Genomic DNA, 132,789 nt, shown 5'->3' on the forward strand with positions numbered 1-132,789 from the left:
GGTTAGACCAGGCCTAGCTCCCAGCTGCCACCCCAGCTTTACCTCTCTATCCACAAGCTCAAAGTCTACTGTTCCCATAGGCTTTGAGGAGGGGGCCCCCAGTGCCAGACCGGGGGCAGCTGCACGTCCACTCGAGGCCTCTGTCCTTGAGCCTCACCGGGTTTCCAGCCCTGAAGCAGTGCCTCCCTAGGGCACTGCGTAGTTTTCCTGCAACACACCCTGGGCTGAGTGGCGTGAATTGCCCCTGAAATGCCCCTACCCTTCCTGCTGGGCATGTGGGAGAAAGAACTGCTGGGGGAATGACTGCGCCCAGTTGGTAGCTGGTGGACAGGGGGCAAAAGGCTGGCTGCCAGGAAAACCCAGCCACAACTCCTGGGAGACCTGAGGTGTCTGCTTGGCTTGGGCGCTTTAATTGAATCTGTCATCCTCCCAGTTTGGGCAGTAAAGAGGGAGGTGCCGCTAGGCCCCGGCTTAGCTCCACAGCTAACCTCTCCTTCAGGGCCGCGCCTCCCTAACCTCGAGCCACACCCCGCCCCACCCCGCCCCACCCCGCCCCCGCGGGAGAGCGGGGCAGGCTGGGCTCTGGGGGCTGGGTCGCGCCTGCCCCTTCAAACAGTTCTCTACCCTCCTCACTGCATCCCCTGCTAGCCTCCCACTTCCCTCGCAGAAAGGCGAGAGTCAACACACCCCACCTGGAGGGGTGCCCCTCAACCTGGCTTTCGCCGCTCCCAGTGCGCATTCCGACCCCTCTCTTCCACTCCTGTGCCCTGTCTGCCGGAGCCTCGTGGGATGGGCGGCGGGGGAACCGGGAAGGAGCAAACCTCTCCCCCCGGGGCAATTAGGGGCTGGTAAACAGGGTGTCTAACAAGACCAGGGAGTAAGGAAAGGATCCCAAGAGATCCTGAACTTGTTAAATCCCTGCCCCCCACCTCTAAACGCCAAGATGCAGAGCAACGGAAGTGGAGGGAAAAAGACACCGGACCCCTGTTCTTCCCTCTAGCGCGCGCCCCCGAGGCTGCGCGCCACTCACCCCAGCAGGCGAGGCCGGACCACGTGTGCGCGGCGTGGGGTCCGCGCGCCCGGGCTGGGATGGGTGGTTGGCGAGAACGCTCGCGGGGCGGCGCGTGCACGGTGACACCCCCGCACCCCTCTGGTGCCCTGGGCCTCCGCACCCCACCGGACTGGGTCTCGCCAGCTAGGGATTCGGCTCCGGGCTTCTCCGGCTGGCGTCGGGTGGGAGAAAATCAGCGCGCCCCACATCCCCGCCCCTCCTCCCTGCGACAGCGGCGGCGGCGGCGGCGGCGGCGAAGGTTTATTGATCTGCAGCGGCGGAGAAGTGCGAGAGACCCGCCGAAAGCGAGACATACAGAAATGGAGTGAGAGGGAGACGCACACCGAAAGGGGGGATGAACAGAGACTGGATTCACCGAGAGGTGAAAGGGAGTGAGACAGTGAGAAAGAGAGGAATCCAGAAGCCGAGAAAGAGATGTTAGAATGAGACGGGAGAGAGGCTTGGAGAAAGGGAGAGCCATAGAGGCCGCTCCAGAGAGGCCCACAGACAGCAAAGACGGAGGCAGGGACGCAAAGGAGAATATCAGGGACAGGGAGCTGGTTCAGGGCAGAGACTCGGTGACAGGAAGAAAAGAGAGAGAAAGACCAACAGGGACGTAGTAGAGCCTCAATAAATATTTGTTGAATGAATGTATGAATGAAAGAGAGATAAGCAACAGAAACATTCAAGAGATAGAGGGACAGGTAGGGAGACAGCTAGAGAAAGATATTCTGACGCTTCTTGAGATAGGGGCGAATGTCAGCACCCTTGGACAGTTCTGCAAAGCAATGAAGCACAGACCTGGGCGCTTCCATTTGGCCACTGGCCGGTCCCGCCCCCCGCCATTCAGTTCCGGGCTCATGGGACCCCTCGGCCTCATACTCTCATGCTTTCTTCCAGTAAGGTTCCCCCATGCTCGGTTTCTGGGCCAGACTGGGAACAGGTCTCCTCTATTCCAGAGGACCAAACGGAGGGACTGAGTGCGGGACAGGGGCAAGATCACGGTCGCTGTGCAGGGTACTGCCCCCAGGTCTGTCAAAGAGGCCACCGCACGTGTCCCACCAGTACCCTCCCACGTGACCCCCAGGAGGCGGGGTCGCAAGACCCTCTTCACGTGACCCCAGGGGGCAGAGACCCTTGGCACGTGATGGGGGGTGGGAGTCAGGAGCCCAGCTCACGTGACCGGGGGGAGGGGACACGGGAGCCTGTGGCTCGGCCCGGCCCCGCCCCCAGCTCCCTGGCTCTCTCCACTCCCGGCTCCGGAGCACGTCGCTCTCACGATTTATGGGGCCGCGGCTGCCGCAGTGAGGGAGCCGGGGAGCCCGGGCGCAGCGGCAACAAAGGCGGAGGAAGCGAGGCGGGGGCGGCGGCGGCCTCCCGGCCCGGTACGCGCCCCCTCCCATCTCTACCCGTCCAGACCTGCGGAGGAGCAGGGAAGACAGAAAGGAGGCTCTCGGAACCTGGGCTCCTCCACCCCCTCCCAGGGCTTTCACCTGCGCCCAGGTGTATGCGGGGGAGGGGAACCTGATCAACAACATCCCCCCTTCAGCCCTACCCCCCCGCCATTCCCGCATCCCCTGGCTCCGGCTTATCCTAAGAACGTGAGGGTGCCCTGACCGTGGTGGGGAACCCGGAGCCCCTCACCTGCGTGCTCTCCACTCCCTGCCAGACTCTAGCGGGGCGGGGGGCGGACGTGTGAGTCTGGGGGAGGGAACGAGCTAGATAGAGAAGGGGAGTCAGCCCCTAGCGGCCCCCGGAGTTCTCCGAGTCCCGCTGGGGGGGGGAGGGGCCGTATCCCCACCCCCGAGGTTTCCATGGGAAGCGAGAGGGGGGCGTCGTTGCCTCATCCCCACCCCCAGTCTGACACTCCAGGCGCGAGGAGGGAGAGAGGGGGAGGCGCAGAGCCCCAAACAACAAAGAGCAGGAGCCGCGAGCGGCAGCCCCTCCCCCGGGAGGTTGGGGGTCGCGGCCGCCTGGCCCTCCTGGTCCCCTCTCGAGGGGCCTCGCCATTTGCTTCCGAGTCGCCCCCTGGGATGGAGAGCCAGAGACAGTGCGGCGGCCGCCGCCTGGGCAGGTGTGACAGTGACCCCCGTGTCCCCAGGGATCCCCCCAACACACAGACACACGGAGGCGGCAGGGGTGATACACACGGCGGCTCAGCGGGGAGGAGAAGACAAGGGCAGCAAGGACTGAGCAGAATGAGAAACTGGCCCCGCAGCCGGCACCCAGCCGCCGCTCCACACACCCCGGGAAACCACACGGCCGCCCTGACACCCGCCCAGACCGCGGCGGCGCCGACAGCCACCCTAGCCCAGACGTGGCCGGCCACGCGGACAGCGACCGCAGCCCCCTCCTCGACCCGTCGCCCGCTCCCACCCCCAGACGATCGCCGACGCAGACACACAAATCACACACTCAGACACACACGCACACTGACAGCCGCGCACGCCCGCTCACACTTGGAGCCACACGCTGTCCCCAGCCCGGGTGTGTGTGTGTGCGTGTGTGACACGCCGACATCTCCTTGCCTTCCTCCCTTTCGCCGGTACCCCACGTTCCTATCCTATCCAAGCGGCACCTCCAGAGCCCCCCAACTTGGCGACCCAGCCCCAGCTCATCCCAGCCCCGCTTATCCATACAACCAGGGTAATCCATTCACCTTCCTTCTGAGGAGGTGCTCGCCCGGACTCCTTGCCTCAGCTTTGGACCCCACTTGTTAAAGCAGGAGTCATGCCCAGAACCCCTAGAAACGCTCGCCACTGAAAACAGGTCATCCCTGGGCTCCCCAAGTGCGGCGGCCTATCCCCAGCATGCTCGTGCTCCCAAACCCCAGGCCGGCCGAAGGGGGTGAAGATGGGGGGACTGTCAGTGGGGGGTAAGCTATTCCAGAGGCGGTTGTGGAGAGAAGCCAAGGTGGGGTGGGGTGTTCCCAAGCAGCCTCCCTCCGCTCGGCCCAAGCCCTGGTTACTCTACCTTAACAGCCTCTTTCAGACACCCGCTGAGTTTCATAGACGCCCACAGAGTGTGTCCCCCTCTCCCTCGCCTTCTAGCCCCCAACTGTGGTTTCCCAGGACTGCCACCCCAGGTTCCCCCAGGACTTCCCAGGCCTCCGCCTCTCACTGACGCGGGACGCATGGGCTCCCTGGGCCCCCGACTCACTGCTGGTTGGAGCTGTTCCAGTACACCGCATGCCGGTTTCCCAGCGCCCCCCCGGGCCCCTGGGCCAGCAGCGGCAGCAGCGGCACGGGCACGAGCAGCAGCAGCAGCAGCAGCGGAGCCGCCGCCATCCCCGGAGCCGCCGCCGCCGCCGCCCCCCGACTGAGCCCCGCGCTCCCGGCTTCTTGCTTCCCAGCTCCCTGCCGCCGCCGCCGCCGCCGGCCCCCGAGCCTTAGGCCACGCCCCCAGCCCTTCCCTCCGCCCTCCCGGGCGCGCCCCCAAGGCCCCGCCCCTGGCGCGCTCCCGTCAGGCCCCGCCCCGCTCGGGCCTGGAGCGCGCGCGGCGCGTGGGAGGTGAGAACCGTGCTGCCCCCTCCGGAGCAACCGGAGCGCTCCTCGCCTCTCCCTCGAAGGTTTAATTTGCTACCGCCGGTCCCGTATCTTCTGCTCCCCAGTCTGGAGAAGAAGACTAGGGAGGCCAAGACAGGGATCTCAATCTCTTGTCAGCATTCATTTCTGGGATGGGAGACTTGAGAAGAAGCTTGGGGTCCAGGATCCTTTAATGAGTAACACTAGGCCTCCCTCCTTTCTGAACAGTCAGGTCCTCTGCTCCCTTCACATCCCTGTTCCCATGTGCGTGAGGAGCCAGATGGGGTCTAAGGGTGGCTGAGAAGCCCTTTAGCTGCCATCAAGGACCTTATTGCTGTTGCCCTGACCCCCCAGCTGAGCAGGAGGCTTGTTTTTCCTGGCGGTAGTGTAGAGGAGCTCGGCCGGAGAGTGTCAGGGCTGGGTGCTGGGAGGGCCTTCGGCAGTCCAGGGCCCAAGGCAGAGGAGGGACTGAGGAGAGTCAGCTAGAGCCAAACCGGCTTTCCTGGGACACTGACAAAGGATTCTTCACTCTCAACCAGAGATCCCTCCCAGAACAGCCAGTGGCGTCCCTAGGCAGTCTCACTCCTACTCTCACAGACGTTGATGAGAGCGCGTACAGGCAGAGCACCTTGTACTCCAGTTCTCATCACAGTCATTGTCCTCACAGTGACACCCAAACACAGACATTACATCCACACATTCAGAAGAGGCACAGACACCCAGAAGCAGAGAACACAGAAACACAGGCATATAGACACACAGATAACCCTTCAGCGACATAAAGGTATAGGTGTCACCAGGTACCTAGAGATCTGTAGAAACACAGAGATTCAGTACACAGAGACATTGGAGCACACACACCTAGACACACACATGCACATCCTCTGACATACAGTTCTGTACTCTCCTCTTCTCTCTTGTCCTATGAATTAGAAATTCAGGGAAAGAAAAATCTAGAATCTAGAAAGTGTTAGTTGCTCAGTTGTGTCCGACTCTCTGCGACCCCTCGCCAGGCTCCTCTGTCCATGGGATTCTCCAGACAAGAATACCAGAGTGGGTGGCCATCCCTCTCCAGGGAATCTTCCTGACCCAGGGATCAAACCCTGGTCTCCCACATTGTAGGCAGATTCTTTACCATCTGAGCCATCTGGGAAGCCCCAGAGATTGAGGGAAAGGGTCTCAAATCCAGACCTAGGGATTGTCCACCCCTCATCTCCTTTTGTTGGGGATGCTCCGATTAAGAATGATCAGGAGGACCAGGTCTCAGCCCAGACTCTCAGAACCCAGTCCAACCACCTGAGCCCAGGGTGACAGGAATGATGTGCTTTTCTTCTACTGCAGGAGAGAAGATATACAAGCACCCTTTATCTGCTTATTGTTGGCAGGACAGGGGTCTTGACCACAATTTGGCCTCAGATGCTGGGTTTGGGGGAGGGGCAGTACCATCCAGAAAAAGCCCTGTGCCTAGCTGCTGTCAGGAGAGAGCAGGCTGTGTCCTCCCTGGGCTCTTCTCCACCCCAGGAGATCTCCTCTCCCTTCTGAGGAGCCAGAAAATAAATTAGGCCCCTTGAGGTGGGAATGGGGGACATTGCAAACAGCTCTCCCTCCCCTCAGACACCTCAGCCTGAGGGAGATTTGTTTCACCCAAATGATGCTGACCTGCCTACTCCAGGTGCCATGCATCGCAGCCTCCTCCCCGCCTACCCACATTCCTATTCTGCAGAAGCAGCATCTCTCTGTAGGTCCCACAGTTGGCAGAAAGGCTGCCCGTATTCATAGGGAGTGGGAGCTTGCTGGTTTGGCCTAGGACTTTAAATTCCATTTTAGAAGCCCTGTTTATAGAATCTGGGTCCCACTTAAGGACTTGGGCTCTTTTCCGTAGGGCTCAGATACTCCTCTTTAGAATCTGGCACACTCCCTCCCAGACCCCCAATAATAACTGAGCTCTCTTCTCTAGAATTTGGAGCCCTCTCTTGTGGATTTAAGCAGCTCTCTCTATGGGGTCTAAACCTCTGGCTTTTAAGTTCTGAGACACTATCTAAAGAGCCTAGGCCTCTGACCATGGGATCTGGTGCTCTCTCTATCTAGGCCTCTAAATCAGCTGATGGCTGATTTGGGTTTTTGTGTGAATTAGCAAAACCACCCCTCTCTGCAGACCCAGTCCTTAGGGTGCATCTCTTGGCAAGTGGTACCTTTGTGCAAAAACAGAGGTGCCGCTCTTTTCAGTGGGAAGTGGCCCCATGTGTCTCCCCATCTTAGTGAGGGAGCTTGGACTGATTGTCTCTACTACTCATTGTGGGGCTCCTTTATGCCAAGAACAAACAGCACTCCCATATGTGGCAGTTCTGAATATAGGAGATGTGCTTCCAGCTGTAATTTTTAGGCCTGTTGATAGGCCTCTATTCGTGGGGTCTGGGCTTCTCTAGGGATGGGGTCTCTGTGTATAAGATCTGGGCCACTGTCTACAAGCTGGGATCTGATCTGAAGCCTATGCCTCTTTATGTGACATCTGGGTCATTGAAGAACCCAGGCTTCCATCAATGGGGCGTAGGGCCTCTGTTTATAACTGTGACTCAAATCTTTCCTGTGACCCACAATAAGATGTATATTTTCCATTTGCCATACAGCAGACACACACACATTCACATATAATTGAAACAACAAGTTTCGTGAAACAATACTTAGCCTTATTACAGAGGCTGCACTCTAATATTTTTCTTCTGTTCTACTCTTAAAAAAACAAAAATACGAAGCTCGTTCAGGCCCAGAAAATTAATTCCTTGGTTGTATCACCCCTAATGGGTTACAGTCTACAGTTTGAAATGCTCTAAGGCCTGGGCTGTGACTGCCACCTCTCTGTTGGCTGAGGGCCTCTGTGAAAGCCGAGGTTCTCTCCATGGGGCCGATCCTCTCTCTCTAGGGCCTTGGGCTGCTTTCTCCTCTTCTTCAGGCTCTGCCTACATTTCCCTCTGCCCTCAGCTTGCCATGTTCTCTCCAGGGGCACTGAGCTCAGGCCCCTGGGAGTTATCTAAATGTGGTGCCTCACCCCGCCGCCCCCCCTACCCCCTGGGGTCAAGGAAGCAAGGAGCTGAACAGGTCGGGGGCAGAGGGAGTACTCAGGCTGTGTGGCTGAAGGCGGCTCCTGGGACATCGGGTGGCAACCACAGAGCCGAGCTATGTTCAATAAATCATGGAGGCTAGGGCCTGGGGGAGGGGGAGGCCAGGAGGGAAGGGGGGCCGTGGATAAATAATTCATTAAACAAACAAACAAGGAGCCTGTAAGAGGGAGGATGGGGCATGTGTGTGAGCAGGAGAGGCAGCCACCAGCTCCAGACATGAAATATTCACAGGTTCCACACCTTGCCTAGGGCCCACGTGTGTGTCCTGGTGCAGGCAGCCTGTTGGCATGGTCCTAACATGGGACCCTGGGTGCCAACAAGGAGGGTGATGTATGTGTCTTCTGACTTCCAAGTGTGACGTGTGCGTCAGCATGGCTACGTGGTTCTTTAATGCCCTTGAGTTGACATGGAACAACACACATGACTGACAGTGGGGAACTTGGTGCATGGGACACAGGAAGTTAGGATTCAGAGCTTGATGGGTGGGATCAGAGCATCATAACCTCTGATTCTAGTTATGCCCTGACCCCTCAAATGAGTCCAGCAAGCTAAGAACCCTGAAGTGGAGAGGCATCTCTGTGGTGTTACACTGGAGGTTTGAGTGCGTCCTCTGAATGTGCTTGTTTCTAGAAAAGCTGAGAAGGAGGCAGTTGGGCTTGGCAGTTAACAGGATGGGATTGGGTTCAAATTCCATTTCCACCATTCACAGGCTGTGCTGGTCACCTTAATTCTCTAAGACTGTATCCTTATCTGTAAACTGGGGGTAATAACACCCTTCCTTGAAGAGCTGGTTGTTATGAGGATAAAGATCCGTGTCTGGGAAGCATTGGGCACAGAATTTAGGACCCACAAGGTGCTTGATTGATGGAGGCCTCATCATTATTATTATCCTGAGGTCTGCCAACCTAGACTACCTCCAGACTCTCTTTTTCATCTTTCTTCCCAGCCATTTCCAAACTTCTCTAATAGCCGTCATAGTGGGAGAGGTGACCTTGGGCTTGGGGAATAGCGATGGGATAGGAAAAGCTCAGATAGAATGAGGGGGAGTAGAAGTTACAGCCAAAGAGACATTCACATCCTTGAGAGTGTGAAAAGAGAGGTCCTTGACCTTCTTCTCAGACCCCAGAGCCTCTTTTTAGTCCCTAAATCTCTCCTTCAATCCACAGTCTCTTCTCTTTCCTGCCACCAAACTTGAGCTTTCTAGTAAGTGGCTGCAAGGGGACAGAAGGAACTGGGATAGAGTCTCAGAGAAGCATTGCAGTCTCCTCACCCCACCCATCCCCAGGCCAGTCCTCACTGCCATAGCTCTGGCCTCTACCCTCTGCCTACTGGTTGAGCACTTCCCTGGCAAAGATGGCTATGTCTGGGCAAAACCCAGAGAAGTGGCACCCCATAGTGGGTGGGGAGAATCCAGGCTGGAGAGAGCTGCAGAGGGCCAGGGTGGAGTACCTAGGGCCTCCTAGTAGGCCCTAGCATTCCCCAGCCCTCTCGTGTCCCCTGGAAAGGATCCGCTCCCAGTGGGAGAGAGCCAGCAGACAGGTCTGAGCTGGCCTGCTCCTCCACAGACAGAAGAAGAACAGGCTGGGGGAGGGGGCCTGAGATCTTGGTGGGGAGTGGTGGCTATAACCCCCACATCTATGGGGAGCTGGGGCAGAAGGGACTGTGGCCTGGGCACGGCTTACCATAGCCTGGGGGCCCAACTCTTGTCTCCCTTGGCTAGCCTGCTGCTACTTGGGGTGTCAAGGGTCTGGGCCCCCAGGTGGTGAAGGTGGTGCCTGCCCACCTCTTCCCAGAGAGCCAGCACTGGTTCTCCACTTCCCCTCCCCTGGGCTGGGCAGGTTCAGGCTAATCTGCGCCAGAGCTTCACAGCAAACATTGATCTGTAATAAAACCACAATGTGTGTTTGGGAGAAGGGATTCCAGACACAGAAAAATCCAGACACACATACACACTCACACACATATACATGGATGCAAAACATACAGCTCTGAGGAGTGCAGACACCAGCGGTCCTGAAGACACAGCTAAACATGGACCTCTATGCTGAATCAAAAGCACGATTAGCTCTACACTTCCCCTCCATGCCATAAGCTTTGTCCTTCAACACCCAAGCCTTCTCTGACTGTTCACTTTCCCTGTGTTCCCACAGCACATTCTGCGCAGCTCCATGATGGCATTTGCACTTGGCATTCTAATTATTTGTTGGCCAGTTTTTTCTCCTCAAGTAATCTGAAGATTCCTTAAGGGAAGGGATCCTGACTTAGGCAAGTGTATATCCTCAACATCTAGCATGAAGCCTGGTATTTAGTTAATAGGCATAGGTGAGGTGCTTAATAAATAATTGTGGAATTGATGAACAGAAGAATAAATGGATTCTGATAGTGAGTCACCCATGCTGAGAATCCCTCAGAAGCACACAGCATAACTAGTACATGCTACTCAGGCCTGTGGTCCCACCTTCTTGTCTCCAGCTCCCCTCACCTTACTGCCTCTTAGGTTCCTCAAAGGGCCTCCTTTTTCCCTCTGCTCAGTGTGAGACCATGAATTTGAGTACCACCTGAGGGCTGGTAGGCAAGGTAAGGGTTAATGACACATCATTAGTGCTTAATTGGAGGAAGGAAGCTGCCCTGGCACCAGACAGGTGGGCAGGCCTGCCCCTCAGCTGGAAGCAGGCATCCCTAGTTCCAGCACCCTGCCGGGCACGTGGGTGATTTGGCCCTGGAGACCCTCAACTCAGCCCAGGGCACCTCCCCCAACCATTTGCTTTGCCAATGTAGTCTCCAGGCAGTACAGACCAGCCCTCCCCATCTGTCACCAAACATCCAGAGGGAGAGGCAGGCTTCTTATCCTTTCTCCTTTAGCTAGGCTGTGCCCTCTCCCTCCCCTGGAGAGACTGGAGGCTGGGAGCAGAGGTGGGGTAAGGAACTGGACCACTGAGAGGTAGATTAGAGAGCCAGGGAGGGAGAGATTTGGGATACAGACAAGCTACAGAGCTGGGGATGTGGAGATGTCTGCCCAATTTGACCTTAAATGAAGAGAATGCAAATGAGATGCAGACGATATGCAGATGAACGCGAGGATCTCAGAATTAACATTCTGGGTGGCGGGTGGCGTAAGCTCTGTACCCAGGACCCCCGCGCTTTTGCCAATACTCTCCTCCTAACTTCCTCGGCTGAGTGAGTAAAAGGATCTCAAGAAAAATAAGAGCTTGGTTGGGCTAGGACTGCAGGACCTGGGAAGCAGGGCTCCGCTCTCTCCTCCCCGCCCCCAACCCAAGCACCACCCAAGCTGCCATTGAAGCACAAGCAGACCACTCTCCAGGTTACGCTCGGACGCACCGTCGGTTGCTATGGGGACCCCCTCCACGTCCAGGCCTGAACCAATGGGCACCACCGCTGATGACCTCATGCCCCAGGCCCAAGGATTCTATTGGTTATTTGGAAGTCTGCGTGCCCCTCTCCAACTGCGTCACCGCTGGGGATCCCCCGACGACCCCAGCTGGTGTGGCCGACTGTAAGAAGAACGCGCTGGGAGCTCACAACTTGCCGAATGAATGAGTAAGGAAAGGAAGGAATTACTGAAAAGGAAGAAGAAAAAACAGTGGGATTACATAAAAAAGACCAAAACTTTAGGGTTTAGCCTCTGGTGAAAGACTTATAACCCCAGAAAGTGGGGAGCAGGATCGAGGTCAGAGGCTGGGGCTCTAAGGTTCTCGGAACAGCGACATAGCTTGATGCGAAGATGAGGGGTTTTTGCATCATTCTGGTGAGACTAGGGCAAGCCCAGCAAATTGAGGGCCCCACCCTCGGCCATCTAGCGCCGCTGAGTTTAGGGGAGATCGGCGACGCCTCAAAACCTGCAGGTCTGCCGAGCCTCCTGGAACCACGCCCGGGAACACGCCTCGAGGACTTCTCATGGGTAGGGCCCAGTCCCGGAAGACGGCCCAGAGTCTTCGTCCTGTCTAGGCCCCCTGAGCGGACTTGGCCCTCGCTTTCTTTGGAGACGCGCCCCGCAACTGAATCAGTTGTCCACACAAGGCCCAGGCTGGGCGGAAAGTGAGTGTAGGGAGGGGCTGGCTAGAGGCCTGCGGCCGGCGGGGCTGCGTCTCCCCCGCCGCCTCCTCTCCCTCCCCAGCCCAAGTGCGTGGCGGCCCAGGTGTCCACCCTCACACCTGCAGGGAGTTAGGAGCCGGCGAGGGCCTGCCTGTGTCTGTGTCAAGTGTGCGCGTCTGCCTGAGAGAGAGGGCGTGTGTCTTGAGTGTGGGGAAAGCCGGTTTGGCCCCGCGTCTCTTTCGCACATGCGTTATCAGCGGCGAGATCCGCGCGCCGGCTATAGGCTCGGGAGCGAGCGCGCCGGGCTTGGTCCGCGAAGGGAGGGTGTCTGCGGCCGCTGGGAGCAGGATGCGAAGCCCGCAGTCCTTAGTGCTGGTCTAACCAGTCATCCCCGGCCTGCGCCGCCTCTGGCTTCACTGGAAAGGGGCGGAGGTAGCAGTACAGTCGGTTTCCACGGCGACAGATAGACACCCTTCTGGTTGGCATAGAGACTGAACTCGAACACAGGACCGAAGACCGAGCCCCTAGCTCAGGCTTCAGCTCAGACTTCACCCTCTTCACTCTGGTCTCTTGCCCCCGCTAAGAATCGTGTTTTGGGGTGAGGGCCCTGACACGAATACGCCAGCATGCACCTACAGATACGGCATTTTGAAAGTGGCCTTGAATCAGGGGGCGGGTCAACTCATGTAGGCTTCGTCCTGGGTTCTGTCCTCCGCCCCAGGCCTCAGCTAGAGCGATGGAAACAACCCAGAGGGACGGGGTGTGAGCCAGGTGTGCAAAGGGGTGGGGCAGGGGTTCGAAAACCTCAAGCGTTTGGGCCTGGTCATCAGTCTCTGGACCTCTAGCACCCTCCGCCCGCCGCCCCCTCCACGCGCATGTTCACACGCCGCCTCTTGCCGCCGCAGCCCCGCCGAGCTAATCAGCACAACATCCACCTATCGATCGTTGGCTGGGTGCCAGGCGGGCCGGCACCGTGCCAGGGGAAGCTGTGGGGCACCGGGGCGGGTACAGCATAGCACCGGGGGAAGGGGCACCCCTTCTCTGGCTCCCCCCAGGTCACTGGTCACTGGTTAGTCTTGGGGGGGCGTCATAGCTTTGCCTGCCAGAGGTGATAGAGACAGAGTGGGGCTGAGAGCAAAGGGGGCCCTCCCTCCTCGGCCCCACCCCCTCCTCCTTATAAAAGCGAAGAACAAAGAGGCCGCTGGGGAAGGAGGCTTTGATCTGACCCCACCTTCTCAGCTCTAGGCCAGGCACCGCCCAGGCTGCCCTTACGGAGTGGGGGGACATCCAGCTCTCAGGGACCCAGGCATTCAGAAACCCAGATGCTCTCTTTCTACTACCCCTTGCCTTTGCCCCAAATCCTGTTTGGTGCTGCCACAGCTTGAGCAGTGCCCCGAGAGTGTATGTGGGGGCTATCAGGAGCACCTGTCCCCTCCCCAGCCCAGGAAACCAGCTAGAGAGGTGGTAGAGGGTGCCAAGCTCCACAGCTGCTGCTGGCACCAACCCCACACTGCCCAGAGGGGTGCCCACTGAGGCCTGGCATGGATGGCTTGGGCACAGCTGGCATGGGGGTCAGGCCAAGCCATGCTGAGAGCAGAGACTTCAGGGAGCTCCGCTGCTGTGCCACCACCCACCCTGCATCCCGCTCCATCCCCTCCACCTCCGGGGGCCCAGTGTCAGGCAAGGAGCTAGAGGGCAGAGGGCGGTAGGTTGGAAAAAGCAACAAAAAGATGGGTAGTTGGTTTATTGAAGTCCAGACACTTACAAAAATACAAACTGGCATGAAATTCAACCTCATGGTAAGTCCGTCTTCACAGAAGACAAGTGAGTGATCCTCTGGGGAGGTGAGGTGCTGCCCCAGGGAAGAGGCCCACAGGGCACCGGGGACAGATGGCAGGCCTGGGCTTCTTGCCTAACCTGGTCCAGCAATCCGCCTGTCCCCAGGTCTTCGCCTTGGCCCCCAGCAGGCTCCAGGATGCCATCCCATCAAGTCCCAGCCTTCCTGAGGGCAGGGATTTGAGCATCAAAGCCGCCGATGGAGACCTTATGTTTGTCTTGCCTCTGCCCCAAGGTGCCCAGGGCTGTCCGCTGCCCCCCTGTGGCTCCTCTTCAGCCTGTGATGATGAGGAGGCCAGTACCTGGAAGGGTCAGCTCAGACCTCCCCATCACTCTTCTATCTTGTCTGTCTGGCTTGGCACTCCCAGCTCAGGTAGGGGGCAGGGGCCCCTCTCCAAGGAGTCTTGGGAGGGCTCTGGTTCCTGGGGGGTGTCAGGAAGGGTCCGCTTGGCTCAGAGAACTCTCAGGAGTCGCAGAATTGGGAACAGCAGCAGAAGCAAGAGACAGAGGGGACTGGGAGTGGCCCCTCCTTGCCACCCTGACGTGCCACTCTCTCCATGGCTCCCGACAGGATGGGCTGACTCAGGCTCTGTGAGGGGAGGGGTAGCACCGATGGGTCCTCCTGCTTCCGCAGCCTCCTTCTTGCTCTGCCCGTTAGTTGGTCACTCCCACCCCTTTGTTCAGGGTCTCTCGAACTAGCCAATCCCTCCCATAATCTGCCACCTCTAAGCCCCGACTTGCAGGGCTCCTCCCAGGTGCCATTAGAGGCCACCAGTTCAGTGAAGGCCTTGGAGGGCCTTGCCCCTGGAGATGCCATTCCCACTGTGCAGCGGAGGCTCCCAGAGGCTAAAGGGGGAAGAAGAGGCCCCCCAGAGTCTAATGCTCCCAGACTCTTCCCACTGCCCCCCCCCCCATTCCCGAGGGCCCCACACTAGCCAGAAGGGTTGCTCCCCTGCCCCAACCCACTCACTGTCCTCCTTGCAGCAGATAGACACCTGGAGCCTCAAGCATTGGCCAGGACTCCCCGGAGCTGGCACTGCTGGGTGGTGGGAAATTGGAAGGAAGAAGTTAGCATGGGCTAGTTTGCATGCTTCAGAGTCACTTTAAAACCCTCCCAACTTCTCTCTCCAATTCCCTGGAAAGCTTTTCCTTATTTTGGGGCTATATCTAGGTGCCCACTTGTATCCCTCCTCATGTCACCTTGCCCAGCTCCTCTTTCTTGCCCCATCTCTTTATCAGCTCACTCTAGATGTCCCCCTACCATGTCCTGGACCCTTGCCCGCTCCCCCCTCCGAGGCCTGGCTGTCCTTTCACTCCTTTCCCTGCCCTTCAGGCTCTCTGCCTTGACTGTTGGCAATGGCAGGTAGTCCCAGTCCCCTCCCTGCCTTCCCCAGGAGGTGGCCAGGGTGCCCATCCTCACTCACAGATATAGTAGTAGGTCTCTCCAGGCAAGAACTCCATGCCAAGGGAGAAGGGCGTGAAGCGCTGAATCTTCTCTGGAAATCGAACAGGGCCAAAGGGAGCGAAGGGGTGGGAGCACTCCCAGCGCTTGAAGGCACCCGGCCCTTCAGCCCGGCAGGCCTTGTAGCCTGCCCAGTCCACTACGTATAATGCGAATGTCTCGGGGCCCTCAGGGGGCCCTGGACTCTCATAGTGTGGGCAGATGATGTCTAGGTAATCCTTGAAGCCCAGCTCCACCACGGCGTCTCCTCGAAGCAGCCTGCAGGCATAAGGTAGATGAGGGCAGAGGGGCTCCTTGGTACAGCACACCGGGGGCACAAGGGTCAGAGATACCCCTTCCCAATGGTCCCTGCCAGCCAGTCCCCCACCCACTGGAGCAGGAGCAGCTTGGGAAGGTCTTTGAGTTCCCCAGACTGACAACTCTTGAGAGACAAAGAGTGCCAGAAATGGATGAGGTAACATGCACAGTTTCAGAGAGGTTAAGGGACTGCAGGGCCTATAACCACGTGGCTCAAATGTGGGAAGGCACTCCCACACCCTAGCTTTTGTGTGGAAGCTGCCACCCCTCTCTAGCTCTAATGCCCAACACAAGGCCTTGGTGTAGTACCTGTGCTTGACAAATGTTAGGTGGATGGCTGCTGTGAAGAAGCTGGGGCACAGAGGCAAGGGGCACAGATCCGGGCCCACAGTGCAGTCAGCCTAGAGATGGAGACTGGGAACAGTATCCTCTTTAACTGATTCACAAAGAGGAAGGCTGCCTTTTTAAGATGTCAATTCAATGCCGAAAGAATGCCATAGTAAGAAAGAAAGAAAAAGAGTGGATGGTGGGAACCTCCTCTCCCCCTCCTTTTTTTGCCAGGACAACAAAGTGCCAGACTGGGAGCCCTCTCCACATATCTCCCACTCTTTGGCCTCCTCAGGACTCCCTTCCACCTCTTGGGAGACCCTGGGGGAGCCAGTATGGGTGGGAGGACCTAGGACAGTCAACCCCTCCTGCATCAAGTAAAGCACGAACGACTCCTACCCCCATGCTCATCATACACAGAGCCCAACTTGACTTATGAAAGGCCCCCAGCTCTCTCTCAATGGGTGGTCTCAAGACCACCTGCATCTGTAGTTGTGATTAGGAATGCAGATTCCTGCAGATTCCTGGGCTCAGCTCAGACCCGCTGGAACACAAGCTGGGCCTCTGTTTAGTTCCACGGCATCCCTAGTGCCTGGAAAAGTGTCAGGCACAAGGAAAATGCTTAATAAATATTTGGGAATGGAATGAATGAGTCAGAAACCTCAGGGTTAGGGGGTAGAAACCTGAATTTTTAACCAATCTTCCAAGTCATTCAGAGGCACTGGTCTGGAACACAGAGAGGAATTCAGAGGTAGAAGACAACAGCTCTCACCATACAGCATTGGTATTGTAATGACCTGTTCTGAAGCCTGCTCACCCGGGGATCCTTCGGGATCCCAGAGGGCAGAGCCTAGGTCTTATTTCTAACCCCCAGCGCCCTAGCACAAGTCCGGGCACACGGTACACGCTTAATAAATGTTAGTGAGTGACCAAATGAACGGAGTCACAGATTGTTTTAAGTAGAAAATCAGGAAGGAAAACATGGAGAAAGCAGAGAGAGGCAAGGAGAATTGGGGAGGAGCATGGAAACAGGGAAAATACATACAGGTTCCAAAGCAAGCAGATGAGGAAACAGAAAATAGTCGTTTATATCTGTATGGTCTTTACCTCTTGGACACGCATGACCTCAGTCTACCTGACTTCCCGGGGTACTAGACATTATTACCCCATTTTACAGATGAGATAACTGAGGTTAGGGAGGTCAGATGACTTGCCTAAAGGTGATTCAACTCTAGAAGGGCAGGGCCGAGACTGCACAGAAATAGAAGGACTAATAATGACTGAGATGAAAGCGTTCTAGAATGAGCTCAGGAGAAAGAGCGAGCGCCAAAGAGGAGGCCAAGCGAGCAGGAGAGTAACCCTCTTTCACAAGAGTAACCACCCCCTCCCCGGCGCCCCGCAAGTCCGCTCGCCCCAGCTTCGGCCGGAGGAACGCTGGGGATCCCCAAGACAGAAGCGAGGGGGGCGGGGCTCGGAGTGCAGGCTGAGGTTCCCCCAGCTCCCGGCTCTGAGACCCCACCGATTGCCTTCGGGACTGGGGTCCGCCGCTCGCCTCCAACGCGTGCGGGCGGGCATAGGGGACCCCAGGCGCGCCTCGCCCCTCCCTCCTCCCCCGCCGGCTCAAACAAAGGATCCCCGGCGCGCGGCCGGGTCCAGGCGGCGCCGCGCACAGAGCGAGTGTCGGGCGCGCGCCCGGCCCGGGAGCGTGCAGGCCCGGCTCGCCGCCCGCCGGTTTCGGCCCGGCTACCTGGGGTTACTGGAGTTCCAGTAGACCGCAAGGCGGAGGCCACAGCCCCCTCGCAGAGGGGAGCTGAGGAGCACGGCCCAGAGGACAGTCTGCAGCAGGGGCTGCAGCCGCATCGCCCCCTAGGTCTGGTGTGGTCTGGCCCGGCCCGTCCCGGTCCGCTTCGCAGTCGCGACGAGAAAGGTACAAAGTGCAGAGGAGGTTGGGGTGGGGTGCAGAGACTCACAGGCCACGCCCCTGGATAACTTTTCACCAATGGGGTCGCGTCTCCGCCTCTTCATTCAAAGCCAACTCTTGTTAACCTTCTGAGCGCCGCAGCGCTCTCCAGCTTCTGCAAGCTGTTGCTGAGGTTGGGCCCATTTCAAGGAGGCGGCGAAGAGGGACACAGTCCCCTGTCTAGGAGTTGTTTTAGAGAGGTCTTGTCTTTCGTGCTTGTGTTAGTACAGGGTGCTTCCCTGGTGGCTCAGCGGTAAAGAATCCGCCTGCAGTGCGGGAGACGCGGGTTCGATCCCTAGGTTCGATCGCTAGGCACTTGGCGGGCTACAGTCCATGGGGGTCGCAAAGAATCGGACTGAGCGACTAAACAAAAACAATTAATATAGGGTATGTGTGTGTGTGTTCAGTTGCTCAGTCGTGTCTGACTCTTTGTGACCCCATGAACTGTACCCGACTAAACAAAAACAATTAATATAGGGTATGTGTGTGTGTGTGTTCAGTTGCTCAGTCGTGTCTGACTCTTTGTGACCCCATGGACTGTAACCCGCCAGGTTCTTCTGTTCTTGGGATTATCTCGGCAAGAATACTGGAGTGGGTTGTCATTTCCTTCTCCAGGGGATCATCCCGACCCAGGGACTGAACCCGCGTCTCTTGCGTCTCCTGCATTGGCAAGTAGATTCTTTGCCACTGCACCGCCTGGAAAGCCATAATACAGGGTAGAAAGCCTTATTAAATCTTTGGAAGACTTAAATACGGGCCCACGCCTCTCACCCAGAAAGAGGCAAGTGAGGTGCGGGGCAAGGATCCATGAAGTTTATCCAGACATCTTAGGCACATTGCTCCTTTTTTCTGGACGTCTAGAGATACAGCGAGAGGACCAATCGCCTCCCGGGGACCGGGACCCCTCACCCCACCCTTTACAGAGCCTCAGGTGGCAAGCTTGATGCTTACCTTGGGATTGGCGCCTGTCCCTTTCCACCCCACACCTTCGTTCTGGGAGAACGAAGGCCACAGTCTCCAAGACGAAGTAATGAGGTGGTTGCGGGCCGGTACAAAGCATCTTTGTTCCCAAACCCTCGGGTGGGGTGGGGGAGGGGGGAGGCAGGTGTGCCGCCTCGGAATCGTGGGAGCCGCTGCCCCGCCCTGCCCCAGCTCCGGGGCTCTGAGAACACCAGCTGGTTCCCTTTTCCCCAGCCACTGGTCAGAGGGTGGGGAAGGCGAGTCCAACAGCTTGACGGATTTGTCAGTGGCCGCCGCTAAAGGGCCGTGCAGCGTTGGGAGCGAGAACTTGGCGATTGCGGGTGGTAGAGGTCATATAGCGTTCTTTGTGGTACTGGATTAAGCGGAGAGACATCACAGGCTAGGCAGAAACAAGCCGCGAGCATCCCAGGGATCCTCTCACCCAGCCTGGGACTCTCGCCCTCCCTATCCTGTCTTCGTCTGAGGCGGCAGCGTCTCCTGGCGGCCAGACCCGGAATCGCAACAGGGGAGACCCTCCTTCCCAAAGCGAACTTTAAAGGCGTGCTCCCAAGACCTCGCTTTTATTGTAACTCAGCAGACAGGCTGTGCGGACTTCCTTCAGCTCCGTCCAGCTCCCAGACCCTCCCCAACCCCCAGATGCCGCGGCGTGGGCCAGTCCCCAGAGTGCTGTTTGACAGCAAGTGAAGATACCCGGTGCCTTAAGACTCCTGCTCCACAGCGTCCAGGCTCCGGCTCCTTCAGTCACCGTGGGGGGTTTCAGGGGTCAGGTCTGCCTATTGGCGTCCTAAGTCCAGGCTGGAGGCAGCAGAACCTCAGGAGAAGTTAGAGGTAGAGCGAGGACGCTGCTGGGGGCGGCGGCGCAGGCCTGGGATGTGGAAAGCGAAGAAAAAAGGTCAGAGGCGCTGTTTCCCCAGACCACTCGCCCAATCCACCCATCCTCCGCCCCTCTCCTCTCCTCTCCTCTCCTACCTGGAGGGTACCACTGGGGGCGGGATTCCAGCTCCAGGGCCAGGCAGGTCACCAGAAGGGCGCCGGCCATGAGGGTCAGCAGGCAGTGGCTTTCTCGGGGGTGGGGGCTTGGTGGGCCCCTGTGACTGAGAGAGAGAAGGCCAGCTTGGGAGAGCATATCATGTTGTTCACCTCTGACACACTGATGCTGGGGAGCACCAGCTTGAGAGGTGGCCTGTGTCACCTGTGTCTCCAAACAAACCTGTCACCATTAAAGATGCCACCGGGGTATGTGGCCTCAGGCACAGAGGGCGTCTTGTCACCAGCACCACAGCCCTGGGTGGGGGGAGAGGCTGTGCCCTTCTCTCCCCCCACGGTTACCTTTGGGCGCCTCACCACCGGGTCAGCGGGCAGAGGGCGGGTGGGGGGATTGGGTCGGTCTGCCAGCTCAGCCTGAACAGAGAGAGGGGCAGTGGCTATGAGAGCACAGCCAGGGGCAGTGGACATGCGATGGGTCTCCCCAAGGGTTCAGGTCAACATGCAAAGTCAGCCAGGGGGGCAGGAGAGAACTGGGGCATGCGCATGGGGCTTGAGCGCATGCCAGGAGAGGCCTCAGGGGAGAAAGGTGGGGGTCACTGGGGGTGTCCCTGGCCAACTGCAGTCCCACCACTGACCACTAGATGGTGGTAGAAACCAAGGCAGGAGGCTCACCCTTTGCTGCTTCTGGGGCTCTGAGGGCTGAGGGCACCCTGGTCCCCTAATGACGAGTGCTACTGGCAGGGAACAGGGATGAGAGCTGCGGTTGGGCACCAAGCCTCCCACCTGCCCTGGGCCAGGGCTGGGCCTGACCCAGATTTACCTGGAGTCTCTTGGGCACAGGGTCAGGAGGCAGCGGCCTGGAAGGAGGGGCCGGGAAGCCAAGAGCACTAGCCTGCTGAGAGAGCAGGAGGAGCAGACAGGCAGGGGACGGGGGAGGGAGCAGAAAGACAGATGTGGGCAGAGAGGTGTTAGTGCTCAGGGATGGGCAGCCAGGGCCCCAGGGGCAGTGGGGGCTGTGCATGCATGCGGTTATTCAGTTGCATGCAGAGGGGGTGGCAAGTGGTGGGGTAGGCATGCAGACCACCTCCACACACGCACTCCTGTCATCAGATCCAGGGGGCTCAGGGCAGAGGCACTCACCAGCCCTTCTACACTTGGTGACCAGGGCCTCATCAGGTCCTGGCACACTGAAGACCACTCTGAGCACCCCCTCATGCCCTCCTGGGGCGCCACTGCTGGGAGCACAGGTAGACCCGCCTTTGAAAGCCACTGGCTTGGCCAGCTCACAGAGCTCAGCGCTCCTAGGTGATTGCCCCTCCCAGTCCAGCCTGGACTCTGCTTCTCAGCCTGCAGCAGGGGAGGTGGCGGGAGGGCTGGCCCTGACTCCAGTGACTGACTCCTGGGCGATGCAAGTCTTATCTCTGAGTCCAGAGCCTTGGACACCCCCACCCCAGGGCCCAAGCTGGATTCCTGGCTGGGTCGGGGCCCTCTCTGCTCTGGCATACAGACTTACCTTGGCACCCGGCATCACCAGGGCCCTCTGTGGGGGTCCTGGGCGTTCTGGGGGACCAGACTGGGCTGCCCTGAGCATGGAGAAAGGCAAGGAGGACGAGGGCTCAGCCTCAGACCATTTTGTGCCCATAGGCAGCCCTGGAGTGGGGTTAATTCTTTGTGGCCCCTTGAAGCATAGTTTAGGCCAAATCAGAAGTGAGGAGGGGAAGCTGATCAGTCTGAGGGAGGGCCCCACTTATCCAGCCCTGGGGCTCCTGGAGAGAAATGGTCCTAGCAGCGCAGTTGCCCCACCTGGGTCTACACGTGAGGTGGAGTTATGGGGCACAAGTAGGGAAGGGGGTGTATGGGGTGTGGTCTGGGGGCTGCCCAGGGGGTGGGGGCAGGGCTCCGGAGCTGTTGTCCTTAACAGAAATGTTGAGAGAGTTGGGAATAGGGAGGCTGGTACCTGTATTGGCAGCTGGGTCCTTTGAGCTGGCAGAGTCGTTGGCGCAGGCGGGCACGGTGCCAGTAGCTGGCACCAAGGAGCACCAGGACCAGCAACAACAGAAGGCTGAGGGGCAGCCCTGTGGTCAGGGAGCTGGTTGCTGTGGGTGAGGTCAGGTGATCAGCGAAGGTGAAAGGGTCAGGGGTCACAGGGAGTCAAGGAACCAGCAGTGAAGGGATCAGGAAAAGAGGGGCAATGAAGGACGCCCTCTCAGCTGCCCCTGCCCCCCGGCCCCGCTACCTCTGATGTGGGTGGTGCAGTCTGGGGGTGCCCAGCCCTCCTCACAGTGGCAGCGTCTGTTGCTGTCGCAGACCTAGGGTGCACAGATTGGACAGTGAGGAGCTGGGCCCTCTGGGGCCGTGTTTCCCTGTCCCCAGCTTTTCAGGATCTCGGATGTCCTGTCTTCTCCCAGCACAGCTGGGAGGTGTGCTGAGGATGAGGGGGTGGAAGGTGCCACCGCTCTGGAGAGAGGGACTCAATTGGCGCCAGCAGCGGAGGAAGTTAGACTGAACTCACACTGTGAGTGCCTTCTATCTGCTGGCCACTGTGCCAGAAGCTAGGGTACTCATCTCGTGTGCCTCAGGAAGTGGGTACTACTATTATGCCCGTTAGATGAGGAAACTGAGCTCAGAGAGGTGAATAACCTGCCCGGGTCCCACAGTTAAGACATGCTAGAGCAAGGATTAGAACCCAGGTGTGTCTGTTTGCAAAGCCCACTATTATTTTCCTTCCCAGAGGCTCCCTGCTCCCCCTTCATCTCCCCCCATGCCAGCTCACCCCATGCCCGTGGCATCTCCTTCGACATTCCTGTGCTCCCAGGACTTCTACTGGCTGGCACTGCTGCTCAACACACACCTGCCCAGTGGGGAGAGAAGAGCAAAGATCACCCTCTCACACGCTTTACTGGCACTGGGAGGCTGAGGTCCACCACGCTTTTACATGGGGACACCAAGGCTCACAGGACCACAGGACTCTGCTCCATCTGAAGTGAGAATCTGAACTCCCCTCAGAGACTGCACTGTTTGCACTGGTGGTTAATGAGGCCTGGGCACTGCTCACAGCAGTTCAGACATCCCTCCCCACCTGGCCCTGCCCACCGAGGCTGCTCACCAGGCCGGGGCCACAGGCTGTGCCAGGCAGAGTTAAGAGGGGCTGGGCCACGTCGTTGCCCAGGTCCAGGTGTACCCAGCTGCAGTTCAACTTCAGCTGGGTCCCGTTGGCTTCTAGCATCTCCCAGCGATGATCCCGGGCTGAGCCCAGCAGAGGCTGGGCCCTCCCGCCCTGGCACTGGAGTTGCCCGCACACGGCATCTCTGGGGTGAGGGAGGAGGTGCAGGGTCAGTGTGGTGGAGCCAAGATGCCCAAAGACCTAGAGGAGGAGCCAGGTTCCCTCACTTACCGAGGGGCACAGGACACATAACTGCCATCAGCGTTGCGCCCGCAGCTCCCAAAGGCGTCCCCTCTGGTATTGGCAGTAAGGAGGCAGAGTGGCGCGGCGGGCGTGGCCCCAGGCCCCCAGAGAGCCTGGCACTGCTGGGCGTAGGAGGCACAACGTCCTTGCATGCACACAGCCTGTCCTCCAGCACAGGGCTCACCGTCCCCCATGCTGACATCCGGGGGGCACTGGGAGCTGTCTCCTGGGCAGAACTCGGGCAAGTCACAGTCACCTCTGGTGGGGCGACACTTCCAGCCAGCTGGACGCAGCTGTGGAGGGTGGGTGAATGTCAGTGTGGGGGTGGGGCAGATCCAGCCAGGCCCTGGGAGTTAGGGTGACCTTTTCCACCCTGGCCCCTGGCAGGTGGGCTCTGGGTGGCCGGTCCAGTCTGTGCCCACCTGGCAATTGTGACAGCAGAGTCCATCAGATGCGCACTGGGCTCCTGGCCTCAGCTGGCAGGTGAAGTAGTCACAGCAGGGATCAGTGCAGTCCTGTAGGGAAGGGCACCGACGGCCAGGCATCAGAGTGGGCTGGGCCCGGGACCCCACCCCAACTGCCTCCTGGAGCCTGAACCCTAGGCATTTGCACAGCAGATGAGAGCTGGAGCCCCACAGTCTGCCTGCTGCTCCCCCAGACAGGCAGGCGGGGAGAGGGGCTCTGGGGGCCGGAGACAGCCGATGAGCCAGGGTGAGGGCACAGAGGTGCAGGGGCAAGGCTCTGGGGGAGGGGCTTACACCTGGGAAGCCACAGTCACACTGCTCGCCGGGCTCCACCAACATATTTCCGCAGACACTGGCCATAGAAGGCAGACCGGACAGCCGTTCAAAGAGGCAGCTGCCCATCCCACCCAGGAGGGCTTTTTCCAGGGCCTGTCGGCTGCAGTTGCTGAAGTTCAAGCCTGGCAGGAAGCTGGGGATGACAGCAAGGAGGTTGGGGCTGCGGACCTGCCCCTGCCCCCTTCTCTCTCCATCCTGCAGTTACTCACTCTGTGGAGGCCTCCATGATGCAGCTCTTGGCTGGGGCTGGACCCGGACAGGGGCAGCTGTTCCCAGGGGAGTCATGGCCCAGGCCCAGGCTGTGTCCCAGCTCGTGGGCTATTGAGGAGGCGACTCCCAGGATGCTCGTGGAGTGGTCCTGTCATTGGGGAGAGGATAGCCCAGGTTGAGCACCAGCCTGATTGCTCCTGTTCTCTCTTCATCTGACCTCTTGGGCCCTGAGCAGGTCCCGCCTCCCTCCTTAAGTGCTTCTAAACCAGGAGAGCCCAGGCCTGGGTGGTAGGAAACCTGGGCTCTAGCTCAGCTCTGTTCCCCATATCTCACACTGTATGGCCCTGTGAGAGTACCACTGTCCTCTGGGCCTCAGCTGTCTCCCCCACCCCCAAGAAATGGGCAGAGCTTCTAGGTGAAGACATGATGAGCTGGCCACAGGTGAGGGGCACCTTTCATGTACCCCTGCCCTCTATACCCTCAGCTTGGGGCTGGCAACTTTGCTGGGGGTTTCCATGAATATATGGCACCACAGCTGGCAGGACCTGGATGGGGAACAGGGAGATGTAGCCATAGCTCACCATGTTCACGCCTCCTGAAAACTCAGGAGAACAGATGGAGTTCTGAATGGCCATGCCCACCATGGGCCCAGAGAATGAAGTGGCACTGTGGGATTGAGAGGTCAAAGGTTAGGGCTTCAAAGTAAAAGTGGCCAGAGCGTCAGGCCCTCAGGGAGGGAGTTGGGGTGTGAAATTGGCCAGGCCAAGGCAGAGCCAGACCCTGCTGGCTGATCCTGGGGGAGGCCTTACGTCACCAGCTGGGCGCTGTCGTGGGGCAACCGAGGCAGCAGGTTTGTCCGGCGCCAGTGGAGGAAGCTGTCTAGTGTGAGACCTGGGTGCTGGCTTATCTCTATCAGGTTGTGCTGGGTCCAGGCCTCCAGGCCCACCAGTGCCACCCGGACATTCATAGGCCTGAAGAACTGAAGGAGACCTGGGACTCAGGAGAGGGGTTCCCAAGGTTGGGGGCCATAACGATGCTGTCAGGCCTGACACTCACTGTGTCCAGGAGGAGGGCCACTTCCAGGGTGCGGTTCAGGAGGCTCTGGAAGCCCCGGTGCCTCTGGACCTGCGGGTCAAGAAAGGTAGCCAGGAAAGGTAGCACGGCTGGCAGAGGCCAGGGGAGGGCAGCCAGGGGCCGGCCAGCTCACCTCGGCATGGTCAGCCACAATCACCAGCTCAACAATCTTGGTCTCTGTCACCACATCCCGCCTCCACTGTGGACAAGAGGAAGGAGCATCAGGCACACCCACCAGTCACCACCCGCAGCCACGCCCACCTGGCCAGGCTGTGTCCACACCCACCCTGTGTGGTCAGAGCGAAGAGAGTGAAGAGTCCATTTTACAGAGGGCCACTGAGAGCCTGGGAGGCCGGGGACTTGCCCAAGTGGACTAAGAATAGGTTGTGAAGCTGGGAGTAGAGCCCTGGTTTTCTGGCTTCAAATTCAGTGCTTTTTCCAAATTAGGAAAAAAAAAAAATAGCTGACACCATGAAATACTTAACATATGCCAGACAGATTGGAGTTCTAAGCATTTACATACATATATATATGTATGTAGATTCATTTAATTTTCACAGTAATCCTATAAGGTAAGTAGTTCCATTATCCCCATTGAATAAATTGGGTTCTTATTGCTTGATGATCAGTAACTATGTATTTGATATCCAAGTGAGAGCCCTGCATTTGGATCATAAGACAGATGAAGGGTTTGAGTCAAGTGCCTGCATCCAAATCCTGGAAATACCATGTATTAGTTGAATGGCCTTGACCAAGTCACTTAACCTCTTAGAGCCAGTTTTCTCACTAAAACAGAGCTATGAATAGCACCTATCCCCCAGGGTTGCTGGGGTGACTGAAGGAGTTAATGTTTACAAAGTGCCTGGTACTGCGAAATCACTCCATGAACAGGAACTGTCGTTCCTATGAGCCAATAGTTCTAAGGGCCAGGGGGCCAACCCCGGGAACAACAGAAGCCCAGCCCTCCTGCCTTCCCTCCTCACCCGGCGAGTGTGACGCGGCCCCAGGGGGTGCTCCGGTAGAGCCTGAGTGAGCACAGATGTAGGCCAGCTCAGGGCACAAGTGTGGCGTGGCAGGAGGAGGTCTTGGATCCGGGAGATAACTGGGGGACCCTGAAGGTCCCCGGGCCCCAGCTCCACAGAGTAGCTTCTTTCTGGGGACAGGATCACTAAGCCCCTAAGCAAAGATGCAGGAAGTCAGAAGGCTTACCGACTCCATGCCTCGTTTACCCTCACTCTCTCCACCTTCACGGAATCGACCCCTTGTACCTGAGCCCGGAGCAGGTGCAGAGAGAGACCCAGGAGTGCGCGTGGCCATGTACTCTCCCCTCGTAACAGCAGTTCTCCTACAGCAGAGAAACATGAGCGCCAGCCTGAAGGCCAGGCCAGATCTGAGCCAGGAGGCTGGCTTGTTGGTGAGGATATGCAGTGTCTTCCCATCGTCTAGGGATGGCACCTTCCAGTTGCCCCTTCCCTTGTCCCCTTGGGCCAGAAACAGGGCACAAGATGGCCTGACTCACCAGAGTATGGCCCTCACTGACCACTCGGGTGCCATCAGGCTGGTACCACACCAGGGTTGGGTGCCCTGAGACTAGCTCCCTGCGGAATGAAGAAAAAGGAGGGCAGGGTCAGCTGCCTTTCAGGGTGGTGCAGTGACAGCTTGAGGCCTGGAGGTGGTAGAGGGGCAGCTGGGGGCCAGGCAATCCCCATGACCTTCCTGCTTCCCCTCAAGTAGCAGAATACGGTGGTTGGGCCATAGACTGGCTACAAACCCAGGCTATCTGGGTTCCAATCTAGTTTTTAGCACCCACCAGCTGTGTGACCTTGGGGGAGTTATTTAACCTCTCTGTGCCTTGGCTTCTTCATCTCTGAGGCCAATAATAATACAAATAGTATCTACTTTATAGAGGTTGTTACGAAGATTTAGTGAGTTCAGGCTCTTAGTACCTAAGTACCACATCGTAGTACCACATCATAGATGCTATATGAGTTGTTAGTAGTGTTATTGGTACGTTACTGCTATCATTATTACCTATTCTGCAGCAGCTCCAGGATATGACTCTCACCATCCAATTCCAGTTTGATCCGCAAAGCCTCAGGCAGACTGGTCTGTGGGTACCAGAGGGCATGTCACCTCCCTGGCCCTGTCTGTAACTCCTATCTTCTCTACCCAGAAAACCTCAGGCCCTTAGGAGAGCACCGACGATTAGATCATTGGTGGGGGGATCCCGAGGGAGGGGCCAGGAAGCCCTGCCTGGCCTGGGGCATTGTTCTGGGGGGTTGTGTGGGGAGGTCAAGGAAGGTATCTGAGCCGCCCCTTCTCGGCTTCCTGCCCAGAGAGGAAGCATCATGGAGGGCCCAGTGCAGGCCCCAGCCCTTCCTCTGACTCAGCTTTAGAATTGGGAGGGGAGGGTATCTAGTGGGGCCCGACCCTCTCCAAGTCCCCCCACTGAGAGAACCAGCAACATGAGACCAAGAGATCAGGTTTGGCCTCAGTGGAGATGGACGACTTGGGTGAGGCTGAGGCAGACAGATGTGTGTGTAGATGGGAGGGGGTGGATAAGTGAAGCCAGGTGCTGAGGTGTACAGGGAGTGGCGTCAGACCTGGGATGGCCATGCTGCTCTGGAGTCCACTCACCCGCTCTCAGCCTGTCTCTGCCTGGAGACACCTGATTACTCAGGGTGGTGAGGGGGTGCGAATGTATTGCTTTGAGGGGAGAGAGAGGCTCACCTGAAGCGCTTGTGCTAGGCTGAGCGTGAGGTTGTCCTGAAGGATCTGGGGCTCCAGAGGTCCATTCTGGGCCCTCTCTGGCCTTGCCTGCGTCTCCTCAGTGCCACCTGCAGGGTTCCCAGGACACCCCAAAAGAGTGCTGAGAGAATCAGTGCCAGGGCTGGAGGTGGCTGCTGCCCTCTGACCCACCTGGCTCCCAACCCATCAAGGCTCTTTTCTGCCTGAAGGACCCCTACATTGCATTCTGGGACTTAAAGGAGAATACTGGAGGGTGCGGGCCTCTCTCCACTTTCTCCCTTTCATCCCACCAACCCATCCACAAGTCTCAGCTTGCCCAGCCTGTTGTCCTTCCCTGTCCCCCTCAGACCAATCCCAGGTTCTCACAGGGACCCTCCCCCTGTTCCCACTCCCTCCCAACCCCCTTCTCCCCTGGAACGCCCCCTCTCAGGACTGGGCGAAGCCTTGTGGCCCAGTGCCCACTCACCCTCCCTTTCCTCACATCAGAGATGCCGGGAACGCCCATTTCTGGGTGAGCATTGCAAACACCCCCCTCCCTAAACACCCCTCATGCCCAGTTAGGCACACCCGCTCCTCACAGCCTCTGCTTCCTCCTGGAGTCCGCCCCCCGCCCCCAGTAGCCCGCTCTCCTCCGGACACTCCACCCCCGCCTGCCCTCTCGGCCCCCAGCCCAAGACAGCAGCGGGAAGTGAAAGTTCCAAGGAGGAGTTGGTGTCCCAGCCTCTTTCCTGGCCAATTCTCCCATTCCTGGCTCCTCCCGGGCCCCCTCCCGCTCTGCGAGCTTTCTGGTGGGATCAGCACCAGGGTGAGGGGTGCCAGCGTCTCAGGCCTGGGATGAGGGGCCAGGAAGTATCCTCTTCGCCAAACCCTAGGAGCCGTGCCTACTCGGGGCCCTGGCACCGGGTGGAACGATCAGCTAGGCCCCAGAGGAGCGAAGACGTCAGTCCCGGGGAGCAGAGCCCCACTATCGCGATCCTGAGGGGGTGCTGGGCGAGGCCCCGCGGTGCCCGGTCCGGGAGCCTGAAAGTGTCCGCGGGGACCCTGCAGAGGATGACCGGCCCGGGGGCGCCGGCATCCCTCCACCTTCCCTCCCCACTCCATCGCCCCGTCGCCGGGTCCTCGGCCCAGAACATCAGAGGGCAGGCTGTGCTTTGGGTGGGGTCTCTCGGGGTCTCCGGCCGACCCCAGGACCCCAGGGCCTCCCGACTTCCCGCGCGTCCTCCCAGGGCGACCCCCGGCCCACTTCTGGCCAGGTACTCACCTATATCTGGGAGCGGCCGGGAGGGCAATGGGCTGCCCGCGCCCAGGAGCCCCAGGGCCCAGAGCAGCGCCAGGCGCATGGCAGCGCCGCCCGGGGCCGGGCGAGGGCAGCAGGTGCTGGGCCGGGCGCCGAGGAGCCGCGGCTGCCGGGTCGGCTTCTCGCACCTCGCAGCCAGGCGCAGCCACAGGCCCCTCCCAAGCTCCTCCCACCTTGCCCAGAGCCCGGCCCCGCCCCGAAGCCCCGCCCCTGGAAAGGCTCCACCCCCACATTGCGCCGGGTCCCAAAGAAGCGTGGATCCAGCCCTTGACCGCGACTGCCGCACTGCTCACCCTGCTCTGCACAGCCACTTCAGGCTGCTGTGGAGGATGGGAGCCGAGGCCCGGTCCGACCGGCTTAAGAGTCCCGCCTCCACCCGGCCCTGGGTCAGGACGCCTTCGTAGCAGCTGCACTGCCCTCCGTTCTCACGACCGCAGCCGGGTTCTGCCGGATCAGGTGGGCTGGTTCTCCCTACTGCCCAGCTCACCCTCCGGTACCGGACGCCTGAGAAGCGCGGGCAGCAGGAGTGTAATAAAGGATTTTATTAAACAGGAAGCAGCGGATGGGGGAGCGAGCAAGACGCCCCTTCACTCCGCGTAGGTAGCATCATCGTTGCTGTCGCTGTAGGCGGAGGAGGAGAGCTCCTCGCGGGGTGTGCAGACCGGGCACCGCTGCCGCATGTCATTCCAGCACAAGCGGCAGTACACTGCCTCGCAGTTCGGTGTAGGGCACAGGTAGGACTCGGGCGTCTCGGGTGCTTGGCACACCACGCATCGGCGGCGCAGCCAGGGGCGCAAGAGCGGGCAGCGGCGGTGCAGGATGTCAACCAGATGGCGGCGCTGTTGAGAGACGGGGCGGGTTTAGAGCCGGTTGGGGAGCAGGCGAGAAAGATGGGGAGCTGCAGAGCAGCGCTTCATTTTGGAGAAGCGCTTCTTATCTGAAGTCTCAAAACCTGACTATGCCCATATGTTGGAGGAAGCTGGATTTGGCAAAGAAGAGCCCTGGAGGGCAAGGGTTCTATGGAAGTCGGTCCTGGAGAGCCTCCCTCACTTCGTGGTGGAGAGTCAGAAGATGCAGCCGGTAATAGCAACAACCATCATCACATGTACTCTCCCGTAAATCGTAAATCGTCTCATTTGATTCTCACCGTGAGGCTGAGAAGCGAGTAGGGCAGATAAGACTATCACTACTGTGTTTTCCTACTTTACAGATGAGAAAGCTGAATCTCATAAATGTTAAATGACTTTCCCAAAGGCACAGACTGAACAGTAAAACCTGTCTGGATCTAGGTACCCTGATTCCAAATCACAAGCCTGGCTCATTATGCTCCCTCTGTCTCCCAGCCTCTTTCCACACGTTTTCCAGGAATTCTCAGGCCACCTTATCTGGTCACTCTTTGCTCAAGAAACTCCAGGGCCCCCACTGCCTGCCAAGCAAAGGCAGGACTCCTGGCCTTGGCCTTCTGAGCCTTCCACAGTCTGGTCCCTTTCTAGCCTCTGCTCCAGCTTACCTCTCCCTGAATTTTACATGTTCTGTGCCAGTTTCTCCTTAGACTTCAAGCCCTGGCACTTGGTTGGCATTTCCTTTGGACTCTGAATCCTTGCACATTCTGCTTCCTCAACAGGGAATGAATGCCCTTCACATTTCCATCTGCCCATCCAAATCCAGTTAACTCCATGATCTGGTCATGGAATCACTTTATGTTCATTTTGAGTGAGTTTCTTGGGAGATCTGGATCAAGACGATGGACTAGAAGGACATGGAGCTCACCTCCTCCCATAGTATCAGTATGTTCATCAGACATTCATCCAGCCTCTACTGCATGTCATGGGAGCTGGGGAGGTCTAGGAGCTTCCCTGGTGGCTCAGAGGGTAAAGTGTCTGCCTGCAATGCAGGAGACCTGGGTTCGATCCCTGGGTCAGGAAGATCCCCTGGAGAAGGAAATGGCAACCCGCTCCAGTACTCTTGCCTGGAAAATCCCATGGACAGAGAAGCCTGGCAGACTACAGTCCATGGGATCGCAAAGAGTCGGACATGACTGAGTGACTTCACTTTCACTTTCAGGAGCTGGAGGAAAAATGTAAGCAAACATGGTCTGTCACTTTTATGAGTTTTTTAGGGCTGATTAAATAAGAGTGGCTGCTCCTTGTGTTTTTAAATGATATTGGGCCCTGTACCAAGAAACTGTAAGTAACTTAATTCAATTCAAACAATAACTATGTAAGGCAGATCTCTTTGCAGCTGAAAAAACTGATGGCTTGGAGAGGTGATCATTTTCACATGATGACAACTAACACATATATAGAACTTGCTCTGTACCTGCACTGTGATTAAATGAAACTCATTTAATCCTTACTGCAAAAGATGGAGTAGTAAAGTCCATTTTACAGAAGGGAAAACCAAGGCTCAGCATTTAAATCAGTGGTCAAGAGCACACAATTGTCGCAGTGGTCCAGTGGTCCAGTGGTCCAGCGGCTAAGACTCCAAATGCAGGAGGCCTGGGTTCCATCCCTGGTCAGGGAACTAGTTCCCACCACTGCAACTGAGAGTTCACACACCGCAGCTCAAGATGCTGCATGCCGCAACTAAGACCTGTCACAGCCAAATAAGTAAATATCCTTTTTAAAAAACGACATCTTTACATTAAAAAGATAAGCTCTCTGGCACCAGACCCTCACACCCGACCACCACTCTATTACTGATCTCTAGTGAGCAGGCCTCACAGATTTGTTCAACCTCCCCATTCTGCAGAGGGAAAAACTGAGGTCCAGTGAAGACCATAGCCAAGGTTACAAAGCTTACTGAGGGCATGTGGACTGGAGCCTGGGTCTGCTGACAGTGTGCCCTTTCTGTATACCACATGCCTCTTCATGAGGCCTCCCCGATCCCCAGCCCACCTGAGTCCCCTCACCTCTGTCACCTCCTCACACCCGCCACACCCCTCCACCCCTCTGCTGGAACTGCACTGAACTTCTAATCTGAAATCCTCTCAGAAGAACCTGTGGCTTTCCCTTGGGCCCCTTGTTTCTGATGAACCTGTCTTGCTTTTCTTTGACCCAACTATATCCAATCTGATTCCTCCTTTTTGCCTGCTTCCCTATGGTCCAGGTGGCTCAGTTGGTAAAGAATCCACCTGCAATGCAGGAGACCCCGGTTCGATTCCTGGGTCAGGAAAATTCCCTGGAGAAGGGGTAGTTTACCCAATCCAGTATTCTTGGACTTCCCTGGTGGCTCAGATAGTAAAGAATCCACCTGCAATGGAGGAGACCTGGATTTGATCCCTGGGTTGGGAAGATCCCCTGGAGGAGGGCATGGCAACCCATTCCAGTATTCTTGCCTGGAGAATTCCATGTATAGAGCAGCCTGGCAGGTTACAGTCCATGGGGTTGCAAAGAGTCGGACATGGCTGAGCAGTCGACTAAGTACATCACAGCCCTATGGTCCACTTAGGATCTCAGGCTGGGCTGAATACTGGGTGCAGATATGGACACAGCCTTGACCTCCAGGCACTGGATGACCAAGGCCTTTGCATGCATCCCATGAGAACTCACTGAGTGTCAGTAGACTTGGGACCTTGGTAGAGACTGGATGGACTAAGGGGAGATGCCCCTGCTCCACTCCAGTTCCTAGACCCAGAGGTGCAGGCCTGAACTTACCGGAGCCCTCTGCTGTCTTGCCCGCCTCACAATGGTAGCCCTCCTCAGCTGGGTGAAGGCTGCTCTCTTCCTCAAGAGATCATTGTAGAGGAACAGGATCCGCTTCTTCTCTCGCTGGGGCCAAGGAGACAGAACAGAGGAGGAAGACATCCCCCAAGGTGGGGCTGATGGGGAGCTGGGTGCAGGCTGGTGTGTGCACACCTGAGGGTGGAGAGGCTGGGGGCACACCTTGGGGAAGTAGAAGGCTGCGATGACCCTCCGGAGCCGGTAGCCGAAAGCCTGGAGCAGGCAGAGGCATGTTAGGAGGCCACTCGGTAGAGCTGCTTTCAAATAGGCCCTGGTGCTCAGGGGCACGGGCTGGGGCAGGCAGGCTGCGGGAGGAGCCAGGCCTGTCAGGGGCATGGCCCGGTCCGGCTGGCCACAACTCTGCAGTGAACTCCCCATGTTCATGGGATGTGGGTTAGGTCTCTGATTACCCTGTTATCTTCCTGCCTGCTCCTCACCCTGCAGAGCTGTGTTGTCAGTATTGTAGCCATTAGGCCCAGGAAGCTATTTGTTCAACATGGCACAGATGGAGAAATTTTCCATCATGACAGAAAGTTCTACTGAACGGCATTGCTCCAGAGGGCTGGGACCTTGGGGGACCCTCTGGACTCATCTGACCCAAACCTGTCATCCTCCAGTCCTTCAAGCTTGACCTGATGTTTCCTACTCTGATTCTCTAATGCAAACACACCGACCCCCTTTTCACCATAGCCAAGGCCCAGTCCCCTAATTCTTTGTCTTGGAAACACCCTGCCTGCTTCCTCTCCCCGGCCCCCAGCCTTCAATTCCTCTGATCCAAACTTTCAGCATCACTCACGCATGTTGTTTGAGTCCACCACCATCTCGGAGGAGGTGTTCAGGGCTCCGATGGTATTCCGAAGAAGCCGGGCAAGCATGGAGTCTCCCCCGACTTTCACTTCCAGTTTATGACTGCCTGATGCCAGGATAGGGGTTGTGGTGTGTGTGGGGAGTGGGGGAGTCAGGAGAGAGTTGGAGTTAAGGAAATGGGGCAGGATGGAGACTGGGTGGAGGGGAGAGGTCAAGGTATAGCAATACTTCTCAACTGCACAGGACTTTCCCTCCCTTCACTGATTACTAATGCCTCCTTTTGACAGATACAAAGGGGAGTGGCAACTGAGGCTCCCAGTGACAGCTGTCAATTGGCAGGGCTGATATTTGACCCTAAGGTGGGCAGGTAGGGGCTGAGAAGCAGAAGGAAATGACAGAACTGGGGACTTCCTTTGTGGCCCAGTGGTTAAGAGTCTGCCTTCCAGTGCAGGGTTCCATCCCTGGTTGGGGACCTAGGTGCCCACATGCCGTGAAGTAACTAAGCCTGAGAGCCACAGCTACTAAGCCCATGCTCTGGAAGCCCTGCGCCACAACTAGACAGAAGCCCATGAGCCACAACCAAGACCTAAGCAGCCAAATATAATAAACTTTTTAAAAATTGGAAGAATTGGGGTGGGGTGGCTGCACAAGGGTGGGAGTTCTCCAGGGGGTTGTCTCCTTGGGCCTGGAGCCTGGAGTGGGGGCTGGGCTCACTGCGGAAGGAGTACTGCACGAAGGAGTGGTGGCGGATAGTGTCGAAGATGGAGTAGAGAGCCCAGTCCAGGCCACAGAGCAGCAGCAGCAGCAGCAGCACGGGCAGTGTCTCCACGAGCTCCCTTAACTGGCCAGGGAGCAGGAGGGGCGGAGCTGGGCAGTGCCACTGGTCCAGGCCTGGAGCCTCCTCTGAGCCCCCTCTGCCCTCCACCCCTCAGATCCCTGCCTCTAGTAGGATCTGGGGTCCTGCCCTCCGTGCCATCCTCACCACATTTCTCATTTCTGCGGCCTGGATCGTGGGGTCCCAAGGGAAGATGACGGTTTTCTTCTCGGCTTTGCGGAGTGGCAGCAGCGTCTGCTTGCCCTGGGAAAAATGTCCCCATGGTGAGAAACACTGGGCACCCTCTCCTCTTCCCTTCTGCCCTCCTGGAGCAGGAAGCCACCCAGGGAACAGGACAGGGCACTCCTGGGCGAGGCTGCCCACACTCACTAGCTTCTTCCTGCGTTCATCGATCTGACAGAAGTAGGTGCTGATATAGATGTTGTCGAAGCGGATGTCCCCGTTATAGCTGTCCATGTAGGAGAAGCACCTGCGGATGAGGGTGTCTCCATTGCCTCCAGGTTTACCCACCCTCAACCACGGGCTTCCCTGCTGTGGTCAGTCAGCCGACCACCCAGCATGCACCAAGCACCGTCTATGTCCTCCGAGAAGAAAGCCCTACCCTGCCCTCCAGCAGCCCCACAGTCCAGTGAAAACCATGCACGCACATTCTGCTGAGACACAACAGAGGTGAGGAGGGGAGGGGAGTGTGTGTAAGTGCATGTGTGTGCCTGGGAGTCTAGGGGAAGCCTTCCCAGGCATGGAACTTTCAGGAAGAATATCAAGCAGAGGAAACATTAGGAGCAAAGGAGGGAGACAGGGAAAATCCCTCAAGGATGCAGAAATCGCCCGATCCACTGACTCCCACGTCCACCTCGCATGCCCCGGCCTCTTGGCTGGGCCCTCAAAACATCTCCTGGGAGCTCACTTGAAGCAAAACTCATTTCAGCCATCATTTCCCTTCTCCTCTGATACACCCCTGAGTAAAGCGATGTTTTCTGTGTGAGCATGTGTGCACACGCAAACGTAGCTTTTCTGTGTGTCTCTCAAAGTCCCACATAATGCTTCAGTTTCCTGAGGAAAAATGTTAATTGTTGGAAATGTGTTTAAAACTGTAAAAGTACATTAAATAAGCTCTGTAAACTGTGAAACAGGATTTCCAATGCTATTGGTTCTGGGACCCTGTAAAAATCCACATCTTCGCCTTTCAGATAGAAATGTCTGTAAGTGCAAAGAAAGACTGTGAGCGCCCCCTTGTGGGGAGCCCTACCACTGCTGGGTCTGGGCCTGCGGAGCCGGGTCTCTGCCCCTCCCCAGCTCAGACCCTTCAATGAGTGACCTCACCCAGGTTGAAAGCCTGGAAGTGGCTTTTGACTCTGTACCTCCTTCCTTCCCTCCGCAAGCTGGCTCTGCACCTTCCCCCACCTCCCTCCATTTCAGGCCAACTTCCTGCCACGCCCCCCACCCCCACCTCCGTTCCAGCCTGGCTCCCTAACCTCTGACCCACCTTGGCCTCCCTGCCTCCAGGCTGCTCCAGTACAGCCTGCAACCTTGCCACTGGGGGGCAGTTCAGGGCCCTCCTGCAAGGATTTCCAGACTGTTCTGACTATGCCGAGTCCTCAACCACAGCCTCTGCCTTCCACATCCCATAAATGCTGGATTCCTGACCCAAGAGAATACTTTCCCGCTTCTTGGCTGTGGCTCCCCATCTGCAGCCTTTTGAAGCTCAGTTATGGCCCTTTCAGCGGCATTTCCTCAGTTCCCATATCTGTCCATCGTACAGCCTTTGAATCATCTCTGTCTTGTGGACGCCTCTTTTACCTCCCCTCAACCATGAGTGTCTTGAGGGCAGAACTATGGCTCATTCATCTCTGTCCTCCCACGGGGCTCTGGACATACACATAAACACTCACTTGCAGTCTAGACCCCACGGACAGGGGCAGAAGGAGCAAGAGCCCCTGCGGCCGCCCTGGTCCAGCCCCTGCCCATCTCAGGCACGTGGGGCTAGAGACAGGAAACAGAGGGTCCAGAGGTCGGCAGGGAAGCAGAGTGAGGCCCAGGGCAGCCCAGCTGGACGCCAGGCTGGGTGGGGTTGAGGACTTTGGTCCAAATGGAGGGAAAGTAGCTGCCAACACAGCAGGCGGGAGAAAATGAAAGCAGAATTGGACGATAAAAATGGCACAAAGTCAGAGCCAAGGGGAATATGAAGGGCAAGAAAAAAAAAATCAAAAGTCAAAGCTAAAAGTTAAAAAAAAAAAAAAAAGTCAGCGCTGGGATAAAGGCCGGAAGGAGGTAGATAAATGAAGACGGTCGCCCTTTTAAGGTGGTGGGAACATGGGGTAACGTTTCTTCTGACAAAATGTCCACATTTCCTTTAACTTTGTGTAAACAACGAACCCAGCTTTGTAAAAAGGCAAAGTCAAAGGCGAAGAGCGTTCAGATTCAGTCGGAGGAGGGCTCTGCAGCTGCATTCTAGGCCCTCCCTCAGGGCGCGGCCGGCGGTAGGCCGGGCTCCGGGCAGAGGCTGAGGACTCACGCGTGGAGGACCAGCAGGAAGGTGCAGGAGAGCAGCACGTGCAGCAGCCCCAGGGTCCGCTCGAGCTGGGCCTCCTGGCGCCTCACGTAGTCCCGCACCTCGGTGCTCACGTGTTTCCAGCTCGTGTTGAGGCCCAGCACCCCAGCCCGCCTCTCCTCCTGGTGGACGGCACGGGCGCCGCCTCAGAGGCCCAGACCCAGCTTCCCAGGCCGGCTGTGGCTTCTCCCCCTGGGGTGCTCCCTCGTGCTCTCCTCCTCCCAGGAACTTCAGGGGGGCTCTGCCTTCTGTTCGCCACCCTCCTTGACGCCGTCTTGCTCCTCTGCAGCTCTGTGAGCTGACACCCTCTCACACCTGGCTGCCCTTCCCACAGGCCGGACACACCTCCGTCATCCAGCGCCTTCACCACTCGCCACCTCGTCCCCTCCCTCGCCAGCCACCTCTCCTGGGTCCTCGCATCCTGTGCCCTGTGGCCTCCTCCTCCCACTCCCTACCTCCCCCCTCACACTGCCCATCTCTTACCTTGAGGTTAATAGTCGCTGAAAATTCCCCCTCCAGGCCATGAATAGACTGGTTGAGGGAGTCATAGGTCTGCCCAAAGTTGCCTTCCACTGGGATACGACTGCGGCACCAAACTTCCATCACTGCTGGGCAGCGGGGCCAGGTCAGGGGGCCTCCCTGTGCCCGGCCTCCAGTGCTCCCTTTCCGTGATCCTGTTTTTGTCTCTCTGCCCGTGACTTTCTTTCTTTCTTTTCATTTTTTGGTGTGACTTATGGAATCTTAGTTCAGAGGCCAGGGATTGAACCTTGGCTCTTGGCAGTGACAGCTCGGAGTCCTAACTGTTGGAGTCTTAACAACTGGACTGAAAGAGAATTCCCTGCCCATGGCTTTCTACCACCTTGACTTTTTCCCTTCTTCACTCCCCTTGCATTCTTCCCCCCATCTTTTCACCTGTCTGTAACTGTACCAAACACCAATTCGATAGCCAGCGCTTAACAGGCAGTTCCGCTGGCTCTGTTCATTGCCTTGCGTGTATTAGCTCCTTGAATCCTCAAGACCCCTAATGGGAGAAGTACTATCGTGATGCCCATCTTTCAGATGAAGAGACAAAGCAGGAACTTACCTGAGCCACAAATCTGGTCAGCTGGAGGCGCTGGGCCCTAAGGATGCTGTGTCCTCAGAGCCCAAAGCCTCCCCTCCTGACTGCCTTCCTGCCCGACACCTTCCCAGGGCCCCCCAGGACTCAGATCCGTAGCCCTGGTGCTCCCCACCCTCCTGCCTGTGTGCTCACCCTTGGCAATGCTGCAGAAGAACTTGAACTTCATGGGCAGGCAGAGAAGGTGGTTGAGGAGGGGCACCCAGATGCGCCGCATACACACTCCATGCTTCTGGTCAAACCAGCGGCGGCAGCTGAACATGGCCTCGCTCACCACATCTGCAGGAAGGGTCACCGGGGGTCTGAGGTCCCCAGCCCCTGAGCCGACGCCCGGGCCCCTGCCCTGCCCAGGGACCCTCGCTCACGGGAGCAGCGCAGCTTAGTCTTCAGCTCATACATCTTCTGTGTAGACAGGTGGTGTCTGAAGGCTGAGGCAGCGGGGGCCTCCTCACCCGGGGCTGTCTCTGAGGCCTCGGCATCCTTGGGTGAGAATCCGCTCTCACTGTTCACCTGGGCGTCCAGTTCCTCAAAGGAGTTGGTGATGTTCTGGGTCTCAGCTCTCAGCGACTCTTTGCTGCTCTGGGGTTGGAGGCAGGAGAGGAGTCAGGCATGGCAACTTGGAGCTTCTGTGCCCGACAGCCTGTCTGTGCCCAGCAGCCCAGCCTTGGGCTCTTACCTCCAGCTATAAGGAGCCGAGGCCTGGAGATGGGCTCTCATCTTAGTTTCTCCACTGTTTGTAGTCCTTCGGAGCCCTCTCCCCTCCCCAGGTGCCACTGTTGCACTCACCTCCCAGGCTCCCAGCTCCTCCCAAGGCCTCCCATTCCAGATCCTTGCTAGTCGAGGAAGGTTCCCCAGGTCCTTGACTTTACCCCTCATCGCTACTCAGGCCACTGTGCCATCTGCATTGTCCCAACTCCGAAGCCCCGAGGTCCTTGTGTCCCCAGCTCCTCAACTTTCCAACTTTTCCAGACCCCAATCTTCAGTTTTCCAGTACCTTATTCCCTCATCCCCTCACCCTCAAAGCTTCCCAATTCCTCAAGGCCAGGGCCCCCATTTTCCTGACATCCTAGCTCAGCCGCCCAGAGCACTACCTACTTGGGTGTTTGGGAATGTGTGTGGGATATGCCCCAGGGGCCAGGGGGTAGGAGCTCTTCTGCCATTTGGTGCCCAGAGACCAGGGCAATGTTTGGGAACAGTTCTGCCCAAATGCCAGTACCACTCGCCCTGTTGTGAAACTATATGTCCAGGATCCCAGCTCTCAGCTCAGGTCATCTAGGCCCTGTGGGGAGAGGGACCCCTAGACCCTGCCGGTGTAGGGTCCTGACCAGCAAGTCCTTGAACACGGCCCGCAGGGGGGCTGTGGAGACACGCCAAGCTGTGCGGGTGTTGTTGATCTGCAGCTCCACGGTGCAGCCGAGCGATGCTATCACCTCATTGAGGTTGTGCCGCAGGTTGGCCACTGGTCCTGGGGGAAGATGCCCTGGTAGATTACCTCCCTCTAGAGCCAATTAACTTTCTCCAGCCCATCCCGAGCTCCCACTCTGCGGGTGGTGACCACCTTCTAGAACTGTACATTGATGGGGCCCAGAAGCTGGTGAGAGGTCATCTCATTCAACCCCTGATTTTTTTTTTTTCCTTTTGTAAATGAAAGAGGCTCAGACACTCAGAGGAACTCTCTCAGGGGACACACAAGTCAGAACAGCTGGGATTAGACCCCCCACTCTTTGTTCTTCACCAAGCCTGGCTCTCAGTGGATAGCCCACCCAGAGTCACTGCTTCAGGGTCACTAACTGGTACCCAGGGGAACACACTCACCCTCATAGATGGCGGCCAAGGCATATCCCAGTACAAAGAGCCTGCCCTCTTTGCCCAGCATCTTGGGTATTAGCAGAAGGCTGGCACAGCGAATGTGAGGCGAGGTCCCCCAGCCTACGACCCCCAAGCCTATCAGGAGAGCCCAGCAAGTGGTGAGGCAGAGTAAGGAAGCTGCCTCTCCCACCAAGTTTAGCAGAGCACCCACCTCCCACAACTCCTTTCTAGAACCATCACCGTACTGCCCTTGTTCCATTCACTCTGGCTCTGATAGGCCTTCAGGCCACTCATGCATTCATCCATCAAACAGCCATTTATAGAGTTCAACTGTGTGCCAGCCTCCGGAAGGGCTTGGAGAGGAGGTCAGAGATTGAAAAGCCAGGGTCAGTGATTGACTTGGTGCGTATATACGAGTGTGTGTGTTTGTGTTAGGGAAGGGGGCCAGCACTTTCCCTTTCCAGGCTGGACTCACAGGTACCCTAGGTACTGAGGGGGCGGAGAGAGCAAGAGGTGAATTCTGGAAACAGGCATTGGTGCTCAGAGCAGTCGGAAGAGAGGTCACAGCCACCCCGATATCCCCTGCTCTCTGACACCTACAGCTCCGTCCCTAATTTTAGCCTTTAGTCGTGTACCTCCTGGTGTGTTTTAGCAGCTCCACATGTGTCTCCCTGTGGTCTCTGCAGGGAGACAGTGAGCTCCTTGAAGCTCATAATCCAGGGAGAGAGACAGACGGGTAAACAGATGACTGCAACACCGAGTGCTAAGTGCCCAGGGAGGCGCTTATGGAGAGCTGTGGGAGCCCGGGAGGGAGCGGGCATTGCTGTGGGGAGGGGTGGGGCTGGGAAGGCTGGACAAAGGCGGCGATGTGACAGCTGGGCCTGGGCAATGAGTCAGTGTTGTGAGGCATTCCAAGCCAAAGGAGTAGCATAAACTGGTCAGGGAACCCAGAAGACTCCTGTGTGGATGGAGTGTTCTCCCAAAGATGGTCAAGGCAGATCCCTAGTCCGTACCCTTCTCTCCATCTGCTCTGCCCTGACGGAGTCCCCAGCGTCTCTCATGAGAGCCGCCTCGTCCCTTACTTCCTCTCTTGCTAACCTAGATATCAGTTTTCTTTAGGCAGCCAGAGTCATCTTACAAAAACAAAAATCTCGGATTATGGTCCCTGCTCTGCTTGAAACCATGCAATAACTTCCCATCTTTGCTTGGGATCAAATCCGGACTCCTCTAACACGATCACCAGACTTTCGTGATCTGGCCCCTTCCCACCTTCTGAGGTGATCTCATCCTATTCAGCCCCTCGCCCACCACGTCCGCCCACACTGGCTGTGTTGCCGTTTCTGGAACTTGCCAAGCTCGCGCGTCCTCCCCGGTCTTGGCCCGGCCGTTCCCGTGCCAGGAGCTCTCCTCCCCTGGTCTTCACCTGGCGGCTCTACCTTGCCATACAGGTTTGCTGCAAACCCTGTCAGTGCCACCTCATGGTTTCTTCTCCCTTCTTCCTTGCTAACACAACTTGGGTTTTGTTCCAGGGCAATGGCTTGTCCCTACCCTGGCCCTGGGGGTAAATCTGGATCCATCTAACCCAAGCATGCTATAGCAGGACATCGAAAGGGAGGTGATTCTGTGGTCTTGGCCTTTTGGCCAAGGCTCAAGCTGAGGACGATAGCTGACAAATAGTCGCCCTACTTTCTGAGGATGATTGTTGACCGAGAGCTGCTCTACCTTCTAAAGAGAGGCTCATGGAGTTTGCTATCTGGGCATTCCCCAAAGAGCACAAGTGGTGTCTCAGCCCTCTACCCCAACCAGCCTAGACAAAGACAGGGCCAGAAATCGGAATTATCTGGAAGTAGAGGGAAGTGGTTAGAGCAGGCAGACATAGGAGGAGAGGCTGTGGGGAGGACGGGTGTTCACTTCCCCATGGCAAGTGACAGACTCCAAGAGCACCCTTCTGAGGCTGGTGTTGCAAGAAGGGGAACCCGGCTGACCCCTCCCAACTGGACACCCGCTGAGCTGCAGAGCCTGGCAGGGCCACCCCAGGGCTGCCCCAGAGCAGAGAAAGGGAGGAGCGTTCACGGACGAGGCCAGCAGGGCCTCCCAGGAGTACGGGGGAAGCAGGCACACGGAGCGTGGTACTTCTCATCATGACAGGGGAGGGCCGACTTCAAGGGGGCCTGTGTTCCCCGTTTGGGAGGGCAAGGACGTTTCCTTTGGGACAAGCATACATACAGAAGGCATGTTAAGTCGCCTCCATTATCCAGACTCTTTGCGACCCCATGGACTGTAGCCCGCCAGGCTCCTCTGTCCATGGTATTCTGCAGGCATGAATACTGGAATGGGTTGCCATGCCCTCCTCTAGGGAATCTTCCCAACCCAGGGATCGAAACTGCTACTCTCCTGCGTTGGCAAGTGTGTTCTTTACCACTAGCGCCACCTGGGAAATAGAGAGGGCAGCAGGCCTCAAAGCCATCTGTGTGGGTCCCATCTCCGAGGGCTGCCTGTTTAGGAGGAGGCATCCAAAAATAAGAGTCTGCAGGTGGCCTGTAGGAACTACAGGGAGCTTCGTTCAAGGTCAGTCAAATAGAACTGCCCTCAGCAGGAAACTGGGCCCAGCGCGGTCCACACAGAGCCTCCAGCCAGACCATGAACAGGGCCCCCTGAGACGACTGGGGTGTGAGGGAGTGCTGCACAGAGGCGGGGGAATTCTAACAGTATCGATGACTTCAGACTTTTGTCCCTTTTCCTCTAATTCTTCTAATCCCCTTTCTGACATCAGAAGAGCCAGAAAGGGAAGGAAGTGGAGAAAAAAAGTGAGTGAGCAGGCTGTGCCTCTTGTCCGCCGCAGGACCCCACTCCACGGATCAGGTCTGCGCTTCGGGGCAAGGGCTTGGTCAGCAGGGAAGATGTTTGAGAACGACATGAGATTGAAATCTTTGACGTAGAATGGACTGGACTGGACTTTTAAGCCCCGAAAATAGTCATAATTACTGAAGCAAGACTGGATCTTCTAGATTTAAATCACCAGAAAGCTAAGGGTCTGTGTGAGAGGTCATCAGTGGGGAGAAACGTTGGAAAACAGTGGTCAGAGAGAAAGAAGTTTCCTGTTGGAGCCGCATCGAGGCGGTTGATTCCGTGAGCTCAGGATGATGCCGCGCCCGTGCCCCTTGCCTGGGAGAGGGTTAGAAAGGACACGTGCTGCAGTTCGGACCAAAGAGGTGTGGGGGAAGTCGGCCAGGGGGTTACAGGAAGCTCTTTGTTCTCCTAGGAGACGCGGGGAAGGAATGCGCTCGGCTTTTGAGATTGTCACGTGGGGACGTGGCGTCTGGATTTGCTGCAGCCATTTTGTGACCTGAAGAGGGATGATCTACAGGCCAAAAATGGCAGAGAAAAAAGTCAAAAGGAAGCTTGGTCCTTGGTGGGTTTACTGAGCTGCCAAATTATCCAAATTCCAAAACTACTGTACCTTGAAACTTGTTAGATGAGATGATCAATTTCCTCTATGGTTAAACCACTTTCAGGTGGGTTTTCTGCTCCTGTGGCTCAACACGTCTTGATTCAAGGCCTCCCTTCACGTGTCACCTTCTCTAAGAAGCCTTCCCTGACTACTCCCCAGCTAGCTCCCAATCCCTTTCTATCACATCCCCCTGGTTTACGTTTTTCATACCACTTGTAACCATCCAAAATGCTCTTGTTGTTTCTTCATTTATTGTCTAACTCTTTCGACTAGAATGTAAACTTGAAAGAGAATGTAAACTCTGAAAAAACTGGGTGTGTGGTGGGGAATAGTTAAAAAGAATTAAGAGGTACAAGCCTCCAGTTATATAATAAATAAGTCAGAGATAGATAACAAGGAATTTGGTCAATAGGAAATATGGCCAATATTTTATAATAACTTTAAATGGAGTATAATCTATAAGGATACTGAATCAAAATGTTGTACACCTGAAACTAATATAACATTTCAAATTAACTGTACTTAAAAGCAACATGTTCAAAAATATTGTAAAAACTTTGGACAGGGAAAAATGGTTCTTAGACTTATTGTGGTGATCATTTTATAATGTATGCAAGTGTCAAATCACTATATCGTACACCTGAAATTAACATAATATTGTACATCAACTATATGTCAATTAAAAAAGAAATCATTATAAATTTATAGCAGTCACTGCACATACATACATACATAGACACACATGTATGCACTATACACCATGATGCATGTATGTGTATGTAATGCATGTTATATATATTATAAACTCTAGGGGACTAAAATGTAAAAAGTGAGCTGAGTGTTTGTCAACCTTATTCACTGCTGAATGAATCCTCAGCAGGTGCTCAGTGCTAAATGAATGAGTGAATGAATGAATTGAATTTATCAGAAGCAGGAGGAAGCAGGTTTATCATGGGGGCTAATCTCTGGAGGAGGAAATGGCAACCCACTCCAGTATTCTTGCCTGGTGAATCCCATGGACAGAGAAGCCTGGCAGGCTACAGTCTGTGGGGTTATGAAGAGTCGGACATGACTGATCACACACACAGGGGTTAATAGGGAGTCCCTCAGACTGGGGAGACTCTTGTGGGCAAGGACTGTGTCTTCTGTAGACTGGGGGCTCTTCCCTCTCATCTCCCCTCAAAGCCCAAGATGAAGCTGAAATTACAAGGGACACTTGGGAACAGAAGAAACAAGAGGAGACTCCTTCCTGGGCACCCAGGGCTGTACTGCATCCCGGCTCTTAGCCCAGCACTAACCCACCAAGCTGTATAACGTCACCATCTTCTGATCTTCATAGATGTTCATAGGGTTCACCAGAAGCTGAAAGAGACCTGAAGATACAGGGTTCAGCCAAAGGTCGAAAGATGCGCCCCACCTCTGACCTCTGCTCTGTACTCACCTATGGCCAGGAGCCCTCCGGTGCCTGCCCCCAGCAGGAAAGCGCTGATGGGAAACTCACCCGGCTGGCGCCAGAGGAATTGGTTACAGGATCTGGGCAGCCCCCAGTTCAGGAACCCCTGCACCGCTGAGGGGTCAAACAGTTTAGCCCAGCAGGGCCAACATACCACTCTTCTGGCTGGGACATGGTTCATTAGGATTAGGGGTAGCAGAGAGGTGGAGGCTGGGAGAACCTGGATGAGGGTGGCCAGAACGCAAGGGACCCTGGGGAAGTGAGGCAGACACGAGAGAGGGAAGAAGAAAGGGCTAGGCCAGCAGAGGGTGCTGGATGAGAGGGGTGGAGGCTGGGGGCCCCCAAAGTTGGGGAAGGGGCAGGAGTCCTGGAGGAGAGACTGGGTGAGAGGAGTGGGGGCCAGGAGTTGCTGGAAGTCACTGGGAAGGGTCAGGGTCTCTGGTGACTGACTCACTGGTGTGGGGTAGTTTCCTTTGCCCTTTTGCTCCATTCTGATGAGGTCTGATGGCCATGAGTCTGCTATGGGGAAGTCTCTCTCATTCCAGAAAGCTCCTCCAGGATGTCTTTGGATCAGAGGTTCGGCTTCTGTCTCCACCTCACCCACAGCCTGTCTGAGGGCTGTGTCTTTTAATCCCTCAGCTGTGAAATGTGGGTTAGAGACCTACCTATCCCTTTGCAACTAGATAAAGAATTCCAAGACACACACAGTAAAAGCCCTCCGGAACCTTAGAATATGGTGAGAAATTCTAGGGCCTTTAAAGAGCCACAGAACCTGGTGGGCCTCACCTGGAGACAGGCAAACATTTGGTCTCCTCAGCCATGACCAAGGTCTCGAAGGATGCTGCGCAGCCCTTGGAGGAAGAGGAGCCAAGCATGGCGCGGGCTGTGGTCCGCAGCACAGGGGGCTTTATCCTGGGCTTGTCCCTGGCCACAGCCTATGGGCTGCTGGAGCTGCTGGTGGAAGGGCACAGCCCCTGGGGCTGCCTGGTGGGCACCCTCACTCTGGCCGCCTTCCTTAGTCTGGGCATGGGATTCTCCCGCCAGGTCCGGGTCACTGTCTTTTTGTTGCTGCCCCAGGCCTTCTCCAGTGAGTTTGGCGCCCAGTGCTGGGGGTGGGCCCAGTGGAGGGGCTGGAGCAAGAGGGATCTTGCGGGAGAGGGGAGTCGAAGGAAGCCCTGCTGCCTTCCATATGGCACTTGTATATGCTGCCATGGGCAAGGCTGCGGGCTTGATTCCCATGGTGCTCTCTCCTCAGAGCAGGGCCGGACACTGCTGTTGGTGGCTGCCTTTGGGTTGGTGTTGCAAGGGCCTTGTGCCAACACCCTGCGCAACTTCACCCAGGCCAGCGAGGCTGTGGCCTGTGGGGCAGAACTGGCCCTGAACCAGACCGCCAAAGTGCTGGAGAGGGCCAAGCAGCCCCTCATCAGTAAGGCCACCCACCTCCACGGGCCCCCGAGCTCCCCTCAGCCTGCGCGTTCACAGCCCTCTGGCTCCATTCCTCTCTGTGGTCCTGGGCCTTAACCTCTAAGCCTCCAGCAGGACCCCCTGACCCTCGCTCTCTGGCCCGCTCCACTGCCCGATGGACTGTCTCCCAGACCCCAGCATCTGGGCAGCTCCCCAGCTCCACTCCCTGCTCCAGGCAATGGTCAGAGCCAGCCTCTAGAGGAGGAGACCCGACCGGAGCCCTGCCCCTGCCTCCCAGGTGCTCTGAACAAGATTAAAGCCGTTGCCCAGAGAGCCAAGCAGGTGGCTGACCGGGTCCGAAAGTTCTTCCGGTCAATCATGGATGGCGTGAAGCACGTAGGTCAGCACGTTAGTATGTCTGTTTTGGGGGGCCAGGATTTACCCAGCCTCCTCACCCTCACCCCCTTCCAGGACTTCTTGGGCCCTGCCAGAATGCTAACTAGACCCCACTGGATAAAGCAGAGCCCGGCCCCTGACCACGGGCCTTTCTGGGTCCGGGTGCTGCCCTGGTGTTCCCCCCAACCCCCCTGAGAAGATGCTGCAGGACTCCTGGGTACCAGCCCCGCAGCCATTCCCAGCCAGGGCCCTGCGGAACGTGTGGTATTGGCTCCTGCACATTGGCGATGTGTGCAACTCGGAGCTGGGCAACCCCTACCTGAAGTGTGCTCGGGTCTTTGATGACGCCAAGGACAGCTGCATGAAGGTCATACCACAGGCCTACCACCTGTGCTTCGTGCTCATGCCCTTCAAGCTGATGCTCTGTGGACTTGCCAGTGGTGAGAGAACATGGACTTACTGGTAGGAATGGGGGCCCGGGAAATGTAGGGACCAGCTGGGTGAGTGGGCCCAGGCGACCAGTGGTGTAGCAGTAGCGTGTGTGTGCTTAGTCGTGTCTGACTCTTCGTGAGTCCATGGACTGCAGCCTGCCAGGCTCCTTGGTCCATGGGATTTCCCAGGCAAGAATACTGGAGTGGGTTGCCATTTCCTTCTCCAGGGGATCTTCCTGACCCAGGGATCAAACCCATGTCTCCTGCTTTGGCAGGCAAATTCTTTACCATTGGGCCACCTGGGAAGCCCCCTTCCGGGGACTAATGAGGGGCAATAAATATGGGACCAACAAGGATGCTGGGCTCCATGCAGAATTAGGGAGCAGGTAGGGGGAAAACCAATGTGGAGGGTGGGGTAGTAAGGAGAAGCCAAAAGGTTTTGAGCTGATGTGGAGGCCAGCAGGAACAGTGAAAAGTCGGGAGGCCCTGTGAGAGCAAGGTCTCTGGAGATTGGAGAGACAAGCTGCGTCTCTTTGCCCCTCCTGACACTCCGTCTTGGCTATCAGTGGCCCAGGTGTTCTGCATCATTCCTGGCTATATCCAGACCTTCCTGCGAGAGACCATGAGCACCCGTGAGTGGTCCCCGCCTAGCCCTACTCATGCGGTGCTCCTCGGAGGCCTCCCTCCCTCATCCCGGCATGTGCCAACCCAGGAGCGCTCCCTGTCCACAGATGAGAATTCAGGAAAAGACCTCCGGAGGTTACCCAGGCCAATGTCCACGCCATACAGATTAGGAAATTGGGGCCCAGTGAAGAGAGGGTGCTTCATCAAAGCCTGACTTGAGAGGAGGAGCTGGGGAGAGAAGCAGGGACCCCAGCAGCCAAGGCAGGTTGTGGAGATGCTCCCTGTGAAGGCAGAAGCCTGGTGCTAAGCGTGCATCGGCCATGGCATAGACTGTGGAGGCTCTGTCCCCTCCTCAGTCCACTGTAGGTCCCAACACTCGGGGTTTCTAGCTGACCTGGGAGCCATGGGGCCCCTGGGCTGGCCAGGCCCCTCCAGGGTGCAGCCCTGCCCCCTTGTAACTCTCCTTGCTTGCATCTCCCCTGGACACGGGGCCTCAGCTGTGAGGAATTTGATTAACCGAGTGCGTCAAGAGTTTGAGTTCAACATGACAGCCACCCATTACTTCTTTGTGGATCTCAACGCCTCTCGGAGCCTGTCCCAGGTAGCTCTGGACCTCCATGAAGCCGTCGGCGTGAAGCTGTACCGCGTCCGAGAGGCCTTGGCTCTGATGGGCTACACCACGCCCCTGCTGCTCCTGCTTCTTTACCTCCAGTGAGGCGCTGGAGGGCCCCGCCAACGCAGGGCTGGGGGCTAGGGCTGTTGGGGGCCAGCTTGTCCCATGGCATCCTGGGAGGCTGGAGCTCGTGGGCAGGGGTGAGAGTGGGGAGTGTGGTGCCCTGGGATGTCTGCTTGGGGCTGCTGAGGGGCCTCACGTGTGTGCCACCAGAGCCCTGTATTACCGATACGGTTACCTGAACTGGGACAATTTCGACAACATCTACATCACCAGCCGATTCCTGCGCATGGAGGCTGTCCGCTCCAGGGCAGGATTGCCCACGGTGCTGCCGCTCACTGCCCATGAAGCCAGACACTACATCCAGCCAGGCGAGGGCCCCGACGACCCGGAGATAGGGTCCCTGAGTGGAGCCAGGGCTCCCTCCAACCCCACTGCTCTGCCCAGAAGTGCTGGGCACAGGCCTGGCTTAGGGCAGGGCCAGAGATGGGGGGTGACACAGAAAAAGGAAATTTCAGGCTCGGGAGGTGGGAGAGACACAATCCTGTCCTTGGGAAGCCTCAGCCTAAAAGGGGGGTTGTCTCAGAGCATGGAGACAAAGAGAAGAGTGGCAGGTGATGCTTCTGGGAGCACCCTGGATGTCAAGACAGAGGGAAGGATGGGTGGAGAGTGGATGTGGAGCAAGGGAAGTGAAGCTGGGAGGCTTTTGGAGGTGGTGAGCAAGAATGTCCATGCACACTGATATGGAGGTGATGCAGCCAGCGGGAGGTGGGGAGCAGTGCTGTCTCTGAAGTGGGAAGCGGGGAACCACACCAGGGTATCAGGGATGCCTTAGAAGGGGGGATTCCTGGAGAGTGAAAACTGGCCACCAGGTCAAGGTGGAGATACTAGGTGTGTATCTTGAGCCACGGAGGCCCTGCCCAGGAAGAGTGCTTCCTTCCCACTCTTGCACAGGGGTGCTCACAGCTTCTGCATCTTCCAGGTGAGCAGACAGGACCCAGTCTGATGAGGGGCAGGAGCTGCCTCCAGGAGGGAGGTCTCTCTAGGGGTGAGGGTCTGGTGGGAAGGAGAATTGCGGAGAGTCCTCCTGACCAGCCCTCCCCGATGCAGGCTCCATCTTCTTGTCCCGGTGGGAAAAGATTTTTTGCATCCTGGCGATCTTCCACCTTGCCCAGCACCTCCTCCTCGTGTTGTTCCTGGTCTTCCTGGACTATGCCGTCTTCTGGGTCCTGGACCTGGCTCGGTACCACCTGCAGGGGGAGGTTGTGGCCCGAAGTGAGTGCCCAAACTTCCCTAGCTTCCTCAGTCCTGTGGGATGGCCTGAATGTCACTGCTACTTACCAGCCCCTGACATTGCCCTCCTCCAACCCCATCCTCTGCCTGGTAATCCCTGTGCCCAGTTCAAAATTACACCATAACACAGTGGAGGAAAGCTCTGAAGTCAGACTGGCCTGGGGTCAAATCTCAGCAGTGTCCTTTACCAGACGGTGACCTTGAGCAGTTTGCTCAACCTCCCAGACCTTCAGTTGCCTCATCTGAACCATGGGACAGTAATGGTAGCAGCTTCTCTGGATGGCTGTACATAGATGAGACCACATGCGTGAGTGCCTGGTGGACCTTGGATTGACGGTGTGCCACAAACCACAGAATAAAGTTAATCTAATCCTTTATACCAGAGGCCCAACAGAAAAAGTAACAAAAAACAAAACTCGAAACAATCGATAAAGCCCTTAGTTCAATACCTGATACACAGTCAGTGCTTCACAAATGCTTTATTTTGGAAAAAATTTTAAAAATTTGATTGAAGTACAGTTGACTTAGAATGTTTTAATTTCTGCTGTACGGCAAAGAGATTCAGTTATATATATATATATATATATTCCTTTTTATATTCTTTTCTATTATGATTTATCACAGGATATTGACTATAGTTCCCTGTGCCACACAGTAGGACCTTGTTTATCCATCCTATATATAATAGCTTGCATCTGCTAATCCCACACTCCCAAACCTTCCCTCCCCTCAACAAATGCTTTAAAATAAATGTTTCTGGGTAGTCATGGAGTCTGGGCATGGACCCACAGGCTATCAAGGTCATTTCAGAACTGGTGGCCTGAGAAGGCAGACCACATAGGTACCAGTGCCAGCTAGCTCTGGACCACGGAGCCAGGCCTAGTTTCCAGGAGCTGATGCCGGGGCCTGGAGCACCACAAGGGTGTCTGGGGCCTCCAGGGGGGCCTGGGGGCCATCTCTATCCTTTGCACCATCTACCTGCCACCTTCCAGAAGGTGTGGTCTTTTGTGCATGGTGGAGTGGGCAGCTTCCAAGAACAGCCCTCACACAGGGTCTTGGCGCCCAGGCCCCGTGTTCGTATCCATAACCGTGGAAGGCACTGGCTCCACGGGGAAGATTTACCGCGACCTGGTGTCTGCATTCGATGTCCTCCAGCAAGGCAACATCACCGTCCTGTCCCGACGCTGCCGTCTGCATCCCTCGGAGCCCGACTCCACTGGTTACATAGTCATCGGTATCCACACCTCTGAGGGCGCTGGGGGGACAGACACAGTTCAGGGCATGAGGGGCACAGTCTGCTGAGGGTGAGTGTGGCTGGCACCTGGTGCCCTCCAGCATCAGCTTACTGGGTCTGCTGTGCCCCCAGGAGTCATGTATGGCCTTTGCTTCTTTGTCACTTTGTTCGGCAACTATGTCAGTCGGCTGCGGCGGCTCATCTGTGCCTCCTACTACCCATCTCGGGAGCAGGTGAGGGGGCTATGCTCCTGGCTGTCTGTCTTGGACTGGGGGAGTTCAGAAGCCTTCTGCAGCCCAGCTCTCTCCCTCTGGTTGAACCGCTGAACCCCAAAGCAAATAACCTGGACCACAGAAGGGAGAAATGGTGCCTCTTGAGATAAAGCTTGCTTCCAAAGATTTGTTAAAACCCTGGGGAAGGGGACTTCCCTGGTGGTCCAGTGGCTCAGACTCCATGTTCCCAATTCAGGGGGCCCAGGTTTGATTCCTGGTCAGGTAACTGGACCCTACATGCCAAAACTAAGGATCTGATGCAGCCAAATAAATAAATTAAAAACAAAACAAACAAACAAACAAAAACCCTTGGGGGGCAGGAGCCATGCTGGTGTTGAGGTGGGAATGAAAACCCTGCCATTTGTTTACTTACTCATGACTCATTGAGCACCTACTGTATGCCAGTCACCATGCTGGCGGCTTCGGGGATGCAGAGATGAACCAGACACAGTCTCGAGGCAGGTTTTAACAAGACTGTTACAATGAAAAAAGTATTTTTAGGAAATTCCCTGGCCATCCGGTGATTAAGACTCTGAGCTTCCACCGCAGGGGGCGAGAGGGTGAGGGGGCAAGAGGGTGAGGGTACGATCCCTGGTTGGAGAATTAAGACCCCACAAACCTCAGAGCACAGCCAAAAAAAAGAGAAAGAAAAAAGTGTTTTTATTAAGGAATAAATAAGTGCTAAGGAAACCCAGAGGAGGGGATGGGTGCGTCCACCTAGGGAAGCCCTGAAGTCTTCCCCCAGGAAGGGGCATTGAGCCAAGCCTACAAGGAGTCATAGGAAATGGAGAGAAGGTAAAGGTAAGGGGCAGGGGTGAGTGCAGAGGGCATTCCAGGCAGACAGGATCAAGGGGACCCCATCCTTGACTTCCCCTCCACCAGGAGAGGATCTCCTACCTCTACAATGTACTTCTGAGCCGCCGAACAAAGCTGCCGGCTGCCTTGTACCGATCAGTGAGGAGACGGGCAGCTGACCACGGCCACATGAGCGTCCTCCAGGTGCTGGCTGGACGGTAAGCCCATAGTCTTTCCTTATAGGAAGTGGAGTGAGAGGGAGTAGAAAAAGAGCCAGAGGTCAGAATGGATCACTGTCTTTCCTAGGTGTCCAGAGATTTGGTTGAAGAGGGTGCTCATTCATGAATGGATTGGGGATGACACTCTGTAGGGGTGGGGAGTCAAAGGAGGAGGAGGACAGGAAGAAGGGAGGTTCTTGCTATAGTCAGAGGGATGGAGGTTAGACTGTAGGGAGACCTACGTTTGATTTGGAGGGTGATACTGGAGAGGATGAGGGTTAGTTAGGCAGGCTGGCCTGGCCTGCTTTTTAAAAAATTAATTTCAAAAGTGTAATATAGCTGATTTACAATTATGTGTTAATTTCTGCTGTATTATAGCAAAGTGATTCAGCCATCCACACATCTACACTCTTTATAAAAAAAATATTCTTTTTTTTATGGTTTATCACAGAATCTAGAATAAGTTTCCCTGTGTTATACAGTAGGACTTTGTTATTTACCATTCTATATCTACTAGTTTGCATCTGCTGACCCCAAACGCCCACTCCATCTCTCCCTTCCCCCTCCCCTTGCAACCACAAGGCTGTTCCTCCACGTCTGTGAGTCTGTTCTCCATGTCTGTGAGTCTGTTTCCACATGTCTGTGAGTCCATTCCCACATGTCTGTGAGTCTGTTCTCCATGTCTGTGAGTCTGTTATCCATGTCTGTGAGTCTGTTATCCATGTCTGTGAGTCCGTTCCTCCATGTCTGCGAGTCTGTTATCCATGTCTGTGAGTCTGTTATCCATGTCTGTAAGTCTGTTATCCATGTCTGTGAGTCCGTTCCTCCATTTCTGTGAGTCCGTTCCCACATGTCTGTGAGTCTGTTCTCCATGTCTGTGAGTCTGTTATCCATGTCTGTGAGTCCGTTCCTCCATGTCTGCGAGTCTGTTCTCCATGTCTGTGAGTCTGTTATCCATGTCTGTGAGTCTGTTTCATAAAAGTTCCTGTGTCATATTTTAGATTCCACAAATAAGCATTATCGTATAGTACTTGTCTTTCTGTTTCCGACTTCATTTGGTATGAGAGTGTCCCGGTGCACCCACGTTGCTGCAGATGGCACTATCTCGCCCTTTTCCTGGCTGAGCAGTACTCCACAGGATATATGCGTCACATCTTCTTTATCTCTCCATCTGTCCATACACAGTTAGGTGGCTTCCACATCTTGGCTATTGTGAATAGTGCTGCTTTGAGGATAGGGGTGCATGTACCTTTTTGAATTATTTTTTGTCCAGATATATTGAGCTGACCTACTTAGTGTCTGGGACCCCTCTCCTCAGGTGTTCCTGCCTGGTTCCATTTATCAGCCACTTCAGCCAGCATCAGACCTACTGCCTGGGCTGTGGGCAGCCGCAGGATGAGGGGGACACAGAGAATTCGGTGGCTTGCAGTACCCCAGGCTGCAGAGGTGAGAGCTCCGAGGAGGGTGCCTCTCTGCTGGGACCCTCACCATTTGTGCATGACAATCAGCTTTTATGGACTTCTGCACCTCACCTTTTGTACTCCTCCCTTCGTTATGGCGCATGTCCTCTTTTACACAGAACCCTCAGGTAGCTCACTTTCTCTGTGTGCCTTAATCCTCCCGTGCAAGTAGAATTCCTATGCAAGTGGTATTGCAGCAGTTCCCCAGAGTGCATGGTTTGATGAATGGTCTCCCCCTTGGGTGGAGCTGGGGAGGCAAGGGCTGAAAGCTCGGGAGCACAGTGCCGGGGTGGGGGTGGGGGAACAAGTTCAATTCCGTCCCTCCTGGCCTCCTCCAGGTCTCTTCTGTCTCACCTGCTTCCGTCTCCTGGGCAACACCTGCTCCGTGTGTGCGTCTCCCCTCTCCTGCCAGGAGGAGCTGGATCTAGAGCTGTGAGTCTCAGGCAACATGGGGTGGCTGGAGACTGTGGGGGCAGTAGGAGCGGCCACCCTTCTGCAGGACCTCTGTGGGCTACTGAGATGGGAGGCTTCTCCAGGGACTCCAGTGATGAGGAGGGCCCCCGCCTATGGCTGGCTGCCGCCCACCAAAAGGGTCCTGAGCAGGAGGCGCTATTGCGGCAGCAGCTCCAGGAAGCGCTGGGCAGGACCCTCTCATCGGGTTCCATGTCGGAATCCAGGTGAGCGGAAGACTTCAGGCGTGGGGACTGGGAGGCCTAAGCATGTTCGGTCACATTTATCAAAGGTTTCTTGGCTGCCTGGCCCTCTGCTAGAGCTGGAGAGATAAAAGGGGTAGTGAGGAGGGGGGTTTGTCCCACGCCTGCTGTGTCAGCACCGCTGCCCTGGGGTGAGTGGGGGAGAGTGACATCAAGTAGATAAGTGACGATGTAGAGAGCACCCCAGATGAGGAGTGAAACAGGCTCTGGGAAGCACAGAGGACAGAACACCCAGTTTGGGATGGAGGGATATTAACGGAAGCTTCACGAAAGAAGTCAAAAAAATAGGTGGGCTTGATTTTCACTCACAGAGAGCCAAGTATATCAAATGCTGTGAGATTATCAAGTAGGATGAAGCCTGGAAGCCAGAGGGTTTGTTAGGCTAAGGAGTGCAAGAGGACATTCCAGGGGGAGGCTTGTGTGAGTCTAGAGAATATGGGACACTTAGAGGTGAGGGGAGGGTCAGGGAGAGGTGTATTTGTGGCTGGGTGGAGACAGCAGAGCATACTGGGAGATGAGGTTGCCCATCAAGGCAGGGAGAGGTGGGAGAGGGCCTCAGTTTACCATCTGAAGATCCTCAGTCAGAAAGTGATGTATTTGTCTTTTGGGACAATAAGCTAAGAAGCCAGAGTGGAGGCAGGGTGGGAGCAGGGAGACCAGAGAGGAGGCTGTCTTAGCTCAGGAAAAGTTGGTGACAGCCTCAGGATTGAGGTGCTGAGAATGACAGGGAGCTTGTGTTTGGAACTGGGTGGTGTTAGGGCAAGAGGAGAAACAGGTTCTGCAGAAACAATGGCCCAGTTCTAGACCTTTCTGGTATCTGTAGGGAATCCACTGGGAATGCCCAGGGGACAGTTAGAAAAGGGCAGGGCTCTGGGCCAGAGGTATCTTTTGGGGGGTTGTTGACTTGGAGACTGTGAGAGAAATGAGCTGGATCACCCTGGTGGAGGGCAGGGCAGCAGGGGAGGAGGCAGGGACATGACCCTGAGGGGCTCCATCACAAACCAAGGAGGGGAGAGACTCAAGAACAGAGAGCCAAGCAGATCCAGTGTTGTGAGATGATCAAGTAGGATGAAGCCTAAAGACTGGTCATTGAATTTGGTGGTCGAGAGATCCTTGGAGTGGCTTGTGGGACTATTTCTCATGGTGCGGGGAAGGCCAAAACCAGTCCTCGTGGGTTGAGGGGGTGACTGGTAGAGAAGACTCAGAAACGGGGTACATGGCTCTGTCACTGTTGCAAGTTTGGAAATTATTATTATTATTTTTAACGTCACTGCTGTAGTTTAAAAAAGGAAGCTTGATGGTAAAGAGGAGAGAGTTAGCTGCATAGAACAAGAGAGTAGCTTGAAGGGACCTTAAAGATTTTTCTTTATCCAAGAAAAAGCTTTTTCTTTACCCAAGTATGGGGAGATTTGAGGATTTCAGAGATGAAAAAAGTGTTGAAGAGTGAGAGATGCCGGAGAGATGGGATCTAGGGCCAGGTGAACAGGGTGGCCTCAAATAGGACCGGGCTCGCCCGAGGCAGGAGGGGAGAGGGCATGTTCCTCCCAGCAGAGCTGAGCCTGCTGCAGTCTGATGGCCTTGCTTTTCTCAGGGTGAGGGGGTGGGGTTGGGGACTGGGGGTGGGGATAGGAGGCATGCACACCTGCTGAAACAGTAAAGAATGGGGTTGGGAGTGGAATAAAGGTTTCAAGGAGTGGGTGGTGGAGGTTGAAATGCCTGCCTTGGGGAGTGTGCAAAGGAGCCAACTGGGGAGGTTAAGAGATTTCTAGGGAGCGTTAAAGGCTCAGATGAAGTTGAAAATCATCACGTGTAATGACAGACTCCAGCGTGCTTGGTTACATGGTTTTCTCAAGCAAATGTGGTAGCCATGAATGGGCTTCCAGGGTTGAAGGCTTTTTCTGGGCAGGTCAGGAGATGATGGGGTGGCAATTGGGGTGCTTTAGTCAGAGTATCTAAGATGACTGGGGAAGAGAAAGGGGTTGAGACCCCAGGGGGCAGTCCAAGATCTATGTGTTGCTGGGGTGTTAAAGCAGAGGCCAGGAGAGATGCAGACAATGGGCCAGGCCCAGGAAGAATCCGGGGGATAAATCCAGAGAGTAGCCAAGATTGAGGGTGATGTCCGAGTAGGTGCAGAGGAAGGTCATTATGGCCAAGGAGGCTGAGGATTGGAAGGCCAGTGTGTTGGAAGAGCCTGCCCACCAGCAAGAAGGCAGCTGGGCCACAAGAGCAGCTCAAGTCTGGTACCAGCACCCTGGATGGGTATGGCAGGATGTTGGCAGGGCCTGGGGAGATAGGCACAGCCCAGGAGTGTAGCTTCCATGGGAGCCAGGGGCTTTGCAATACGCCACAGGCATGCCAAGTCTGAGAAAGACAAGCAACCTCCACTTGGGAGGACTGAAGAGAAAACTGTCCAGTGGTCACATTCCAGTGTGAATGGGGCACCAGAAGTTAGTAATGAATTCAGAGGTTGAAGGGGAAGGAAAGTTTTATTTTGAGTGGTTCCAGAGGGCTCAAGGAAGTTAAAAGCTGGGCAGCCAGGGAGGTACCCTACAGCCTTGAGTGAGTATTATTTCCGAGGTCACTACTGGTTCTGCCCTTGCAAAGCACATGACCTTGGGCACATCATTGCCCACTCATCTTTCAGCCTAAAGTCAGAAGATATCTACAGACACACGCTGGCTTGCCTTGGAGGGGCCTGTGAAAGCCGCAGTGGCTGGAAGACAACAGGAGCCAAATCTGAATAGACAGGGCAGGTGCAGGAGGAAGTAAATCACCTGTGAAAACAGAATCCTGGTGACTGGGCCACCCTCTTCCTCTCCTCACTAGTGACCTGGATGAAGAAAAGGGGCCTCGGGAGAGAAGGCACAGGTAGCCACCACCACCTGAGGCCCGGCCTGTCAGCAGCCCCCTCAGCCCCGCTGACTGCCTCAGAAATCCTCTGCCCTCAAAGCAGTCCCATCTCTCATTTCCCCTCTCCTCCCCATCCCGCCCACCTACCTCCAAAATAAAGAAATCAAAGTTGGACACAAGCGTGAATCTTAAATTATTATTATTTCTTCCTGTCGCTTACACCCGAGGTGGGGGGCAAGGGAAGGGGAGGGCACAGGAGAGGGGGGACCGCCTCCCCCCTTAAGGCACTGAGTGGAGAAGCCGCAAGGGGGGGGGAGGCCACACTGTCCTCACTCCCCGGGGCTGGGCCCCCCATCACCTGAAATGCAAAGAGGAGGCCCAGAGCAACCTGGCCTCCCTCTACCCCAATATATTACATCATCACTTTTTAAATAGAGACAAGGACTGGTCCCGCTACCCCCTCCCTGTGACCCCCCCCACTATTGGGGGTACCTGGGCAGCTGTGCAAATGGGCATGGGGGTGCATGGGAGGGAGGGAGAGCACCGGGCCCCTGAACCTGCCCCTTTTAAGGAGGGGGGGGGCCGCCAGGCCAGGGAGGGGAAATAGTGCAAGGCAGAGCCCAGGCCCGAGCGGGGTCCAGCACCCAGCGAGGAGGCGGGGGAGATACCCCCACCCCCAGCAGAATTGGGTAGTTAAAAATCTGAAACTAGATTTCAACAAGACCAACAGAAAAGGCTATGTACAGAACGGGGGTGGATTCAATCCTAAGGGAAGAGTGAGGGAATTACTCTCCCCACCCCAACAGGGAGCCCTGGCAGGCAAGGGTCTGAGGGTAGGACTCCTTTCCCACAGGGCCGCAGCCCACTTTCCCTGGGGGCGGGCGAGCAGTTCCGCGCCCCGGCCTTGGCAAGGGGGCGCGGCTCACCCGCTGGGGTGGTGGAGGTGGAGAAGGCGGCTCCCTGGCAGTGGCCGCCAGGGGCGCTCGCCCGCGCAGGGCACAGCCGCCAGATGGCGCCGGCCAGCCCGTCCTCCGCCAGGCTCCCCGCCAGCCCCTCACCCGGTCCCACACCCAGCACCGCGCCAGCCCGGGGGCGGCGTGAGTCAGGGGCGGCAGCAGTGGTGGTGGCGGCTCGCACCTGGGCGGGGAGGAGGTGGGGAGGAGGAGAAGAGGGTAGGACACCGCCCGGCCCGCCCTGCCCTCTGGCCCCGGGGAGGGAGCGGCGGGAACAAGACATTCCCTGCCCGGGGACGCGGGAGGGGAGGGCCGGGGAGGAGAACCGGCAGCAGGCTCCCCTGGCTGGGCGGGGCCCTCCCGCTGCCCCCAGGGGCGGGCGAGCCAATCAGGCCACCCCGCCCCCTTCTCCAGGACCCCATGACTCAGCGCTGGGAGAAGGGCGGAGGGGGACTGGGATGGCTCCTTCCTTACAGGCCCAGTCCCCGTCCTCCAAGCTTTTACCTTGCTTTCCCCCACCTACCCATCCTTTGCCGCCCCCCTTTGCGTAATTCACTGCCAGGAAAAGGGAACAGAAACCAGGAAGGAGGGGTCTCGAAAGGGAGGGGCAGTCCTTCACCCCCTAACACAGCCAAAACCCCAAGGGGCATGGGGGTGGGGCAAGGCTTTGGTCCCAAGCCCCCCACCCCCTAGAAACCCGCATAGCCGAAGAGGGACCCCACAAATCAGAAATACATTATTGCTTCTACTCCCCAGGAGCAGCTGGGGACAGGGACCCCACCTTTACAATGGAGCTGTAAATATATACATAATATCATATGTATCACTCCGTGGGAGAGCACCCCAATCTGGGGAGACTCTGCCCCAAAACCTTCTCGGCTTGGAACTGGAATGAGGGCTCTGAGGGAAGGAGCCTATTTCCGATGCCAGGGAGACTCAGGGCCTGACCCCCAGCGCCGTCTCTGCTGTGTACACTCCCACTGCTTGGCATGGGCCTCCCCGGTCCCCGTGCTGCTCCAGCTCGGCCACTCGCCCCTCTTTAAGAGGTGTCCATGGCACCTTCAGCCTGAGGTGTGGCGGGTGCCCCCTCCTCCTCCTCGTCATCAGGGGGCCCTGGGGTGGAGTCTGGGGGCCCGGTAGGGGCGGACGTCTCCCAGAATCGAGCCAGAGACAGGCGGAAGGTGTCCAAGTGACCGTTGGAGAGGTCGAGGCCAGCAGGGGACGAGGCGGCGGCGGAGGGCGGGGGGTAGTGAGGGGGCGCATCGTCCTTGCGGCGCCGCCGGGTGCGCACCTCCAGGCAGTTCTGGCCCTTGAGGTGGCGCTGCAGGTGGTCCTCCTTGGCGAAAGCCTTGTGGCACAGGTGGCACTCGTAGGGCCGGTCCCCTGTGTGCAGGTGCATGTGGTTCTTGAGGTCGTAGCTGTGCAGGAAGCGGGCTGGGCAGTGTGAGCACGAGTAGGGGCGCTCTCCGGTGTGCTTCCGCATGTGGATCTTCAGCTTGTCGTTCCTGGCGCGGCAGGGAGAGGGCGAAGGGAGCCGTCACAGGGGGTCCCTGGGTCGCCAGTCCCGCCCCCTAGCACTCGTTCCCCTATTTCTACTCAGGGAGACCCTTGCTGACTTAGCCCCAGGTTAACCACCTGCCTCCAGCACAGTCAGATCTTTAAGGCCCCGGACCCACCTGCCTTGACTCTCTTTCTCCTGGTCTCTTGCCTCAGCCTGGGGACCACCCCACAGTCCCTCCAGGATCCTCTCCCTCCACACCCCCACATGGAAAGGGTCTCACAATCCCTTTCTCCCTTGCGCCACCCCCCACCCCCCACATGGCCCCTGCTGGGCCTCTTCCCCCCGCTGGTGCTCACCGGGTGAAACGGACACCGCAGACTTCACAGGCGAAGGGCTTCTCACCCGTATGGGTCCTCATGTGGCGTGGCAGTTTGCCCGCCCCGTGGATGATCTTGTGGCAGACTGGGCACTCCTGGGGCATCTGGGAGCGGCGTTTGCGCACTAGCTTGTCCTGGCTGTCCAGGCCTGGAGGCAGGGTGTCCTGGTGCAAGGAGCTGAGGTAGGCCATCAGGTCGGGATCGATGGCATCCTCGTCTGAGCCCAGCTCCTCTGGGGACAGCGGGGGCCCACCGCCCTGTGCCAGCCCGTAGGGCGGAGGGTACACCAGCTCCTCCTCTTCTTCCTCACCCTCGCAGGCCTCGTAGCTCAGGGGCCCCTCGGGGGGTGAGGCAGCCCCTGTGGGAGGGCTGTAGCTGTCTCCCAGCCCGCTGCCCACTCTGCTCGCCTCCTCCTCCTCCTCATAGGTGAAGGGATGGGTGGGCACCGTGGGCACCTCGGGCACCAGGTGGTTGGCCCGGGCCCCCTTGGTCTGCAGGAAAGCTTTGCGGGGCTTGCGGCTGCGGCGGGCAACAGGCCGAGGAGGCGGTGGCGGCGGCGGCGGGAGGGGTGCCTGTGGAGGGCTGTCGTCACCGTTGGGGACTCCCGAAGCTGAGGCGCTGGCTGTACAGGCGAAGGCTTCCAGGTACTGCCGCGCGCGCTCACAGTCGTCCTCGTCCGGGCTGGGCGCCTCTAGTCCGCTGCCCTGCAGAATCTCCATGCAGGCCGCGATGACACAGGGGATCTCCAGCAGCCGCGCGGCCTGCAGTACGGCTGGCATGTTGGCGCTGCTGGTGGTCAGGGTGGCTGTGTAGGCAAACTCGAGCAGGGCACCCAGTGCCTCCGGCCCCACGAAGTCCAACTCGCACACGCCGGCCCCTGCACCCCCAGCAGCTGTCCCACCGCCCCCAGCACCCGAGAGCGCGCCGCCACCACCCTCGGTGAAGAGCTTCTTGAAGTAGTGGCTGCAGGCAGCCAGCACAGCCCGGTGGGTGCGGTACTCCAGGCCCTGCGTCCGGATGGTGAGGTCACAGAGGTGGCCCAGCTGGCGCTGCTCATTGAGGCAGCTCAGGAGCTCACTGCTGTGGTCTGGGAATGGAATCCCGATCAGGTCATCCTCAGGGCTCCCCATCTTCTCCTGCGGAGTGAAGGAGAAGGGGAGGTTAGGAGCGCTCAGCCCTGCCAGGGCGCCCAGAGACGGAACACCAGCCCTGGCCATGAGCACAGGCCCTTCAAGTGCTTTACACCCATTTCATCTTCCATGACCTTCTAAAGTAACAATTATCCATTTCACAGGCAGGAACCTGAGGCGCAGACATGTGAAGTGACTTTCTGTGCTAAGTGCGGAACAGGTTCAAAGCCAGGCTGCGGCCGAGCCCTGTTCCTAACCACTGTGCAATGTTCTGCCTCAGTGAGTGCAAGAGCTCTGCCTTTCTGGCCTTTCCTAGAGACCCATCTGCTTCACCTGCCCCATTCCCATCCCTTTGGAAGAAGCACTGATCTGGGAGAAGGGATGCCTGTGTTCTGGTTCAGGCTTCATGAAGAACTGGCTGAAGGACTCTGGGTGCCTCTTGCAGCCAGCCTCAGGCATCTGAAAAGTGGGGTGACAGTCTCTGTGATGGAACCTCCTCTCATCCCAGAGAGAGGCCAATGAGAGAGTTCAGATTCACTTTGGGCCGAGGTCTGTTCACGGCAAGGTCAGGTGTTTTAGCTCACATTATCTCCCTAAAGCGTTTGGTGCACTATAAAACACTGCAAACCTGGGAGGTGGCTCCCCAGGACCCCACCTTCTTTCCCACCCACTAAAAGTTCATCTCCCCTTCTAGGTCTCCCCCTTGTAGAGGCCAAAAGGGAAACACAGCTCCCAGCATACCTCCCCCCACATCCTCCCCTCCCCCATGGGGCCAAGGAGCAGCCACCCTTTGCTGGGGTGTCGCTGGCGCTGGCGCGGGTGCTTCCTGCCCCGCACCGATAAGCATCGTCCCCACCCCTCCCCCCTGCCAATAGGCCAAGTTCCAGCCCTACCCCTCCTCCACCGGGCTGCCACTGCCAGCTCTCCCTCTCCATTCCTGGCCAGTCAGGAGAGCCCCCCTCTCCGGAAGACCTTCTTCCACCGTCTGTGCTAGCCTTTCCGAGGCACAGCCACAGACGGCACAGCGCTTCGGCAGTCCCAAGGCTGGTGGAGGGAGGCAGCTAGCAGAGTGAGTCTGGCCTGGAAGTGAGGAGATCAGCTTCTAATCCTGGCTCTGCTACTATCTTGCCGAATGACCTTGGCCAAGTCATTTCTCTCTGTGCTTCGGTCTCCTCATGGTACACAAGGAGCGGGAGGGGATGCAAGCCGCTCAGCCCTTCCACCCTGACGTTTGGTGGTCTGGAGCAACTGGAGACAGAGTTGAGGCCTGGAAAGAGCTGGGCTCTGGAGTCATCCAGGCTTGAGTTTGAATCCTCACTCTGCAGCTGATTAGCTCTGCGATCCTTAAACAAGTTGTTTAATCTCTGAACCTTCTTTTCTATAAACATCCCAGGTCTATAACATGGGATAACTCCACCTGATTCCTAGGGCTGTGGTGAAGGTTAAATGAGCCCGTGGGTGGCACAACGCCTAACACATAGTAGGGGCACAATAAAAGTTCTGGCCTTGGGAGGGAGAAACCAAGCCTCACCCGGAGGCAGACTGCGCTATACAGATGGTCTCTGCTGGGAGAAAGGTCTATCTCCCTCCGTCAAATCACTCAGGGGGAGTCTGGTTACTACTAGCTACATGACCCTGAACCAGTCACTTTCTTTCCCATTTCCTCATCTGCAAAATTAAAGGCTGACCGGATGATCCGTAGGGCAAGTCTCACTGACAGTTTGCCAGTCTTCTCTGCCACTCCCACCAACTGCTCAGTCTCGGCCACTGATGGGGAAGGGTTTTGAGGGGGCTGGAGGAGTCGAGGGCTACAGGTTTCCTTTTGAGGACACAAGAACTGCATCGTCTCTGCCTGCCTCCCCGTCTTCCCTATAGCATCCGGATGCCTGCGTGGAAGCCTTGAGTGAGCAGCACCCATGTGCTGGCTCATAAGCCACAGTCAGGCACCCTCAGATAGCCCACCCCTTCCCACCTTAAGTCCACAAATCACTTCTCTCCCTGAGGGCCAAGCAGTCTGGGAGCACTCCCAGTTTCCTTGGGTTTTCCCACCTGTACTTTACAAATAGTACAAGTGGCAAATGGCCCCAGGACTTAGGAACAAACAAAACCAGGTGGGCAGCAGCAGTGGCCACTCAAGTAGCAGTGGGCACCCTCCTGAGCCCAAAGTGAATCCTGTCCCTCCTGAGGGGGACGGGTGGGGCTGTCCTCCCTGTCCATTGGCCCGGGGCCGTGCACCCGCAGGCACGTGGCTCACCCTGTCCCTCTCCCTTCTTCCCTCCCACCCCACCCACTCCCGCTGCTTAAGCCCGCCTCCCTTCTCCCACCCCAGGGCCATCTCTGTGGCAACTTGGTGTGGCGGGGTTGCTGATTGGCTGACCCTGCTGTCAGGTCACAGGCTCAGGCTGGTTCACGATGCAGATCACACGGGGCTTGGGCAAGGGTAGGTGTTTAACCCCTAGGGCCTAACTCCAAAGCCCACGGCCACACGGTAGCAATGAAGGGAGAGAGAGGCAGAGGACCCATCTGGGAAGGGGAGGTGTTCCTATGGGTCTCTAGCTTCTGGGAAACTCCCCTAGCCCTTTCCCAGGGCTCTGGCACCCATGCTGACTTAGGTGCCACCTGGAGCTAGGCTGGTGCCAACCAGGCCAAGGGGGCACTTCAGGCCCCATCATCTGGGAGGGATTGATGGGGAGGAACTCGACCCTTCTTTCTGCCAGGGTGGGGCACTGATGCCAGGGTGCCCACCCCAACTTGGGCACCCTTCCCACCTCTATATCCCAGAGGGCCCAGCCCCCAGACGCCCATGAGGACGGCCCATCCCCACCCAGCCTGGCATGCCCCCTCTTGCTAAGACCTTGTGGGCATGGGCGTGTGTGGTGGTTGGTGGGGGGGCAGCTGTGCCAGGGAGCCAGGCAAGGTCTGTTTGCCTGGTAGGGGTAAGAACTGGGGGCCCCGCCCCATCTCTCCCCCCTTTCCCGTCACCCCCCCAGGCTCCCCTCACTGTCAGGCCTGCTAGACTGGCCAAGCCGGTGGGCAGCTCTCTTGAAACTGGGCCCTGAGTCAAGCTTGCCCCATCTTTGGTTGGGGGAAGACTTTGGGGATAGAACAGTATGGGAGGGGGCAAAGGTGGGAGCCCCTATCACCTACCCCTCAGTGCCCAAAGGCACCTCCCAAGGTGTGTCCACCACCAAGAAACCAAAAGGTAGAGGGCACTGGCCCTGGCACGGGAAGGAAAAGGAGGCTGAAAGTCTTTCCAGGTGCTGACCTCAGGCAGTGTCCAGTGAAGGGCTGGGGGAATACCAGGGCCAACACTGCCGGCCTGAGCCAGCTGAAGAGCTGGGATACGAGGCCCTGAATGGGGCAGCTGAGTAAAGCTGGCCCCCCTTCCCCACACCCTGGGGATTAGGGGAGTGAGGCTTAGTGTGGGGGGCAGCAGGCGGAAACAGGATTAGTGGCGGAGAAAATAGATATGGGCCTGAGACTCAGGCACACAGAGCACCCCCTCCTTAGGCTCAGAGGCCCCCACCTCCGGGCTCTGCCAGAGAGCCCGAGAGGGACCTGGCCAGCTTCTCCAGGTGTAGCAGCTTGGGGTGAGGATGAGGGCCAGGCTGTGATGCCTCCTGCCAGGGTGATGGAGAGGCCTGATGCTCTTCCCACCTTGGCTGGCCACCCTTCCCCCTTACTTCTTTCTCCTTTCTCCCCCCCAACCCCCACCCCAACTCCAGCCTCAGGTTCTCTTCCTGTTTTTTTGGAGCGAAGTTTGCACGAAGCCAGGGCTTTGGCCTGTGGCTGGACCAAGGGCGGGGGTGGGGAAATAGGACAGCCAGTCCAAAGTCCTCAGGGACCCAGGAATCCTAGCTCCCCAGCTTCTTCCACCCTTTCTTAGGGCCTCTGGGGCCCAGGGCTGAAGCCATCTGGACTGCCCAGTTGGAAAGGCGGGGTGAGAGGTGGAGGTGAATCCCCTGGAGGACTGGAAGGGCTTTGAAGGAGAGGCCCTCAGCCCAGGATGCCCCAGACATGCATGGAGCCTTTCGCTCCCCACCCAGCCCCTCCAAGCTTGTACATGCCTTCCCCATCCCCCATATGTCGCTTCCCCCTCCTAACCTCACCACCCCAGCACTCACACTTCCTGGGGGCCGAGGCGGGGAAGAGAGACCGCAAGCCACGAAGGGGGAAGGAGGCAAGGGGAGTTGGCTGCTTCCCGGTGCTGTGGGGGTTAAGCCTCTCCTCCCTCAAAATCCCCAATTCCTGGTGCTTCAGCGTTTGACAGGAGGGAGACCTCAGTGTTCCCCCACACTTTCTTTCCATGACACCAGCCCTAGTCCACAGCCTCTGAGATCGCATCAGGGGAAATCTGAGGGAGATAAAAGATGGCGGGGAAAGGAATGGGGCAACTCCGTCTTCCCTAGTCTTCCCCTCTTTTCCTTTGGGGACGCCTGCCCTCAGCCCCTCTCCACTCTTGGCCCCTTGCCTTGGCCTCTTTCTGTCTCCTTCCTGCCTTCTCGGACCCTTGTCTCCTCTCTCCGCGGCTCATCCTTTGCTTTCCTCCCTTCAGCCCTTGCAAGGCTCCTGCTTCCTCTCTCTCTACTGAGTCCTTAAGTCCCTAGGTCTCCAAGGAACCATCCCTACCTCTCCTTTCTTTTGGCTTTTGGTTCTCTCGCTCAGGCCTCTCCCACTTCCTCCATTTCACCCTACTCCAAGCATCTCTTCTCTTCTCCCCAGGCTGATGGTTGGATGCGGGTGGAGAGGGGCAGAGGAATCAAATTAAGAAATCGGGCCTGCCCTCCAAGGCCTGGTCTTGCCATGAGATGGTTGCATTTAGGCACCCACGACCCCATTCTGGATGAAGCACAGGACCAAAATCGGGGGGAACAGTTGGCGAAGATGGGTGGGGGGGTGTACAGTGAGAGCGGATGTGGGGTAGAGTTGGGGGACAGCCTAGGCCTCTCTGCCCGTCAGAGTTTCCAGCCCTGGAGCAGGTGGAGTTTCCCCAGAGGCTGCCCACCCAAGGCCAGGGAACCATGCGCCTGGACAGACCCTGGCCATCAGCACTCCCAGCAGGGGTCTGCCGGAGCAGCGCCAGATCCCCTGAGGGCCTGAGGAGACCTACAAGGTGCCAGGGTCTGCCCTGTGCCCACCCCCTCCCCCCTAGCCTAGAGTCCCCAGCTGCGTAACCGAGCCGGCTGGTAACCCCACACCCGCCAAGCCGCCGGCAGAAACCTGAGCCCCCCAGCCCCAGAGGACACCCCAGCCCAATCCCCGGAGCCCGGCTCCCTGCCAGCCTGTCCAACCTCCTGTCCTGGCCCAGCAGCCCCTCGGCTCCCGTAGGCCCCTTCTTCTGCTCTCCTGCCCTCCTACGTCCCTCGGACACAGAGGCTCCCCCACACTCCAGCCCCTCAGCCCCTCAGTTCCCTAAACCACCCCCTGTGAAAATTTGGACACCCTCTTCCTAGCCTGTTTTTCAGTCCCTCTCTGACCCTTGGCCAATTCTAGGCCTCCGAGCCTCCCCTGGGGCCTGATCTCCCAAGCCAGAGCGGGGCCTACTCACCTGAACGCTGAGGGGCCTTGCCGGCAACTCCTCCTGGCCCCTGGGGGGAACAGGTTGGGAGGGGTGGGGGAGGGCCTGGCTGGGGGGCAGGCAGGGTGGCTGTTCCCCGCTCCAGCTCCCTCCTTCAAAGGGGCCGCCCACGACTTGGCCCAGCCCCTCCCCCCTACAGCCTTAACCCTCTGGGTGCTGTCCCCCCTCCCCCCAGATGGAGGGAGGGGTTACCAGAGGCCTGGCAGCGTGGGAGAGGGCCTAGAGTCTCTGCCTGTGGTGCCCGAAGCCCCAGCGATACCCACCCCCGCCTGTCCTGACTCAGTCCTAAAAGGGGAAAAAGGTGAGCGGTAGGAAAGGCAGGAGCTGGGACGGTCCAGGAGGACAGAGGTGAGGAGGAGCAATGGGAGAGGCTGCTGGAGGTGGGACCGGGAGAAGGAAGGGGGGGGGAGGGGGCAGGAGGCAGCAGTGGCCAGAGAGGGAGGAGGGGGAGCCTGGACAGTCAGTGCCAGGGGTGACAGGTGCCCAGGTCCCAGCCCCTCAGGGCATGTGGACTAACAGGGGACCCCAGGGAGGCCCTTCAGACCCCCAGTGGGGCCCTCAGCACCCTTGGGAGCTGGCCGAATCTTCCCCACCCCGTACTGGGCTGGGGCCCTCAGGGGCTGGGCAAGGCAGCACCCCGCCCTCCCCATGCCTCACCCCAAACCCACTCACATACCACAGTTCCTTGCCCGGGCGCCAGCCCCTGCCAACCAGGCCAGGGGGCAGCACTTGTGCCAGCCCCCAGTGGCCAGGGGGATCAGGGGGATAGAGGTGGCCTGAGGTGGGGTGGACAGATGGGGGGAGCTGTGGGCACCGAAAGAGGAAGGAGCTGAGAGGGGGCATCTGCTGGGAAGCGCCTAGCCCCACCCCTTGCGTAAGCTGCTGCCACCCTGGCCGGTTGGGTGGGACCCGCCTGGGCCTGAGGGGCAACTCAGGAGGGCTCTGAGCCCAGAGGAGGGTGGACCACAAAGTTCCACTTAAACAACTCTGGGGGTCTCTTATTCCTGTAACGAGGCGGGCCCTAGGTCCCCCAGCCACTAGGCCATCCCATGTCCAGGGGGCACCACAGAAATGCCCCCTAAAATATCCCCTCCCCTTTCCCCCCAACAGCTGCTGGCTCAATGCCGCTGGCCTGCTGCCCCTCACCAGCTCCCGGCCCGGTTGGCACCTACCCACCAGGATGCTGGCAGTCCTGCCCTCCTCTCCCTCCTACCCCCCTGGCTCCCAGCGCCCCATGCCAACTGTGGGCCTGGGGTGGGGGAGGGTCACCCCTGTGCCTTGGTGCCAGCTAGGCGGGCCCAGGCCCCTAGGTCCTACAGATAAGGCCCAAGACCCTGTTCTCAAGCCATCTCCTCAAGAGGCAGTACACAGTTTAGGGCCTATACAAAGAGAGTCCAAGGGGGCTACGGACAGCTTGATGAACAGTTATTGAAGGTTCTACTCCCCAAGATGGGGGCCAGTGTCTCTCTGCTGCCAGGTGCTGGCCTCCCGGCAACCCCCTGCCCAAGCATTTGCTTGGGCACCAGAGTCCCTGCAATTCCTGATCACCCTAGTGCCCGCAGCCTGCCAGGGAGTGGGGTGGGGCTGCTCTCTGCCCTTTGATCCCTGTAAAGGGAGGGAACCAGCCTAGAGGGCACGGGGCAGGGAGGGAGTTCATGGGGCCCCTCCATTCCACCCCTGCCAGGGGCAGCAGGGCAGGGTGTGGGCATCTCTTGGGTGGAGCCCTAAGGTGAGAATGGGTAGCATGTCTCAGCTGGGGGTGGGGGGTGGGGTGGATGACAATCATGGATACATGGTGTCCTGGGGGAACAAGGTGATGAGGACAAGCTGGGGGGATCCAGCGGGTCCCCAGGTTCCAAGTCATCCCAGTCCACTTTTAGTCCCATCCAGAAAAATTCCAACTTAACCAAACTGAGAGATCAAGGAGGACTACAACTCCCAGTATGCACCACAATTGCTTTGCATGTACCTTGGGAGTTGTAGTTCCCTTGAGAAGCCCTGTGCTCTTGCCTTCCCCAGAGCCTCACTGCTGATGGGGTGGGGAAAGCAGAGCAGGGGATGGGAGGTGGTCATGAATCTCCAGGGGGACTGTGTTTAGAAGAGGTAAAAGGCAGGAGGTCTACCGTTGGGGGAGAGGACCCCTGCTCCCAGGCAAAGCGGGAGGAAAGGAGGAAGGAAGGAGGAGAGGATGTCTGTTGAAAGGGGCATATGGGTGGGGAGGAGCTGGGGGGGGGGGCGGTGGAAACAGGAAGGAAACTGAAGCCAGAGACATGAGGTCGAAAGTAAGGGCCTGGTGGAGCCCCACTCCGAGGCCGGCAGGGACTGGGAAGGCATTTCCCCCTGCCGGGCCTCGGGACCATTCTGGTGGCCTAGGGAGGCCTAAGAGGAATTAGTGATGTCAAGTAAAAAGTCAGTTGGCATGTTTGTGGGGGGGTCACTGGCTCCATTTACCTGCCACCAGCCCTCTTTTGTCTGGGGCACCGTCAGCCCCTGGATCTGGCACAAGTATTTCTGGCTGGAGAGCTCTGAAAGCTGACTCGGCTCTGTGATGCTAGCAAGCAGAGGAAGGGGTTGGGGAAGATTAGGGCCAGGCCTGATGAGTAGTATGGTGGAGAGAGATATATATAGGGTGAGACCCAGGGGTGAGGTCAAGAAATTCTGCTGGTAAATGTGGATTCCACCCTCTAGGGCTGAGGCCATGGCAACTGGGAGGCCTCAGTGAAGAGAGGGCTAAGATGCCAAGGAAGGCCACTAACCTCCCACCCACTCCAGGCTGTGGGACAGAATGAAGAGGGAACCATTTTCTGGTGTCCCTGTGGAATTTGCTAAAGGTAGCTTTTCCCCTTGTGTCCCATAGCCTGTGAACATTAAAGGTGGCAACTCAGGGGACCAGAGGGTAGCTGGGTGCCTTTACTTAGCGGGGGTGGAAGTCAGAAGTGGGCAGAGGCTCTGCTTCCAGGCCACTTTCTGTAGGCTCCCCAAGGTTCTGGGACAGATGTTTATAGGTCCCAGCCAAGACCTGGGTCTGCCTGGGTGGGGGATCTTTTCTGCCTCTCCAGGATCCGTGATGGTGGACAACAGTAGCTCTAACCCCTTCCCCCTAGTCCCCCAGGCCAGCCTTGGCGCCTGGCCACCTGTGTGTTGGCAGGACCGGTGGTGGTGGGGGGGCGGCGAGGCAACTTCAAACTGTCCGGGCAAAACGTCAAGTTTACTCACGAGTTTACTCAGCAGAAGGAGGGGGAAGAGGCCAGGGCGGGCACACCCCATGCCAGGGTCCTATCCCTCTGCCTGTCCCCACCTTCCTCCCCCACCCTCCTCTTCAGCCCTAGGCCAAAACAGGCATAGGCCCTAAGGCCTGGTAGCAGGGCAGTCTTAACTCTCTGAAGGTCAGGGAGCCAAGCAGGCTGGAGGCAGGAAGCCCCAAAGCAGTCCCAGAGGCTTCTATCAGAGGGCAGTGCCCTGCCTGGAGCCCAGTCACTACCCGTCTTGGGACCTCGGCTTTAGGCCAGAACTGGGTCTCTTAGCCACCAGGAAGGAGGCAGTACAGGCCAGGCCTCCTCTATCTGAGCAGTCCCCTGGGCAGTGACTTCTGACCCCAAATGCCCAGTCCTAGGCTGTGCCCCAGGCAGCATGATGCCATCTGGGCAGCCATAGGATCAGGGGCTGGTTCTCTCTGCCCTGGCTTGGGATGGGGGGCCAGCACCCTAGCTGACCTACTTCCCTTTCCTCCCCACCTGCTTTCATTCTCTGCTTCTCTCCCCCAGCCTTCACTGTCCCCACCCCAGAGGCGCTCCGCCCCCCATGCCCGCTGGGCCCCCCTCCCCCACCCTTCCCCAGGGTGCCAAGTGCAAGCACACAAAGGGCCCGATGGTGCATTGTTAGCCCAGCCCCCGCTGCCCGCCGCGCCCTCCCAGGGCAGGCACTAGGCCAAGGAGGAGCTGGGGGCCCTGGGTGCCAGGGGGCACCATGGGGAAGGGGAAAGAGGTCAGCACCTGTCTCCCAGTCACTGGGGTCCATGTCAGCCAGAGCTGAGCAGGGATGAGAGTGCCCCAGTGGAGCAGGCCTCCTTGACACCTGAGCCTAGTGGGCACTGCCTGCTTTCTTCCCCAGAGCCCCTTTTGGATGGTATTAACCCCTTCCTGACCCCTGTACTAAGGTTGAGGGGTGTGGTACCCAAGGGAGGGGACAGTGTCTGGGGGTGCCAGCAGGCTGCGTCGTGCCCACAGCAACCATGTAACAGAGGCACGCTGGGGGAGCCGGGGTCCCGGGGGCCAGGGACAGGCAGCACTGACAGAGATTTCTTCTTGTTTCATCAGCTGCTCCAGGGGGAGCCCCCTGCCCTTCTCCCCAGTCACCACCAAGGAGGAATACTAACTGCTACCCAAACTCAGTCACAAATATGTCCCTCTCCAGCCAGCACAATACTCCATATGCCCAGTCTCTCTGCCCAACCTGATGCCCACTCCATGCCAGCTCTCCCAGCAGTGCCAGACGGGTACAGGGGTGACCAAACCAGTTGGTGTGTGTGGGGGGAGCAGGAGGCAACCCCATAATCCTCCAGTCCTCACCCCCCCTACACACATGCACCTTCAGGGAAGAGAGAGTTCCTATCCCAGTTTAACCCCTCACTGCCCAATCTGGCTCCCCCAGAGCCTTGATAAACTGTCTCCCTCCTCCAGGAATAAGTTGAGGGAAGCGGGAATAGCTGCGCTGACTCATTCTCATTCTCAGCTGCAGCTCGGGGTCTTCACTGCTTTCGGGTGGGGGTCAATTCAAGAACGCCTTCCACCTGGCCCGGAAGCCAGGACAGCCTGCTGGTCTCCCCCTCTCCCCAGCACCCACTTCCGGTGTCCCAAACTAGGTCAGCAGCGCTCGTTTCCTGTGGGTCAGCTAGCACCCGCGCCTCTGCCCCTCCCCTGCTCCGGACCCAGGCTCCCTGCCCCCCCCCCCCAGGGCGCCCCGAGGTCTCACCACGTCTCAGCCGCCCTTTGATACGTGGGGGTTGTGCGGGGCGGGGGGCAGGGGACCCGCCCTCTCTCCAAACACCAGCAGGGCCGGGGCGCCTGGGCAGGCACGTGTCCGGGCACAACCCGCTGCCCACGCCGCCCCCCCACTCCCGGCCCCCCCTCGCTCTGGCCGGGACACGTCGCTCTCTTACTTCGGGTGGGGTGGGAGGAGAGAGAGAAAACTGGAAATTGAAAGCAGCGCCCCCCACCCCTTTGAATGGCAGCCCTCTGCCAGCCGCGCTCAGACTAGGTCCTACAACAACACAGTAGCGACCCCCACTCCGGGTAGGGGCAGGTGCGCCAGCGCCGGTGGGGGACGGACGATAGGTAGGATTCTTCCTAGTCGCCCACACTCGCTCTTGGGTTCTGGGGGCAGGAGCTGGCTTTGAAAAGGTGGCGGCGGTACTGGAGCCCGAACGAAGAGAGTGGGATTGAGGGGCGGCGGAGAGAGGGGTCGTTCTGTATCGCTCGGAGGTCGTCGCTGAACCCCACTACCGGCGAGAGAGCGCGGCTGTGGAAGCGCAAGAAACCAAATAGTCCAGCCGGTAACTTTCCCCCAAGCCGCGGCTCCTCCTGTGCTCCCCCCACCCCCCATGCAACTGGCCCGAGTCCAACCCACCGCGCCAGGGGGCGCGGAGGAGGTGGGGGGAGCGTTGTCCTAGTTAGAGTCCGTCAGCGTTTCCATTCCCTCAACTCGGTCGGGTCGGGGGTCTACCTCTAAAGTCACGAAGGAGACTAGGGGAGCGCTGGGCGCCGCCTCGCCCTCTCTCCATCCCGGAGCCGCCAGTCTGTCTGATCCCAGAAGTGCATAGAAAGTTTCTGGGGACCCTCCGCCCTGGGTTGGGGGAGGCTGTAGTTCCATCTCTACCTTTCCTCCCCGTTAAAATCAATTCCCAAGACCCGGAGTGTTGGGAAGGCACAGGAAAGGGGAGTGGTGGGAATCTGGTCTGCATGCGCGCGTGTGTGGGGGGGTCCCACTTACAGGACAGACGAAGGACACTGCAGTAATCTCGGGTATGGGGGACCCCTAGCCAGGAGGCAAAAGTGGGGTACACTCACCTCTCCGCCTTTGGGTCCGCTGGCTGGAGCTGCTGAGGCTCCGGGTGTGGGGAGAAGCGCGTCCCCCGCCAGGCCCGGGGGCTTGGGGCCCTGCTCCGGTCCTGGTCAGAAGGCCGCGGTCAGTGGCTCGCCGCTCTCTGCTGGGGGGCTCCTCCTCCGCAGCCCTCTGCCTCCTCCTGCCGCCCGCCCCCCCTCGGCCGCCGAGAACCGTACATTCACCTGGCTCCCACCCGCCCCCCCCCTCAGGGCCCGCCTCACCTGTCCTGCTGTCTCACCTGTCCTCCTGCTTGCTTTCCCCCCATCCCTCCCCTCCCTCCCCCCGCCCCCTGCCACCCCCCAAACTCCCCCTCCCAACCCTTAGCAACACCCTCTGTCACTTCCTGGTTTTTCACCCGCCCCCCCAGGCCCCCCTCCCTCCGCCCAATAAGGACATAAACTTCAACCCCTTGGTCCAGCCAGTCTCTGCAGGGCGCAGATGGATCCCTCCCTCCTTTTTCGCTCTTTTCTTCCAAGCTCTTACTTTGCACTCTGAGCTTTTCTCACCCTCCTCTTTTCCCTCCTTTCCTTGTCTCTCTCTTTCTCCCTTCACCTGCCGCGGTCCCGTTCCCCCTCCCTCTCCGCTTTTCTCTCTCTCTCTTTCTAGCCCCTATCTCTCCCAGTCCACCTTAACTCGAGCTCCGCCCTCGACCCCCATCCAGCCCTCCGCCGCAACTCCGCCCCGCCCCCTGCACTCCACCGCCCTGTCCGCCCATTGGCCTGAACACCCGCCCATCCCAAGTGGGTCCCGCCTTGCGTTGGGCCAGGGAGGGGGCGGAGCCGAGGGGGCTGGCCTGAAACCTGGAGGAGGGGAAGAGGAGGGGGCAGTGTCCGCAGCGGCCGGGGAACCGAGCACCGCCCCCGCCCCCCCGAAGGGCTCTCACTTCTCTAAGAGGGTCTTCTGTAGGGTCAGCACCTCCGGAGGGAAGGGTATGAGGAGGTCGAAAAATAGGCTAGGTGGGGGTGAGGCAGGGACTTAGGGGGTTGAGGGAGGGGGTCCCGTGAGGGGCTATAATCAGGTCAGGGCCCCTGGAGGTAGGGGGAGGGGAGCCACCCGGCCATCAACTCCACTTCTACGCCCCACCCCCAACCCCCTTAGAAGGAGCGGGGGAGATGAGGCTGCATGCACCCTGCCTCCCTCCCCACGCGTGACGGCGCCCCGCGGGGAGGGAACGGCGCCCTGGGCAAGCAGCCTCTGCGCTCCAGCCGGTGCCCGCTGCGGCCTTGGCATTGTCGAAGGGGAGGGGCCAGGTCCGTGAGGGGGGAGGGGGAGGAACGCTCAAGCTCCTGCTCCCCGCCTCCATCCTGCTGTGCCATAAGTGGAGAAACTGAGTCTCTGCCGAGAGACATCTGGACTTGGATTCGCTCAGAGACCCAAAAGGCGAGGGGGACCTGAGTGTTTTACGATGTATATGTAGGTTTAGGGGGATCGAGATATGTGCTTCAGTGCCCCTCAACTGAGGAAGGTAGCCCGTTTGGGTCGCTTCCAACTGGGCCTGCGGCGCTACGTACCCCAAAGAGTCCCTCCCACTAGTGTAAAACTGATTCAAATCCGGCTATCGCGGGCCAGGTTCCGCTCCCCGCGGCCTGCCGGGCCGAACCGGGTCGAGCTCGCTTTCTCCAACCCCAGCCCCCTCCGCAGGGGGCCTCCCTCCCTTTTCAGCAGGTGGCTCCGCGGGACACCAGCTCAACCTGTTGGACCACAATAGGCGGCGCCAGGGGGGCCCTGGCCCTCACCCGGGCTGACCCGGGATCCCCGCGCAGGGGGAGGGGCGGAGTGCTGGTCCCTCCCTCCCTCTCCCTCCGGCCGTGACTCAGCCTCGGGGCCGCTGCCCTGCTCCCCAGCCAGGGGCGGAAAGTGTGAGGCGCCCCTGAGGGCCTAGGCCAAACCAAACAGCCCCCCACCCCAGACATTATCTCACTGTAGAATTGGGGGGGCTCTAGGAAGGAGGGGGTAGCAGCAGCAGGAACGGGGCGCTCCCGATAGGTAATCCGCTCCGGGTTTTCTTATCGTCCCTGTCCCCCATGGGTCCCGAGGCTGGTCACTGCTCCGGGTTTTCTTCTCGGCCCCGCCGGACAGATTCTGGTTCGTCAGGGCCCGGAGCCGGTGGCGTCCAGGCCAGGGTTTTCCCCTCCCTCCTCCAGCTCGGGGTCGCGCTAGACTGGAGAAGGGCTGTGCCAGGGGCAAGGCGACAGTGCCAGAAGCACAAGTGAAATGGAGAGGGGGCTGCTTCGGGCTGGAGAGGGCATGGAAAGTGGCTCGGGGAGGGCAGAGCCAGAGCCTCTAGAAGCAACAGAAAGGAAAGGCGCCTTGGCATCAGCCCTTAGGTATAGAAAAATGAACAGCGGCCTCGCCATGTCCCCCGTTCCTGGGGGTCGCGCCAGGCGTCTTGTTGGACCCTACCTGGATCTTTTAGCAGCCAGAATGCATTTCCCACTTGAGTCTGGACAGTCCTGGAACCCCTTGTTAGTTTTTTAGTGACCACCTCTCCCCGCCCCCCCCCCCGCCCCGCTCCGCCCCCAACACACACATTCTCGGCTCCCTTCCTCGCTCAAAGGGTGGAACCCCCAACTTGAAATTCCTGCCGAACCCCCAACTCCAAGCCTTACCTCGCCAAACAACTGCGGCTATTTCAGCCAATAAAAGCTGACTGGGCCCCCCGCCCCCTCCCACGAAACCCCCGAGGCCTGCGACCACCCCTGCCCAGCTACTAGGCCTGTACTGGAACCGAGAACTGGAGGGCAAGTGTGGGATCTCCAAGGGGCTTCCTGGGGATCTGGGCACTTCCAAAATCCACACTTTCAGACATATATTTTCAGGCAACCAACTAGACCTAAATTTGGGGGGCAAATTAGCAGGAGGTCTGTAAATACCCGGAGGATGAAGTGGTTGACCAAAGAGAAGGATGAATGTCCAGGTCTGCCTGGAGTTAACCCCCTTTTTAAGGGGAACTGCACAACCTGGGGTTGGGGCCACGTGCGCCAAGGAGCAGCTGCAAGGGACCTGGATACTTGCAGAGCCCGAAAAAGAGAGTACTTCTGACGGGAAGAAAGGCAAAACTGGGCCTGGGCGGGGTACTGAGAGAGTGGGTCTAAGGGCCTGTTTTGGAATGTGGAGGGGCTGAGCTGGAAGCGGAGCTTCAGCCTGCGCCAGGCGCCCACCTCTTCCCCACTCTCCGCCTTCCCCAGGCTGCCTCCGCTTCCCTCGAAAAACCCGCCGCCCAGGAAACCGCTGGGGGCGCTCAGACCGCAGCCCCGGCGCCCCCACCGTGACCGCCCAACCCACCTGAAGGGACCGTGGCTGCCAGGGTTGCCCCCCTCCCGCCGACTCCCCCCACACCTGCGGGCTGCTCTATTTATAACTCGGCGCCTATTCCGGGCCTCTGGGCGGGAGCGCGCTGCCGCGCAGCGCTAATCGTCGCCGGGATCTCTGCGCCCCCCAGGGCAGGGGGAGATAAATTTAGCCTCAGGAAGTTCGGGGAAACATTTTCCAAAACTCCACGTCCCAGAGAAGGCAAAACAGAACCGCCTTGCCCTCAGTTTCCTCTCTCCAGCCGCCAGGCGGCGCAGGTCCCCCGGCTTCTCGAGCCGGGTCGCTGTCTTGAAGCTGGGGTAGGCAAAGAATTGAGAGCGAACGACCTAAGAGCACGAAGGGGCGCCCGTCAGAGGAGACAGAGAATGGCCAGAAAAATGGATATGCCCCTAAGGTTGGCAAAGACGGGAGTAGACAGCTTCAGCTGGGAGTAACTAGAAAGGACTTCTGCCTTTTGAAGGGGAAATAACTCATGTGCAAACGAGATGCAAATAGGGATGCAAATAAGAGCCGATGCCCTTGGAGGTCGGCGCTCCGGCGCCAGTGAAACAACTGCCACACTGCCTTCTGCCCGGCTTTCAGTGTTGCTGGGAAAACGCGGGACTCTCCCAAGAGCATCACTATAATATCTAGTTAATTGCGCACGGCTCCTCAGACCGCTTTTCTCGATCCCTCTCCACCTACTTTCTTCACACCATTGAGGGTCATGCCCGAGGTAATCAGCTGGGAATCCTGGTTATGAATAAGGCCGCTTTTCCTCCGCATGCTGCCGTATTTGGGGAGTCACTTCCAGTTCTGCCAGTTCAGTTCTTCGAGTTCCGACGAGGAAACTGAGATAGAGTGAGGAAAACTGACCTCACCCGAAGCACCAGTGCAGGTACAAAGCCGGTACTGGTAAAAACGCTTCCTAGGTGACGCAGTGGTAAAGAACCCGCCTACCAACGCAGGAGAAGCCAGAGACGTGGGTTCCATTCCTGGGTCGGGAAGATCCTCTGGAGTAGGGAATGGCAACCCACTCCAGTATTCTTGCCCGGAAAATTCCATGGACAGAGGAGCCTGGCGGGTTACAGTCCATAGTTTCCCAAAGAATCAGACAGGACTGGACACCGCGGCTTTACCTTTTACCCCTTCAGTTCTGCCTGACTTTCCTCACTTTACCGGCCTAGTCCTCTACCCCTTGTTGCCACTAGGGGGTCCCGGGGGTGGGGGACGGTGGGTAGAAGAGCTCTTACCCATTCCTCCCTGTCTTGGTCTTCCCTATCTATCTTCCTTTATCCCTCCCCTCATCCCCCTCCAGTGAGTTCTGGAGAGAGTGGTTTGGACATTCAAAACCGGAGCTTATTCTAAATGGGAAGAGAACACTACAGGGAAACTGCCACTCACTTTTCCTTCTAGACCAGTAGGGAGTCTCCTGGCTCTGTGGCTGACATGGAAAGGGCATAGCTGGGCCTCCCAAATGCCCCCAGTAGGAAATGAAGAACGAGGGGAGCTTAGGGTTGAGGTCAAGCGGGAGATCACGGAGTGGGTGTAGACTAGAGTTGATTGTCCCCTCCACCCTTTTGCTTTCCTGGCCCTGCCGCCCAGGCCACTTAGACCACCATCCCAAGCATGGGTTCAGGAGAGGAAGGCAGGCTAATTGAGAGAGGCTCTGAATTTGAGATGAAAAAAATCTGGGTTCACCAAATGACTACCCTACTGCAGAGTGCTGTTTGTGCGACTTTGGAAGGGTCACCTCAGCTCTCCGGGCTTGTTCCTTCATGTAAAGATATGATAATTACGCTTGTCCTACCTACTTTTGAAGTGGACTTTTGGAAGGCTCAGAGCACTCTAGCTGAACCGGGCTTTTGGAATGGTGTATGAGGGTTTTGTCATCCTCCCCATCTCTCTCTCCAGTCTTTCCCCTTTCAGAGCTCTGACACTCTCTTCCCAGCTCTGACACTCTCCCTGGGCTACTGGCAGTCACTGCTTGTCTCCCTCCTTCAGCTCCTACCACGGGCCACAGCCCTGGGCCCTGCCTTCCTCTACCTACCACTTCCCCAGGGGCCCTTGCCAGACATCCCCTCCTCTGGCAAAGTCAGAAGGCTCAGACTTTAGGATCCACCGCCAGCACTGCTGCAGCTTGGTGGGAGTGAGGTCTAAGGAAGGAAAAGGAGGCAGACTTCTCCAGCTCAAGTGAGGCCATGGCTGGAGCCTGCCAAGCAGGGTGCAGACTACAGTGGGGAAAGGGAACTCCAAATTCAGAGGCGAAGGCGAATTCTTTATCCACCTCTACCACTAACCTCTCTCTGGGTGGATTCAGGACCTTCTCACTGCTGGGCCCTGGGGCCCTGGAGACACCAGGGAAGAACACTGACCATTTTGTGGATGTGGGGCTGCCAGGGATAGGCAATAACCTTGATTTGGAGTACTATAGAGTACCATGCTACCATAAAAAAGAATGGACAGGCCATAAGTATACTGGTATGCCATCCTTTACAAGGTATGTGAAGCAAAAACAGCAAGGTGCCGAGCGGGGTGTAGAGTATGTTATTAACTAGAAGGACAAATATACGCAGAATGCAGCCACTTCTCTCCACTGCTATGGCTGTGAGCCTGCTATAAGCCACCAACACATCTGGCTCCAACTGTGCCCATTATCTCCTAAGAGGTCTCTACTGTTCTACCCTTGGTCCCCTAAAGGCTATTCTCAACCCAGCGCCAGTGTGAACCTTTTAAATAAAAAAAATCAGTTCATGCTCAGCTGCCTGCACCAGTTCCTTATTTCACTCAGCATACAATCTGAAATTGTTACCATGGTCTACTAGGCTTGCTCCAACCCCCATCCCTATCTCAACTTTCTCTTTTTCCATAGCACCTATCACCTAATAACATCAGTGTGCTTGTTTTTATATTTTCTGTCTCTACCCACCAGCACCTAAGCTCTGTACGTACAGGGATCTGTTTTATTCTCTGCTGTATTCAAAGCAGCCAGAATGGCATATAGCAGATGCTCAATAATATATGTTAAATGAATGAATGAATCTTTTGCCATTTGCAACAGCATGGTTGAATCTGGAGGGTATTATGCTTAATGAAATAAGTCAGAGAGAGAAAGACAAACATGGTATGTTATCACTCACATGTGGAATCTAAAAAACAAAATGAATGAATATAAGATATAGAGAACAAACTAGTGGTTACTAGTGGAGAGGGAAGGGGGAGAGACAAGTTAGATCTAGGGGATTAAGAGGTACAAACTACTATGTATAAAACAAATACGCTACAAATGTATTTTGTACAGCACAGGGAATATAGCCAATATTTTATAATAACTTTAAATGGAGTATAATCTATAAAAATTTTGAATCACTGTGCTATACACCTGAAACGAATATAATATTGTAAGTCAACTATACATTAATTTAAAGAATTAAAAAAAAAATGCTGTCCAAGAAACAGGTCACCATGGTTACCTCTGGGGAGGAAAGCTAGGGGATAAAGAATTATCAAAGTTCTTTACTCTAGGCATATGTTACTTTGACAAACAAAGAAAAAGAAAACAAGCCCAGGGGAAAAGGAATTAACTAAGAAGTCTGAGGAAGAGCTGGTCCCTGGCAGCTGGAGAGGGTCACATATACCACCTCCAGGCCAGTGTCCCAGGATAGAATGGGGGAAAGGCATAACTGGGCCCGAGAGAATGCTGGCTAGAGATCCGAGGGACACTTTGGCTGGCTCTGAGGTTGTGGGGGTCTGAGTGGGCATGTCAGTAGGCAGGTGCAAGATGATGTAAATAACTGGTGTGTACTGATCCCAGGGAGTGATTTAGGGAGAGCATGTGTTGGTGGCTGCCAAGGGGAAGCGAAGAGTCAATTCTGCTCATTCTGGCTGTGTCCTGTGCATTGTCATAAGCCTGCAGGACAGCTTTCTCTTGCAGCTTTGTGTGTGAGCTAGAGGAGCAGGGCCTGATCTCTGTAAGCTGGGAACTAGTACCAGCTCAGCGCTTTCCCCAAGATCTTCAGGGGCAGGGAGGTGGCTAGATCAGGTCTTCTATTTAGGTTCCCAGCCTTACATGGAGGGCCTCATAAAGACCCCACCCAAGCTAGACTCCTCCTTTTCTACACGTTGGGAGGAACCTGGCCTTTCCACCCAACGCCCTCCCCACCCAGGCACCAGTGAGTCAGGAAACCTGGCTTTCAGTCTTTCTATCCAGGACAACCTCCTTTCCTCCCTGGGTCCCAAACTGTTGCGGTGCTGACTTTTTCTGATTCCCCTGTAGACATTTAGAACTTTCGGTCTCAAGGCCTATTTATTATACATATAGTTCAGTGATTCTCAAACAAAGAGACTGGGGGCAGGCCATTCCTGGTATTGGGAGGGTATGGTAAGATCAGCCATCTGCGCCAGTAGGCTCCCCGAGCCAGACTTGGAGGAGCGCCAGGTCCTGCTGCAGTCTGACTGGGGTCCTAGCCAGCAGGCCAAGCTCCTGTGTACCAGAGGTGCGCTGGAGGTGGGGGCTGGGAACGGAGGCCCAGAGATGAGGCAGGTCTGACAGATGGCACAAACTGGAACCAGGATAGCACTTCACTCGCTGTTTGTGGCCCATCCTTGGTCAAGCACAGCTGGCTCCGGGAGTCTTGATGGATGCTGGACTGGGTGCTAAAAAAAGAATGGGAAGCTGAGAGGTAGGCTCTGCCACAGAAGTTGCAGCCATGCCTCCTGTCTGCCCTACCCTGCCCACCTGAGTGATGCCCGCCATGGTGCCTGTGGAGTGGAGGCAGGTCTCGGCCACCATTAATCCAGCAGCTCCTTGATACACCAGCAGCAGAGGAGGAGGTAGGCCATTTCCTTCAGGGTCCGCTGCAGGCCCTCCCACCCTGTGCCCATCTTCATAATGGGAACCCGAAGTCCAGTGTCTCGCAGGACCCCTCCGAGGGAGAAGGGCAGGGCCTGGGCTAGGGGCTGTGTCCGGGGCTGCATGTAGGCTGCAGCTGAGGAAGGGTGTGGTAGCTGTGTCTGGTGCCTTTTATCATCATTGTCCCCACCCCCTTCAGACCTCATGACTGTGGGCACAAGGGCCCCAGGGTCTAGCACAGGGAAGGTTCTGGGCCCGAGAATGGGCTGAGTCAGCCCTTGTGCCCAGGGATGCTGGGATGGGGTTAGTAGTAGAGCCTGGCCACTCCATCTTTCATCCTCCATGGCCAGGCCAGCTCAGCTTCCCTTCTTCCAGCCTGGGTCTTGAAACCCTGGGTCTACTGCCTGGTTGTCCCTCCCCCCACCCCCCAGGGTTGGCACTGCTCCCTGCTTCTGCCCTCTATTGGGCTCCTGCTGAGGCTGGCACTGAAAATCATCAGTGAGAGCTCCTTTCCAGCCTGCTCTGCCCCCCATCCCCCTTAGAGTGAGCAATGGGGGCTCCGAGCTGCCAGGGCCTGGCTTCCTTTTGCTTCTCCCGTTCCCTGAAGCAGGAAGACAAAGGCACAGCCAGAGCAACAGGCACAGGAGAGGTGGTTTATTGACAGGTTAGACCCCAGGGTGGCCTCCTTCCTTCCCTCCTTGGAAAGGGCAGGAGTGGGCCGTCATGTGCGGGAGTTCCGCTCCTCGTCTTCGTTCTCAAGCAGGTAGGCCGGACGGTAGGTGGGCTGTCCTCCTGGGCTCAGGCACTTCAGGGCCGGGTTCCGTACTGTGTTCTCCCGGCTCCCCAGTGACGTGTAGCTGGGTGGGGGGTGGAGGGTATGGTGGGTTTGCAGTGGGGTTGGTGTTCCCAGTCCCAGCACCCTCATGTCTTCCACATACCCATCCTGTTCCCCCAACCTTACCCTCTGTCATACAGGATACAGTAGGGGACAAACAGTTGGCGCAGAAAGTCCCAGATGTCTCTGTAGGTCCAGTCCTGGGAGGCCAGCGTCAGAGCAGAGTCACAAATACTCCCCCTCCCACATCTACCCTCATCTACCTGGGAAAGGGCCTATCCCGGTTCTTTTGCTCCCCTAGCCTCTGAGGGAGGGCCTGCTACTAAACTCTCTGGTACATCTTGCTCTGTGTACGCCAATCAATGAGAGAAACCATCCCTCCCCTCCCCATTCTCAGTCTACCCTCCACTGGCATGTAATTTCCAGGAGGAAAGGGAGAGGCTGTTTAAGGCTATTTGTGTAAGCCTGTGCTGTCCATTAGAACTTTCTGCAATGATGGAAATGGTCTGTATCTATGCTGTCTAACATGGTAGTTATTGGACATAAGGCTAGTACAACATACAACTAAGGAACTGAAGTTTGAATTGTATTTAATTTACAAATTGAGATATAATTCATAAGCCATGATATTCATCTTTTTAAAGTATACAATTCAACTTTTTAAAGCAATTTATATTTCATTTCAGTTAATTACAATTCAAGTGTAAATAAATGGCTCACGGCTACCATATTGGACAGCACAGGTCTAAGACACTGTTTGGTCCACAATGCTTGCTGTTGAATTAGTGCTCAATAAAACCTGATCAAAAGGCTGAACGAACAAATACCACTGCTGCCCTTGGCTGATGGGGCCATTTCATCCAAGCCCAAGGGTCTAACCCTCCCACCCCAGGAAGCCAGGGTGCAATGACTGACAGGGGACAGGAGACTGAAGGTGATAAACCCCCTTCCCCATACCAGGAGTGGGTTGATGCGCATGAATGCAGGCCAGCCTGGGTCAGTGGGGCTGAAGGGGCAGAGGCTGCGGGAGTAGGGGTCAGTGCGGCGGGTGCCCATCAGCACAGCCTCCAGCTGGGGGTGCCGTGACTGCAGCTCACTCAGGGCCTGCTTCATGTCTCCCTCAGCCTCCAGCACCTGCAGATTGTACCTGAGGAAGAGTGCCGGGAGTCAGGAGTAGGCCCTCCCAAGTCTCTCTGGGATCCCAAATCTTCAAGGCCCCTAGTACCTCTTGATGGTGTCCTGTAGAAACTGCTCCAGCTCAGGAAAAGGGGAGATGCTGCGGATATACAGGATCTGGAGGGGCTCCTGAGCATCAGGGCACTTCCTGGAGAGGGGGCAGGATCCATTGGCTTGCCAGGTTAGGCAGGGAAACACTCCCCAGAGAGCTTGCTCTGTTCCCTTTGGCCACTGGAATAGACACCCTCTCCTCCCTTTTCCTAGTCCTTCTCATCTGAAGGGAAGAATCCATTTCCTCTGGCAAGCCCACTCTGGTTTCTCAAATCTGGAGCCCACACCCGTTTCTAGTATGTAGGCCTTACCTCCCAGACAGGACTGTGACCTCCCTGTGGTTGGGGAAGGTGGCTCGCACATCCATACTCAGGACCAGGCAGGTGGCAGATGCTCAATAAATATGGGGAGGATCGGAACTGAGAGGTAACTGTGGCTATCACCCTGCCAAGCCCCACTCAGACACCCCCCTTCCTTCCTGCTTCTTAGGATAGGGAACTAGCGAATGGGGCAGCTCTATCTCTGGGTTCTCCCCCGAGGGGGTGAGCTCACCTCTGCACTGCGGCGTGGAAGAGGTGCAGGAGGGCAGTGCAGTCCTTGCCTCCATTGAAGCCCACGCAGAGCTGGGTGAGGCTGTACTGAGCCAGGGCAGTCTCAATGGTCTGGAGGGCGCCTGCCACCTTCTCCCCCAGAGAAGACCCTGCCAGGCAGGCAGGGAAGAGGGCATCAGTTACATACATAGGGCTGTCAGAGGGCAGTGGGGGCCAAGCTGCTCTTGCTTAAGCCCCTCTCTATCTTCCCAGCGTTCAGTTCCTTCATCTGCCACCTGCCCCATTTAGCCACACCTTCACCTCAGTGTATTCCCTCGGGGGTCCTGGTTTCTTTTCATTCTCCTAAAGCTCATGCTGCTTCCTTCCCTCTTTCACAGCTTCCTTTTGCCCATCTCCTGGTCTAACCAAATTCTTGCGTGTGTGCGTGCTAAGTCGCTTCACTTGTGTCTGACTCTTTATGAACCCTACAGACCGCATCCCGCCAGGCTCCTCTGTCCACAGGATTCTCCAGGCATGAATACTGGACTGGATTGCTATGTTCTCCTCCAGGGGATCTTCCTGACCTAGGGATCAAACCTGCGTCTCTTAAGTCTTCTGCATGGGCAAGGGGGTTCTTTACCACTAGCGCCACATGAAAATCCTCATCACTCAGCTTATGTGTCACTCACCCAGGGAAGCCTTCTCCGACCCCAGATCAAGGCTGATCTCCCTGCTGTGGAACCCCCCTCATCACTGATCCCTCATGCACGATTACCTTTTTAACATTCCCCCTCTCCTGTTAAAACTCCTTGTCCAGAGCAGGGGTACCTCTGTCCTGTTGAGCTAAACCCCCAACACCCAGCACAATGTTGCTGAAAGGAGGTACTCAAGGAGGACCTTGACCTCCTCTCTGCTTATGGATTCAAATATCAACTGATATTTACTGGAAGAATGAATGGATCTGCTACCCTCTCTTGGATCTGCAGCAAGCCTTCAACAGCCCACTGCTCCTAAGACCCAGGGTGGCACCGGTGGTCTGCTGCCTTCTGCCCCTTCCCCAGGAGGCCCCTACCTGACTCAGTGAGTTTGTACACGGCCTCACCGGCCTGCTCCACGGCATTGGGCACGTAGGGGACCACTGATCCTTGGGGCAGACGGGCAGTCAGGTAGGCCAGGCACTCCTCCAGGGGCCCTTCTTCCTCCGAGTCCAGTGTCAGCTTCACCTGATAGTAGTTGCTGCCCCAGTCAGGGTAGGAACCCAGGCCAAGCCTGCGCCCAAAATGGGCCTGGGCCTCAGCCAGGATGGGGGCGATAGAGGCCTCGTTAGCTGCCACATACATTTCCCGCAAATGGAACTGAACAGCTGTGTTTTGGAACAGCCCCTTCAGCCCTTCCAGCACCCGACGAAGCAGCTCCGGAATTCCCGGGAAGAGGTAGACATTTCGGACGGAGACTAGTGGGAATCGGAAGGGGTGGCCAGTGCGAGGATCTGTGCCATAATGCAGGCGGGCAGAGGTGGGCACTCGCGACAGTTTTTCCCAGCCCGCCCCTCCTAGGGCCTTGATGGCCGCTTCCAGCTCAGGATGTGGCTTGAGCTCGTCCCCAAAGGCCTGGGCCACTGCCTCAAAGGTCACATCATCATGTGTGGGGCCGATGCCCCCTGCTGTGAGGACGTGGGTGAAGCGGCTGGAGAAAGCTGTGACCTCAGCTGCGATGGTGGCTACCTCGTCGGGTACCACAGAGACTCGGCACACCTGGACCCCCAGGGAACGCAGTGTCCGGCACAGAAAGTAGGTGTTGGTGTCTTGAGTGTGTCCCTGGGAGATTGGGGATGGGGAAGATGAGTGTGTCAGTGCTGTGGGGATGCAGGGCAAAGCAGGAAGGATCAAGCTGCAACTGCCTGCTGACGGAGCACTCTGCTCTTTGGGGGACACCCACCTCCAGCAGCCCACAAGCCCACACTGGGCCCAAGAGTGGGAAAATCCATGTGAAAGGAGTCAGGGGTAATGTGATCCACCTTGGGCTTCCATCTCTGCGCTTGGACCTTGACCCCCTCTCTGCTTATGGATTCAATTAACAGTTTTATGTGGACCACTCATCCACTTCCTCATCAGCCCTGACAGTTTCAGTCCCCTGGCCCCAAGTGCTTAAGGGCATCTTCAGATTCCTGGCCGTTGTCATTTTGGTCAGTGGCATCCTCAGACACTGTCTGCAGCCTGTCAGGCTCTTCATGCTGTCAATTCTACTTCTGAAATGTCTCTCCATCTGCTCTCTTCTTTGTTCCTACTGCCACCAAACAGGTCCTTGGCACTTTTCACCTGGATGGTGGCAACAGACCCCTGGCCAGGCTCCCAGTGTCCTGCCACAGCACTCTGCCCTAGGCCTCCGCAGCAACCTTCCTAACATGTCACTGTGATTGTGTCACTCTTGGCTCAAAAGTCACTTGTTATTTCCAACCATATACAGAATAAAGTTCAAATTCCTTTGCAGAATATTTGAGGCTGTGTGTCTGTGGTGTGTACGCACTCTTCTTTTCCAGCCCCATCTCCTTCTACTTCTCTACAGAGTTTAGTGGTTAAGGTTGGCTCTGGAGTAAATGCAAATCAAGCTGGAATCCCACCTACCACTTACTAGCTGTTCAGGGAAAGCTTCTCAACGTTTCTGAGCCTGTCTTATTATTTATTCATTTAGATTTGTAATAAAAGTACCCACATCACAGGGTTGTTGTAAGGATTAGGAAAATCACATGTGATGTAATACAAGCACACTGCCAGGCCCTAGTAAGCAGGTTTGTATTACTATTACAAACCTGATGCCCATCATGACCTCTAGTGAGACTTCCCTGATCATTCAGAAGAGATTTCCCCCTTCTAGTACTTTCCTTCTATCTCTCCTGAATGCTTTGGATCATTTTTCCAAATAGGCTGGACATAACTCTGAAATAATACATGCACCTGCACCTCCTATACACGCTGGACTCCTTGTCATTTCTGTAAAGGTCCTCCTCCCCCTACCTGCTGCTGCTGCTAAGTCGCTTCAGCCATGTCCGACTCTGTGCGACCCCATAGACGGCAGCCCACCAGGCTCCCCCGTCCCTGGGATTCTCCAGGCAAGAACACTGGAGTGGGGTGCCATTGCCTTCTCCATACTGCTTGGCAATTTGTAGGGACTTTGCTACAAGTTTTTCAACAGAGTAATCGAAAGAATAAGGGTCACTTTTCCGCCAATATCTTGGACTCACTCCAGGGCCCTACTGCAGCAAGAGGGCTCCCACCCTGGTTCACCCTCCCTCAACAGAACGTGGGGCAAGCTCCCAAGGACCGGAGAATTCTGCCCCTCCCCCCTCCTGTCCCAGACACACCTTGAGGATCTCATCTCCAACAATGATGATGCCCGCCGTCACGCTGCGCCCTGGCGGAGGTTCAGAGGCCCTAGACGCCATGGTCCCGCTTTCTCTGCCCCTCTGGAAGGCCCTCCAGTAGCCACCCAGACCCCCAAATAGGGGTCGCAAGCACTGGGGGCCAGCCAGGTCTACAGGGCACTGAGGGTCACAGCCTGGGAAGAGGGATTCCGGGGTGGAGGGAACCTGGAGGAGCCAGAAAGGACAATGGGGAAGAGGAGGAGTGCACAGTTTTCCTCACCAGGCCCTTGACAATCGACTCCTTTATCCCTGTCCGTTTAATAAACGTGTTCTTAAACTCTAGCCCATACCTCTTTTAATGTCTTCTATGCTCCGTCCTAGTCTCCTTAAAATGTCCTCTTCCGAACCTACCACTTAAAAATGTCTTCTGTCTGCAGAGCTCGGCTTCTCTAGGGTCGACTCTATCCAGGGCATCTGTGCTTTTATATTTATATGTCTCTTCTCTTTGGGGCACCTGTCCCTTTAAATGTCTACCTTATCCTGGGCCTTGGCCCCTTTAAATGCGTTCCCTCCTTCCACCACCGACCAGAACTCAGCAGCCTTCTTCTGCAGGCTTCCACACCCTTTCTAGCCCAGAATCCTGTCTTTTCCCGCCACGCTTCAGATTGCTGAGCTCTTCCAGGTTCTCACCTGCCTCTTACCCCTTCACCGGGTCTTTCCCTCTCTCCTTCCCTCCTGTCTCGGGGCAGCTTCCGTACTCAGAGTCCCGCCTCAGACTCACCTCATGTTAATTGGTTATTTTGGCCGTCGCTCAGACTACTTCTATGGCTCCATTGGTGTAGTCCACCATCGCTCGCGAGCTTTAGCCAGAGGGCGGGAGTGGTGCTGGGTTGTTATTGGCGACAACCACGTGGCCACCCTCACCCGGAAGCGAGGGGGCTGGGCCTTAGCCGGGGGGCGGGGCTTTTCTCTCAGGAAAGAACCTGAGGAGTGGAAGGAGCCGAGGGGGCTGGAGGGGTTCTAAGGTGTTTGTGATGCTCCCTGCTGGTGCTGGAAGTAGAGACGCTTGACTCTAACCTCCGCTCAGTGTTCGAATTCTTGCGTGCACATACTATCTGTTACTCGTGATCCCTGACTCATTCTGAGGGGTCAGGGGCTGGCACTGGTGTCAAAGGGGATTTTACACTGTAGCAAGTGGAAGTTGGACACCAAGAAAAATTGTCAAGATTGCCTGTGAGCTAATGAGATCCTGGTGGTGAGCTTTTATTGTGTGGAACTTTCATTTGTCTCTGTTATAAACGATAAAGCTAATTACTTCAACTTTTTTGACAATGAAGTCTTGCCCCACCTTGTTCCAGATGGTGCTTTAAACATAACCCCTCCCAGTTAATCGGTCTTGTAGGTCCAAGTGAGGGCAGCGACAAAGGGAGGGCCACATGTCCACTTTGGATTCTCAGCTTCCACTTGTTTTACTCGTCTCTGGTCTAAAAGTACTTAATACTCCTGCCAATCGTCTGGGGTTCTTTTTAATATGCTGATTAAATCTACAGGATTCTGGCCGTTTGGGTGGGGCCAGAGATCTGCATTTAACAAACCCTCCTGTCATGCTGATGCCATTGCTTTTTGTAGTAAAGGTCTAAAATTTCACGTGGAGAACTACTGAGCCACACCTGCCTCATTTTACTCTCCTAAAACCCCTCTGAGAGAGATATGCCCATTTTACAGATGGGCAACAGGCTCAAAAAGGTGAAGAGATGTTACACAGAAACCACAAAAACACTACAGTCAATGACAGAGCCAGGCTTCTAGAACCTTCAAGTAATAAGCCCGGTTTTGTTTTTCCAATTAAGGGAGTCTTGGCTCTCAAAAAACAAACCTGGGCTGTCCTAATGGCATAAGCCATATGCTACAGTATCTTTCTTAATAATCATGGTGATATTTGACAAGCCCCTCCCTGAAATGCCTCCTCCCTACCCCTCAACATCAGCTCCGAGTCTTTTAGTGGGTTCTCAAACATAAGTGTGCACCAGAATCACCTAAAGAGCTTGTTAAAATGTCACTGTGTCCAACCCTCAGAGTTTGATTCAGTAGGTCTAGCAGCAGCAGCAGGGTGGAGTCCAAGAATGAGCACTTCTAAGGAGTTTCCAGGTGATACTGATGCTTCCGGACCAGGGACCACACCTGAACTACTGCTGACTACTACTGCTCTCGGAATGAGTGAAAGATTAAGAGAAAGTGGGAAGATTAATCTCACTTACTTAGCACTACTATTAAAAGTAGAAGGTAAGCTATTACTTGGCAAAATGTCTCTTAAATATCCACAGTTTACAACCGTTTCCTCAAAGCTCAGTGCAGTAACTACCTGTTTAAGAATGCTCGAAATCCCCTTATCCAGGCCATACCCTAGACCAATTAAGTCAACTTCCCTGGGAATGACTCAGGCATCAGCACTTTAAAGCTACTCAGGTGATTCCAATGTTTGGCCAAAGTGAGAACCACTGAAAACATCCCCAAACCACTCTGGAGTGAACAGGCCATAGGTATGCAGGAGCCTTAGGCTGGTCAAGAAGTGGAGTATACTAGCAGCCTCACTTTACCCTTGTTAAGTGTAAAGTCTCTTTGTGACCCTATGGACTATAGCCTGCCAGGCTCTTCTGTCCATGGAATTCTCCAGGCAAGAATAGAATACTGGAGTGGGGTAGCCATTCCCTTCTCCAGAGGATCTTCCCAACCCAGGGATCGAATCTGGGTTTCCTGCATTGCAGGAAGATTCTTTACCGTCTGCACCACCAGGGAAGCCCCAAGAACCCTTGAGTGCCCTTCAGAAAAAATCAGACTATGTTAATGGCAGTACCCGACCATAGAAAACAACTGATTTGTTTTGATGAGATGATGTTGTCCTATATAACCTCTCTTAGGCCTGTAGTTAGAGTGAAATGTATTTCAGTAGATATTTGACAGCAAAGTCTACTTAAAGTAGGTTACAAACCAGTTACTTCAATGTTGAAACAAACCTCAATGTTAACAAAGAGCTGAGCTTCATTATCTTACTGGAGGGCATATAATTAGAACCATGATAGTGAGGGTGATGCCCTGAGAGGACGGGTGAAAAAAAAACTTTAACAATTAGAGAATTAGATTATAAAAATTTCCTCTTTAATCAAGGCTTTTAACATGGAACAGATTTCTTGGAATAAAATGGAAAGTTTCCAATATACTGAAACATAAATCAACATACACACAACACCTGGCAGGAAAAAACCCCAAACAGCCAAGTTTACACAATCCTGTAATAGCCGTGGTCATATTCTCAGATGCTTTCTCCATCTGTCAAGCGTGTGCTGCTGGATTCAGAGCTCACGTAGGTTTTGGGGGTCACACTTAGCTGAGGCTGCAACCCAGAGAGCACTCACGCATCCAGCTGGGCTGTGGTCCTTCCTGTCAGTTCTGCTCAAGAAGCAAAGCAGTCACCAGCACATTCAGTGTATTGAAAATCCTTTAAATATCAAAGTGAGAAACAAGAAGGCAACACAATTATGTCATCAGGAAGATGTCAGCAAGTGAGGACAGCTGTGTAAAGCTTGAGGCTGAAAAGTGGCTCCCCAGCTTCATTTCTTTGGTTTCTTGGGCAGTGGCCGCCGGAACAGCAAGATGTGAGGTTCTGAAAGAGTGAGAGCTAAAGAGTAAGTGAAATCACACCATCCCATGCACAACCTATAGTGTGTCCCACTCCCACTTCCCAGCTATCACCACTTAGATCTTTGTAACTAAATGAAGAGTTAAGCATATGGCCTTAGAAGCAGACCCAGAAGCCTGGCTTGTGTGCCAAGCACAGAATTGTTAATATCAGTTTTCTTGCTTTTTCTATAGCCCCGGGGTGTCCTTTATTAGTTTTGCCTGGTAGTTTGGTGTCTGGTGCCTTATCAAGAAATACACTTTCCTTGGTTTATTTGGAACACATCTCAGAATTCACTTTCTGATAGAGAATGAAGAAGAGGCCATAATCTCTACATCAAGATATATGTGGCCTTTAAATATATATATATTCTGATTAAATTACAGATTAAAGGAGTTTCCCCCCCCCCCCCCTCCAGTGACAGGTTGCATCTGAACCTCCCAGATACTTTATTTCTTATTTTTGGTCACTCCTGTTTTTCTAGATGGCTGGTGAGTTAAACCCATAAATCATCCCCACCTATCATTCCTTCATTTCCTTGGTCCTACATGGTTGCTTTCAGCCATTGCACTGACCTGGTTCATGGATCATATAATGGACCCATCCCTGACTCTGCTGAACACCAAGATTCCTCCATTCAGATTCAGACATCAAATGAGTTTTAGGGACCAGCTTGGCTATGTCCTTGGGCAACATGACATGCCTGTAATAGAAATGTGGGAAGGTGGGAAATTTGTATCAGAACTGGGTACAATCTATCAGATGAGGGGGCTAGCAGGTAAAGCCAAGACAGACAAGAAAAGAGAAACCAGTTTGTAATGGCAGGGAGTTTATAAATCTTATTGTAGTGCAAAGGCAGCTAGAAATAAAGCCCAAGTTACAGGCCAAGTTACGTAAATTCTCACGAAAGTATATTAGAAAGTACATATTAATGAATAACACCCGTGAATGAGTGCCAAAATTATAGCCACTTACAGTCCTCTAGTTGATTACTCTTAAACAATATAATGGGAGACCCAGAACACACACACAGACTGTTAATAATTAGGGGTGGTTCTGAACAGGGTTGTAAGAAAGGGAGAGAAGTGATTTCAGAGAGGAAAGGCCTATCAGGCAGTGCTGTGTGGAAGAGCCAAAACATAAAATCAAATAAATGGAGAAGGAAATGGCAACCCACTCCAGTATTCTTTCGTGGGGAATTCCATGGATAGAGGAGCCTAGCGGGCTATAATCCATGCGGTCGCAGAGAGTTGGACATGACTTAGCGACTAAACAACAACAAAGATATCTATTTATACATTTATACTTATATAAATTTCTATGGCCTATGTATAAAATGTCCACAATCCCCTCCCTTTTTAAGTTTTACAATTTACAATTTTACAAACACCTGAAGGCAAACATTTTTCTCATAATCCATTTGGTTACTAAATCTGAGATGACCTGAATTTATCTGCTGGTGAAATAAAGACTTTTTTACCCGCCCCTGTCACCAAGAATGAAATAGAAAAATCTTATCTTTTAAAATCTATCCTCATAAGTTACATTTTTCAACTCTGAAAGGATGTGCCACGAGACTTCTTTGGGGGAGACTCCATGCTTTCCTAACCAAGGATAAGTCTCCTTTTATAGCAAAGAAATTACTACTTGAATTGGGGTGACCCAGACTTGATTATGTTCAGTGAAACTGCACTGAATGCTCTCTCTGTGCTAAGTAAAAGGGATTCCACCCCCCCCCCCCCACCTGTAAGTCAATTCTGGTTTAAATGTCTGAAAACAGCTTACATCCTAATAAGCCCCTGGCATAAAGACTGGCTTCCAGGACTATTTAGACCAAAACAAAACAAACCTTTCCTTAAATCAAATATCACTGCCAAGACTTACATCCTCCAGAGGATGAAACTAGTGATGTCTCCCTAGCCCTGCAAAGACATTTTAAGCACACAATTTTAGTTAGCCTAGTTCAGATGTAGAGAACAGCTGAGGAAAAGAAAGTTAATTGGGTTCAAACAGGGCTGGAGTGTTTTTTTTCTTTTGGTCGGGCTTGTAGTTGCAATGTGTGGGACCTACTTCCCTGACCAGGGATTAAACCCAGGTCCCCTGCATTGGGTGTTTGCCATCTTAGCCACTGGACCACCAGTGAAATCCCAGGGCTGGGGATCTTTTCCCAAGGATTTGACATAAAAACAATGCAAACAGTGTTATTTGACAGCATACACCAAGTTCTCCAGAAGGCTCAGAGCCCTGCACTAGGCTCAAGAAACACACGAAAACCAAGCTTCCAGTTGTTTTAACTATTAATGCTTACTACAGATTAGTGGAATGCCAACATTTGTAAAATTCTTTGTGTTGCTTTATTTTCTAATCTAGAATTATGGACTTAAGAGTTTATCAAATGCAAACTCTGTATGGAGTCCTTTCTTTATCATGTTTGGTAAATCCTACATGCTCCCACCACAACCTACCTGTACATAGCTCTATTATACCAATTATCATCTTCTTTCTGAAGCCTGTCAGTATTTCCACATACTTTTTAGGTCTGTTTAAAGCAGGGACCATGGCTTATCCGTGTACTTTAGCAGAACACCTGAAACCTATAAACACTCCATAATTGCTTCCCAAGTAGATGCCCTTCAAACATTTGACGGTAATCTATTAGGGCCATATTAAGTCTTTCCTCAGTGGTCCTGGTCAGTTTTACTCCATTCCAGTTCCTCGAAGCCCCCCTTCCTAAAACAAATCAGACAACCACGCCCCTTTCCCATGGATTAATAACACTCAAGCTCTCTTAGAACTCTCCTCACTTTGAAGACTCGAAGAAAACTCAAGCTTCGCCTTTGCCACCTTCTCCCAGAAGGCTCTACGGTGTGGCTGTAATACAAGCAGTCTCAAGAAGGCAAGTTCAGTTTACTCAACTGAGGTGAGAGAATGGTCCAGAAACCCGCAAAGCTGAGGGTGGTCAGTATTCTAACATTCGAACACTCTAACCACGACCACCCACGCCTCCTTCCAAATTCGCTATCACTCTAGGGGTTTTTTTGATTGCCCCCTACCTTTCGCGCATGCGCCTCACACTCTCAACGCACCCATTCCCGTTAACCTCCCACGCATGCGCCAACTCTGCTGTTTCAGTCCCCGTTACCAACTTCTTGTGCCCTCAGTTGTCAAAACTCACGACCTTGATATTGCCCCCGCGCCGGCACTAACCGGTACTCGAACTCCTCGTCGTCGTATTTGTCCGAATAGTAAATTTGTTTGTGCGACATGATCACTCTGCCTGAGGACCTTCAGCCCCGCGCCGCCAACCTCCGTACAACTCCCAGCAGCACGCGCTCCCACCCTCTTTGGCCTCGCTTTCAAACACGCCGCCTGCGCTTTCTATTGGTCCCTCTGGCGGAAGGCGGGACAACCCCACCTTCAAGCCTCCGATTGGCTTAGGTTTCCTTCTACTCAAGTCCTCATTGGAATGAACATTGCTCAAGAATTGCCGTAAGTAAAAAATAGACGTTTTATTGGCTATCACTGCTACTGTGCGCGTCCGCGCACTGCCATTGGCTGATTCGGGAAAGAGGGACGGGTGAAGGAGGGACAATGAGGTACAGGGTCAGGGGTTAGTGAGGCCGGAAGTGAGTGAAATAAAGTTTCTCCAGGGAGGCTGGGCCCGGGGAGAAAGTTGGAGCGGCAACCTGAGGAGACAGTGGCGTGATCCGGAACCAAATCGCCCCGCGGTGCGGTGCGGAGACTCCATGAAGTCCTGGTGAGTTGGGACATTTTTCGTCTTAGGTGAATCACTTCTCTACCCCGGAACCCCTCTCCCGGGACCCTACTTCCGGTCTTCATTTACAAGTCCCGCCCTCTGCGACCCCCTCCCCGGAAGTCCCACCTCCCAACTTCAGGGGGCTCTCCGAACCCCGATTTATATTCCATTTACTGTCCCCAATCCTACCCTGTCGTCCAGCTTTCCTGGAAGTCCCACCCCCAGACATGCTTCCAAACCCCTGCATTAGTCCTTCCGATTCCCCGAAACCCCGCCTTCTCGAGACGATTCTCCGCTAACCCCTATCAAAAGCCTAGCTCCCAAAAGGGCAGAACCCTGCTACTCAAAGAACTATTCGAATTCGTGAGGCCACGCCTCCCTAAGGGTTCCGCCCCTTTAGAAGCCTCGCCCCTTCCTTAATCCACGTCGGATCGTCCAGAAGCCTCGCCTCCTGGGAGTCTCTGGTGCACGCGTCTTGAGGGGCCACGCCCCTTCAGGAGCGTTATCCCCGTTGGACCCTTGTCATCGCCTCAGGATCTTTGTCTTCAATCCCAGAAACTTCACCTGCTTGCGCTTCCTCGTTCCTTTTCTCTTTGGGGCCCTTGGCTCAGTTTTCCTGAGTTCTTAGGCTCCATTGGATAGGGTCAAAAGTTCACATCTCTGACTCTGAGGAGTAAGAGATTAGAGGCAGCCCTTTCCCTCTCCTTTAGCCCCTTCCAAGGGTGGACCTACTTGAAGGGGGCTGGACTTGGGGTTTGGCACGAGAGTGGGAGGGAGACTTGCTCACAGATTCCCTGCCCCACTCCCTGAGTTTCCCTTCCCAGGACCGACTCCACCCCAGAAACAGCTGTTTGTCTCATACCTGTACGACGGGAGCTGGGTAGGGCCGTGGATTTGTCGATGTGTGACATGTGGGTGTGACAGAAGAGAAAGTTTTCTACCACCTGAAGACGGTGGCTTGGAATGGGTGTAGGTAACAGTGTCCTTTTTGATGTTTGATTTTTTTTTTTTTTTTTAAGGGACTCTTCAGGCCCCACCACTTCTCTGGCTCTTCCCCTCCCCCAGACAGAGTTCTAGTCTGGGCATTTCTCCTGGTCCTGCTTGCCCAGCCTTCCCTGCTGGAAACATTCCTGAGGCTTTCGCCATTTCCTGCTACTTTCCGCCTCTCTTGCCTCCTCCTCCCTGCTGGGCTGAGAAGCCACATGCAACTTCTTCCCCACACCCAGTCGTTCAGATTCCCAGTAGCAATCTCCTTTCTTCCTTCAGATTGCCAATAGCAATCTCCTTTCTTCCTCCGTAAATTTAAAGAGCCCTACTTCCTCTTTCTTTTCTAAACATGCCCACACCTGTAGGTCATTCCTTGTCTCTGGATTCTGCAGGCACCCACAGAATGCTCACCTCTAAAGATAGGATATTCTGGTGTGTGTTTGTGTGTGTGTGGGGGGGTGGGGGGCGGTGAGGCTTTGGCAGAATACTTTCCTCATTCTCTGTTTCTGAGTGCTGAGGCCTTAGGAAACAAAGTGATAGATTTTCTTCTCAGGAGTGGTGCATGGAGTGGTAAAGCTCTCCTGGGTTGAGGACTACGGGGGCGGTGGTAAGCACAGTATCTAACATGTTTTCATTGTCAGGATTGTTAATCACTGTAATCACAATAATTTGCATTTTTTTAATATTCTGAAGTAAATTTAAAGATAGGTAATTCTGAGGTGAGCCTGGTGAGGGTATATGTATCTTTTACTACTACTTCTATTTGGTTGCTTTCCAACTTCCCCTGTGGCCTCCTGGAGCAGAGCTGTGGCAGGATGCTGTGGGTGGGAGGAATGAGTTTGGGACTGTTCCCTGTGTCCAGCCTCAATCCTCTTCTGGCACCCCTTTCTCATGAGCACAGATTTGACTTCTGCGCCTCTGTCCCTTCCTGGCCACTTCTCTTGGACAACCGTCGCACTGCCCCATCTCCTCTGGCCAGACTCTTTCCTTTGTATGAGGGGTATCATGCTCCTTGGTGGATACCTGCCCTCTCTCTGGTCACTACTAAAAAGGAGGGGTATGTGTTCACCTGGAGGTCTAGGGATCTGACCTTAGTGTCAATGCCCTGGCCACCCCTCACCCCTTCTGCCCTTGACAGCTTACTTTCCTGTGGAAGAGGGGGGCAGAAGAGTATTTGGCTTGGGCCTCTGCTCCTTGGCATGGTAGGCGCCATGCATGGAGAACAAGCCTCCACCAAACTGCCCTCTGCTCCAGCTCCTGCCCAGTGGCTCCCTGATGTGCCACCCAGGTTGGACTTTATTCCTCTTACTTTAGCAGCTTTGCCTTTCCTCTTGGCCCCTCCCTGCATCCACTGGGACCATGTCCTTCTTTTTCCCATTTCTTTAGCTCCCTCCACAGCTGTGATAGCCAAGGAGGCTAATGGCCCAGGCTCCCTAGGGCCACCACCCCTCTGTGGGGCAGTGGCGGGGGGGGGGGGGGGGGGGGGGGTGGGGCGCTGGGGCTAGAGGCTGAGGGAATTTGAGTGTTCAACCAGGACAGGAAGGGAATTGCTGAGTTCAGGAATCCCCTCCCTTTCCCACCCCCAGCTGCCTCTGTTTCCTCCCTTAACCTCCTCCTCGCACCGCCCCCCCATCCCCATCGTCCCTCAGCTTCCTGCTCCCTTTGGCCTACCCTTGTCCGGTCTGGATTGATCCAGACCTCCTCTTATCGCCCTCCTTTCCTTCTCACTCCTCCATCCTACCCCCCCCCCCCACTTTACTCCTCCCCCAGTTACTTGTCTGTTTGGTAGGGTGGGGGGACCAGGCAGGGGGACATGGATCCCTCTGCCCTGCGAGAGTTCTGGGTTGGGGCAGTGTTGGGGGCTCAGCCCCTCAGAGCCTGTGAGTCAGCACTGTCCTTGGGATTGGTCTCTCCCCTTAGCTCCCCGCCCCTGGGGAGGAGCTAGGCAGCTCTAGGTCCAGCCTGTTCTCTTCTCAGCCTGAGAAGAGGCTCCAGGCTGGGCGGGGATGGGGCCTGAAACTGTCTGGGTCTGAGCCGGGGAAGCCAGAGCTACTTGTCCCTCTCCCTCTCCAGGACCCTTGAGATCCCTGGGCCATAGAGGTCCGATCAGGCTAAGGGCCTGGGATGCCCCCTGCCTGGCCCCCTTGCCCTGACTGGCAGGGGGGCCAGGCTGGGCAGCAGCCTCCCTCTCACCCCAGCCATGGATCTCCTGCCCCCCAAGCCCAAGTACAACCCACTTCGGAATGAGTCTCTGTCATCGCTGGAGGAGGGGGCCTCAGGGTCCACCCCACCGGAGGAGCTGCCGTCCCCATCAGCCTCGTCCCTGGGGCCCGTGCTGCCACCTGTGCCTGGGGACGATAGCCCCACCACCCTGTGCTCCTTCTTCCCCCGGATGAGCAGCCTGAAGCTGGCCAGCCCAGCTGGGGGGCGCCCAGGCCCGAAAGGGGAGCCAGGAAGGGCAAACGAGGACGGGGAGGGGGTCGCAGGGGCAGTCACGCTGGACTCAGGCCCCCTGCCCCTCCTCCAGGACATGAACAAGCTGAGTGGAGGCGGCGGGCGCAGGACTCGGGTGGAAGGGGGCCAGCTGGGGGGCGAGGAGTGGACTCGCCACGGGAGCTTTGTCAATAAGCCCACGCGGGGCTGGCTGCATCCCAACGACAAAGTCATGGGACCCGGGGTTTCCTACTTGGTTCGGGTGAGTGAACATCCTCTCCCTCCCACTCCCTCCCGGACCCCTCCAGTTCCTCTGCTTACTAATCTCTTTCTCTCCCCCTGCTCTTCTCCAGCAACTCCCTTGGTTTCGGTGTCCTGTTTCTTAAACCTTTCTTGCCCCTTCTCCAATTCTCTCACCTCTTCCCTTCCAGCTCTGTCTGGGGCCCCTTCCTTCTGGTGACTCCCCTACCCCCACCCCGCCATGCTTAGCACAAAGCCCAGCACAAGCCCTTAGTAAGTGTTGGAATGAGTGACTCTTGACTATCCCCTCCAGTCTCCTCCCCGCTTTCTGGAGATGTCACTCCATCCCACCCGATGCCCGTCACGCCTTCCCATAGGCATGAGGTCCGCCTAGCTTGCCCTTCTCTCTTTGCCCCTCTTGTCCTGCATGTTGTGGGGTATATCCGTGGGCAGTGGCAGAACTTCTTCATCCTGACTTCCCTGAGGGACCAAGGAAGGAGAAGTCCCAGGGCCTTTTGTGAAGAGGTGGGGGGAGGTGGCTCACCGGTGTCCCCTGTCCCTCCCCTCAGTACATGGGCTGTGTGGAGGTCCTGCAGTCTATGCGCGCCCTTGACTTCAACACCCGGACTCAGGTCACCAGGTCAGTGGGGCTTGGGGGAGGAGCAGTCCCAGGATTCATGAGAGGTGGGGAGAATGGGCCACTTGGTGGTGCTAGTGATGGTTTATCTTTCGGTGGTAAAGGGGGTTGAGAGAAAGTTAGGGAAGTGAGTCTAAGTCTTAACGTAAAGGGGCAACTCTGACCTGGCTCCTTATTATCCAGCCCAGGGAGTTATGGGGGAGGTGGCAGAGGCAGCTAGCAGCTAGAGCTGGGGTGGAAAACGGGGGTAGCTGGAAGGTTGCTGCTGCCTTTGGGAAGGGGATGGGACATTTGGTAGCTAGAAGAGGGTGGGGCCAGACCCGTTGAGGCCCTAACCCAATCAGCCAGGAAGCGGCCTCTCAGTGTCATCAAATATTAAAGGCCCTTAATTCAATCCACCACGACAAAGAGCCTGGAGTGCCCCTGGAGTCTGGCCTGGCCTTCCCCTCCCCCAGCCCTGTGGCGGCCCCAGCCGAGTGGGAGGCAGGCTCTGGGTCTGAGTATCCCTCTTTCCCCAGGGAGGCCATCAGTCTGGTGTGTGAGGCTGTGCCGGGTGCTAAGGGGGCAACAAGGAGGAGAAAGGTACCTGGGGTCTGTGGGGCTAGGGATGCTGGGAGATGTGGAGGAGCAGCGGGAAGGCTAGTGTGGGGCAGGTGGGGAGAAGTCCAGAAGGCAGGAGTGTGGGGCTTTCCTGGTGTGGGGGACCCCCAGCTTCTGAGACCCTTGGGCCCTCCCCTAGCCCTGTAGCCGTCCACTCAGCTCCATCCTGGGGAGGAGTAACCTGAAATTTGCTGGAATGCCAATCACTCTGACCGTCTCCACCAGCAGCCTCAACCTCATGGCCGCAGACTGCAAACAGGTTGGTGGGGTGAGGCGGCGGGGGTGGGGTGGGCAGAAACATCGATGGGAGGGCTAAACGGGAACCTAGTTATGAGGGTAAGACACTGGGAGAGAAGGCTTGGGAGCAGTGGAACAGTGGGGAAGGAGGAGATTAAGAGAACATGCGTTGAGAAGCCAAAAGGATGCGACTGGGATGCCAGGCTCTTGGGCCAGTTGTGGGCGGTGCCCAGTAGACTCTGAGGCTGCCTGATGCCCATCGTTCCCTTCCTTCTCCACCCTCTGCCCTAACCCTCAGATCATTGCCAACCACCACATGCAGTCCATCTCGTTTGCATCCGGCGGGGACCCGGTGAGTTGGGGAATGGAGCTTAGGTGGTGGGAGGAGAGTAGGGGGCTAGGGATTGGGAGGACACTGGCAAGAGAAGTGAGCCTGCTAGGATTGAGGCAGTGTCTGAGAAAGGGGCTTGAAGGGGTCAGGAGTGGGGTGGGGCTGTACATTTTAGCTAACTGGCCTCTTCTGCCTCTGTCCACCCCAGGACACAGCCGAGTATGTTGCCTATGTTGCCAAAGACCCAGTGAATCAGAGAGGTGAGGTGTGGATGGGGAGCACTGGGTGGGGCTGGCTGTCCAAGGGGCAGGTGAGCAGGACCCAGGGGCTCCTCCTGCCGAGGGCCCCATCTGCGCTTCCTCCCAGCCCCACGGTCCCCCCGCCGCCCAGCTCCCTAACAGCCTCTGCTGCACCCCCAGCCTGCCACATCCTGGAGTGTCCCGAAGGGCTCGCTCAGGACGTCATCAGCACCATCGGCCAGGCCTTCGAGCTGCGCTTCAAACAGTACCTCAGGAACCCACCCAGGCTCGTCACCCCCCACGACAGGTGCGCGGGGGAGGCAGGTGGGGGCCGGGGGGCAGCCCACTCCCGGGGGCCCCAGACCAGAACTGGAAAAGGAGGCCTGCTCTTCCACAGTCCAGCTCAGAAAAGGGCAGGGAAGGAAATAACCTGCGTGCCCCTGCTTCCTGCTATTCTTAAGTTTCCTGTGGCCGGCAGGAAGGTGCTCCGTGGCCCTGCCCGCTGCAGGGCCAGCTCTTCCCGTCGGGCGCCCGTGGCGGGGCTGCAGTGCAGGACGTCCAGCTTGTCCCTGGCTGGACGGGCTTCTCTTTTCCCAGCTGTCTCGTTTCTGGTCTGTCTTTTTGTGCTTCTGTCTGTACGTAGTTTAGTTCTTCACGTTCTTGCCTCTAGAAGCCATCAAGAATTTGGGCAAGGGAGGATGGCTCTTTCCTGAGATGGTCACGTTTCCCACCTCAGACCAGTAGGATCGAGTATTTAGAGGAGGTGTTGGGATATTCTAGGGCACCCCCTCCCTGGTTGCTTGGTGCCTCCCCTCCCTCTTGGGAGACCGCGTGACGATCAAGGGCATGACATTAAGGCAAACTCTGAATTGACACTCGGCTCCACCAGTAGTGGTGGTGGTTCAGTCGCTAAGTCGTGTCCAGCTCTTTGCGACCCCATGGACTGCAGCACGCCAGGCCTCCCTGTCCTCCACTATCTCCCAAAGTTTGCTCAAACTCATATCCATTGAGTCGGTGATGCCATCTGACCATTTCTTAGTTGTGTGACCAAAGTCTTTTTATCCCTGATCATCATTTTCCTCACCTAAAAAACTGGAGAAGGAAACAGTATCTGCTTTATTGGTTGCCCAGAGAGTGAAATGATTATACGTGAAACACCCATCCTCAGGCCTACCCCTCAGGGAATGCCCAGTACGTGACCACTGTTCCGTTCTCCCTCCGTCCTCCCGTCCACACTCCTTTCTCCCTCCTGTCTCTCTCAGGATGGCTGGCTTTGATGGCTCAGCTTGGGATGAGGAGGAGGAAGAGCCCCCTGACCATCAATACTATAATGACTTCCCGGGGAAGGAACCACCTCTCGGGGGTGTGGTGGACATGAGGCTTCGGGAAGGAGCCCTCCCAGGGGCTGCTCGACCCACTCCACCCAGTGCTCAGACCCCCAGCCACCTGGGAGCCACGCTGGTATGTTGCTTGGATGGAGGCGGGTGGGGCTTGGATGGGAGCAGCTGGTTAGGGCCTCTGGTTTCACTCTGTCTTGGTCCCTGCAGCCTGTGGGGCAGCCTGCTGGGGGAGACCCAGAAGCCCGCAGACAGATGCCGCCCCCACCACCCTGCTCAGGTATGAAGGGGACTGAGGGGCAGAGGGGGAGTGAGAAGCAGGGCGGGGCCCCTCTAAAGCCTCCATTTCCTCAGCAGGCAGAGAGCTCTTTGATGACCCCTCCTATGTCAATGTCCAGAACCTAGACAAGGCCCGGCAAGCAGGGGCTGGGGCCGGGCCCCCCAATCCTGCCATCAATGGTAGTGCACCCCGAGACCTCTTTGACATGAGTAAGTGTGCCTCTCGCCTTTCTGTGTCTCCATCTTCTCACTTGATTCCTCCTCTTTTCCTGCCTCTCTGCCTTTTGCTTCCTGGCCTCCCCTCCCTAAAGGTCTGGGTCCTGAGCATAGGGTTGTGTCAGCTGCCTCTCCTAGCCCTCTCTCTGTATCCCCAGAGCCCTTTGAAGATGCCTTGCGAATGCCTCCACCTCCCCAGTCAACAGCCATGGCTGAGCAGCTCCGAGGGGAGCCCTGGTTCCACGGGAAGCTGAGCCGGCGAGAGGCCGAGGCACTGCTACAAGTCAACGGGGACTTCCTGGTGCGGGAAAGCACGACCACACCGGGCCAGTACGTGCTCACCGGCCTGCAGAGCAGGCAGCCCAAGCACCTGCTCCTGGTGGACCCTGAGGGAGTGGTGAGTGTGGCAGGGGTGTAGGTGGGCACGGCAGAAAGGAAGGCGCAGTACCCTACCCGTGGCTCTGATCCTGCCTCACTGCTTCCTAGACTTTGTCTGCTGGGCACCTCTGTCTGGGCCTCCCCTGTTCCCAGGTGTCTGGCACCTCCCTCGTCTAGTGGTTTAGAGTTCCTTCCCTTCTCACATCCCTCACCTGAGCTGTATTCCCTTCAGTCCTTGCCAGTCCCCAAACGTTGTGCCCTCGAGAGCTAGAAAGTGGTCATCTCACTAGTCCCTCATTTGACAAATAAGGAAACCATCCGCCAGAAGTTGTAGTGCTCTATGTCAGATGTCTAGAGGCGAAATATCCTGAAACTTTTCACAAGAGGAGCCAGGGGCCTCCCCAGCTCCTGCAGACTCAGGAGTCAGACCAGAGCCCTGTCTCCTGTCTGCGCCGCCCGCTGCCCCTCATGACTTCGCTCTTGTTTCTGCAGCAGTCTCAGCCTCCTTTGCATGTCTTTTTCTGTCCTGTGTATCTCTTCTTAGACATACCGCCCTCCTCCAGGTCAAGGAAGGAGTAGCTAGCCTTCAGTTTCACGACTTCCGGGCTCATGTCTGTTCTGCCTTTTCCCAGTTCACTGACTTGCCCATTCCCACATCTGTCTCCAGCTTCTCTTCCCAGAGAAGCCTCAGTGGTCAGAACTGAGAGCCCTCCCTTTCCTGCCATCTTCTTCTCCTGCCTCAACCCTCTTGACTATCCCAGCTTCCTCGGCCTTGGAGACTGAGATTTTATCTGACTCTTCACCTGAATCTACTTTCTCCCTTCCTACTCCCCAGGTTCGGACAAAGGATCACCGCTTTGAGAGTGTCAGTCACCTCATCAGCTACCACATGGACAATCACTTGCCCATCATCTCTGCGGGCAGCGAACTGTGTCTCCAGCAGCCTGTGGAGCGGAAACTGTGACCTGTTCCAGTGCTCTCTCTCAGAAGACGCCCTGCGGTCCCTTCCAACCTATTCCCTGACTCTTAGGACCTCACTTGGGAGTGTTCGTGGGCTTGGCCTTGTGTAGGACTGGGGATACTGTGAACACTGGGTTCAGCATGCAGCTGAGTGAGAAGGTTTGAGTCAGGAACCAGGGGTAGAGTCCTGCTTCTCCCCAAACCTCACCAAAGTATTAATGTATGGAGTGGCCCCCTTCCCTGGGCCTTTCCTGTGCCAACTTGATACCCTTTTCCCCAAGGTGGGTGCTGGAGGCCTGGGCAGGATGCTTCCTGGTAATGGAAGATGTTCTGTGGTGATAGGCCCAGTGGAGTAATCACCCTTTCAGGGAAGGGGAACTGAATCATACCTTTAGTCTATCCCTGGGCTCAGGGTACCCCAGACTCCTCAACAACCCTCCCTCCCAGCATTCAAATTTTGTGCCTTTGACCATCTCCTAGGTCTGAAGATATTTTATGCAAAGAGTTCTTGGGCCCCTGAAGTCAAGGATGGGGGTGCTGACAGCTTCTTGGCTTCTGGGACCCTGTCCTCTCCTCGCTCAGCACCTCCTCCAGTTTAGGTTGGGCCCGCAGAGGCAGGAGTAGCAGCTGTCCCCTCTCCCTGGGATGTGCAGCCCTTAAGAGACTGCCGCGGCGCCCTGCTCTCAGCCAGTGGGGAGATGGACCCCTCCCTTGCTCAGTGCCTCCTGGCCGGGGCCCCTCACCCAGGGCTCTGTATATACATTTCGTAAGCCACCCCCCCCCCCCACCATGTTGCATGCATGTTATACTCTACAGCCAAAGTACAGCCCTTCTTCCTGGCCTCTGCCCTGCCTCCCCCTGCAGGGGTGGTGAGGGGGGTGACGGAGCTGCCATCCCAGCTGGATTTGGTCGAGGTGGGAACAGGGGCATTGAGACTTTAAAGCAGTAGACAATCCCCAGATACCATCGGTAGGTTTGGAACTGCGTTTTTTATTTTATATGCATATATTTTAGGGCTGTAGATTTACTTTCCTAATTTGTTTTCCATAGCTTATTCCTGAGCACAAAATGATGATAATCGATGACATTTATACATCACCTCTTTGACTTTTTCAAAGCCCTTTTACGACTATTGGCATTTTCCTCACCCCGGCCTGTGGGGCAGTTGGAACCAGTAGCATTATCTTTTCTACCAGAGAGACCCAGAGAAGTGGAGTGTAAGCTAGGACCAGAGAAACTTGGCCCTCCCACTGCGAGGCGGGGAGCCAGAAGTTTGGCTGTTGGTTTCACACGAGGCGGGGTCACGGTTATTTAATCCCTTCTCCAGGCCTCGCCCTGCAGCAGCAACAGAGGAGCCGGTCCTGCTCTGTCTTTAGGCTTTGTAGATAAGGGAGAGTGGACTATCTAAATCCTCGCCTCCCTTTTGTTCTTTTCTTTCTGTTTGGATGTTTTCACGGGTCTCACTTATACCAAAGGGAAAGAATCTTCATTAAAGTCCATATTTCTTCTACCTCGGCCTCTAGGTCTCTGTCTCAGCTTATTGTTGGCTCTGGGCGCCCCCCACGGCAGGAGGAGAGGCCGGAGGCCAGACTCGGCCTCACCTGGACTCGCTTGGGTCGCGCTCGAGTGAGAGTGAGAACTTAGGGATTCTCGTAGGAGGGTGCGGCGGGGTGGGGCGTGCGGGGCCACCACGCCAGGGGATGTTCGAGTCTGCAGCGGGGACCGAGGCGGGGTGGGATCGCGGACAGCCCGACCCCAGGCGGCTCGGGCCAGCGTGCACCCCTGCGGCGGCCCCTCGGCGCGGGATGGTACGGCCCAGCCGCAGGGCCGACGGCTGCCGTCTTCCCTAGCGAGCCGGCACGCCGCGCTCCCGGGCTGGAGACGGCCTCCCCCAGGCTTGCGCCTTGGTACGGCCCTGCCCGCCCAGCGCTAGGGGGAGGGTCTGGCCCGGGCCTTGCTCCCCCTCCTCGCCGAGCGCAGTGGTGGCTGCCACGCCGAATTCCGCTTCCTGTGGCTGCGCTCGCTGGCGGGCGGTGAGGCAGGGTGTGCGTGCAGTTGGCGCCGCGGCTCGGCACCCCCGCCTCGCCGCACCTCGGGCTTGCTGCCGCGCGGGGGCCTGCGCCGCCCCGGCCTTCTCTTCCGGGCCATGGTGCAACCCGAGGGCGCGTCCGTCCCCCGCCGCTGCTGACCCGGGTCCCCCACTCCATGGCCGCCTCGGCGCCGCCCCCACCGGACAAGCTGGAGGGAGGTGGCGGCCCCGCACCGCCCCCTGCGCCGCCCAGCACCGGGAGAAAGCAGGGCAAGGCCGGTGAGAACGCTGAGGAGGCTGGGGCTGGCGAGGCTCGGAACTCTCGGACCTTGGAGGGAGGGCTGGTTGGCCGGGGAGGTGGCGGCTCTCAGGCTGAGTGAGGGCCCTGAAGAGAGGGGAGGCTCAGTGGAAAGGATAGGTGGGTGAAGCCCTCCAGGGGTTGGGGACGAGGGGGTCACTGACTGCCAATCCTAGAGTTTGGGGCACCTGGAATGAAGGAGCCACTTGGGAGTCTGAGGCTATCAAGAGATGGGGACGTCTCATTTAAAGGGAGAGGCAGCTGAGAGTGTGGCATCCCATTTATTCTTCATAGTGTATCTTTGTTAGTTTCTAACAAAGTAGATACTAAGTAAATAAACAATATATTGAAATTAGGAGAATCTCCTAGATCGTGCTTGGGAGAGAGGATGTTGGGGAAACCTCAGGGAAACTTGTTTGTGTCTGTCTTTTACTGCCTTTCCAGGTTTGCAAATGAAGAGTCCAGAAAAGAAGCGAAGGAAGTCAAATACTCAGGTGAATGGTGGTTGGTTGTGGGGGTAATTTCTGGTAGCCCGTTTGGGTTCTCTGTTCTCCCACCCCAATGTCTTCATCTTGCATCAGCTACAGGGAGAAGAGAAAGTTGTCTTTCTTACTCTTTTTCTGGTCCTTTCCTTCAGTTTTATATTTTGGGAGTAGGGTAGGGATGAGACGATTTGACCAGAGATTTTATCAGTGGGGATTAGAATCGTCCTCTCCCCTTTGTGTCCTGTTCCAGTTCCCCCATGATGATAACAACTATCACTTGCTGAACCTTTTCTAAGTATCAGGGATTGTGCTAAAATGCTTCAACGGCTTTGGGAGGTAGGCATTGTCACAGTTTTACAGATGAGAAACCTGAAGCTTAAACATGTTCAATGCCTGCTCCAGGGCTTTGAGGTTACTCAGTGTCAAAACTGGGATTCCAGTGTAGTTCTGCCTGTTTTCAAAACAGTTACGCACTATGTTGGTTGTGCTCTCCACTGTGTTTCTTTGTTGCCGTCTAAGGTCCGTCTGAACTGGCCCGTACCAGCCTCTAAAACTGTGTACTGTGTTTCCGATGCTCTCTTGGTTTAGCTCTGGGTCTCTCTCCATGATCCTCTTTCCCTCATCTTTTTCCCCAGGGCCCTGCGTACTCTCACCTGACGGAGTTTGCACCACCCCCAACTCCCATGGTGGATCACCTGGTTGCATCCAACCCTTTTGAGGATGACTTCGGAGCCCCTAAGGTGGGGGGCACAGCCCCTCCATTCCTTGGCAGTCCCGTCCCCTTTGGGGGCTTCCGTGTCCAGGGGGGCATGGCAGGCCAGGTACCCCCAGGCTATGGCACTGGGGGTGGAGGAGGTCCTCAGCCTCTTCGTCGACAGCCACCCCCTTTCCCTCCCAGCCCCATGGGCCCTGCTTTCAACATGCCCCCTCAGGGCCCTGGCTATCCACCCCCAGGTAACATGAATTTTCCCAGCCAACCCTTCAACCAGCCTCTGGGTCAGAACTTTAGCCCACCTGGTGGGCAGATGATGCCAGGCCCAGTGGGGGGATTTGGCCCCATGATCTCACCCACCATGGGACAACCTCCCAGAGGGGAGCTGGGCCCTCCTTCTCTCCCCCAACGCTTTGCCCAGCCAGGGGCACCTTTTGGCCCTTCTCCTCTCCAGAGACCTGGTCAGGGGCTCCCCAGCCTGCCTCCCAACACAAGTCCCTTCCCTGGTCCGGACCCTGGCTTTCCTGGCCCTGGTGGTGAGGATGGGGGGAAGCCCTTAAATCCCCCTGCGCCCACTGCTTTTCCCCAGGAGCCCCACTCGGGCTCCCCAGCTGCTGCTGTTAATGGGAATCAGCCCAGTTTTCCTCCAAACAGCAGTGGGCGGGGTGGGGGCACTCCAGATGCCAATAGCCTGGCACCCCCTGGAAAGGCAGGTGGGGGCTCAGGACCCCAGCCTCCCCCAGGCCTGGTGTATCCATGTGGTGCCTGTCGGAGCGAGGTGAATGACGACCAAGATGCCATTCTGTGTGAGGCCTCCTGCCAGAAGTGGTTCCACCGTGAGTGCACGGGCATGACTGAGAGCGCCTATGGGCTGCTGACCACCGAGGCCTCTGCTGTCTGGGCCTGCGATCTCTGCCTCAAGACCAAGGAGATTCAGTCTGTCTACATCCGCGAGGGCATGGGGCAGCTGGTGGCCGCTAACGATGGGTGATGCTGGCGAGGGCCCAGGGAAGTGCACATGTTCCTCCTTGCTCTTCCAGGGCGATTGCCTTCTTGTCTGGCTCTTGGTCCTGGTTTCCATCGGCTTCGCATCCCCATGGGGCAGAAAGCCAGTGGCTCCTGGGGGCAGAAAAAGGAACTGAGGTGGCCAGGCAGAAGAGCCTGTATCTCTCACTCTTGTGGAAACTTATGTATTGAGATCTACAGAGGTTCAGGAAACCAAAGCCCTGCCAAGCAGAGCCATTTTTGGTGGCTATCTCTGGAAACCCAGGGGTATGGCTGCAAGAGGAAAGAGGCTGGAGGAAGATCGGAAGGGCAGGGGTGTCCCCTCTACAGATGATGGATGCCCCCAACACCTGTGCCTAACATGCCTCTCTAGCTCCACAGCTCCAACCTTAGTGTTTGGAGTCCAGGATTAAAGGTTTCTGGCCAGAGGAGTTGGGGTCTCTTGCCATCTCTGCGGTAGCCCTTTCATGGGCGCTGGGAGATAGCTTTAGGGAATAAATGGAGATTTTCCCCTTTTCCTACCTTCCCCTTGTCTCCTTCACCTGTCCAACTCGTCCCTCTTCAGAAACCAAATAGCTTGAAGAAGCAGGAGAGTACGTGGCTATGGCAGTTCTTGGTGATCTGGGGCTTGGAGACAGTAGGTAAGATGCTGTCAGGACATATCTCCCTCATACCAAAGTCATTGGTCCTTTCTCAGCCTCTCTTGTGCTTTTTCCCTGATGATCATGTTTTTGCCAAAAAGTGGGATGTGTGGTCTGACAGACCAGAATATTTGACATTCAGACTGTCCTGGGAGCCCAGACTCTGTGGTTGTACACCTCTCTTCCCGCTCCGCTCCCCCAAGCGCTGGTCTTCAACTTCGGCGCCTTGAGTTCCCTGCCTTGATGGAAGGAAAGCTTGAAAAGGCACAGAGCCCTAATACCTCATTTTCCCTCCTGATAAAAGGATCCGTGCCACAGCCTGTGGGTTGGGGAGTCTGCAGGACCCTCGTTGCTGTGGTGCTAGAATGCAGTCCAGAGCCTGGATGCTTTTGCTCCCCTCTCTCCCTGCTGTTCTATCTTCTCTGGCCTGGTAATCGAGCTGTTCTCATCCTTCTCAGACAAAATCCGTGCCAGGGCTTTATTTTTTATGTTTTAAGCACTGCCTGCGAGAGATGGGCCTGGGGCCCCATGAGGACCCCTCACAGCTGCATGCTGTTCCCTACAGCTCCTACACACATTCCTCAAGTGGGGTAGGGAAGGCAGGCTAGGGGTCTGGCCCTGAGAGGAGCTGGTGGTCCCCTGCCCCCACTTCTCCTGGGACCTTATACATGTGAAGAGGAGACAGGTATACTGCAGAACTCTTGCCTTCCCTGGGTGGAGCATGCAGCCTTTGAGGCTGTGCGAAGGAAGGGAGGGGCCTCTGGGCTTCTCTTTTCCAGGGTTCCCTGCCATCTAGGCGCAGAGATGGCAACCCCTTCACTGCTCAGCTTTGTGTTGTGTTTGTGGTTCTGTTTGCCCCTCTTTTTATCTGTTGATGTTTTTGTGGTCTCTGCCCTGCTCCCCCACCCCTGCTTTGTAAGATGGCTCCTGGCCAGGGATGGGGGCAGTGTCTGGTCAATCCCTCTCTCCCTCTCATGCCACTGCTTTTTGGAAGAAAGTGGGGGTGGCAGAGATGTGGTGGGGAAAGTTTTGTACGGTTGGATTAATAAAATGACTTGGAAGATCCACACCCGGACTCCTTGGTGTTGGTGTGCACAAGGTGGGAATGAGTCAGTCACTGCTGGTGAGGATGGTTGGGGGGTGTGGACAGGGACCCCCCAGGGTCCCTGGAAGTGGGGATAGCAGGAAGAGTCAGCCCCCTGAGCTGACCTAATACAAGCTGTGGAGCCTGGGGAGGCATCTTTGCCCCAGCTCTCCCTGCGTCCCTGCTGTGAGAAACAAGTTTCCTTTCTGAGCACATTCCTGAGCCAGGCCTAAAGCCAAGCAGGATCTTCGGCTCCAAGGCTTCAGGGAGACAATTGCCATTAGTGCTTCTTGGTGTAGTGCCCCACTCCCACTCCTGAGTTAGGAGGTCAGTGTAGCTCCAGGGGTGGGGGAAGGGGCTGCCCTGGTCTAGCAAATTGCATTTTAGGATGCTTTTCAGTACCCCCTGCCCCCGCCTCCTTTAAAAAAGAATAGTGGCATCCTTAAACAATCGGCGCCAGGGTGAGCATAGGGACAACCCACACTTTGCCACTCTCCTCCCCCATCCTGCAGCTGTCTCTTGTCTATCCTGGGACCAACCTGGCTCCTTGTTCTGGACATGCCACCCGCTTGCCTTTCAGTTCTGAGTCTTCCCATCAGAAGTTGTTTAGCCACTGGAAAAGGAGGGGAGGTGACCCCCAGTTGAGTTTGCTGGAACCCCAGTGTCCCACCGGGAGGTAAGTCCAGGTTTAGGGGCTCTGCAGGCGCCCTCCCCGCCCCGCCCCCGCCGCACCCCTGCCGCACCCCCGCGGCTCTCAAGTCTAGCTATTATTGGCCAAAAGTTTCCGCCCCCCTCAGGGAAGTTGACTCTCCATTGGTCAGTTCTCAGTCACGTGACCTTCCTTTCTTGTGCCTGTAAAGCCGGAGAGGCCTCAACAAGTTCAGCTGAAGACTGAAGCAAGAGCTGGGTCAGGTAATGCCCTAGCGGGGCAGGGGCAACAGAGATCCCCAGGAGAGGAAGGATAGAGGAGAGGAAGGGTAGAATGTTGAAGGGTTGAGTTCCATCCAGGATCTATAGAGCTGTTTGTCACTTCTGGGCCGGGAGGGAGGGGGATCATGGGCGGCCGTTTCCAAAACAGGAACTTGCTCTGGGTCTCCCAGACAAGTTTTTGTAGCCCTGGGTGCTTTATTTTAGAGGTTTGGGGGAACAGCTCTTAGAGGGGTTGAAATTAGCTGGACAAAACTTCCCAGCTGTGAACAGAGTGGCAGAGCTCCCCCTTTAGCTGTCTTTTGGAAATAGCACAAGTCCCTGACAATCCTTACAGGATGTTTTTGTTGAATCTTGCCTGAAAAAAGGAGAGGGAGTAGTGAGGAGGGGGTGGAGGTGGGTGTTCTTCCAAGAGGTTGATGAGAAGAGAGATCTGAAAGCAGCAGGGAAGGGTGGGAAATAGACAGCAAAAAGAACTTCCTAATAAGGCAGTGAGATGCTGGCCTGGGGGGAACAGGGAGAACTTATGGGATCTTCAGTGAATCCAACCAAGAGAGAGGTACCAGCCAGGGTTTGGAACCCTGAGTGCAGAGGTTCCGGACTGTATTCTGTTTGGGTCTCAGAAGTGTTTGTCTTGTTGACCCAAATACCGTTTCTGGTTTCCATGGAGACAGTGGGTCTGACATCACCCTGGTTGCCATAGTGCCTGCTTCTGGAGGACCTGAGCAGGCTGTACACAGCCAGGGGTAAACAGGGACTTCAGCCCAAGCTGCTGCCACTTCCTTCCTGCTGCCACCTGTTAAAGAGTCACACGCAGCAACTGGGGATGGGGAGATGATGACAGAGTGGCGGGGGTGGGGCCTGAGACCAGAAGGCAGCACAGTGATGGTTCTCTGGATGCCTGTAGAAGCCGGCCAGGGGTGTCCTGCTGGACTGCAGTGTGGGAAAGTCGCTGCAGCCATTCTCTCTCCTTGTGGGATGGGTGCCTGTCTCTGGGAGGCACTGTGTAGGGCTCCCACGGTGTGTTCTACTGAAGGGGGAAGTGTAGTGGTTTCCCATAGTAGAGCTGCCACGCTTCTACTCCAGCCTTACTTCCTCTCCCCAGGACTTCCTTTCAGGATCCTTTTCCACTTATCATCCTTCTAGCCCCTCAGCAAGCCGTCATGTAGCCTCTAAAGGATCAGAGTCCAAGACCAGGGGCTCAGCTAATCTGCCCCTCAGCTTTATGCCAGGGCCCAGTTGCCAGCCTGGGGCCATAGTGTTGGTCACGGAGGGAGGGGTAGGTCCTTCTCTTCTTGTCCTGCTTTGTGTCAGGCTTTTGAAGCTGGAGTGATTTCCCACCCTTACCCCACCATGTCAGAGCAGATTAGCAAGGAATAGGGCCACAACCCTGGTTATTGTCCATGCTTTGCAAATGGTACAGTGCTTTCTGTATACATGATAGTTGCCACAAATCCCTTTTTAGTCACCTTCAAGTTTCCTCAGATGGAACGCTGGAGTTACTAAGAAGGGAAACAACCTAGAATGGAGAGTAACAGGGAAGCTTACTAAAGGTACATTCAGATGGATGTAAGCTGTGCCGTTGCCCTCGGCCCTGGCTGCACATGAGAATCATTTGGGAGATTTTTCGGAGCCTGGTCCTTGGACTCAGTTATATCAGAATCTTAGGTGATTGATTCCATTGTGTAGCCAGTGAACAGGACCCCAAACTAGACCATACAAAGGACTTAACCAGTGGGTGATGGGTTGGTGGGAGACTTGTGGCTGACGAAGGCCATCTTCTCTTCCAGGCCCTGGGGGAGGAGGTAGGATTGTGAGGGAGCTTGGGGAGGGGGAGGGAGGGCCAGATTGTTCCTCACTCTTCTCTCTTGCTGTTCATCGCTGGCAAGTCAAGTCAGCCAGTTTTCGGGCCTTTGTTTTCCCTGACTATAACATGAGAGAGTTGGCCTGGATTTTTCCCAGAGCTTTTCCAGCCCTGTGCTTCTCTGACCTTTCAAGGTCAGTTCCATTTCCCAGTTTCCCAAGGGCTCTTTTGGTCCCTGGGAAAGGCAAACTTCACTGCAGCTGTTGGTAGGTTCTGATTTGCAAGGCAAATACTGCCCAGAATTCGGATTTGGGGGTCAGAAGGACTGGAACCAGGCTGGTTCTGGAAGTGACTGCCCAGCCCTCACACTTGGAACCCAGCTGAGGCTGCTGTCTGCATCCCACCTCCCCAAGGGAGCTGGAGTCCCTAAGAGAGCCTTTCTCTGCAGGTGGCAGCCTCAGCAGCTGCGGGGACCTCAGCAGTGATGGCCTCCTGCCCAGACTCGGACAATAGCTGGGTGCTTGCCGGCTCAGAGGTAGGAAGAGCAGGCCTGGGAACCATATGGAATGGGAGTTCTGGCCTGGCTGGGCTGCTTTTGGGGTCTGTCCCCCTTCCTTGCTCCTGGTGATCACACGTGTCACCTCCTGCTGGTTGTGAGAGGAACTCCAGGGGCAGGGAGAATACGATCAGGCCCCAGGAGTCAGGAGTTGGGACTTGGACCATGGCTTGAAAGAAGGGAATTGTCTGGGTAAGCTATGAGAAGCAGGGGAGAAATTCTGGTGGGGAGACCAGCATTAGCAAAGGTCCTGAGGCAGCAATAGATGAGCTGTGCTGGGGGAGACTGAGGAGGTCCGTTGGAGGAGGTGCAGACGTGGGCCAGACGGTGTTGAAGTGAGGTTGGATCAGAGCCTGTGAGCCTCTGGAGGAGGCCTATAGGGTCTGGCTCAGGCATTCAGGCCGCTCCTTGATGGAAAATAGCGGGCAGGCTCTGAGCTGGAGGGGGTCAGGACCATCACTGCTGTGGGCAGAGGGTGCAGCCACTATGTGGGCTGCGTGGGGACAGGGGGAGAGCATTTTGAAGGTCCTGCAGTCCAGGTTGTAGTTGGCTGGACGAGAACCCAGTGGACTCCTCTGCCCCAAAGCCACTGAGAAGGGGGCTGGCAGGATGGGGAATGGAGTGGCTGGAGAGTTTGTCAAGGACTTGGTATGTTCATCTCCCAGGGAGGGAGGTAGCTGGGAAGTTTGAGTTAGAGACTTCGGGTTTGAGTGGCCTTGAAGAAATTGATGGGGAGTGAGGGAGCTGCCCTCAGTGTGATGCTGGAGCAGGACCCACGGGCTGGGGCTGGCTGGCCGAGCAGGCGACTCCGCGCTCCCAGCCAGAGCCCTGGCTGCCTTTGCAGACAGCAGGGGGACCTCGGACCAGCTGTTTCGCCTCACTGTCCTCCCTTTAACAAGGAGGAGTCGTGTTTCCTTTAATTTAGGAGGGACTGGGAGAAAAAGGTGGCTTGAAATTGTAAAGAGGGACTTCCCTGGCAGTCCAGTGGTTAAGACTTTGCCTTCCAACTCAGGGGGTGCGGGTTAGATCCCTGTTCCAGAAGCTGAGATTCCCACATGCCTTGGGGCCAAAAAACCAAAACATAAAACAAAAGCCATATTATAACAGATTCAATAAATACTTTTAAAATGGTACACATTAAAAAAAATATTTTTTTAAAAAAGAGTCTTGTAAGGAAACATATTAAGGTCAAGAATTATTCTTGGAAGTTTAGTGGGAGCCATGGATGGGATGAGCAGGCAGTGGGCCTGCTGAGGGGCCGTTTGCAGAAAAAGGAGAGGCTGAGGCTGTAGATGACTGGGCTGAGAGCACCCTGGGAGACAGGCTGGCGGTGGCTGGGGTGAGGTGGGCTTCCGTCAGCTCCTGGGAGACGGGTGTGCAGGGAGCCGGAAAGGCCGGAAAAGTTTGGCAGATGGAGCAGGTGGCTCGTTGTGAGGAGAACTGGGGGGAAACCTGTGGGGGGATGGGACTGTGACCCTTAGGCTCCAGAGGACTTTGTTCTCTTGCCAGTTCCTGAGTTGGTCACTTGTGGGGAGGGAGGCCCAGGCTGTAGCTGGCTTCTCTGGGGGGGTGGTGGTGGGTGTCAGGTTTGTATCGTGGTCCAGTGCCTTGGACCAGTGGTCCTTTTTTTTTTTTTTTTTATTAGTTTAATGTCTGATTGAATAACTTAATTCTTTTTTTTTTTTCAACTCCATGTCCTCCCCATTCACCATACAGACCAGGCAAAGTGCCTGCCTAAGCTGTTTGTAGGGTGGGTTTCCTCTGACTCCTCTTTCTATGCTGTCAGTGTAAGAACACAGTCTGTAGTAAGTACTACAAGGCTCAAGTTAATTCCTGTAAATATAGGATTCCTTTAAAAATAACATTTACTTGTTTTTTTTTTGGCTGTGCTGGGTCTTCGTTGTGGCATGCAGGATCTAGTTTCCTGACCAGGGATCAAACCCCGGCCCCTGGCATTGGGTACGCTGAGTCTTAGCCACTGGACCACCAAGAGAGTCCCTAGTGGTGTGTCTTTATTTCACAGAAACTTGGCCTCCAAAAGTTCCTCAGAGCAGCAAGTGAAGTTAGGGAATGGCCGAACACTGTGTCGAGCGGAGAGGTCACAGTGCCAGCTGCCCCCTGCCCCTTACCCGCTTTGGAGCAGCCCCTGCTGAGTGTGTTATGTATGTGTACGGTGCGGGCTGGGAACCCTGAGCACAGGCTGGTCTCGGGCACCCAGGAGAGCACCCCGTGCTCTCGGTTTCGTCCTGCCGTCCTTCCTCTAAAGCAGCCTTTCTGCTGTACCCCTGCCCCCAGAGCCTGCCTGTGGAGACCTTGGGCCCTGAATCTGGGAGGGACCCAGAATCCGAGAGAGCTCCTCAGGCCCCTCGGAGCCCCTCCAAGGCAGCTGCTGAGGAATTGGCTGGGACCTTGGATGGAGGAGGTAACAGGGCCCTGTTGAGGGGGGCGGTGCAGCCACCTGTCCTCCATGTTCTGGGGTTTCCCAGTTTCCTCAGGGAGAGGGAGGCCAGTTGGTCTTATTCCCAGCATTGGTCTCAGTTTAAAACCCTCCCTTATCCCATCCTGGCTTTCTCCTGTCCCTTCCTACCTGGTCGCGGCCTGTGGGAGCCAGGGGGGCCGTGGTGTTTTTCCTGAGTCTTTTCTCCTGCTACAGAGACAGTATCCCAGAGTGAGAGCTCCCAATCTGGGCCCATCCTGTCAGAGGAGGCTGAGGCCAAGGTGAGGACCTTCCCTGGGGGAAGGGCGGGAAGTGGGGAGGGCCAGGGAAGTGGGAAGTGCTCACGGCTGTGTCTGCAGCAGGGTGTCCTGGAAGGTGATGACCCTGGAGTGGAGCCCCCCGGCCCAGGAGACACAGAGGCCCAGGGAGACTTGGAGGAGACCCCTGAGGTGGTAGGCCTGGAACCGGACTCACAGGACCTGGAGGATCAGAGCCCCTCCCGCAGCCTGCCTTCATCCCCCAAAACAGGTGAGAGTCCTGCTTGTTTCGCCTGTCACTATCCTTCTAGAAGGTGTTGGAGTGGGAATAGATAGACATCACTGCCGAGCACAGCTCTGGTCTAGGCCCTAGGACTTGGCAGCTTGGAGCCTTCCTTAAGCTGTATCAGTGAATCCTCACCACTGTCACCCCTGGGAACACTCAGGCTTAACTCACACAGCTGATAAGTGGCAGGGCCTAGGTCTGGTCAACTCTTTCTTCTCTGCTGTGGGGCCTCCTCTTTACTTGCCTCTAGATTTGGCTCTCATTCCCTGAGTCCCTTCCACGAGTCAGCTCTGGGAAGGCAGCTTGGCTTCACGGCCTGTGTAGGAGGTGGACTAGACTGAGGCAAGGTGCAAGTCGGGCTTGTGAGGGTGCAAAGGCAGTGGGGTTAAGGTGCCCCCACGGGAAGGGGGGAGGGTGGGTTAGTCAGGGGACAGGTCGAGGGGGAGGGGGAGGCAGGGACAGCTGGGGAAAAGGTTCACACCGGAGGGGACACTGGAGTGGAACCTTGAGCAGAGTGGACTTTTGGTAGGTAGGGCAGGAGGAAGACAACGTTGCAGGCCAGGGCTGCAGCATCCACAAAGGGCTGGGTTCCCTGGTCCTGCACCGAGGAGGCTGCGTCCCAGGCTGGCGGCAGGAGGACTGTGTGAATCCATCTCTGTTGAGGGGTGACAGGGTGGAGGGGGAGGCGGGGTCCCATTCGGGGGCAGCTGCAGTCCGACGAAGCTGAGGAAGACCTGGACTAAGGCAGATACAAGGCATGTGCCGCTGAGATCTTTAGGGGCCATGTTGTCGATCTGTGCATGGGAGGCAAAGAGGGAGGGCTGAGGTTGGCTCGTGGAGCCCTGGCGTCTTGCCCTGCATCGGGGAGTGCCAGGAGAGAACCAGGAGAGAACCAGGTTGGAGGGCAGCGTGTGGAGTGTTTGGTCCCCAGGGACAGCCAGGTGGAAGAGACCAGGAGGTGGTCAGACATGCAGGCCTGGAGCTCTAGGGAGGCCAGTCGGGAGTTACAGATGAGGGACTCAAGTCTGCTCTGGGGGGAGCCGGCGGGGTGGGTGAGACTGGGCGATTGTGCGTGCAGTGAGAAGAGCAGAAATGGTGCCAGGGAGACCTCAGCCTCTAGGACCAGGAGCAGCCAGGCGCTGAGAGGAGACACTGAGAGGGCGTGGCCAGGTTTCCGACAGAACCAGGGCAGGGGGCACAGGTGGGAGCAGGAGGACGCTTTTAGGATGCAAGTCGCTCTTGTATCGTGTCTGTAGTAGAGAGGACTGGTCTTCAGCCTCCAGACTGGGCAGGGGTAGTCACTGATGCCCAGACACATGTGGGAGGGTCTCCATGCGCTCCCTCTGTGATCAGGACTGGGGGTCTCCTGTGTTTTCCTCTGGTTCTGGTCTGTCTGTCCGTCCCGTCTCTCCAGTTGCCTTACTGCCCTGTCCCCCTCCCTCCCCCAGCTTGGATCAGGGAGGAGGCCCACCACTCCAGCAGCGAGGACGACACCGATGTGGATGTGGCGGGTCTGCGGAGACGGCGGGGCCGGGAGCCCGGCACTCCTCAGCCCGCAGCCCCACTGGGTGTGGAGGACCAGGTCCAGGGCGAGGGTGCGGGCGGGGCGCTGGGCATCTCCCTCAACATGTGTCTCCTCGGGTCCCTGGTCCTGCTGGGCCTGGGGATCCTCCTCTTCGGTGAGTGGTCCCTCCCCCGCCGGCACCTTGAGCCTCTGCTGTAGCCCCTCTTGCAGCACTCCGACCCCATTCTGCCCCTGCCCCTGCGGGCCTGACCAGACTCCTCTGTCTCCATTTCAGGTGGTCTCTCAGAGTCTGAGAGTGGTGAGTGAGGATGGGGCCTGACCCGTTTGTGTCTGTCCCCTTCCAGCCCTGAGGGAGGCTGATGGGGGCAGTTCTCTGGGTCAGGAGTAGGGATCCTGGGGGCTATACATTTTTTGCTCAGTTATAGGCCTTATGTCAGCTATTTGGGGTGACCCTTGACCTTTTACCTTGCTGGACCCCTCAGCCATAGGGCGAGGTCCAGGGCAGGACAGTGACTGTGCTTGTTGGCAGGGCGGGGTGTTGGCAGGGCTGGGGAGGGCGGCGGGGGGTGTTGCAGGAGTGGGAGGAGGAGAGGGCTCTGTGTGCCTTGAGGCCAGCTTCAGGATTCCACTTTCCCACAGGGCCCCTGGAGGAAGTGGACCTGCAGGTCTTGCCAGATATGGAGTCTGATACTGAGATGCTGGAGGCTGTGGGGGATGGGCAGGCATGTGTGACTGTCTCCATCTGTGTGAGGGGCCCGGTGGGGGCTGTAGGGGTTGTGGGGCTCGGCTGGGGTGACTGGCTCCTTTGCCCGTGTGTGTGTGTGTCTTTGTGTGTGTGTGTCTGTGTGTGTGTGTCTGTGTCTCTGTGTGTGTGTCTGTGTCTCTGTGTGTGTGTGTCTGCAGGCAGATTCTTTACTGACTGAGCTACCTTTGCCCTTAGGATGGACTACAGCAGCTACAGACCTCAGAGCTCCTGGACAGTGTCCCCAGCCTGCAGAACATGGCCCTTCTGCTGGATAAGCTGGCCAAGGAGAACCAGGACATCCGACTACTGCAGGCCCAGCTGCAGGTGGGCACAATCAGGATGGGGTGGGCTAGACACCCTCCCTAGGCCGCGTGTCTGTCTGTCCAGTTTCTTCCACCCAAAGAAGTTTCCTGTGTTCACTCACATATGCTGACCCTCTCTCCCTTTCCCACTGGAGTCCAGTCATCTTCCATGTTTTGTTCCCGTCCTGCATGCTAAGGGTTAGGCCAGGACTGGCATATCTGCTTCACGTGGCATGCCACCTCTGCTTGATTGGCATGGTCTACCTGGAGCCTTGTGTGGAGAAGGATTTGAAGAACAGGCCAAGACTCAGTGGGAAAGAAGTGCTGTGATTAGTTAATAATATCTGTTCTGGGTATAGGAGGTTGAAATAGGGCTATGAGAGTCCTACCTTGGCTCTCTTTAGGTGAATTAAAGACGTTGTGGGCTTATAAACAGACAAACCTAAGACCTGTAGTAGAATTTGGGGATCCCAGGGTCAGGTGAAGGGTGTGGATGGGGTGGGAGATGAGAACCAAATCCTCTGAGTCTCTCAGGCCATAAAGGCTGTAATGGAATGGAATTCGGGTAGCAGGCACTGGACCCATCCTTGACAACTCCCTGGACCCTCTATTACTCCCATTCCAGGCCCAGAAGGAAGAGCTTCAGAGCCTGATGCGTCAGCCCAAAGGGCTAGAAGAAGAGAATGCCCGGCTCCGAGGGGCCCTCCAGCAGGGCGAAGCCTCCCAGCGGGCCCTGGAGTCAGAGCTGCAGCAGCTGCGGGCCCAGCTTCAGGGACTGGAGGCTGACTGCGTCCAGGGTGCAGATGGGCAGTGTCTCCAGTGGGGCAGAGGCCCACAAGCTGGCAAGGTCACCAAGGAGCAAGGCCCTACAGGGCAGGAGCCAAGCCCTGGTTTCCTGGAGCAAAAGAAACAGCTAGAGGCTGAGGCCCAGGCATTAAGGCAAGAGTTGGAGCAGCAGCGGCGGCTGCTGGGGTCTGTGCAGCAGGACCTGGAACGGAGCTTGAGGAAGGCAGGCCGAGGGGATCCAGCCCGGGCTGGCCTGGCTGAGTTGGGTCACAGGCTGGCCCAGAAGCTGCAGGGCCTGGAGGACCAGCGCCCTGGGGTTCCTGCCAATGTCTCAGAGGCCTGGCATCAGAAGCCTCACTTCCAGAATTCCAGGGAGCGGAGTGGGAAGGAAAAGTGGTGGGATAGGCAAGGGGACTGGAAGGCCGAGGCCTGGAAACATAAGATGGAGGCATCTGGCCGGGAGAAGAGCTGGCGGAGTGAGGAGGACAGGGAGCTGGCGGGGAGGCGGAAGGAGGGCAAGCCAAGGGTGGAGGAGTGGGCCGGCAAGAAGGATGGCAAGCGGCAGCGTGCCAAGGAGCCCCCCAGGAAAAGTGGGCGCCCCCACCCCTCCGGAGAAAGGCAGAAACACCCTCGGTGGAAGGAAGGGGCTAAAGACGGGCATGACCCCCTGCCACTCTGGGCAGAGCTGTCTAGGCACAAGTACCAGGCACCGCAGGGCTGCTCAGGTGTGCACGAGTGTGCCCGGCAGGAGGGCCTGGCCTTCTTTGGCATAGAGCTAGCCCCCGTGCGGCAACAGGAGCTGGCCTCTCTGCTGAGGACGTACCTGGCGCGACTGCCCTGGGCCAGGCCACTGACCGAGGAGCTGCCCCTCTCTCCCGCTTACTTCGGTGAGGATGGTATCTTCCGCCACGACCGCCTCCGCTTCCGCGACTTTGTAGACGCCTTGGAGGACCGGCTGGAGGAGGTGGCAGTGAGAGAAACAGGTGATGACGACGCGGTGGACGACTTTGAGGATTTCATCTTCAGCCACTTCTTTGGAGACAAAGCACTGAAGAAGAGGTGGGCGGCTGTGGGGGAGCTGGGTCAGTGGGACAGAGCAGGGGGCAGGAGGTGATGGTGGGCCGAGGTGTCTGTGTCTATGTGTGGAGCCAGGGCCCTGAGTTGGGGGTGTTCAGTTTGAGGTTTTGTCTCTTGAGGGCAGAGAGCTGAGCCTGTGCTCAGCCCAGAGTGGTCCTGGGGAGTCCCCTTTGGGGCTAGAGTGTTTTTCCTCCCAAGTTGCCCTGTGCTGACCATACCTGTGTGGTCTGGGAGGTAAGAGAGATCGCTTCCTGTCTCCCCAGCTGGGGCCTTGTCCTGGGACACCAGGTCTGGCCACACTCCCCTCCCGCCAGTCTGATGGATGGTGGCTGCCTGTGTCCCTAGCCTTAGGGGGAACAGGGTCCCCTCTCAGGGGCCCCCCTTCTCATCACATGACATTGTTCTCTAAAGGCCTCTTCCTGCCTCCACTCCCTGCCCGCCCCCCCCCCCAACAGGTCTGGGAAGAAGGACAAACATTTGCAGAACTCCAGAGTTGTGGGGCCCAGGGAGGAGCGCAGCCCCCACCGCCGGGGCTGAGGCCCCGCGTTATCTGTCCCCTGGGAACCGTTAAGCTGCCACCTCCCTCGGCTCGGTTGGTGTCATTGGGTGTCCTTCACATAGCAGCGTGGAGATCACCCAGCCCAAAAGGCCTTAGCTGGAGCTGCTGTGCTGTCTATGCAAATGAATGCAAATTCTTAGGGCCGTGACCCTTGCAGCAGATTGTGAAGGGGGGATGGGAGAGAAGCCTGTTGGGGTAAGAGGTATGGGGTGATTCAGATTCTAAAGCCAGAGTGCTTGTGTGTGTGGTGTGTGTGTGTGTCTGTGTTTGTAGGGTGGGATATGAGGTATGGGGGCAATTCAGATTCTAAAGCCAGAGAACTTGTGTGTGTGTGTGTCTGTCTGTAGGGGGTCCCAGAGTGGGCCCCTCGGCTGCACACACTGACGCATGCACCCTGGGATTCAATTCACCCCGCTGGCTCCCGGCTGGCTGGAGGCCCAGCATGAAGGCTTTCCCTGGGGTTTTGTTAGATTTGGAACGAGCTATCCCTAGGGAATTGAAGTCCCCCTTTTAGCCCTGCTCCTCACATGGCCTCACCTCTGCTTGTGAACTGTAGACTCAGATTCCAATAAAATTCTGTAGGAGCTGTGACATTGGGTGGGGGCTCTGTCGCTTAGGGCTGTTTCTAAGCTCAGGGGAGGCCCACACCCACCACCTCATACTGGTACTCACCTTCTCCTTTCCCCGTCACCTCACCCTCCCCGCAAACCTCAGGCCCTCTGGGCTGGAACTCCCCATTTTGCTCACAGCTGTCTTGGCTGCATCCCTGGGAGATGTAGAAATATGCAAGTGGGTTTTGGGCTCAAATCCAGGTTGAGTGATTTTGAGCAAATTAATCCCTGGGAACCTTGGGTTTCAAATCCCCAAAAAGGGAAATTGAAGGGCTGGGGACTCTTCCAGCAGGATTGTAAATAAATCAATGTAAACAAAATATGTGTCCAATATTTGGCGCTCAGAAGTGATTTCACTCCGTTTAGAGTGTGGAGGAAGGTGGAGGAGGGGCTCCCCACCCCCACCTCACAGCACTGGCTTCTGCGTTGGGGGAGGTGAGGGAACCACTAGGTGGCGCCCTGGCTCCACATTTGCTCCAGACCTCACCTACCTCACTACTTGGTGCCCCAAATCTTGGACCCCTGGAAATCCCCCTGGGGGGACAGAATGAATGTGTGGCTTCAGGCCAGGTCCAAGGAGTGTGTTAGTAAAGCTGAGGTGTATTAGTCCCTCAGTCACGTCCAGCTCTTTGTGACCCCATCGACTGTGACCCTCCAGGCTTCTCTTGTCTATGGGATTTTCCAGGCAAGAATACTAGAGTGGGTTGCCATTTCCTTCTCCAGGGGATCTTCTTGACCCAGGGTTCCAACCCGGGTATCTCACATTGCAAGCAGACTCTTTACCGTCTGAGCCACCAGGGAAGCCCAGGGATCTGCCCGAAAGGGGACTGTAATTGATAACAAGTGCTTCTGTAACACTACAACTGATGGGTTGCTCACTGTTAACGGACTTTAAGGGTACTAGCTTAATTCATGTATGGATGTGAGAGTTGGACTATTCAGAAAGCTGAGCACCGAAGAATTGATGCTTTTGAAGTATGGTGTTGGAAAAGACTCTTGAGAGTCGCTTGGATTGCGAGAAGATCCACCACCCAATCCTAAAGGAGATCAGTCCTGAATACTCACTGGAAGGACTGATGCTGAAGCTGAAACTCCAATACTTTGGCCACCTGATGCGAAGAACGGACTCATTGGAAAAGACCCTGATGCTGGGAAAGATTGAAGGCGGGAGGAAAAGGGGACCACAGAGGATGAGATGGTTGGATGGCATCACTGATTCGATGGACGTGAGTTTGGGCTCCCAGAGTTAGTGATGGACAGGGCAGCCTGGAGTGCAGCAGTCCATGGCGTTGCAAAGAGTCAGACATGACTGAGCAACTGAACTGAAATGAATTCTAATAGGATGGGGTGAGGCAGGGTGGGGATGGAACAAGGTTCACTCATTCAGCAAACATCTACACTCTATTGTGTACCAGAGGCAGTGTGGTACTGAGAATACGGAGGCGTGTTAAGGAGTTTATAGTCCAGTGGAGCCCCCTTTCTGAAGCATGAGGGATTGCAGTTAGACCTAAGGAAGAACTTCCTCATAGAGGGTCGATGAAAAGGGGCTTTAGGAAAGGAGTCTTCTAGAGTGGGTGTCGGGAGGAGTAAGTACAGTCTAGCCTGGGGACCAGGGTCTGGATTTGGCATCCTGGCTCTGTGGACCATCATCCACCTGAGGAAGCCTGGTTCACATTGCTTGCCTTCTGCAGGTGTTCAGAACTTACACTTCTTGGAGAGGGAGGCAGGCTAGGTAGGAGGTATGATTCCATGTTCCAGGAGGGAGAATGTGTTTAGGGAGGGAACACAAACTGGCCCCCTGGGTTCCCAGAGGGTGTGGGCTGCCTGGGGCTTCTCAGTTTCGTTTCTAGGGCCCATTTCCTTCGTTTGCATAACGAACTCTCAAGGAGGCTAGGAAGTTCCCCCAAGCCCCCTCCTCTTTCTGAGCCACTCAGGAAGTGATATGCTGAGCTGGAGGTTTCTGAAACTGCTGAATCAGGAAGAAAAGACCACAAACCCAGGGGGTAGGTTGGGGAGGGGCCAGGACACCAAGGACATTGGCCATTCTGATTACCCTCTCTCTGCTGTCCCCCGTCAGCGATCCTCCTGCCCATTGTAGGTCACTGCCACTCTGTCACACCCATGCCCCTACAGCAGCGCTGGTAAGGGGGGCGCCCCGAGTCTCAGATGATAGGATGCTCGCTGGTCATAGACACAGCATGTGGAGACGAGCCAAGGGAGGCTGGAGCTGTGGGGACAGAGCTCCCTCCTTCCCACAGGGCTGGGGACATCTTTGACCACGCAGGAGGGTAGACCCACTGGACTCTGCCACACGACCTTGCTTGGCCCCCAGGGTCTGGCCTGGGCCCTTCCAGTTTAAGCATTTGGTATTTTAAGCACTTGGCTTTTCTGCCCTTTCCTCTGGGAACTCCCACAGCTAAGTGCTCAGCTCCGGGGTGTCTTGGGGGAATCACTAGAATCAGGGGTGGCCCTCCTTGGCTTTCCCCTCTCAAGTGGAAAAATTCTGCTTCCTTTGACCATCCCCCAACTGTATTTCCCTGCGGTCCCCCAACCTGCCATTCCTCCCTCCCACCCCTGCCCCTCACTCTTCAGCCTCACCTCCTTTCCTGCCCTCAGCGCCACCTTCTCTCATCATGCCCCCTCTAGCCCTAACCTCCTCCAGGATCCTCCCCATCTCTTCCTGCTTCCCTGGGTCCTCCAGGCCCCAGTTTCACCCCTGCCTTTTACTCCCACCCACGCTGGGGAGTGGGGGGATGGGGTGGTGGTCACCTTCAACCTGCCCCACCCTGTAAGTTCCTTGAAGGCCAGAGGCCTGTGTTCCTTTGGAGGACCACTTCCAGCCCCCTCTGCTGGGCCCCTGGACAGATGCTGGATTGGCAGGCTGTTGCCATGGGAACCTCAATCTCCTCCTCTCATCTGTTCTGGGTCATAGGTACTCCTGGTCCCTCCACACTTCACCTGCTCACAGAGGGTCTGGCAGGAATCTGCAGGTAGAGGGGTGTGTGTGGGTTATTGGTCTAAACCCAGACCATATCAGATTCCTTTCACCAGCCAGTGGTCAGAGCCACAGAAACCCCTTAGTACTAATTCTTGGGGGTTGTCCGAGTTCCCTGTCCCTCCCCTGTGGGCCTTCCCTCAAGGTTGCTGCCCATCCTTCTGGTAGCCCTTGGCTTCTGGAATAGGCCCCTTCCCCGCTCACCTGGTCTCTATCCGGGGCCAGGTGGAGACCCAGCCCGGGTCTCTTCTAACTGGACCGGTGGCCTGGGCAAACTTTCGGTCTCCGGTCTCCACAACGGCCTGCCTGCGGGCCTTCTTGCTTCAGGGCTCGGCTTTCTCATCACTGAAGTGAGCCTGTACATCCCCCTCATGGGTAGTTGTGATGATGGAATGAACCATCCAAAGACAAAGGAAAAGGCTTTTCAAACTGTAGAATGCTGTCAAAAGTTTTAGTTACTTAGCCTCCAAGGGGGACGTTGAGGCCGCTGTGAACTACTGATATGGGAGCAGAGGGTGCTGGTTCCCAGACCATGTAGTAGGAGCTGACAGGGAGAAGATGCCAGCCAGCACTCAAGACCCAACACTGTGCTACGTGCTGGGGCGACCACAGGTTAGCCCCTGAGGCTAACCAAATTAGTTTAATACCAAGCAGAGAGGTGTTTTTTTTTTTAATTATAGTCTACTTTTAAAAATTGTAATAAAAAATATTTTTGTAATTGATTGATGGCTGCTTTACAATATTGGTTTAATATCTGTCATACATCAACATGGATTAACCATAGGTGTACCTATGTCCCCTCCCTCTTGAACCTCCCTCCCACCTCCCATCCCTCTAGATTATTATGGAGCCCCAGTTGGAGTTCCTTGAGTCATACAGCAAATTCCCATTGATTATCTATTTACGTATGTGAGTGTAATACCAAGCAGAGTTTTAAAAGTACTCTCTTACCAGTGGCAGAAAGGCGAAGAGGAAGGAGGGGGTGGTGTTTTTTTTGGGGGGTGCTGTGCTATGTGACATGTGGGATCCTAGTTCCCTGACCAGGAATTGAACCGGCATTCCCTGCAGTGGACGCATGGAGTCTTAACCACTGGACCACCAGGGAAGTCCCAGGAAGGGGTGGCCTTTGAGCTGGACCTTGAAGATAATAAGGATGGATGATGGGGAGGGGATCTCAGACTAGGCAGAAGTGAGGCCTTAGGGGAGGGTGGAACAGCCCTGTGGTCAGATGGTGTTAAGTTCACGGTCCTGCAAGGGAGCAAGTTCTCCCATAGGCCTGCTTGCAAGTGTATAGTGATAGGAAATGGAGAGAGGTGTGAGGGGCACGGGGCATGAAAAAGGAAGACACACTGGGGTGCAAGGCAGCTGGCAGGTGGAAGGGTGGAATAGAAAGAGATGAAATCAGAGGTAGTTAGGAGGTGTCAGCCAGCAACTCAGGAGAGAGATGATGCAGGCCTGATTTAGAGCAGGGGATTAGAATGGCCTGGCCTTGGATGGGACAAGGGCAAGGGAGAGGGAGGGGCCAAGGACGCACTGAGCTTCCCAGCCTCGTGACAGCTGTATGACTGCATCCTCACCTGATACCAGGAAAGAAGGAGGAAAGGCTGGAACTGGTTTTGCAGGGGGTGGGGTGGGGTGAGGTGTGTGCAGTGGGGATGGAGGGGGCTGGGGATGGGGGAGGGGGAGCTGGTGGGCTTGATTGTTTACGGTGTGGGACAGGGATACAGCCAGTCTTCCAGCAGGTCACTCTTGTGCTCCACCAAGCTGTATGCGCCTGCCTCCCAGTCCTTGCGTCCCTCCTACCCCCTGCCCACCCCCGAATTCCTTTCCATGGCAGGGCCCCTTTGGAGAACTTCTTACCAGTCAGTACACTTACCTTTACTGGGCCTGAGAGGAGGCACCCAGCAGAGGCGAGTGCGTCCACTGAGGTCATCACTGAGCCCTTCTCTGCAGTCAAAGTGAAAGGTCATCATGCAGGGCCCACGGGCAGAAACCTGAAGCCGTGCACTGTAGAGAGGGAGGGAGGTGTTAGACTGCCCCCTTGGGAAGCTCAACCACCTGTGGGCCAAACAGACCTGCCAGAAATGCTTGCTTATCTGGAATGCGGCCTTGGGCCCTTGGGGAGGCAGCTTTCTTTGTAGGGATGGCCCAGTGCAGGAATCTTGGCCTGAGAAACAGGCTGCCCCTCTCATCTCCATGGGCCATGGACTTTCAGAGCCCTTCTCTGCCTTTTATCTCACTGAGAAGTAGATCTTAAAGAAGGTGAGACCATGAATCTCTTTTTTATACAGACGAAGAACTGAGAGGGAGGCAGGAGTTGACTTGCCTAAGGTCCTATGATAGCTGGACAGTGGCAGTGGAGGAAGACTGGCCCCCAAGAAGCCCTTCGGATGCCAGGAGAAATTTGAAATGTCTGGTACCACTGCTTTCCACGCCCCTCCCCCAGAGCTGACCCAGGGGTTGCAAGAAATAGCTGAGCTCCCATCTGTGGGTCCCTTTTGGGCTTCCCCAGTGGCTCAGTGGTAAAGAATCTATCTGCAACTCAGTCCTTGAGTTGGGAAGATCCCTTGGAGATCCCCATGGCCACACACTCCAGTATTCTTGCCTGGAGAATCCCATGGACAGAGGAGCACCTGGTGGGCTGCAGTCCACAGGGCTGCAAAGTGTTGGACACAGCTGAAGTGACTGAGCATGCCTGCATGCACTCTGGGTCCCTTTAGCTGACTCCTCCTCCCTGGGCCTGTGTGCCCCCGACTTCAGCTACCTGGTCCTGGAGGCATTTCCTCTCTGGCTCCCAGCTGCTACCTGATTGGCCCCAGCACGTGGGTAGGAGTAGGCCAATCCTGGAAGGACCGTCATGAGCACTGGTCCCACCTTTTTTGTTCAGAGGTGGAAACTGAGGCCCAGAGAGGGAAGTGACTTGTCCAAGGTCGCAAAGCTTGCTAAGGATAGAAGGGAGACCACAGCTGCTGACTCCTAAGAGTCCCCTGTTCCTCCTACCTCCACTCCTCTCTCTGGTTCTTCACCCTTGGAATTTAGGCTCTGAGGTGAGGTCTGGAGGAGCGGCTTGCTGCAAGACAAATCTTCCTCTGCTGCCGCTGAGCAGTGACTTCACGCCTGGCTCCTTCTGCAGCGATGCCTGCAGCGGTGGCCACAGGGGGGCAGCAGTGGGAGAGACAGGCTGGCTAAGGACAGGCTGGGAGGGAGAGAGGGGACCCCTGGAGTTGCCCTGGAACCAGAACAACTGAATGTGGGGTTATGAGGTCTCAGCCTTGAGGATACCCACAAACGGCCTTCCAGCCTCAAGAGTAAATCCAGGCTCCCCAACTCTTTGCGTAAGAGCTCCCATTAATATGCTCATTCATTTATTCATCAGTCACTTATGGAGCACTCATACCCTGGGCCTGGCCCTGGGCTGTTACTTGATATTCTTTCCAAGAGCCTGGTGAGTGTTCAATCTCCTTTTGAAAAGAAATATCAAACTTAAACATTGTTAAATAACAGTCCCCAAAGGGGAAAGGTAGAGGGGGGACGGATAAATTAGAAGTTTGGGAGTAACATATACACACCACTATATATAAAATAGGTAACCAAAAGAACCCACTGTATAGTTAGGGAACTCTACTCAATATTCCATAATAACTTGTACAGTAAAAAGAATCTGAAAAAGAATAGATACATATACATGTATAACTGAATAACTTGGCTGTACACCTGAAACAACACAACATTGTAAATTAACTACAATATATAATTAAAAAAAGAAAATAACCATTGGCCTTTATCACTATGATTGTTAAATGACAGATGAAATCTATAAATCACTAATCATTTGGCCTGCCCCATGCGGCTTGTGGGATCTCAGTTCCTCAGCCAGGGATTGAACCTGGGCCACTGCAGTGAAAGCCTGGAATTCTAACCACGAGGCCAGCAGGAACTCCCCTCAACTGCTCTTTTGTAGTCTGTCCCTCAGCTTCAAGGTTTACAGTCACCACAAAATAATCTAATGGAAAAACAAAATCATGCCTCAATCATGAATCTTTGTTTAAAAAAAAACAAAACTCAGACTTCTGTAGTGGTCTAGTGGTTAGGAACCCACCTGGCAATGCAGGGGACGTGGGTTCGATCTCTGGTCTGGGAAGATTCCACGCGCTACGGAGCAACTGAGCCTGTGTGCCACAGCTACCACACCCATGTTCCAGAGCCTTCGAGCCACAACAAGAGAAGCCACTTCAAGGAGAAACCCATGCGCTGCAAGTGGAGAGTAGGCCTTGCTCGTGGTAACTAGAGGAAGCCTGAGCACAGCAACGAAGCCCCAGAGCAACAAGAACAAAAAAGACCCCAAACAAACGACCCCCGCAGAAACCAAATCAAAACTCTGTTCTCCTATTGTGTTCAATATTTCGGTGCAGCCACCATCCCTGAGTACATTAGTTAAATTTTTGGAGACTATTTCTTTTGAAAATGGGAGGATCCTTGCTTTGCCTACATTATTATTTTAATTTTTAACATGTATCAGAATTTTATTCTTTTTTCCCCAAGCCAACTATTATTCTTTATTTCATAGATTTCATGATCTTTTAAAAGCTTAAAAAAACTGGAGTATAACTGCTTCACAATATTGCGTTAGTTTCTGCTGCACAACGAAGTGAATCAGCTCTATGTAAGCATGTATCCCCTCCCTCTTGAACCTCATATCCCACGCCTGTCCCACCCCACGAGGTCATCACAGAGCAGCAACCTGAGCTCCCTGTGTTACACAGCAGCTTCCCCCGAGCTATCTATGTTGCATACTGTAGTGCATACATCGGAGAAGGCAATGGCAACCCACTCCAGTGTTCTTGCCTGGAGAATCCCAGGGACGGGGGAGCCTGGTGGGCTGCCGTCTCTGGGGTCACACAGAGTCGGACACAACTGCAGCGACTCAGCAGCAGCAGCAGCAGCAGCAGTGTATACATGTCAGTTCTACTCCTGTGATTCGTCTCATCCTCCCCTTCCCTCCTTAGAATTTTATCCTTTGTAAAGGCTGAATAATATTCCATTGTAAGTATATATCACATTTAGTTTATTCATTCATCTGTTTGGGTTTTTTTTTTTTTGTTATTGTTTGTTTGTTTTTTGGCTTCTCCAAGAGGGGTATAGGATTTTAACTCCTTGAACCAGGGATCGAACCTGGGCCCCAGCTATGAGAGTGCCAATTCCTAACCACTGGACCACCAGGGAATTGCTTCATTTACTCATTCGTTGATGGGCCTTTGAATTGTTTTCAGCTTTTGATGACTGCGACTAGCGCTAGTAGGAATGTGAATTTTACATCTGTTTGAGACCTATGTTCAAATCTGTTGGATACATAACCCAAAAGTGGAATCGCTCATCATATGGTCATTCTGCCTTTCATTTACTTTTTACATAGTGGTTTGCCTACATTACGGATATGGTAAGAATATGAAGTTTAAAAGTATTTACAGTCTATAGTAGATGCTCTTTGAATGCTAGAAGCATGTCTTTTTATATATTAATATACAGATTGCTCAGATTTTATCTTGGCTGTACAATATTCATTGAATTGTGCCTCAGTTTTCTCAGCCATAAAACTGAAGGTAAAATCTCTTCCTTATAGTGATGGAAATAATTTGTGGGCCAGCAACTGAACAGGAGGCTCCAACTCTCCATTGGTCTGCTGGAGGGGGTGCTCTGTCCGGTGGAGGGTTGGATGACCCTCTGGGAATTCCTTAGGCGAGCAAACTCTCACCTCCAGGGACAACTTTGGCCTGTGGCATTTCTTACAGTTAGAGAACCTACAAAGTCAGAGCTGGGTTCATCCTCACTGGGTTCTTAAAAATTTGAGGGGAGGGGGTTCACGGGAGGAGTGGGACCCGAAGTGTCAGATTCTTCAGTTGTTTGTTTTTTGCTTTTTTTAGACTTTTCCTTTTTACAGTTGTATTTATTTATTTATTTTGGCTGCACTGGGTCTTTGTCATGGTGCTCTGGCTTTCTCTAGGTGCAGTGCCCAGGGGCTTCTCTTGTGGCACGTGGGCTCAGTAGGGCATGCTTAGTTGCCCCATGGCCTGTGAGATCTGGATTTCCCTGACCAGCGATCAGACCTGAGTTGCTTGCACTGCAAAGCAGATTCTTAACCCCTGGACCAACAGGGAAGTCCCTCCAGTTGTTTTTAAGTTGCTTTGCCCCTTCTCTCTGGTGTGGGACCCCAGGGTGTGGGGCAATGTATGCTAATCTTTTTGGTAAATGAGCAAATGGGCAAATCTCTTAGTTATAATGAGCCTTGGGTGTCTCTTTTTCAGTCAGGATAGTATCGTTTACATCACATGATTGAGGTCTGACACATAGTAAACACTCAATTGTTGTTGTCAGTCACTCAGTTGTGTCCAACTCTGTGACCTCATGGACTGTGGCACGCCAGGCTTCCCTGTCCTTCACTATTTCCTGGAGTTTGCTCAAACCCATGTCTGTTGAGTTTATGATGCCATCCAACCCTCTCATCCTCTGTTGCCTCCTTCTCCTGCTCTCAATCTTTCCCAGCATCAGGGTCTTTTCCAATGAGTCAGCTCTTTGCATCAGATGCTCAATCAGTTCAGTTCAGTTCAGTCGCTTAGTTGTGTCCGACTCTCTGCGACCCCATGAATCACGGCACGCCAGGCCTCCCTGTCCATCACCAACTCCTGGAGTTCACTCAAACTCACATCCATCAAGTCGGTGATGCCATCCAGCCATCTCATCCTCTGTCGTCCCCTTCTCCTCCTGCCCCCAATCCCTCCCAGCATCAGGGTTTTTTCCAATGAGTCAACTTTTCCCATGAGGTGGCCAAAGTATTGGAGTTTCAGCTTCAACATCAGTCCTTCCAAAGAACACCCAGGACTGATCTCCTTTAGAATGGACTGGTTGGATCTCCCTGCAGTCCAAGGGACTCTCAAGAGTCTTCTCCAACACCACAGTTCAAAAGCATCAATTCTTCGGCACTCAGCTTTCTTCACAGTCCAACTCTCACATCCATACATGACTACTGGAAAAATCATAGCCTTGACTAGATGGACCTTTGTTGGCAAAGTAATGTCTCTGCTTTTGAATATGCTATCTAGGTTGGTCATAACTTTTCTTCCAAGGAGTAAGCGTCTTTTAATTTCATGGCTGCAATCACCATCTGCACTGATTTTGGAGCCCCCCAAAATAAAGTCTGACACTCTTTCCACTGTTTCCTCATCTATTTCCCATGAAGTGATGGAACCAGATGCCATGATCTTCATTTTCTGAATGTTGAGCTTTAAGCCAACTTTTTCACTCTCCTCTTTCACCTTCATCAAGAGGCTTTTGAGTTCCTCTTCACTTTCTGCCATAAGGGTGGTGTCATCTGCATATCTGAGGTTATTGTTATTTCTTCCGGCAATCTTGATTCCAGCTTGTGCTTCTTCCAACCCAGTATTTCTCATGATGTACTCTCTCAACAGATATTAATTATTAGCTATCTGAGGGGAGAGAAGTGAGGACATTGACAGTTATGGTGTAGTGTAAGCTGCTATGTAGGGGAGCTATGCTGTGCTTAGTTGCTCAGTTGTGTCCGACTCTTTGTGACCCCATGGACTGTGGCCCGCCAGGCTCCTCTGTCCATAGGGATTCTTCAGGCAAGAATACTGGAGTGGGTTGCCATGCCCTCCCCCACAGGATCTTCCCAACCCGGGGAGCAAACCCAGGTCTCCCGAACTACAGGTGGATTCTTTACCGTCTGAGCCACGAGCACAGAGTATATCAGGAGCATAGAAAACAGATGCATGTAAGTCAGACGGGATAGGGGGTCAGGGACGGCTCATTGGAAGAGGCAAGACGAGCTAAGTGTTGAAGTCCAAGTCGGAGTCTGTTTCATGACAAAAAAATGGGAAGCGTGTTTCAGGCAGAGGGAATAACATTTACTAATATAAGGATGCATAGAGACATTTCCAGGTTGTATCAGAGCATCCTGCAAGTGCTAATTTATATAAATCTTCCCTCTCCAATTTTGGGATGAAGGCTCTCACGCTCCATTTTTAAGCTGTCTTGAAATTGCCTGTCTCCCATGAGAATAAATGCTGTTTGAGAAAAGCCTCTGTTTGGTTTACTGTTGTGTCTCTAGCAGTTCCTGGCATGTTTTAGAACTTTAATACACGTTGACTGAATGCATAGATGTCTCTCCCAATAGCTTCGCATAGACTCAGACTTCCCCTCCTTTCTTTCCCTGTTGAACTATTTTCTTACAACCCCAGGGGACTTCCCTAGTGGTCCAGTAGCTAAGACTCCATGCTCCAAACACAGTGGGTGCAAGTTCGATCTCTGCTCAGGGAACTAGATCCCACATGCTGTAACCAAGACCTGGTGGAGCAAAATAAATAAATGAA

At 55.9% G+C, this 132,789-nt stretch overlaps 12 protein-coding genes and 1 non-coding gene across 28 annotated transcripts in view; 4 read left to right on the top strand and 9 right to left on the bottom strand.

Annotated features, from left to right (window-relative positions):
* Window positions 1-4,338, bottom strand: part of EFNA3 (ephrin A3) — a 7,705-nt gene extending 3,367 nt beyond the window's left edge. The window contains exon 1 of the mRNA XM_068964044.1: window positions 4,211-4,338. Coding sequence (XP_068820145.1) covers window positions 4,211-4,338 — 128 coding nt within the window. The remainder of the gene's footprint in view (window positions 1-4,210) is intronic.
* Window positions 4,339-13,526: 9,188 nt separating this feature from the next.
* Window positions 13,527-17,730, bottom strand: EFNA4 (ephrin A4). Of its 3 annotated transcripts, none has more exons than XM_068964043.1 (4): window positions 17,417-17,730; window positions 15,008-15,303; window positions 14,554-14,622; window positions 13,527-14,034 (listed from the first exon to the last, which is right to left on the bottom strand). In XM_068964043.1, exons 1-4 carry the CDS (start codon window positions 17,527-17,529, stop codon window positions 13,913-13,915), a joined length of 600 nt encoding a protein of 199 aa, XP_068820144.1. In that variant the 5' UTR covers window positions 17,530-17,730; the 3' UTR covers window positions 13,527-13,912. The 3 variants fall into 3 exon arrangements, with proteins under 3 accessions (XP_068820144.1, XP_068820143.1, XP_068820142.1); XM_068964042.1 differs by having other exon boundaries at window positions 13,921-14,172; XM_068964041.1 differs by lacking the exon at window positions 17,417-17,730 and having other exon boundaries at window positions 13,921-14,172; window positions 15,008-16,886.
* A 1,448-nt stretch (window positions 17,731-19,178) lies between these two features.
* On the bottom strand, window positions 19,179-29,211 carry ADAM15 (ADAM metallopeptidase domain 15). Of its 7 annotated transcripts, none has more exons than XM_068963598.1 (23): window positions 29,097-29,211; window positions 27,818-27,924; window positions 27,119-27,195; window positions 26,607-26,685; window positions 26,356-26,432; window positions 26,071-26,263; window positions 25,221-25,286; window positions 25,070-25,138; window positions 24,823-24,992; window positions 24,595-24,679; window positions 24,013-24,161; window positions 23,762-23,936; window positions 23,426-23,518; window positions 22,992-23,296; window positions 22,704-22,905; window positions 22,371-22,448; window positions 21,834-21,906; window positions 21,555-21,693; window positions 21,111-21,180; window positions 20,418-20,489; window positions 19,940-20,011; window positions 19,580-19,704; window positions 19,179-19,475 (listed from the first exon to the last, which is right to left on the bottom strand). In XM_068963598.1, exons 1-23 carry the CDS (start codon window positions 29,173-29,175, stop codon window positions 19,433-19,435), a joined length of 2,598 nt encoding a protein of 865 aa, XP_068819699.1. In that variant the 5' UTR covers window positions 29,176-29,211; the 3' UTR covers window positions 19,179-19,432. The 7 variants fall into 7 exon arrangements, 5 of the variants coding, with proteins under 5 accessions (XP_068819699.1, XP_068819698.1, XP_068819702.1 ...); XM_068963597.1 differs by having other exon boundaries at window positions 20,418-20,492; XM_068963601.1 differs by lacking the exon at window positions 20,418-20,489.
* A 508-nt stretch (window positions 29,212-29,719) lies between these two features.
* Window positions 29,720-45,389, bottom strand: DCST1 (DC-STAMP domain containing 1). The gene is made up of 16 exons (XM_068965800.1): window positions 45,332-45,389; window positions 44,866-44,991; window positions 44,723-44,797; window positions 39,980-40,108; window positions 39,490-39,629; window positions 38,530-38,743; window positions 38,300-38,443; window positions 37,531-37,652; window positions 37,012-37,169; window positions 34,866-34,965; window positions 34,644-34,739; window positions 34,376-34,502; window positions 33,651-33,767; window positions 33,017-33,159; window positions 32,789-32,902; window positions 29,720-29,971 (listed from the first exon to the last, which is right to left on the bottom strand). The coding sequence occupies exons 1-16, from the start codon at window positions 45,387-45,389 to the stop codon at window positions 29,720-29,722; spliced, it is 2,115 nt and encodes a 704-aa protein (XP_068821901.1).
* Window positions 45,390-45,696: 307 nt separating this feature from the next.
* On the top strand, window positions 45,697-57,262 carry DCST2 (DC-STAMP domain containing 2). The gene is made up of 15 exons (XM_068994159.1): window positions 45,697-45,964; window positions 46,133-46,303; window positions 46,580-46,681; window positions 46,920-47,117; window positions 47,675-47,740; window positions 48,230-48,443; window positions 48,619-48,776; window positions 49,516-49,680; window positions 50,765-50,932; window positions 51,065-51,165; window positions 52,087-52,217; window positions 53,536-53,663; window positions 54,016-54,109; window positions 54,214-54,354; window positions 57,217-57,262. The coding sequence occupies exons 1-15, from the start codon at window positions 45,697-45,699 to the stop codon at window positions 57,260-57,262; spliced, it is 2,151 nt and encodes a 716-aa protein (XP_068850260.1).
* A 183-nt stretch (window positions 57,263-57,445) lies between these two features.
* ZBTB7B (zinc finger and BTB domain containing 7B) lies at window positions 57,446-73,155 on the bottom strand. 2 transcript variants are annotated; one of them, XM_068964552.1, is made up of 4 exons: window positions 73,103-73,155; window positions 72,845-72,945; window positions 60,051-61,207; window positions 57,446-59,698 (listed from the first exon to the last, which is right to left on the bottom strand). In XM_068964552.1, exons 3-4 carry the CDS (start codon window positions 61,199-61,201, stop codon window positions 59,233-59,235), a joined length of 1,617 nt encoding a protein of 538 aa, XP_068820653.1. In that variant the 5' UTR covers window positions 61,202-61,207; window positions 72,845-72,945; window positions 73,103-73,155; the 3' UTR covers window positions 57,446-59,232. The 2 variants fall into 2 exon arrangements, with proteins under 2 accessions (XP_068820653.1, XP_068820652.1); XM_068964551.1 differs by having other exon boundaries at window positions 73,120-73,147.
* Window positions 73,156-80,963: 7,808 nt separating this feature from the next.
* LENEP (lens epithelial protein) lies at window positions 80,964-81,149 on the bottom strand. Its single transcript, XM_068963590.1, has one exon. The coding sequence runs from the start codon at window positions 81,147-81,149 to the stop codon at window positions 80,964-80,966; it is 186 nt and encodes a 61-aa protein (XP_068819691.1).
* Window positions 81,150-81,690: 541 nt separating this feature from the next.
* Window positions 81,691-87,699, bottom strand: FLAD1 (flavin adenine dinucleotide synthetase 1). Of its 2 annotated transcripts, none has more exons than XM_068965352.1 (8): window positions 87,668-87,699; window positions 86,978-87,202; window positions 84,719-85,433; window positions 83,639-83,786; window positions 83,085-83,183; window positions 82,817-83,006; window positions 81,986-82,059; window positions 81,691-81,881 (listed from the first exon to the last, which is right to left on the bottom strand). In XM_068965352.1, the coding sequence occupies exons 2-8, from the start codon at window positions 87,056-87,058 to the stop codon at window positions 81,746-81,748; spliced, it is 1,443 nt and encodes a 480-aa protein (XP_068821453.1). In that variant the 5' UTR covers window positions 87,059-87,202; window positions 87,668-87,699; the 3' UTR covers window positions 81,691-81,745. The 2 variants fall into 2 exon arrangements, with proteins under 2 accessions (XP_068821453.1, XP_068821452.1); XM_068965351.1 differs by having other exon boundaries at window positions 84,689-85,433.
* A 2,447-nt stretch (window positions 87,700-90,146) lies between these two features.
* On the bottom strand, window positions 90,147-93,989 carry CKS1B (CDC28 protein kinase regulatory subunit 1B). The gene is made up of 3 exons (XM_068966079.1): window positions 93,861-93,989; window positions 91,229-91,356; window positions 90,147-90,638 (listed from the first exon to the last, which is right to left on the bottom strand). Exons 1-3 carry the CDS (start codon window positions 93,917-93,919, stop codon window positions 90,586-90,588), a joined length of 240 nt encoding a protein of 79 aa, XP_068822180.1. The 5' UTR covers window positions 93,920-93,989; the 3' UTR covers window positions 90,147-90,585.
* Window positions 93,990-94,296: 307 nt separating this feature from the next.
* On the top strand, window positions 94,297-104,785 carry SHC1 (SHC adaptor protein 1). 5 transcript variants are annotated; one of them, XM_068966178.1, is made up of 14 exons: window positions 94,297-94,410; window positions 95,235-95,383; window positions 97,925-98,092; window positions 98,640-98,710; window positions 99,226-99,289; window positions 99,447-99,566; window positions 99,843-99,896; window positions 100,084-100,135; window positions 100,295-100,421; window positions 101,377-101,575; window positions 101,662-101,731; window positions 101,806-101,940; window positions 102,105-102,343; window positions 103,160-104,785. In XM_068966178.1, the coding sequence occupies exons 3-14, from the start codon at window positions 97,928-97,930 to the stop codon at window positions 103,286-103,288; spliced, it is 1,425 nt and encodes a 474-aa protein (XP_068822279.1). In that variant the 5' UTR covers window positions 94,297-94,410; window positions 95,235-95,383; window positions 97,925-97,927; the 3' UTR covers window positions 103,289-104,785. The 5 variants fall into 5 exon arrangements, with proteins under 5 accessions (XP_068822279.1, XP_068822283.1, XP_068822280.1 ...); XM_068966182.1 differs by lacking the exon at window positions 95,235-95,383 and having other exon boundaries at window positions 94,303-94,410; XM_068966179.1 differs by lacking the exon at window positions 94,297-94,410 and having other exon boundaries at window positions 94,796-95,383.
* Window positions 104,786-105,489: 704 nt separating this feature from the next.
* PYGO2 (pygopus family PHD finger 2) lies at window positions 105,490-109,423 on the top strand. Its single transcript, XM_068964999.1, has 3 exons — window positions 105,490-105,592; window positions 106,056-106,105; window positions 106,732-109,423. Exons 1-3 carry the CDS (start codon window positions 105,490-105,492, stop codon window positions 107,797-107,799), a joined length of 1,221 nt encoding a protein of 406 aa, XP_068821100.1. The 3' UTR covers window positions 107,800-109,423.
* Window positions 109,424-110,388: 965 nt separating this feature from the next.
* PBXIP1 (PBX homeobox interacting protein 1) lies at window positions 110,389-121,684 on the top strand. 2 transcript variants are annotated; one of them, XM_068964062.1, is made up of 11 exons: window positions 110,389-110,450; window positions 112,718-112,804; window positions 115,121-115,247; window positions 115,479-115,543; window positions 115,622-115,790; window positions 117,254-117,484; window positions 117,605-117,628; window positions 117,970-118,052; window positions 118,271-118,399; window positions 119,003-120,222; window positions 120,696-121,684. In XM_068964062.1, the coding sequence occupies exons 2-11, from the start codon at window positions 112,754-112,756 to the stop codon at window positions 120,775-120,777; spliced, it is 2,181 nt and encodes a 726-aa protein (XP_068820163.1). In that variant the 5' UTR covers window positions 110,389-110,450; window positions 112,718-112,753; the 3' UTR covers window positions 120,778-121,684. The 2 variants fall into 2 exon arrangements, with proteins under 2 accessions (XP_068820163.1, XP_068820164.1); XM_068964063.1 differs by having other exon boundaries at window positions 115,625-115,790.
* On the bottom strand, window positions 114,516-114,647 carry LOC138074762 (small nucleolar RNA SNORA51). The gene has a single exon (XR_011144574.1). It is a non-coding gene; the product is annotated as a small nucleolar RNA SNORA51 (small nucleolar RNA).
* Window positions 121,685-132,789: the final 11,105 nt, after the last annotated feature.

This window comes from Capricornis sumatraensis, chromosome 2, assembly GCF_032405125.1.
Source record: "Capricornis sumatraensis isolate serow.1 chromosome 2, serow.2, whole genome shotgun sequence".
NCBI classification, from domain to species: domain Eukaryota; kingdom Metazoa; phylum Chordata; class Mammalia; order Artiodactyla; family Bovidae; genus Capricornis; species Capricornis sumatraensis.

Excerpts from the sequence above, each read along its gene's own strand:
- EFNA4 (XM_068964041.1), bottom strand. The coding sequence starts at position 15,506 with ATGTTACCTCATCCATTTCTGGCACTCTTTGTCTCTCAAGAGTTGTCA. Across the intron at positions 14,623-15,007 it reads AGAGACCTACTACTATATCT|CAGTGCCAGCTCCGGGGAGT; the intron begins GTGAGTGAGGAT and ends CCCACCACCCAG. Across the intron at positions 14,173-14,553 it reads TATCTGCTGCAAGGAGGACA|AGCCTGAGTCAGCCCATCCT; the intron begins GTGAGTGGGTTG and ends CTCCCCTCACAG.
- ADAM15 (XM_068963597.1), bottom strand. The coding sequence starts at position 29,175 with ATGCGCCTGGCGCTGCTCTGGGCCCTGGGGCTCCTGGGCGCGGGCAGC. Across the intron at positions 24,162-24,594 it reads TTTCAGGAGGCGTGAACATG|GACCACTCCACGAGCATCCT; the intron begins GTGAGCTATGGC and ends CCCCAATGACAG. Across the intron at positions 20,012-20,417 it reads CTGTGCCCAAGAGACTCCAG|GCTGAGCTGGCAGACCGACC; the intron begins GTAAATCTGGGT and ends CTCTCTGTTCAG.
- DCST1 (XM_068965800.1), bottom strand. The coding sequence starts at position 45,389 with ATGGCCATCAGACCTCATCAGAATGGAGCAAAAGGGCAAAGGAAACTA. Across the intron at positions 38,744-39,489 it reads CCGTGTTCAAGGACTTGCTG|AGCAGCAAAGAGTCGCTGAG; the intron begins GTCAGGACCCTA and ends CTCCAACCCCAG. Across the intron at positions 38,444-38,529 it reads GACTAAGCTGCGCTGCTCCC|ATGTGGTGAGCGAGGCCATG; the intron begins GTGAGCGAGGGT and ends CCCTTCCTGCAG.
- DCST2 (XM_068994159.1), top strand. The coding sequence starts at position 45,697 with ATGACCAAGGTCTCGAAGGATGCTGCGCAGCCCTTGGAGGAAGAGGAG. Across the intron at positions 45,965-46,132 it reads GCTGCCCCAGGCCTTCTCCA|AGCAGGGCCGGACACTGCTG; the intron begins GTGAGTTTGGCG and ends CTCTCTCCTCAG. Across the intron at positions 50,933-51,064 it reads CACTGGTTACATAGTCATCG|GAGTCATGTATGGCCTTTGC; the intron begins GTATCCACACCT and ends CTGTGCCCCCAG.
- ZBTB7B (XM_068964552.1), bottom strand. The coding sequence starts at position 61,201 with ATGGGGAGCCCTGAGGATGACCTGATCGGGATTCCATTCCCAGACCAC. Across the intron at positions 59,699-60,050 it reads TGCGGTGTCCGTTTCACCCG|GAACGACAAGCTGAAGATCC; the intron begins GTGAGCACCAGC and ends CTGCCGCGCCAG.
- LENEP (XM_068963590.1), bottom strand. The coding sequence starts at position 81,149 with ATGCAGCCCCGGACACAGCCCCTAGCCCAGGCCCTGCCCTTCTCCCTC.
- FLAD1 (XM_068965351.1), bottom strand. The coding sequence starts at position 87,058 with ATGGCGTCTAGGGCCTCTGAACCTCCGCCAGGGCGCAGCGTGACGGCG. Across the intron at positions 85,434-86,977 it reads TTGGAGATGAGATCCTCAAG|GGACACACTCAAGACACCAA; the intron begins GTGTGTCTGGGA and ends CCAATCTCCCAG. Across the intron at positions 83,787-84,688 it reads GTACAAACTCACTGAGTCAG|GGTCTTCTCTGGGGGAGAAG; the intron begins GTAGGGGCCTCC and ends CCTGCCTGGCAG.
- CKS1B (XM_068966079.1), bottom strand. The coding sequence starts at position 93,919 with ATGTCGCACAAACAAATTTACTATTCGGACAAATACGACGACGAGGAG. Across the intron at positions 91,357-93,860 it reads GACGAGGAGTTCGAGTACCG|GCATGTCATGTTGCCCAAGG; the intron begins GTTAGTGCCGGC and ends TTTCTATTACAG. Across the intron at positions 90,639-91,228 it reads TTATATGATCCATGAACCAG|AACCTCACATCTTGCTGTTC; the intron begins GTCAGTGCAATG and ends TCACTCTTTCAG.
- SHC1 (XM_068966180.1), top strand. The coding sequence starts at position 97,598 with ATGGATCTCCTGCCCCCCAAGCCCAAGTACAACCCACTTCGGAATGAG. Across the intron at positions 99,567-99,842 it reads TGGCCGCAGACTGCAAACAG|ATCATTGCCAACCACCACAT; the intron begins GTTGGTGGGGTG and ends CCTAACCCTCAG. Across the intron at positions 102,344-103,159 it reads TGGTGGACCCTGAGGGAGTG|GTTCGGACAAAGGATCACCG; the intron begins GTGAGTGTGGCA and ends CCTACTCCCCAG.
- PYGO2 (XM_068964999.1), top strand. The coding sequence starts at position 105,490 with ATGGCCGCCTCGGCGCCGCCCCCACCGGACAAGCTGGAGGGAGGTGGC. Across the intron at positions 105,593-106,055 it reads GAGAAAGCAGGGCAAGGCCG|GTTTGCAAATGAAGAGTCCA; the intron begins GTGAGAACGCTG and ends CTGCCTTTCCAG. Across the intron at positions 106,106-106,731 it reads GAAGGAAGTCAAATACTCAG|GGCCCTGCGTACTCTCACCT; the intron begins GTGAATGGTGGT and ends CTTTTTCCCCAG.
- PBXIP1 (XM_068964062.1), top strand. The coding sequence starts at position 112,754 with ATGGCCTCCTGCCCAGACTCGGACAATAGCTGGGTGCTTGCCGGCTCA. Across the intron at positions 115,248-115,478 it reads TGGGACCTTGGATGGAGGAG|AGACAGTATCCCAGAGTGAG; the intron begins GTAACAGGGCCC and ends CTCCTGCTACAG. Across the intron at positions 115,544-115,621 it reads CAGAGGAGGCTGAGGCCAAG|CAGGGTGTCCTGGAAGGTGA; the intron begins GTGAGGACCTTC and ends CTGTGTCTGCAG.